The sequence below is a fragment of the Corvus moneduloides genome, chromosome 6 (assembly GCF_009650955.1).
Source record: "Corvus moneduloides isolate bCorMon1 chromosome 6, bCorMon1.pri, whole genome shotgun sequence".
NCBI classification, from domain to species: domain Eukaryota; kingdom Metazoa; phylum Chordata; class Aves; order Passeriformes; family Corvidae; genus Corvus; species Corvus moneduloides.
In genome coordinates this window covers 53,782,920-53,927,098 of record NC_045481.1, presented here as the reverse complement: position 1 = coordinate 53,927,098, position 144,179 = coordinate 53,782,920, and the positions used below count along the sequence as shown (strand labels likewise).

The 144,179-nt window shown below is 39.8% G+C and overlaps 1 protein-coding gene and 2 long non-coding RNA genes across 5 annotated transcripts; 2 read left to right on the top strand and 1 right to left on the bottom strand.

Annotated features, from left to right (window-relative positions):
• Positions 1-44,632: 44,632 nt before the first annotated feature.
• On the bottom strand, positions 44,633-137,951 carry LOC116445840. 2 transcript variants are annotated; one of them, XR_004240895.1, is made up of 10 exons: positions 137,872-137,951; positions 112,226-112,338; positions 109,545-109,708; positions 107,685-107,901; positions 61,371-61,778; positions 60,468-60,631; positions 57,211-57,300; positions 55,350-55,432; positions 53,436-53,507; positions 44,633-49,694 (listed from the first exon to the last, which is right to left on the bottom strand). It is a non-coding gene; the product is annotated as an uncharacterized LOC116445840 (long non-coding RNA). The 2 variants fall into 2 exon arrangements; XR_004240896.1 differs by lacking the exon at positions 61,371-61,778.
• On the top strand, positions 134,405-136,271 carry LOC116445841. 2 transcript variants are annotated; one of them, XR_004240897.1, is made up of 2 exons: positions 134,405-134,896; positions 134,999-136,271. It is a non-coding gene; the product is annotated as an uncharacterized LOC116445841 (long non-coding RNA). The 2 variants fall into 2 exon arrangements; XR_004240898.1 differs by having other exon boundaries at positions 134,406-134,896; positions 135,002-136,271.
• Positions 137,297-143,909, top strand: LOC116445839. Its single transcript, XM_032112882.1, has 5 exons — positions 137,297-137,963; positions 138,399-138,541; positions 140,472-140,571; positions 142,491-142,560; positions 142,688-143,909. Exons 1-4 carry the CDS (start codon positions 137,538-137,540, stop codon positions 142,518-142,520), a joined length of 699 nt encoding a protein of 232 aa, XP_031968773.1. The 5' UTR covers positions 137,297-137,537; the 3' UTR covers positions 142,521-142,560; positions 142,688-143,909.
• Positions 143,910-144,179: the final 270 nt, after the last annotated feature.

Genomic DNA, 144,179 nt, shown 5'->3' with positions numbered 1-144,179 from the left:
CTCAGTTGTTATTTACCTGAGATATAATGTAGAATAAAGGAGTTACAGCATGTCACTAGGTGCTATGTGAATTAGGCTAAAAAAAAAAAATACCAGGGTAAATACATTTTTAACTCCTTTCTTCTACATTTTGATTCAGCTGATTAAGGCATATATATGGCCATAAAAAACCCCACAGGTTCAGACAGTCTCCACCTTTTTTGGCCCTGGAAAGCCTGAAGCAGATACACTAGGGCAAGTTAATAAATGGTTAATTTTACATGCAGCAGCAGTATTAAGTCATTATCTCCAAAAAAATTTCCTATGTTATTTATTTCACCAAAATAATGGCTCTGATTTCACAATTTATTATATCATAAAAGCACCAATGCAGAAGCAGCAGTAGAGAATTGTGACAGAGTTTTATACACATATTAAAACTTTATACAGCTTAGAACTCTATGTTGCACTGCAGAAGTATTTCATTACTTCTAAATTAATTATCCAACCAGAAAGTCATAGATCCTAAACTAAGCTTCCATGACTAGTACAAAATAATAGCACCAACACTACAAGCCCACTACTGACAAGCAGCTGTGCATCTGCAAAGATTAAAGAATCTCAACCCTCCTTGAGCCTTTTCCCTGGAAGCAGCCATAATCACAGACTTTGAAGACAAATACAATGACTCCAGAGAGCTTAAAAAGAAAAAGAAAGCCTGTGGGGGTTAAAAAAAAACCCATAGGAAAAGATAAGGTTCTCTCTCACAGTAGAAGAGCAAATTGGATGTACATACTTATCTTCAAGTACTTAAAGACTTAAATTCATCTTTTATCTCTGTACTCATCAGAAACTCAGAAAAAAAAGTCTAAAGGGCTGTGGGCCAACATCTGCTATTATTCTGTCCTAGGATGGGGCAATTAGAAGCACAAATAAGGGGGTCATCACCCCATTAAGATTAGCAGCACAGCTCTGTACAGCTTCCTATTGGGGCAGTAATTCAGTAAATTAGAGTTTCAGAAGTCTACCTGATGTAAATGAAAGAGAACTTAGAAATTAAAAAAAAAAAAAAAGAAGAAGAAGAAATGGAGACTTGTAATTATTTTTTTTCTTTTTGTGCACATAATAGACAAGCTTTTATACAGCAGCTACCTTGTCTACTAGCTTTCAAAGGCTTCTAAGTTTAAGGTTTTCTAAGTAACCTCATCCTACTTTTAGATATCAGTTGTGACATTACTTAAAAAAACTCCAGTCATTGTGCACTCTGAAACTCCCAGGATTATAAAAGCAATGCCTGAAGAACACAGTCAAACATGAGCATAAAGCCAGATATTAATCACAGTCACTAACCTTATTACCTCTCTCCAGTTCCCTCACAAAACAACACCTTCTCAGGAGCTCTGCACAGTCTCAACTTGCAAGAGTGGAAAAAAAATCTGCTGCAAGCTGCACCTAACAGCCTGCAGGTGTGTGCAATCCCATCTAACTGCTTGCACCTGGGCACTCCCAACTCTCCACCCCCTTGCCCCATAAGTTCCCTCTGGAGGTCTCAGCAGGTTGCAATCTGTGTTGATCTGAACTGTTTCTCTACGACAGGAGTGGTGCACAGGGCAGTTATCCTATTTCCAGACACAGTAGTGTGAGGTACTCACAAAGCTTTGGAGAGATTAAGGACTGATTTTTTTTTTTTTTTTTTTTTTTTTTTTTTTAATGTTTTCTCTAAAAAAGAGCTCACTGCTCTTAAGAATCTCCCAATTTCTGAATTTGAGTGGGTAGGTCAGTACAGGAAATCCACTGATGATTTATGTTCACTTTTGCTAGACTCTACTGAGAGGAGAAATTATAAGGACAGACTCGTTAGAGTCTAAAGCTGAAGGGAGATGTAAAGCAAGATGTAAAGATAGAGTTGTTTGGACTCTTAAAGTAATTTACTATTGCTTTTTCTGAAACCCTTTTAAAAATCATAGAACATTGAAAGCTCCAGGGATTTTTGAGAAGAATTTTAATTTATGTCTGCAGTCCAAAATAATGGCAAAATTGTCTAAAAAAACACAATTAAACGTAAGTTTTTTTTCTTTCTCTGTCGATATATAATGGTTTTCATGGAAAAATACTCCTCTAAGATTATTTAGTATTTTCTGACATCTGCAGTTAAAAAAAAAAAACAAACTATGACGGATTGGCCACAACACACACTCCCTATTCTTTGCTCTGCTGAGGGGAGGAGGAGGGGAAGAAACTGGGAGTGAAGTTGAATCCAGAAAAAGGGAGGGAATGTTGAGTCCAGTCAAAAAGGGTAGTGAGAGAGTGGTTTTGGTGGACACTATGCTGTCTTACTTGTTCAAGCACCTGCACTGGTCACCAGTGTTACTCCTGTCAGGACTGCCACAGAACTAAATTGATTTCAGTGTGTTAAAAGTGTGAAGTAACTTGGTTTTTTTGGTTTTGGTTTTTGGGGTCTTTTTTTAACGGAAACTGCTGATCTGCTTTTGCCTCATAAATATTGCGAGACTCAAACACAAAAAAATATAGCAGCACACTAGAGTTGTGTGATTAACTCTCAGGCTGACAAGGGAGTAAGAGAAAAAGCCCTTTTTGGCTGAAAAAATGACCAAATTATGATCTCTTGGTGTGAATGGAGTGTAGAGGTCCACAAAAGTCAGTGAGATGTAAGATTAAGGCAAGATTGATGTGTAGCAGTATTTAGACAGACATTTGCTGTTTGTCACTCTAAGTCTGAGCAATGATTTTCCAGATGAAAACATTCTATATCTGTCATCTGTTTTTAACAGAAATTCATAAGATGAACATGTATTTTTTAATCTTAGTTGAAGAGAAACTTGAAAAGTAAATAAAAATAAGGGAATACAAAGATTAACTCTTAAATCTATTCATACGATAAATATGAGGAGATACATTCCGACCTAATGACACACTTTCCTGAGTGGCTATATATTTTCTCATTGTTCATTTTGATGACATGACAATAAATTAATGTGGACTGCTAAATCTTCTGTATGACCCCCTCAGTTGTGTTGGCACTAACTTCATGTGCATGTATTTCTGAGCTCAACAGGTGCATGAAAAGCAAGTCAAGGAGGGAATGTGCATTCTGGGGTGCATAAAAGCATCACCTGGAAAACCAGCATTAACAGAATACAAAAGTTCACTGAGAGAGTAGATAGTGGGTCAAACATCATTATTAAACTGTAAGACTCCCTGAGAAAGAGTGATGAATAGTACTGAAGAGCAAAAACTAAAGCTCAGTTTTTTTCTTTACTGTTCCACATTTGTGATCTTCCAATATTGTGGGGAAATGTTTGTGCCTGTTGTTTGTAAGAACAGAAGTGTTTGTTTCATCTGTGTGAAAGATGTTTTGCAGGAAGAATCCAGTATCAGTCTCCCTGCTAGATTGCTTCTAATTGACCTAACATTTTTTTGTAAATGCAAGGAAAAAAATAAATCTAAACCATCCCATTCAGTACTTCTTTGTGACTAACCTGTTCAGAAGGAATTAAGAGCATGCTGAACATGTTGCTATAGCATAATTTATTCATTGTAGAAGCTGAACAGATTCACCATTCACTGTGAATTCTTTTGCTGAATGCAAACTCCTGAATCACTTTTTTTGTGTGCAATGCAGCAGTTAAGTTCTCCATTTGCAGCTAATCTGTGTGTATTACATACCAGAAGGCCAAAATCAACCCAATTATAAGCAAATGAAATTCTGTTGATACCAGGTAAATTACCCACGTGCTAAGCTTGCTACCTAATACTCTTTACCACGTTGGTTGGCAGAAAAGGGTACTTGCTTTCTAAGAATGCTGACTGCAGGGCCTTTTCATTTCTTTTTAGTGTATCATGCTTTTGAAATGTCTCAGAATGATCATGTGAGATGACAGACTTGTTAGACACTACTGCTGGCTCTGGGGAAGATGTTTAGCTACTACATTTAGATCTTTACGGTCTTCCTTCCGTGTAATAAGATGTTTACAATGAACCATTTCCATTTTCTTCCTCAAGCCATTCTCCATGAGACGAAGGACGAAGTTGTCCACAAGCACTGAAGCACCACACCATTGCCTCTGACTATAGAACTGCTAGTTTAGGTAAGCTTTGTTCTGATAGAAAACATCAAGCCTGTACTGTTATTTTTTTTCCTTTCAAGACTGAGCGCACCACAAGGACTCACGGAAGCAGGAAGAAGTAGGGGTGGGGAATATGATGACAATTTTGGCAATAAATTAAGTATTGCTAGCATTTTGAGGCTACAATAAAGATTCAGAAAATGTGGTGATGCAATGCTTTTATTGTACTTTTGTATGTTCTTTGTACCTTAATGGTTCGTCCCTACCTCCCCCACTTCTACTCCCAGTTGGTCTGTCCCAGATCCAAGCCGCTCCCCCGGTGCTCCCAAAAATGGTTATCCCCTCCCCTTGTTCTGGCACCTTCCCTATCAATCACCCAAACCCCTCCCAGAGTTCCGGACTGTTCTGTGTCTGTCACCAAAGCCCTCCCTAATTACCCTTATATGGTCCCCGTCAATCCCCCGAGACCCTGCCCCCTCGGGTACCACCCCTCTTAGACATCCCCTAAACCTCGATGCCTCATTGGGGCATGTGACCCCTCTCCCTCCACCCACCAAGACCATTGGACCAGATGTGAGTCCTTCCCTCCAGCATCCCTCCCTCCTAATCCACCTATTGGTCCCTAGTTGGGTTACGCCTCCTGTTCAACCCCCCCTTTATAAGGCATGGTCACCGAGCGACTGTTGCTTGTTCACCATGGATCCTCTTCAATAAACTTGCATTACCTCCCATGGCAAGCCTCCCTGCTACTTTTTATCTCTCCCTTCTTGGAGGGCTGCTGTCTGCCCCAGTGCCTGGAGCCTGTGCTCTCCTGGGAAGAGCAGAGGCTTCAGAGGAGCAGCTTTAAAGCCGGTTGCTCCCCAATCCTGCCGCGCACCGCTGGAGCTAGCTTGGGCAGTGGACAGCAGCGGTCACTGCGACAAGAAAATCTTCATGTTTCATGGTATTTTGATGTTTTGTTGCCATGATGTCGTTTTCTTGTGTTTTCTGACAAACTAAATTCTTGCCAATATTTATATGAGTTTTCAAGTTAACTGTGGTTGAGAGCTTCAATGCTTAGTGTAAATGAATTATAAGTAGAGAAAACGCATTCCATCTAAAATTTATCTATACTTATAAGAGCACCGTTCTTCCTTAGGTGTGCAATAACTTTAGTTTGCAGTGCTTTTTTTTTTTTTTTTTTTCTTTCTTCCCCTCAGTTTTGCTTACAACAATGACAGTCAACATTAGTAAGTAAGAAAGCACATTCACCGGGACCTAGCACAAGATGTTAAGACATCCTGGCCAAAGATTCTGACAATTTGGGTGTTGACCCCTTCTGGAAACTCCTTTTGAAATAAAACCAAGCAGAAAAGACAACAGCCTGTGAAGAGCCTGATGCTGGATCTGTACTGCAGCAGACTTTCAGGGGACTGAAGCAAAAAAACTTGAGCACAGCTGCTGGGTTACATTCAGGCATACATGAGACCTGCTGCTGGTTTGGTTCATTAGGAATCAGACACAAGACTGGAAATACAGCCTAACTGGACACGTCACAAATACCACAATATTAATCCCTTGACTTTCATAATTAAGATTATTAAATAGTCCATGATATTCCATTACATGGACAATACAGAGGTGACAGTGTGTCATACTTTGAGTTCTTTCCCCTTTCAGTAAATTTGGAAAGTGTATGGCTGTATAATGCCATTAAAAATCTATGAACTTGCAAGGAATTTGAAGACTCTGCTATGTTATGAAAAACAGTATTTGTATAAGCTATTTACGGCCCAGTACTAAAACCATTACTATTTCAAACCTGAATGTTAATGGTAGCTGCCTGTGTAGTTAATTTTAGTCTCGAATTAATTGGACTCCTCAGTATTGTATTATTTGTAGAGCAATAGCCGCAGGCTTTTTTTGTTTTGTTAATGAGTTTTTTAAAGTATTTTATCCAGTTTCAAAGCAAAATCAGGATGTTTTTCTCCAGCAATCTAGATACCTAGTTTTACACATTCACAATCCTATCTTTCTTTGGAAATTTTAATGCTGGTTAATGGGTCTTTTTCATTTTGCAAAAAGTACTGCTATGGATACTACATCCAAATTACCCCTTTGCTTGTTTATGCAAAGCCTAATGATCATGCTGGTGCTCTGACTGCACCTTTAAAAGAAAATTATTGTACTTCTACATGAAACATAGGAAATGTTGTTTGTTATCACCTTAACCTATGAACCCAAACTGGTGTGGGATTTTGTTCACTATGAAAAGAATGTCTCTTTACAACTAACCTAGGTTTAACAACTCTATCTCTACAGCATGCAATTTTAAGTCTGAGTGGTAAAGGGTAAGCAAACTGACATACACTCACAAGGATATCCCACTAACATGCACAGAGGTTTTCTAAAGCAGTTGGTGACACGGATATGATTCTAAGGCTGGGGGTTTAGGATTTTAAGTTAGAAGCATTTGACTGAGGAAACAAAGTGGACTTAGGTGTTTAATGACTCTCTACAACTGAGCCTGAGAGGAGATTGTAGCCTGGTGGGGTTGGTCTCCCACGTAACAAGTGATAGGATCAGAGGAAATGGCCTCAAGTTACACCAAGGGAAGTTTGGATTGCATATTTAGGAAAAAAATATTCACTGGAAGGGTTTTCAAGCACTGGAACAGGCTGCCCAGGGAACTGTTTGAGTCATCCATCCCTGGAGGTATTTAAAAGCCGTGTAGATGTGGCACTTTGGGACACAGTTTAGTGGTGGACTTGGCAGTCCTCGATTAACACTTGGACTTGCTGATCTTGGAGGCCTTTTCCAACATAAATGATCCATGCTTCTATGATTCTGTAGCCTTACACACATAACTTCACTATAAAGTTAATCATTACCAGTTTGGCAAAGTGAAGTTGATGCTAACTGGTTGATTCATTTGATTTCCACTGACAGCAGCTTTGTCAGTGGTTGTATAACAACATCCTGCAATTGCAGCAATAAAATATCTGTAGCTGTTACACATAAACAGCTTTATTCACAATGTGCTTATCTCCACTGGCAGGGTGGTGTAAATAAGAATCACCTACTACTGCTCCAGTACATATTCAGCTTCTCTATGACAGTAATATTGATGTTCCCCCTTGAACTTCCTTCATGATTTGTTTATTTAGGTATGAAAAGTGATGTCAGATATTAGGCCTTGCTTAAAGATAGCAGCAATGACAATCAGCTTCAATGAGAATTGACTTGAGCTTCCAGACCTTGAAATAAGTGGCTAAGCAGGTTATTTCTATGTATGATGTTATGCATTACTTTTAAATAAATACTAAATTGTATAATACTTCAGCATTTATGTACTAAACTAAATGAAATACATTATCTATCATGATGCTTTGTGGTTTTAATTGTAGATTGGTTGATCTTTGTGCTTAAGAACTAGAAGACAGTTTGCTACATTAACAGTCAATCCCTGGAATGACAATAGGATACCAGAGTAAGAGAGTAGAAATTCTAAACATCTGGTGAAATGTTCAGAAATCAAACAAAATCTTTTTATCAGACATCTGGAGAAGAGACAATGTCAGGTCTCACACCAGTTTGCAGACAGCTGCACAGCAGTTCTAGAATGCACTTTCCTCTGGAAATAAATCTTCCCTTTTCACTGATTTTCAGAAGGGGCACAGAATTTTGTTCTACCAGATCTAATTGGAAGATGTTGAGGGACACAGCAAGATGCTGTGACACTTGTCCACAGCACAATATTAAAAATGTCCTCTTGTACGGGTTATTGGATTGAGGACACATAATGAAATTTCTTCTAAAGCCTTTTTTGCAGCTCTGGTAGGTTTTTGATCACAGTCTATTCCCTAACTGCACTCTAGAGAATAAAACTGCTCTCTCTTTCTGCCTGTTGCCTTTTGCACACAGCAAAAATCTAAACTGAGGTAGAACTGTAAAGCAGCCTCTCAATCAGCACGTGTTCACAACAAGATTTCTGACCGTAAGTCAATGTGCCCTCAAGTTATTATTTAAGGGACAACCCTGGAAGATTATGTGTGTTACCTCCTTAGATTTTCTTCAGGATGTGAGCTGTTGAATCACTGCAAAGAGTCTGGAAAATTGCATCAGAAAATACTCTCAAGGAAAGGGAAGCACTGAAGAAAGATGGAGAAGAAGGTGAAAACTACAGACTAAAACCTGTCCTCTGCGTCATTGTGAGCATGAGAGTACAAAGTGTATGACTGCAATCCAGGAGAAATTGAGGTTATCCAGCTTCTGAATGCATTGATGGACTAAAACTTCATCTGGGGACATCCAACAGCAGTCACAGTCCTTAAAAGTTCTGAGGAAGAAAACTGAGTATCTATAATAACACATAAAAGCATATGAACCATCTGAATTGAAGATTTCCTTGGTCCAAGTGAGGTACAGCACAGTTTTATTTGATTTCTTACCACAGGTCTGTGAGGCTTTACAGTCCAGATTTTCCCAGATCTAGGAACAGAGATGCCATCACCTCTGGGATTTGCTGTAGTTTAATCAGACTCTTCCCACAAACTTGTCTTTGGTGAAGAGAGCTCTGATTCCTCAGCTGAGTCCCTAGATCCTAGGTTCAAACTGCACAGAGCAGATGAGAAACATCTTGTGAGAAAAGAATTTTCCTTTATTTTGGCTTCAAAAGCTTTCCTTTCATGTGGCTGAGCAAGGGTTAAAAAACACAACAAATGCTTCCTTCTGAGATCATCTAAAAAATTGATTTTGACTTCGTCAACTGGACAACCAGCAATAACCTCCTATAACTATGGAATAAATTAGGGAATAAAAATAATTTAAATCTAAGTTTGTCATTTACATAATTTATTTATCCAACTCTCAACAACTCAATGCATTTTTACTTGAGTTTCCCTCATGCATATACATTTTTTTTCCTTTTACCATTTTCCTGCCTTGCTGTGCTCTTTAATGAGTCCCTGCAAGAAATGGCTGCTATTACTCTTAGGTGACGGAAAAACAGAAAAACAGGCAATGAGTCTGTTTGTGGGGTTTTTTTGCTTTTGAGCAGAGTCACTACTGCATCCAAGAATCACTTTTCCAGGCAGTGAACATGGGTTTCATCTTATAATCCAAAAAAAATGTCACAGCCAAATTAGTCTGTATTAAAAACATTGAGAAGATTCTCTTTTTCTCACTGCCTCTACACATAGCAGAGAAAGAGATATTACTTAACCTTGAAATTTAATTGTTGACATATTTTTAGGCATGCCTTGGAATTTACTTTTCACATTCTTTTTTTGTGAACAAATTCCAAACTAGAAGCTGAAGCACTGAAGTTGCATATAGATAGACAATATTTTTGTCTCTATGTAACAGGCATAACTAGTCTTATCCATACAATTATAAAAACAGAAATATGTTCTAAAAGCTTAGCCATATGCTCTCAATTTAGTACTGATTCACTGGAAGAGGTTTTTTTCCCTAAAAGTATTTTTTTTCAAAACTGTGTGTAACACTGTCTGTTTTGGCTCATAACACTAAAAACCCACAGTGCCTTATCACCAAAAAAAACCTCAGCCTTTGCTGTAGGTGGTGTTAACTCTCCTTCTTCTACAATTCAAATGATCTGACATTCAAAACAGCGGATTATTAAGGGATTCCTTCAATATCAGTAGGATTAGCAGCACTTAGATCTTTGAGAAATTCAGGCCAAAATTTTGGGTTTAAGAGTGTAAACTCTGCAACCTGCCTGCAATCTTGGTACCAGTAACCAAATGTAATTCAAGACAGCAGTAAATCCCCATTCAGCTTTGAATTGTTACACCCTGACTTCTCCCGTATGAGAAGACCAATAAAACAAAACGTCTTGCTGCTTTATATCCTGATTTTTTTCTGCCTCAGTTACAGTATTTCTAGAATTAAGGACAATTTTGTCATCAAATTTCTAGTGTAGCTAAGACAAAGCAGTAATTCTCTTTTCTGAAATGTCTGCTTTTTTGCAACCACAAAATGAAAGATCATTTTCTTGCTAGCGCAGAGATAAAATGGAAATACTTGGCTAATGGGCAATTTATTAAAAAATCCAATCTATATGGCCTTCAAATGCAAGAAAATTTTTCATACTTTCTGACCAAGATCTTTTTTCTTGCTTTCAGCTTTAATAGGATGAGTTATTTCTCAGGCACAATTCCCCACCCTGTCTTTAAGTGCACAATGATGTCAAAAGGGCACAGGCAAGATAAATCCAAGTGTTCTTCTTCTGTTTGAGTGTGTTGAGATTTCAGAGATTTTCTTTATTATGCAGAATGCATATTTTGTGCTAAAAAGTTTTAGAGCCTTGGAGTGGATTTCTGCAGCATTTCTAAAAAGATCCTAATAGCTTGAAAGTTGATATTTAAAGTGGACTAAAAAGAACATAAAAATAATAATTGCCACATCTGCATAGTGCTGTCAAACATGAATACTGAACGTTGTATTAATATCAGTAATTCCTCTTGGAAGCTTTTACACTTGGCATTGCTGTCATTACTAAATGTGTTTATGTCAGCTACTGTAATAATTTTTCTAATGCCATAACTTTCTTCAGTTAATTATAAACAAATTGGCACACTTTATTAATGGGTCCCACTAATAATATCTCAGATATGTGTAAATGATACCCTGTTACTAGCAGTGATGCAGCTCAATTAATGATGCCAAATGCTATAACCTTCTTAATAGCAAAAGGCACACCAATATTCCTAGAAAACAAAATTAGATGTCTTTAAAATAGAAACAAAGCACGAGTGCAGCGAGGGCAACATGATGCTGTCATGTTGGGTTTAAGCAACCCTGAATTTAAACAGAATAACAGAGACAAACCCTGCCTGATACTTAACGTGTAAGAGAATAAACAAAATGCCTGCTGACTGAACCAAGGTGTTGTGTCTCTTGTCAGCTCAATCAGAAATGAGCAGCCATGGCTTTGTTCCTACGTTGGACAAAGAAACACAGAGAAAACCAAGCATATGAAAGTCCTTAATGCTGCTTAGGAGACCTCCATTTATCAGAGCTGATGAACAAGCTGTTTCTCAAGCTGTCCAGACACAGCTTCACAGGAGTATTTAAACTTGCTGTCTACAGAAGTTAGAATTTAAAAGTTACATAGGTGGCTTCAGGGGAGAAAAGAGGCATCACAGGACCTTGTTCTTTGGTGTGGTTGGCAGGAGGGCCTTGCTAGTGGAAGGATTTGTCATGTTCCTGTGTTTAATAGCATAAAATCATTAATTTTTGTTAAATTCAAGCCTCATTACTCATTACTGCAATGAGTAATAAACAGAAAATATGAAATGTCACAATTTAGTAGCAAAAAAATTGAATTTATTTCAGGTATTTTCCCCTCAGAAAGAATAATGTGAACTTTACTAATTGCCCAAAATGAAACACTGCAAGTTGAAATACTTTTTCTCATTTTCTGTTAATCACAGGAACTGTTCCTGTGAACTTTGTGTGTATGTAGCATAGTTGTTTATACCTAAGTGCTTCAGATTTATCTACACTGCCATTTATTCATATACATATGTGAAGTATCATGCACATTTCTGAGTGCTATAAAAATTAACACCTGAAGGAGCATGATAAATGAGTGAGTTAGCAAAGTAAAATTACCTTTTCATCAGTGTAGCCACTTTATAATTGTATGTGACTATTGCAGGGTAGTGCAGCCTGGTACTTGGATGGTTGAAAATTAGTTTGCTTGCTAACACGGTTCTATTATTCCCTTTCTTCCTGGGGAGGGGAAGAGAGGTAGAATGAAAAAGGAGAAGGGATGAGAAAGATGGAGCTAAACCCCAGGTTCATTCTGGAAACAGATCAAAACCCTTTACTACAATCCACCCTCAAAACTGAGGTGTTTCAGTATTTACTTCAAATTTGATTATTGCCAGGGAAAGGCCTACTGGCCATCAAGTCTACTGGTGATAAAGGCCTACTGGTGATTCATATATGAATGAGTCTTTCGTTCTAGAAAACATGCCAAGCTACAGGAGGCAACTGTCTCTAGAGAAGGAATGGTTCAGAGCTGCCTTTGGCTCACTGAACACTTCAGAAAATTGTGTTACCAGTGGTTTTTGAAATTACATTGCAGTCGCCTCTTGCAAGCCGGAGCCCCAGAAACAGTGTAAACTCTATCCAGCTATTTTGCATCAGGATCCTAGTGGCAGATCTTGTATTGGCAAGTTCTGCTACACAGTCAGAACAGTTTTGCATCATTAAATGTCTGAAATGTCTGAGCTGAGTTGCAGGGACAAGGGTAATGTAGTTAGAGGCTGAAAGAGCCATTGGGTTCTGATATGTAGCAGCCCACACAATATTTTTTAACATGGTTATCTTTGATTTTTCTCCATTCACCACTGGTACAACTGTTTTGACCTGTCCCAGCATTCTTGAAACAGTTTTAAGTTCGTTATCAGGCTCAGAGATTTTCAAAAGTGGACCTGCACCCCACACATTCATCCCTATTCTCACCTGTCTTAAGTTCAGCAATGCCAAGGCTTCTTGGCAGAAGAGATTCTCTTAACCCTTCTCTGTCCACCACTATCAATTTATCAAGATAACAGTTCCCATAGATAGAAATCTATGCTCTAATTGTTGAGTGCTCAGTGCTGGTCCCAATGCCCTGATTATTTCACTGTTGTTACAGATCAGATACTGCTGTTACCGTTTACTAATGAAGTCCAAATGAATAACATCTGCTTTCCCTGCCCATTTTAAATCACAGACCTGACCTAGAACATCTCTTACTTTTATTCTAAGAATAAAGAACATTTTTTACTAAAAAAGGCCTGGAAAAGACAAAGCATTGGCCATAATGTATCCATAACCAACATTTTCTTTTATAAACGTATTTAAATTTAAATTTAGGTCTAGGAATGTCAAATAGGTCTCTAATATGATATCTTGCTTTATTTTGAAACAGACATTGTTCTCCAATCTCGTTTTACTTTGCACCAGTTTCACCTCGCTCTTGCCTGACCTACTTCACAGCAAGGTTTACTCTGCTTCTCATGAACTGCACTTCCCTGTCATCCCATGGGATTCACCTGAACCACAAGAACTCTCAACATCAACAGAATTACTAATAAATAAGGGATCTTTTACATCAAAGGAAGCACAAAGCATCTCAGTAATGCTGTAGAGGTATAAGAGAGGTATGATATTAATGAGAAGGTCACATATGTTGTTTGCTCAAACACAGAGAGTAATTTGGGCTGAATGAGAATTGCCCTGAGTTTATGAATAGCTTAATCTCCCACTTCCTACCAGCAAAGATTAGGCAACATTTGACATTTTTTAGAAAAAATTAGGCACTCTATCTAAGATAAAACGTTGTATCTTCAACAAAGTACATTAGCTAGAAGATATGGATAAACATTTCACTCTGTAATAGCCTGCTTTATCTACATAAAGTATAACATGCTTACTGCCTTTTACCATCAGAACTGTCAGCAGAATGTATCTATGAGCCACCAATTTATACTTATTGAGTCACTTTTTACCCTCCCTCTTCTTTTCTGCTTAACAATGCAAGAAACCTGCTGGTAAAAACATTACACAGCTTTAAATCACTTCGTTTGCCACAGCAAATAATTACTGAAAACAGTGACCTTGCTATAACTCGTTTATATATGTATGGAGGGGGAAAGTCTTCCTGGCATGAAAGTGGACAGCAAGCAAAGTGCTCAACATAAGGGATGGATTTAAAAAAGAAACAAGAGTCCGTTCACTATCCATGCGTATTTTAAAACTTAGAGATTTAAGAGTGCCATCAGATCTGGTTTATGAATACTGCAGATCATCTGGTTACTCAGTTCCAGCACATTGCACAGTACAACCTTCATCAGTGATGCCAAAAACTATTCAAGACACCATTTAAAATAGGAAGTGAGGCTACGTCACCTTTTATGTCTTTTGACTGAAACGGAAAGAACTTTCTGCAAGAATTCTTTCATAGTATCAGTGTATAATATAACCTGTTTACTGAGAAGTTTTGTGAGTCATTAGGAAATTCTGCACTTAGAATAATACTTTATGGCTGCACCAACTGCTAAAGAAAAGTATTGGATAATCATAACTACAAGCTTGTGCAGAACAGTTCAATTAAAACTCAGGCAACAGAAAATGTTATTGTTTAAATGAGCAACCAACAAGCAGATTCTGCAAGTGGAAAATATTCCAGAGCTCGGTATCTGGGTCATACAGCTGCCAAGTTTGCCTTCTGTGTAGCAACACTGACAGAGAAAACTGTTGAGGAGGATTCATATTTACATTTTTCACCAGGGTAAACAAGAACAGGCACTGTGAATTGCATGTTTAGGGAGCTGCATGCGGGGCTGCAGCACTACAGCGATAGCTGGCTTTCCTTTCCTATTGAATGAGAGCTTCGGTGGATCGATGTTTATTGCACAGGGTCCCTGGTGAGCACACTCAGGCAGCGCTCTGCCAGCACCCACGCGTGCACACGGTCTCACCTTGGCAGTGGTTGTGAACAGCCGCTCACACCCACAGTCTGTGCACGACCCGGAGACAGAGGGGCGAGAGGGGTTCTCTGCGTGCAATTCTGAGGTGTTTAATGGCAACACACCCGAAAGGAACAGAGGCAAGAAGAACCCCAAACCACAAGCCTGAGCTGGTTTTATCCCAAAAACTGCCAAAGGCGGGCAGAACATCCAAAACCAATAGTCTGAGGGCTAGGGGGCAGAGGCAAGGTTGAGTGACATAACAGGCCCATGGGAAAAGGGATGGGAGGGGGGAGAGGGCCAGTGACCAGCAGAATTTAGACAAAGGGAGAACTTTCTGGCACAGTGTTGTAGGGAGAGACCTTTTAGGGTAACTTGGGGGGGCGTAAAGTGGACTTAGCCACCGCAACATTTTCCTAAACCTAGAAGTAATACCCTGAAAATACCAGCTGTATTCTGTTCATAGGTGTACAATATCAGGATTTAGAATGCAGGTTAGGCAGCACAAGCACCAAAATGTTTCTGAACAAACAAGGGTGTGAAATACTGAGACACTGGACTGTAAATCCACTAGGTCATCTAAGATTTTTCAAGAAGGTCTATCATTTTATGTTCAGTGGCAATTCTGCCCCAAACCCCTTAATTTTTATTGATCTAAACTTTAATCTGTATGTTAATTCCCTTGTTAAGTTATGCATAACAGAAATACATGGTCCTGGCATAAAATGGGTCTTCAAGGTCAAGTAGTTTTCTGTGGTGGGTTGACCCTGGCTGGATTCCCGGCAGCCACCAAAGATGCTCTATCACTCTCCTCCACAACTGGACAGGGGAGAGAGAATGTACTGAAAGCTTCGTGCCAAGATAAGGACAGGGGCACATCACTCACCAGTTGCCATTGTGGGCCAAACAGACTCAGCTTGGGGAAATTAATTGAATTTATTACCAATCAAAACCAGAACAGGATAATGAGAAGTAAAACAAATCTTAAGAACACTTTCCTCCCACCTCTCCATTCTTCTTCCTGGGCTCAACTTCCTCCCACCCAGTGGCACAGGGAGACAGGGAATGGGGGTTATGGTCAGTTCATCACACATTGTTTCTGGAGCTGCTCAGAGAGAGGAGTCCTTCCCGTGCTCCACTGTGGGATCCCTCCCATGGGAGTCAGTTCTTCCCAGACTGTTCCAATGGGGGTCACTCTTCCACAGAGTGCAGTCCTTCAAGGACAGCCAGCTCCAGCATGGGTCCCCCACAGGATCACAAGTCCTACCAGGAAACCTCCTCTGGCATGGGCTCCTCTGTCCACTGGTCTGCAGGTCCCTGACAGGAGCCTGTTCCAGCACGGGCCTCCCACAGGTTCACAGCCTCCTCTCAGGCATCTCTCTGCTCCGGTGTGAGGCTCCTCCAGCGGCTGCAGGTGGATCTCAGCATCCCTGCGATCTCCCTGTGCTCAGGGGCTCAGCCGCCTCACCCTGGGCTGCCCCATGGGCTGCAGGGGAATCTCAGCCCCAGCGCCCGGAGCACCTCCTGTTCCCCCTGCACTGACCTGGGTGTCTGCAGGGCTGTTCCTCTCGCACATCCTCACTCCTCTCTGGCCACAATTACGTCTGTGCAACAACCTTTTTTTCCTTTTTCATTTACAGTAATAACAGAGGCATTAGCACCATCTCTGATGGGCTCGGCCTTGGCCAGTGGGCCTCTCTTGGAGCCAGCTGGCATTGGCTCTGTTGGACACAGGGCAAGCCTCCAGCAGCCTCTCACAGAAATCACATGGCTACCAAAACCGGGCCATGCAAACCCAATACACTTTCTTATCTATTTCCTACCTCCTCACTACAGTAAGAATTTAATTCTAGTGATGATAATCATCAAGTGATGACCAAGAGAAAAATTTAAAATCTAAGTCTGCAGACACTGAGGTTGACATTACAAACGAAATGAAAAAATGCCTCAAACCCACTCATCACAGACACTAACTGCTGGCACATTAGTACATGTGCATTTAGTCAATAAAACTCATTAATTAGTTGTAATGATTAGACTGAATACTAATTTAGGACCGAGATCCTCCTGGCTTTTGGACCCAATCCCAATTGAAAAGTATTTCAATAAGAATTACACTGTTGGTAGACATGCCTGATCCACAGCCCAGTGGGGAGTCACAGGTGGCATTGACTTTTAATTTTAAGGAGGATTGGAACAGACTACATTCTTCATCATCATTTAAATTGACGGTTCACTCTTATGGCTTATGTTACAACCCTCAGGTATCCAACTGATACTATGAACTGTCTTTCTCAGGTTCAACACCTGCACAGATGGAGAAACGGCCTCCCATCACATCTGCATAGGTAAGATGGGCGAGAGGAAAATGTCTCTTTCTGCTGTGAAATGAAGCCAGGAGCTGACAGTGCTAACCCAGAGCTCCACAGAAGGCTCTGTGGGAAGAGCACCTGATGTTGTCAGGCGAGGCTGTGTGTTCAGCCCCGAGTCCTGGACAGATGGGATTGGTCTGGGTGCATCAGCCTGCTTGGTGCTGGCTCTTGCACCATTCTGGCCATCCTGGTCCAGCACTCACTGCTTGCCCAGCTTCCCTGTCACATGTCCTGTACGTGTTCCTGACCCAGAAATGCTGGGAGAAGCACTGCCTATGGAATGGGAAGGAGTCAAACTTTGAAAGAATCCTCCCCAATTCCCATTTGTTTGAACAGATGTACAACCTCTGCCATGCCTGGGAAGTGTTTCCTCACATCCCACACTGTACCCTCCAAACCCTGGAAGTCTGAAGGGAGCACTATGAATTCCAGCATCCATTAATGCATCCAAGGAGTGAAATCCTTTCTTACCTGAAAAGGGTAGGAAAATATACTGACACCAGTGAAGAAAGTATTTCCTAGCATTCCTTCGCAAATTGCTATAGGTTTGAGATTTAATGTTCAGTTTAGGAAGGTTTTGTCCTACTCGCTGAAGTCCAGTCATCAGCACTAAATGTACTGAGGCCTTTTTCTCAGCTTTTCTGCTCTACCTTTCTTGCCAGCATTGACTGACAGCGTCAGAGTTCACTTGAAACAAACTCCTTTGTCTGCCTCCCCTCTTGCTGAATGATACCTTGTGCTAAACTGTTCTTTTCCTGCTTTCTGGCCAAAATGTGCATAGCCTCTTTCTGAAACATCCTCCTCTAAATGTCTGTCCACTTAGATGAATACAGACATGTTGCACACCCCTACTTGTGTTTTGCACACAGGCTCTCCATTTCCGTGGTGTTTGTATTTCGGCCTGTAACAGGAACACACAATGCAAGGAAAACGCTGGAGTCAAAAGATAACAGGAAGTCACCTGGTTGCAAACAAACAATTCTGATAAGTTTATTCCTTTGCTTAAATCTATCTTATTAATGAAAGCCTAATAATTCTAACAATCAGTACAGAGAGTATTTCTAAAAATCAGTACAGAGACTATTTCTAACAATTAATACAGAGTATTCCTAACAATCAATACAAACAGTATTCTAACAATCAATAAAGAGACTATTTCTAACAATCAATACAGAGACTATTTCTAATAATCAATATGGACTATAACAATCAATACAGAGTATTTCTAAAATCAATAGACTGTTTCTAACAATAGAGTATTTCTAACAATCACTACAAAGTATAACAATTGACAGAGTATTTCTAAAATCAACAGTGTTTCTAACAATAGAGTATTTCTAACAATCACTAAAAAGGTATAACAATTGACAGCATATTTCTAAAATCAACAGACAGTATTTCTAACAATCAATACCGAGTATTTCAAACAATAAATACAGAGAGTATAACCATCAATACAGTGTGTTTAGAACAATCAATACAGAGAAATAAGGAAATTCTTAACCTAAGGAACTTAAAAAATATCAGGCACAAAGTAATTTTATAGGTATTTCAAGAAGTCTATCTGCAAATAACTCAGAATAGTCTATAATTCTGCCCAGCAAAATGAAAATGGCCCTGAACAGCACAGAGGACTCTGTCAGGAGGATCACTCTTTCCAAGGCTTTCTCCAGGAGCCCCAGCACAGTCTCTTCTTCTCTGTGCTCCCCTGTGCCTCCATTCCAACGCTGCCTGCACATCATGAACACCCCAAGGACAACTGAGCAAATGGCCCTGAACCGCACAGAGAGCTCTGTCAGGAAGACCACTCCTCTCCAGGCTTTCCCCAGGAGCCCCAGCTCAGTGTCTCCTTCTCTGTGCTCCCCTGTGCCTCCATTCCAACGCTGCCTGCACATCATGAACACCACAGGGACAACCAAGCAAAACACTGTGCACGTGTGCCATTGGATCTTCCTCTCCAGTTCCCACAGAGGCCATGCCAGAGACGCCTGTCTGGCTTCCAGGTCTTCAATTTCCTTCTCCCAGTGCAGCTGGTGCTGACAAAGGGTCACCTCCCGCTCCTTCATCCTCTGGACCATTTCTTCCTCATCCTCGGGAGAAATGGTCTTCTTGTCAGAGGATGGGAGCGGCTGGTTGAGGGTGAGAATGGCCATCAGCACCAGGTATGTATGGAACATTCCTGCAGCAATGGCAGATCCTTCCTTGAAAGAGAAAGGAAGGAGGACAGAGCCCAGATTCAGACTGTATTTCCTTGGTAAGAGAAAGGAAACAGGCTCCCCCCAGAAGAAAAGCTCCGGCATCCTTGCTAGCCCTGCCAAAAGGCTGGAGGCCAGAGGTGCTCCTCAGGGCACGCCTGGTGCTGCAAGTTCCAGAGCCAGCTGCCCAAAGAGGCTCCAAGAGCACGTGGTGAGGAGGAAGGGGACGAAGGTGCGAGACACAGAGACACAGAACATGAACGGCCAGGTTTGAGGAGAGAGAAGTTCAGCTTTGCAGATGACAGAAGAAACCAACCCACTCCCCCAAGCAGCAGGAGGAAAGGAAGGGCCCCCACGCTGGGTGCAGGCAGACAATGGAGATGTTCCCCAGATGTCCACTAATGAGCTGGGGAGAGGGAATCCACCAACCTACTTTTCAGCCACTCCCACCTCTTCAAACCCTCCCACTTTCTTGAGACAACACCTGATGAAATCCTGCTCAGCGTGGGCAGCTGGGTCCCTGAAGGGCTGTGTCATGTTGAGGCTTCCTTGCCCTCCCAAAGCCCTTCCCTTGGCAGCCTTGGGCAGGGGATTCATCCACCCTCCCTCCTTCCCACAGACCTGCTCTGACCACTCTGTGGGCCCCCTTTCCGTTCTCTGTGTCCATCCTCAACTGCGATCCCAAACTGGCTCCGGGGGCTCTGCCCTGAGCTCCCAGGAGCTCGCAGGCTGCAGATGCCAATGCTCAGCCACACCCCGACACTGCCACCACCAGCAGCACCAGCACAAGCAGCACCAGCAGCAGCAGCAGGCGCCTCTCAGCTGTTGGTGCCACTGCCCTGCAGCCCCTCCTGCTGCCATCAACGTCCCCTCGTTGCCTCGGAGACAGTCCTCGAGTCCACCACGGGGTCACAGAGCCATGGAACCCTAGAGTTCTAGGTTCATGCAATCCTCGAGTCATGGTATCCTGGGAGCTGCACTCATCTTTGATGTTGAGCTGATGCTGGGATATCAGGTTCCTGAGAATGTTCTCCACTTCATTCGCTGTCTGGATATTTTCAGTCAATTGCTCGTCTCTTCTCAATTCTGATGTGAGATGTTTCTCACATCAAACCAATTATTTCCTTTCCTTTACTATGCGGCCAGCAACCTTCCCTTTAGTTTCTTAGCTAAGTTTTCCACTCACATCACAAGAAATTAAACATTAGCACTTACTGCACCATCCATTTCCAAGAAGCAACTTCCACACAACAAGATAATTAAAAGCTATTTTTCACGGCATAAGATTTCTGTGGGATAAGCATGGTAAAAAGTGTAAGAAGGCAGAAATAAAAAAGAAGATCTCTGGAGAAAACGCAAAACTAGTCTACAGTTGCACTTTTCTCAAAATTCTCTGGGACCAACCCTTTAGAAATAGGTCAGTGAAGAAATTTGGATTCCGTATCAAATCCATGTACATTTTACATGCACTCAAATACACCATTCAGGCCTATTCCAATGATATTCTGGAACCTTTTACAGTATCCGAGCTTACTGAAGCAACAAGTCACGTACCTCTCAGGATAATAACATGACAGGGTCAGTTTGCCAACCAACTGGCTACCAAAGACAAATCTGCAATGATGCACAGAGCTTGGCAGCTCATTCAATACTCATCACTATTTGAACCCATTACAGTCATCCAAGAAAGCATCTCCTTGCAGCTGTGCTGGCTTCTTTAAAAGAAAGGGAGAAAGAGGTTTATTTTGAAAATATTAACTTCTGTCCTCTCTGCAAATCACAGTTTGCCACCTAGCCTGTACCAGCCTAACACCACACAAAAGGCATTTTAGGAGACCAAATTACAAAGTGAAGGGAGACCAAACATAGGTTTCTACTCTTCTGCCTGGCAGGAGTATTTAAACAGAGACAGAGCTGGAGATCCAAGGCTGCCATTCAGATTGTTAAATGGGCTCATTGACACAGTTTGCTTATAGGGAGAGGCTCCCATAAAAAAGGGCAGCAGTAGCAATGAGGAGAAACCTTGCTTTAGTGGCAACTACCACTGAACATCCACCTTTTCTGCCCAAAACCTTCAGCACACAGAGTTTGGGGGTTTCTCTCCATTTTATGGAATATGCTCGTTCTGATCAAAAGCTCCCAAGTGCTTCAAGGGCAGCAAACTCAGATTGATACTGGGGGATTCAGAGAGGCTCATTGCTGCATCAGCTGGCTGCTGCAGAAATCATACAGAGAGGGCTGAGCCTTTCCATCTTGGAGTGGATGACTGTGAAAAGCATCTATGCAATTATTCAAATTGTTTGAGTTCCTGTTGGTAGAGAAGGTTAATTCAGCGTAAGCCCTTTTTGGAGGATAACCTGAGCCTAAATAATACAAATTAAAACCACATTCAGTAACTGTTTTTCAAGACTTACTTATTCCCAGCCTAGAATAGCAAAACTTCCTAGTATTTAGAACAGGTCAATAAATGAACATCTGTGGATCTTTGCAACAGAAACTTATGTCAGGTTTGATATTTCAGCAAAGTGTAAGACTTTAGGCACTGTTAGATGAATACAACACACATAATAGTTCAGTGAACTTGCTGCACTGTAACAGCTTAACAACTGAATGCATCAACATTCCTAATGACCACTTCTGGTCCAAGATCCCACAGTAAATTTTGAGGAAAGGCAATGGATATTTGGTTGTAGCAAGAGCATTGGACTATCTGGTATCAGGATTGTGTGAACAGAAGGAACATCCCCCAGAACATTCCCACTGGCACACTGCAGTGGCCCAACCCTCTGGAAAACTTACTGAAAACATCCAGGCAGAATTCACTGGGAACAACTCAAGAGATGATAATAAATAACAGTGACACATCATCAGACTGCAGAATGCTTTACAAGATAGGTATGCAGTGAGAGAAACAGAGACAGACACTAGAGTCTATTGGAAATATATCCCCAAGAATATGCTCTAGTGGTTTAATTAGAACAACAAATAATAAATTAGTATTATTTTATAACAATAAAAGCAAAAAGGAACTGGAGATAATAGTTCTCATTTCTTAGCTTGTTTCCTTGCCCTGCAATGCTTCCTTCCACATGCAGTCAAATAACCTACATATTTAACTAAACCACAGTCAGAGCAATGATTTGGAAACTGCTGGTATCAGTGATTTTAGATTATGAGGCACAGCTCATGGCTTTTTTCCCTTAAACACTCTTGTTCAATAGAATGAAATTACAAACAAAGGGACACAGAAGTTTTCTTTCTCCTTGTTTTCTGCTAGAAAACAAGCAGCTTAATAGAGGAAATATCAATACTACATTATCTGCTTGACAAGAACGCCGGGAAGAACAGATGTGGTGCAAGTCCTGAAAATGCCTTGACTTGCAGAACATGAGCTTTATTCCCTTTTGGGCCAACCCTCAATCCATGCACTATTGCTCCACTGCTGGTGACTTCCTGTGGAAGTCATTTGGATATGTACTACACCATGGAGCTGGGTCTGGCTGGGTAGCTGCACTGCCCAGCAGCACTTGCACAGCCTCAGGGCTTGCTTTTTTCCCTGCCCCTCCACAATGAGTAGGCTGGAGGTGAGCAAGAATTTGAGAGAGGACACAACCTGGACAGCCATCCCAAACTCAGCAAAGGGATATTCCCTGCTGTACAACATTGTCATGGTCAGCAATAAAGGGATTTTTGAGGAAGCAGACATTGCTCAGAAGCTGGCTAGACCTATTAGTCTACTTATGGTAAGTGGTTAGTGATGGCCTTCACGTCATTAGCTTGGGGGTTTCTTCTCGCTCTTTGTTTATTAAACTGTGGTGCTTAGCTGCTGGCTGGGGTAAACCCATCACACTGAGATAAAAAAAATAAATACAAAATTCAAATCTATAGAGTGGAAGCTTCCATACTTCATCAGACTCCTGTAGCTCCTAGAGAGCAGGATCCCTTTCTGCCAGTGTTAAAGATCTCCTTTCCTCCTTTAAAGCAGTCTGGAACAGTGAGACACTGTAAGGCTGAGAAAACAAGTGAGTCTCAGAGTCATTACAAATGGCATTGCCTTAGGTGGGATTGCAAAATACACAGGACTCCAAATTCACTTTGCAGTTTTTACAGAGATTTAAATACATCTTTTAAATTACAGCTATGGGAAAGTGAATTGGTAGTAAAATGAGGTTGTTTTGAATGACAGATATAAATTGATCACAGTGCCATTCATTGCTCCTTCTCCAGTGGAAATACAGTATATTAATGAGAGGTTCACTGAAGGGCACCAGATGGCTTAACAGAGAAGGAGTTTGCAGGTCTGCCCTTGTTTTTCACTGTCATTCCTCATATGACCACTCTGCTAAATGGAACTGGTCATGCAAAACTTTCAGGAAGATGTCCAAGACGTGGTAAGAAGCAGCACAATTTTCAGTTTCTTTCTTTTCAGAACGACTGTAATTTTCAAAGGTGTTAGTCCAAGGCTTTGTGTTTCCACTAAGAAAGCCGTACCATTTTACTGTGTAGATGTTAGTACCGCCAGCTAAACATATTGCTTCATTTGCTGAACATATAAAAACAATTTCAAAACTAGCTTGTCCATGTTTTTAAATGTCCAGAAAGATTTCATTATGCAGCCTGCCATTTGGATATAGGGACATCTGACTGTAAAGGTAGTGAGAGAAACCCACCATCAGTGGAACCCACAGAAATCAGGAGGCCTCAGAGCTGCTGAGACTAAACTAGTTAAAATGCTGCTGTCACTCACCACCAGAAAAGGCACTGCTCAAATTTTTAGAAGAGATTTTTTACGATATTTAAAATCAATTTATTAAAATGCAAATTGCAGTACGTGACAATTGCTGTCAGGCTGCAATAATCTTCTCAAAAGCCTGCAATGCAGATTGCAAATGTTCATTATGTGTGTACCAGCTTTGAGGAGCCAGCTATTTATTAGCACTGGAACTTGTAACCTGCACTTCTTTTTTTTTTTGTCATTGCAATTCCTTGAAAGGTTTGCAAATATTTGTGATTTAGTGTTGATATTTTATTTATTTATTGTGAAAAAAAGCTCTGAATGGTTTTTTAGCATTCACATGTGAGCTTATAACTTAAATGTGGAGCAATAAATGAGAAGCTCAAATGATAGATCACTGGAAATATTAGTATTCCTATTGCATTAGCAACAAGTTCAAGATAATGTGCCCACATATTTAAGGTGCTTTTCAATCAGACAACATATTTTACAATAGTAGAGAGTGTACTATGCAGTACAGAAAGTACCTAAGGGAGGCTGATGGTGAGCATGAGAAAAAGGAACAACAGTTAATTACACAGCTTGGTCAATCAAATTAAAAATTTTGTTCCACGTAGCTTTTAATTTAGTTCAGTTTATTGCTCCTTGGAAAATTGATTTAAAACATGAAATGCAAAAAAATCTCAAAAAAGGCTCTAAAGTATAAAACTACATCCTTCATTACAATCTTTCTCCAGTTTAAACCCCAAATTTGAACATACTCCCTGGGAAAGAATTCCACATGGTCAGAGATTTCTTTTCTCTTTCTGAAACAACAAAGCTTGACTTCCTCTTCACCTTTCTGTGAACATTTGATTGTGAAGTCACAAAAGCTGGACGTTTCCCTGCTGAAGCTGCTCAGCCTTTCCCTCCTTCCCAGCAATTCTTTGCTGGGTTTTCATGGTGCTGGAGCCCTGAACAGCTCCATGCTGTGCTCTGCTCTATGGACAGCAGGCATGTTTCACAGCTGGGTGGTTTCACAGTTCAGGGAAGCACTGGGGTAGGTAACAGATCTCAGTTACACCCCAGGCTGTCCAGGTGTCCAGAGTGACTCTGAAAATTCTACTGGACAAGACAGTTAACCCTTGATACTCATCACAAGCAACTCCCCTAGATGGTTCCAGTGACATTACTGAGCCCTAATAATCTAAAGTGCTGACTATTTCCCATTTGTATTTCTTTTCTAAAACAGAAATACTGATTCTCCCTTTTTCTCAGCTTCAGTTTGTCTTGTATATTTACATGATAACCTCTTTGGGGTAAAGACTGTGTGTGCAGCCACTGATAAAGATTGGTTTTGATCCTACTCTTTTCAAGTATAAGTAAAGAAAATACTTAATAAAAAGGCAACTGCTAGTTTTATCTTTAAACATTCCAAACATTTGTTCCCAGATCTTGCAGAAAAATAGTTTCAGTTAAATTAAATGCCTGCTCTTCAATTGTCTCAATGAAAGAACTTGCTGTAGATTTAACACTAAAGTGCTTAATCTGCCATGCTCTTAATCAGTTAAATACTGTGACTTTTCAACCTTCCAGGATTTTGTGTGTGTTCTCCAGGGTCTAAACTAATCCTCACGTTCATCCTGTTTATCTCTCTACTTGTTTACTCCACTTGAGGTTCAAGTTAACCAGCACTTCAACTGCCAACTTCTATGACATAAACAATGGCTGTCAGTCCAAAAAAATAAGGCCAAAAAGAAGCCAACCCCTGTATCCACGCATGGAGACATTCAGAACCATGTGAGGGAATAGGAACCTCAAAAACTTAGGTTACTGAAAGATGTGTTGCTTTTATTCTCAAAAATGACTGGAGATTTACTTTTAAATTCTAGGAAAGATATGTATCAAGCATGGTCAAAATGCTCTGTCCTGACATGCAGCTTAAGGAAGCCACAATTATTTGTTGCAAAGAGTTCCAAGTGGAATTCTACAGCCACTCAGACCAAGGAGTACCAGTTCCTCAGCAAAGGAAAAGACTGACCATTTGTTGGAACTCGCTGTTAAGTTGGTAATGCCAGTAAAGTTAAATATCCTGCCATTCTGGGTGGTGGCAAACTGAATCAGGACCTTTCAAATCTACAATGCATTCTGGTATTTCCAGCTGGCTATCATTTCTACTGAAAATTTTAATTCAAAGGCCATTTTGGGAATGGTTCAAAAGTAACCTGGATGGATTTGTAAGCTTTTGGGTTTTTCCACCTTTCAGGTGAAAGAATCTGAACAAAACAGGGTTCTTGGTTATTGAAAAAGTAAACACCTAATGATTTTCTAGTGGTTTTAAGTTAAAGTAACTAAAGCCTTCATGCCAGCATGACTTTTTTTTCCAGAACATCTTCTGTTCTCAAAACCCAGTCTCAGGAAACAGTTCTTAAAATTAATTTTAATGATATTTCAAAGAAAATGTCTTCTAACAGCACCGCAGATCTTCCAATGCTGTAATTTATTCTGACACTAAAGAAAGTAGCTAGAAGTCTTTACATGCAAAGTATAAAACAGTATTTTATGTAATATAATAAAATACAATAAAGTAAAATATAAAGATTTCCACCACCTTACAATTAAATATAATAACAGATTATGAGTTGTCAAAAGGAAACAGATGGTAAAACCTGACTTGGAACACAGTGAAAGGTCCTCCTGTACCTGCTGTATGTAACACAAGAACACATTTACCATAAAAGAGTATCTTCAGAGAACCTTTAAGTCACATTACTGAACTCTCAAAAGACACTGTTATTGTAAAACTGAATTCATAGCCCTATGTGTTATCTTGCTTATCACAGCACAATATTTCACTGACCTATCACATATAAACATACACAATTAAAAACTGCCAGTAGATGGCTAACAAAGAGGTAATAACATAATTTGTGTAACTACCCAAATTTACCTGTTTTTATATTGTAATAATCATAACTTGATACAATAAGCAAATTGGTCTCAACAGCTACTGTTGTTACAAACTACACAAAATGCAGTTCTGTGATATTTTGAAGGATCCTCATGGTCAGCAAAAGTGTAAAAAAGTCACAAATATAGACCAAAGAGTTTGGCAGTGTCATACTGCAGTCATAGATTCAGTTTCTGTCATAGTCTGTACAGTATTTGTGAAGAGAAACTACATTGATCCCAGACAAATATCCTCTCCCTGGGGCTTCCTAACACCCTGTAAGAGTTTCTGTAAGTCAGAGCCAAGACAGCTGACTTCTTTTTCAATTCAGAGCAAGAAAGATCCACACAGGAGATTTCCTTTGATGTATTAAATTATCAGGTCATATCAAACCAAACCCCACAGAATCTAAAATGGAAACTCATTTTCCTGCTTCACAATTATCTTTTAAAGCATAGTGAATTCATAGCATAGGAAAGATTCACTTTCCTTGTGAATCTTGTTTTTCTATTAAATTACATATAGTCTTCATATTCTGAATAAAATACTGTAGAATACTAAATATTTAAAATGCTTAAACAATTGCAGGAGCATTGAAAATCTTCTTTAAGTCTGTATGAACAGCTGAGGTCCTGCTCTGTGTTCTGTACCTAACCAAAATACCAGCAAAATAAAACCTCTAACAGGAGCTAGATATTTCCCATAGTCATTTATTAGACAAAAGGATGTCATTCTCAGAAAAGGAAGAGTGTTTTGCCACGTGCAGTGATATCAGTATCACCAGGGGGCTGGGCAGTGGGACGATGGAAAGGAGAGGAAGAAGGATCCTTAACAGATGGAGAGAATAAATCAAAAAAACCCAAAAAACTGATTACATCTCCCTAGAAGAATCTCAACAGTGGAATTAGAGCATTTATGCCACCCAGAGCACTATATATTATTCAATAATTACTAGTGTTATTACTACTCCTCACAGTAATAGCAATGTTCTTCAGTCAACAACATCCGATCCCATATCGCTACTTGTGCCTTAATTATGTGTTTATTTCTTCATTAGAAAAGCATTTTTACTCATTAAAGTACGTAAGTGCAGGCTTCATTTCAAGGGCTTAAGAATGTACTTAATGTTAAATTTTGCTTACATTCCACTGAATAAATATTTTAAAGCAGAAAATGATTGGCCCACTAGAAATAAAATTTTCCCTTTCTCTTGGGGAAATTCTAGGTACAATAAATGGTTAAGAAACCTTGAAAATCATAAGTGGAGAAAAAAACCCTCAGAATTTGATCTGGGTAAAGCCTTGCAGACATTCTGAACATTCAATTCCAGGTTTCATTTTGATCTTTTTGTAGAGATGAACACATCTGACAGATACAAACTCAAATGTGGAACTGAACTTGACAGGAATTTGACTTGGGGGTCTGCAGCCATGGTTTGAGCTCCACTCTTTTTTAGAAGTTTAAATATTGAGACTTTTAGGGTAGCAAGCTTCTAGTCTTGCACTCTTCCATAATGTTCTGCTCTGTTCCTGTCCCAGTTTTCTCTGTTCTTGTGCGCAGAGCCATGGTTTTTGGGGGGGGGCTGTTTTGGGCGGGGTTTTTTTGGAGGCGGGGGGGGGGGATGGAAGGTTTTGAGGTTGGGTTTTTGGTTTTGAGTGGGGGATTTCTTTTGGTAGGGTTTTTTTTGACAAGCAGGGTAGGAATCAGAAACAAAATATGACTGCAGCTTCATTGGCCAGCAAATTGCACAGCTTTCCTTGTAGTTGCGGCTTTTTTACTAGCATTTGAAATCTCTATTTGCTCAAGGGTTTTTTGTTTCTTTTATGTGGAGTGTGAGGAATGAGACAACTCTTGGTTCTTAATTAAAATAATTAAGAACAATTTATTAAAAGAACAATCAGCAATTGCAAGTACAAAAGAATTATAAAGCCAAAAAAAAAAAACGGGTCTGCAGTGATCAGAGACCTTGTTGGCCAAACCGGCTCAGAAGTCCCAAGGCATAGACCTTACAACACTGGGGTGACTTCAGCTAGCCCAAACCCAGAAGGGTTAAATTGCCTTTTGAAAGAGATAGAGGCCTGTGTTCCCAGCATCAGACCGCACCAGCAGCTCATCCGAGGTGAAAATGGCACCTCTGAGCTGGTGCCCAGCAGTTTTAGAGTCTGGGTCCCGCCCATGACCGCCCAGTGTCCAGCCCCCATGGTCCTGGATGATTGGTGGTGTCTTGAGGTGAGGTAATCTCAGTCTGCCAATGGCTCGCTGTTGTCTAAGGGAAAGATGTCATCAGCTCTAAAGGCCTGAAAAGTCCTCATTAAAATTCCAGGTTGCCACGGTGCTGAGTTGCAGGCCAACGGCCAGGTTCTAAAAATAGCTCCCTGTCAGGTAGAAGGTCTCCTTTTTGGCAAAGCTCAAAACTCACTTAAAACTTACAAAAGTTAAGAACACTTAGTAAAAGGTCTAAAACTGGATTATAATATTTCAGAGAACTCTTAAAAACAGGGTAATTAACTTGGACACATACAGGAGTTAAGACGTGGGGTTTTACACTTTTTAGGGACTAAAGAGGGGAACAAACGTGTGGAACTTAATATTAACAAAGGATTTTTTAACGAGGAATTATGTAAAACACTCCTTAACCAACTAATCAGGGGAATAACTTTGGAACTTAATAACTCTCAACTGGGTTGATGGGTAATTTGAATAAACAATAATTAAACTATTAACAATTAAAAGTTGAAAACACTTAATATGCAAAGGCCAACACTCCATTTCATATATGACGAGCTAAAAGCAGTAGTAATCAAAAGTGTCTGAATATATTACCAGCTTTGGAGAAGAAGTGTCTTTTCTCCCTGAGCATTAATACACTTTAAAAATAGACATGTGAATAGAAAAGATATAAGAATGCTCACAAAGTCATAGAGAGGAATAGAAAATGTTTTAGTTTTATTTTTCTCTATTTTCCTACATCTGGAATAAATTTCATTCCTTACTGTTCTGGACTCTTGCTACCTCTTCCTCTGCAGTCTGTTCAGATGTAGGTGAAAAACTGCTGCAAATCAGAAAATTATTTTGGTTAATATCTGAGAAATTAATGAATGTTTAGCAATTAACATCAGGAAATACAGTAATTTTAACCCAAAAGTTATCTTGTATTCAAACCAAAATTCAGCTCCACCGTTAAAAGACATACATCCAGGGAAATAAACTCTCTAAAAACATTCTCACAATAAATGTTCTACTCTGCTGATGATATTGCGTCAAACCTCTTCAATCTCGCCTCACTAGAATCAGCTCCTAATTTGCTTGGTACTGTATAGATATTCTGCATATTAACCACATATATGCCTTTTGCATATAAATGGCAACTGAGAAAGCAGAGACAGCATTTCAAAGTTCAGATATTTTATTTAGAAATTGCAGCAAAAAAAAAAATTAGGCTCGTGCAAATGCAATGCAGTATCCAAGAGTCAAACACCAGCAATGGAAGACACACAAGGCAACCTGCAGGATGTTCTCTGAATGTTGACTGAGCTCCTGAGCTGGGTACTGGGTGGATTCTGTAAAGGAGGCTGATATGCATGGCCCAGCATGAAATTGCTTTTCCTTATGCACACGTAACTAAAATATACACAATGAATTTTATTCTTTTCTTCCACTCGTATTGTCCAGACTGGCAGAAATACTACGATATTATTTCAGCCTCGTAAGTGTGCACTAATAATCACAGTCTAACCTCTTTTGAAAACAAAGTGGACCTCTGAATGTTAAAACACAGGAAGAGCTAAACCATGTTCAGTGGGAAGAAGACTTGACAAGACAGTATCCTTACAATCTTCTGCTGAATAAATATGAACTTTGCTTAGATTCTTAATAGAAAATGTTAAACATTAGTCAAAAGTCAATGTTTTCCTATAAAACAATAAACCTCATATAGCCAAAGTAATCTGTATGAAGAAATACCATCCCACATAACACAAAACATCGGGCAGTGCAAATATCAAAAGACAGTTTGAAGAGTAATACCCGGTTTGTTTTTCAAAAGCATGTCCAGCACTTACAACAGAAACCCTTTGTGAGTTTATCTCTCCAAAATGGGTCCCTGAACTCCAGAGCTTATAGCAGGTAAATGCTAAGAGCATGAAGTGAGAAATAGGGGAAGAATGGGGAGAAATAGACAAAGGATGTATAAGCCCTTCCTTCTCCATGTGAAGAATGAGCTGTTAGGGAAACTGGTGTTATGAACAGGAGGAATCACAGTGATACCTTAGGTTACTCAGAAACACCAGGTAAGCAAGAGCACAGGTGGTGCTCAGAGCAGCCCTTGGTGTCAGAAAGGGAAGATGTGACAGGCCCATGGAGCCAAAGGACAGAATTAACAGCACCTTTGCAACAGAGAGGGATCAGTAGATGTTAGTGGGCCATAGCACAGATGCTTCTGTTGCTGCCCTGGTTTTTGGTAAGAAGCAGTTACAGATTTTACATCCTGGGCTTTAAAAGCACTTTGTAGATCTCCCTTGAAGATTAAGGGTTAGATTTAAGAAATAGGAGGTCTGAGATTTGATATTTGTGGAAAATGTTCCCCCTGATGAAGAGCTGTCTATCCTTACCTGATTTTTGTGTGAAACTACATTCAGGATTCCACCCATCTAGTTCTATTTCCCATTTATTTAGATAGATTTCAAGGCAGAAAACTAACATTTAAGAGGCAGAAAGCACATTGCAATACAATAGAATGGCAATTTCCTCTCTTCAGCTGTAGCACCAACCACCGTACTGAAGATACGCAGCTAATAGTTAGTTCTGTCTAATCTTTTATTACTATGCAAATAAGATACGCCAGAAATACACATACACTATTATTTTCACAGGCTGGTTTGAAACAAACTCTATTTAATAATAAAAAAAAAAAAGGTTAAAGTAAAATTAACTTTTAAAGTGAACACTGTTATTAAACCAGTAACACAAGGAAAGAATACTGTGGTGTTCAGACCTCATGAATATGTTAAGAGAGTTTTGTATAATGCTGACACAGAACTGTCTGAAGAAATCTTTCATGTGGTATACGCTGCCTTTTGCTCTGCACATGGATGTATTTAAAAGTTTAGATACTTTAAATATAGAATGAGATTCTATTTGACATCATATTCCACTGAGGTTACTCTGAATTATGAAAAGTAAGCCTGTCTCTGCAGAGATATAACCCTGTGAGCTAAGATACTTCTCAGATATTAAATGTGGTTCCTTCAAGAGTCATATTGATTTATAGAAAACCTAGAGATTAGAAAATATTAAGTATTAATCAATATTCTAATTTTATTCAGGCCCTGTATCATTTAACCTGTTTAAAAATACTTAAATGTGATCATTGAAATTTGGTAACAAGTGGGAGAGAGAACTCTTGATGAATTTGGTGTCCACTGCACTTCAAACACTGCAGTCTAATACAATTCTGTACTTGGGAACACTAAGCCAAAGTCTGAAATGCTTTAGCATGTGAAGAAAGTGATATGATACCAAAAGAAATGTGCCAAAATTTAAATAGCTGATAACTCAGAAGCTCTTAGGTCTATGTGGCAAACAACTGAATGCCTGCTCAAAAAATCTAGAGTTCATTAAATTCTCCAATCTAGTATCCACAATATTATCTTTATTTATATTACTTCAGGGTATTTTTAGTTGAAAAAGAAATTCTGCCCTCTCTTTCTACTATATGTGGAAATAGAAACTACTAGAAGCAGTCCCTGGGTACATGCTGGGATGTCTGGGATTTAATGTGTAAGTGCTGAATAACTGAAATGAAACATGGTAGGACAGAACATGTCCTTTTCAGCAACAATTCATGATTTTGGATGGGTAATCTGCAATACATTTAAGAGGGTTTGATTTCCAAAGGTAGGTGCTTAGTGGTTTTTAATAGGAATCACTGCTCTGTCATGGGGGTTTTTTAATATAAATAATCACACACTAGAAAAATCAGGCATTTCTGGAAAAAAAAATGTATTTCTCAAAAACATACTGTTTAAAGTTTGTTCTGCCTAGCAAACAACCAGTCTGCAGAGAGGCTTCATTTACATAACACTTCTAGGGGATTCCTATCTCCCAAATTCAGGGTCACATATTCAGACTTTTCTTTGGCTAGGACTGATTATTCTCTCTAGGCACCTCTCAGCTAACTGAACTAAACAAATAACTTTAAAGAGGAGTGATGGATGCAGGAAAAAAGACTGTCTTTCCTTAAGCAAACTAATACAGCTGGCAAAAAAGATTTTAGGATCACAAATCCTTCACATTAAATAAATAATGAATTTCATTATAAGTAAATACAAGCACTGTAGATTAAAGGAGGCTGAAGATCAGTAATTAACATCTAATACATTTATTTGGGGGTAAGAGCTTATTTAAATTTCATTCAAGCAATGTTTCTTTAGTGGAATACCAATGATTAAGGAGTATTAGGGAAAAGGTGGGGGTTTGGGCATTGGTTATCCTTTGGGGGGACTTGAGGGTTTTTTTGCTGTTTGGAGCTTTTTGGTTTTGTTTTTAATATATAAACTCTGAAAAATCATAAATCACCTCATAGAAGCCCAATCTATTTCAGTCACTTAGTTTTCAAAAGATACATTAGCTTTCACTACTCAAGTTTCATTCAAAACCTCCATTCTCCTCACCGATGGTTAAAAGCTGCCTTGATCCCTTGAGAAAGTGCCATTTGTGACTGTGTCACCTGAGTATATTCAAAATCAATTTATACTTGAAAAGACTTGCTTTGTAAGACAAAGCTTTTCCCAATTATCTCTCTGAAGCTGGCATGGATGTGTGTAAAAACTATACTAAAAAGGAAGATGACAGACAACCACCTGCTTCACTTTGTTAATGCAGAGATGAAATGAACACAAAAAAAATCTTAAAATAAAAGGCCTCTACAGCATTCATGACAAGAAGAAAAAAGTCAGCACTGCAGTTCCTCAGCAAAAGGGATAATAGGGATAAGTGAGGTGCTTTTTTGTGACTTTAAATCACTGCTTAGTTTATTGTTAACCCTGATAAGACCTTCCTAGGATTTTGCCTCCTCAGTAAGGCAGTATGACTGCAGTCTTAAAGATACACCAAGCTCAGGGATGTCTCTTAGCTCAGAAGACAGAACAAAGGTGAGGAGAACTTGACAAGCATCAATGGGTGGGTGTGTGGTGAAACTCTATGGACAGGTTTGGGTCTGCATCTTGAAAACAGGGCAAGTCCAACAAATCCTTTGTTGGTGATCAGATGTTAACTGATGCTGTTATCTGCTTCACTACAAGACACTTCTCTTTTTCCATACATGAAGAATTAACACATGCTAAAACAATCTGTTTCATAAAAAAAATCATGAAGAAAGACTTCTTTATGATAGTTCAGGGTTGTAACAGGCTACCAAAGCTGTTACCATAAAGAGAGTTTGGTCTCATGTATTAGAAAGTCTCTTAAAACCCCAAGAGAAAACAAAGACCCTTATTTTCATAGCTGCACACACAGTAGCAAGACAAATGGACAGTGAAGGACACACAATTTCTCTTGCCTAGTGACTTTCTGTCTGTTATCAAGACTGCAATAGCTTCTAGGTGTTTACTATTTTCAGCTTTGTATATTTTAGGCCTTTATTTCCCCAGATGCATTTCTTTAATCGCAACTGCTGTCCCAGTGGATGTATTCTGAACAGAATTTAAACAAGTAAAGTATTTTTATATCATGATATAGGAGAATATAAGACTTGCTGTAAATATTTGTTTATGAAAATGTGTCTCCCAGGTATAGCAGCATATTAGCTGCCAAGACACTTGACAAATCAAGATGTGTATAGTTACAGTTCACATTAGAATAAACAATAAACAAATCACAGTAATATAATGCACGTGTGGAGAATGACTGAAAGTGAATGGTTACCTGATACCAAATGATATAAATGTTTCCATCTGGAAAGCATAACTGAAGGTATAGTTTATTGAATGTGTGTGCCTCAGAAAATAAATTACTGCTGCAGGCAAAGTTTCAGCAGCGTACTTAGCTTCCTGTCTTTGGGCAAAATGCCCACCTGGTACAACTCTCCTCTCTGCTCCTTTGGTGCAAAATGTGGAGATACCACCAGCTGCTGTCCCCATCAGTCTCTAGTGAGTCTCACCTGTCCTTCCAAGAGGCAATGAAGTCGAGCAAAGTCCTTAATCTGCACCATATGTCCCACCCTCTACATCAGCACTCAGGCAGAAGGAGATGCACAGGTGTGTCAGCCAGGACTCCTGAGTGAAGCTGTGAGCCAGGTAAAAGCAAGCCCAGTGCTGGGGGATGCAAACAGCCCAGGGAGTTCTCTGTAGCACAGTGCTGGTTTCTGCCTCCAGAGCAACCTCCCCGAACCAGTGCTGTGTCTCCTGTCCTTCCTTTGATTCCTAAAGACATTCCTCATCCTCACACTATGCATGGGCTGTTCAAAGGCCTGCACGTCTCTCAGTCCATTCCTCCTGTCTCCTGCTCCACACTCTCAGGAAAATTTTAACTCTGAACTGGAAGAATTTTCTTGCATCCCGTGATAAGAAGTGAAACAGTTGACATCACCATTGTCTCTACTGACACAGAGCAGCTGACTTAGCACTCTTGGCTTTAAAACTCTTTTCCACATTCAGGGATGTATCCAGGGGGCTAAAACGAGTTAAACCTAGGAAAGAACAACATCCATTTCTCAGACCTGTATCCTTGTCTTGCCTCCTCTGCTTGATAAAACAAAAATCTAGCTGGCATCAAGTTTTAAAGGTGGGAAACAAGATCAGATTCTGATAGTGCGACATGATGCTCTTCAAAAGGGAAGAGGGGAGAAAGATGAGGCCAAGACTGGCACCTCTAACTTCTGCTGCTCGTATTTTGTGGTCACACACCGACAGGCCACAGATGTGCCTGGACAAAACCCTGATTCATAACGCATTTTTTCTACTTCAGTCTGGTTGTTAAAATGCTCAAATGATTTATAAACTCACTCAATTCCCAAGCCCTGAACAACAGGTTCAAGATTTTTGAAAAAAATCTTTCTACACTCTTTTTTATAACAAAATTTTTACACTTCCATTCAAGTTTCCATCCTCCATAACCCATACTTAGAATAGCTTCAAATTCCAAGCCCAAGAGCAGGATCTTTCTGAAGGCAGGAATTTCAGGGCTCAGTTATATTCACCAGCACAGTAAGGTGGGCAGACATTGCAGCCACCCTTAGGCCCCCTGACAAGGCTGTGTGTACCACATGAGGTGTGAGGCAGTGGGAATCACATGAAAATCTAAATCTTCTCTCTGTATTTACCTGTATTTGGGAAAATTAGCCAACCAAGTTCATCAATACCCACCATGTAGTCAAAATGCATGACTTCTGCTGGATTTATTTCTCATCATGAAAAGATGCAAAGCTCCAGGTCCTTTGTCTCTTCTGTCACAGCTGCCTCACCCACATTAAAATGGAAAGGAGGAGTTACTTAGTGCACATAGCAAGTTTCAGCTGGCCATAAATCTAACACACATTACTTTACCAAACATATTTATATCTGAATACTTACATGGAGTGTCCAGGACACTGGACAGGTATTTAGTGTCAAACCAAAACTGAGCAAAATTAAAGTACATAGGTGAATAATTATAGTTTCCCTGAAGTTTTTTTTACTGCACATAAGCTACAGGGCTATTAAACAATCGCAGAGTGATTTTCCAAAATTACGTTTTTCACTTGGAGACCAATTTATCTTCTATTTTCCCTGCACAGAGATTTTGCTTGATGTAGCAGCAGAATTTTGAGCATTTGCCATTCTTTCTTTCCAGATGTCAAGCACATCTCCATTACTCTCAACATATGTGAATTAAATAATCTCTTTTTTTTCCATTTTCTCAAAGCATATTGAAAGTTTTGCAGACTGTCACCCTCTTTTTCCCTTGAGGAAGGACTTGATTTCTTAAAAATCCTATTTCTTTTTGGTTTTGTTCTTAGAGTTCGTATTTAATAAGTTCTTTTGTAAAACTCACTGTATTTTTGCAAAGATTAAAATTTAATCAGTTACGGTCCCAAAGAACATACTTGTGTAACTTCTCACTGACAATTCTCTAGGAAAAGTCACACTACAAACAAATCCAGTCAAAAATATGTCTCTTTCATGATTTTAACTGAAGAGCAGGAATACCATGTTAATAAAATCCCACACTGTATCAAAAAAAGCTCAAGAAAGGATCATTGTTATCTCAAACCCACTTTGGGCAGAAGCAGCATCTTATGGATCATCTCAAAATCAGTTTTAGGACATTTTGGGAATAGTAGCTGTTATCAACATGCTATTTTCTTCCCTCACAAAAGCCGTAGTGAATGAAGGAGACTGGTTTAAATTGCAGACTTAAAATTGGCAGAAGGATTTAGTCTGTAAGTTACAGTTACTAACAGCAAGGTCCTACATAATTTAAAGCCAGATTAATGTTTTGTTACCTTTTTATGGATGACACCTGTTCTTTTGAATGTTACTTTGATTTACTTGATAAAATAGTTACCGAATTTATTTGATTATTTGATTGAATTCATATAATAGAAGACAGAAACAAGATCTTGGCAGTGTAAGGAAATAATCCTCTCCTACAACAGTGAATAATGCAATGACTTATGATTCAAACAGAAACAGAAATCAGATCTGGGTAAGCAGAACCCCTCTAAAATGAATGCACTGCGGCTGCAGCAGGGCAAGGCTCACAGCTCTGAGAGCAACTTCCACATGGAAGCTTTGGAAGAACACTCCACAACTTCTTAAAATGTTTGACACAAGAAAGTAACAAATGATTGTATTTTTTAAAAATATTATAACTTAAATATTATATTATGATTGCCCAATAAATAGCTCTTTTTTAGGGTTTAAAGATATCTTTTAAAGCTAAAAATACTTGACCAAAATTGCTGCAGCGAACATACTATGCAGGTGTCGATTGAAATTCTGTTACTGGTTACAAATATGATCGTTCCGAAAGTTTAGAATTTGATTTTTGGTTGAGAGGGAAGAGAGTGTTGTTGCTGTTTCTTTGTTTTCCAACACATTCATTCATTGTTTCCATCTATAACAGAGATGTCAGGATCTGCCACACATCTGCCTTCAAAGAGATTAAGAAAAAATTTCAGCTGAATGCTCATTTCAAAAATAAAAATTATATTGTCACAGGAGAATTTTAAAGTCTTATGGAATTTTCCATTTAACTTCCTTCAAACTGAAAGGATTTCTCCTGGCAATGCAGTACAGTGGGATTTTATGCTGTTTGCTGCCACTGCTATTGAGATAATCCAGCATCGTTCTTTCAGTTCTTGATTACTGCAGTATTTCTCATACTCTCTTTTCTTCACATGCTAGTGTAAATTATTTAGAACAAAAAAGAAAAACTCATAATTTGCCTCCTTCTGTAAACATAAGATCCTTAGCTGGAATAAATCAGTTGAGATATATCTGCTGAAACACTGCCCCAGAGAGAGTTTGGGATTTAGCTGAGAGTGTTGGGGGGGTTTGAATATTTAAATAATATTTTTCCACCTAACAGTTTTCATTAATTTACTAGATGTCACCCTAGTTATTTGAGTTTCAAATTACTAATAAGGCTACTAATTTCTGATGGACTCAGATACTCCATAAGGTGATGATTTAAAATCCAGCTGAAAGATCTTTGTAGAAATCAATTTAAAAGACACAATTAAAGATATGACGTTGGCAGCTGCGTAAAAAAACCCCTGACAGATCATCATTAAGAGCATTTGGTTTAATATTGATTACTCCTTGGACTGTTCAGTTAGACTTCTAATTAGGATTGATTGGTTGTGTCCTTAGCAATGAAAGCAAAGATGGCACCTGAGAAAAATAAAAGTGTAGGTGGTTGGATTTTTTAATTAATGTTGACACGCATGCCCTTTGATCAAAGAAAACTTGTAATATCCTACATATTCTCTATTTTATCTGTTCCAGTCTCAGACTACACATACTTAACCATCTGTTTCTCAATCAGAAACCTCCTGGTGTGATTTAGACTGTCTGAATAGAACACAGCAGAATGCAATGCTGCTTTCCACAGTGCCTGAAAGGACACCTCACACACTGAAGAAAAAACAGGAAAGAAACCACCAAGCCATTGAGTTCCTCACAACTGATCCCCATGGCGTTGAGAACTATTCTCTTCTTTCTGCTTTGTGTCCTGCAACTTACAGCTATCTCATGATGGAGTTAAAATTCTCATGGAAGGAGATTAAGATCTCACAGTAGTTCCTGAAGAAATTTCCACTCTTGATCCTCACTTCTACACATCCATTTTGAAGCAACTGTTTCTGCCTCCAGCAAGTTACTGGCTCAGAAGAGGCAGACAGGGCCCAGCCTGTGAGCTCAGCTGAAGGCTGGGCCCTGCACAGCACCTTGAACTTCCACAGGTTTTATCCAGATTAAAGAGTATTCCGCACTTACTGCGCTTACTTATTCCTCTTCCCTCTCCCAAACCAGACATCACTATTATCAGCAGTGTCCTTGCTGACCTTGACACCCTCCTCCATGGTTCTCTCTTCTAAATAATTTTTCTTGGCCATCCTGTAAATAGTTACCAATTTCTTCGTGCACTGGGTAAAGGGAGAAGCTGAGTCCTGCCTCCAGCTGCCTGCACTGAAATTATCCTGCTGCCTCGCTGTCTTTGTTTGGTAATCCCACTATGTTAACATTAATAGATTCCAGTTACCTGGAGGCTCTGAACCTAGCACTACGTCTTCATTTAAATGCTTGAAGAGCAAATCCCCATAAACTTCAGTCAACAGAGGATTCTTTCATCACCTTAGTGTAATCTTCCTGGATTTGCACTGACATCATCCAATGGAACATAATGTTTTTTATTAATGTATAGCTGCAGTGCTGCAGTGGCATCAACCCACATGAAAGTGACTTTGAATGCATAAAAGTGTAGGCATTTGCTAATAGCCACATTCATTCAGGTCCCTTCCAGTTCTGAAGTGTACTGCTATCCCTGTGGTGACTGAAATTACTGCTATCTTGTGATACCTTGAGAGCTGTTAATTGACTTTGTGCTGGCAGGTAAGTGCCATTAGCTTTAGGATGAGGATCCACAAATTGTGCAGAGTAGTCAACTGCAGTAAGTAGCTTTTGCTTTCTGGAGTACTTAAAAGCAATTCAGGGATTTGTTCTCATTAATGGCAGTAATATTTGTGTATTCAGAATAGAACCAGAGCCTACCTCTGTCTATTTGGTCTTATAATTGGATCAGGTAGGATGTGCTGAGCCACAGCCTATGAACTAACCTGATTTAAATTCAAAATAAAAAAAAACCACCTCAGTTTATGTGCTAACAGAATCTTATTTACTTGAGCTATAGAGAGATTCAAATAATTTCAAGTAAACTTTGGAAATTCTTAATCTATACCTGTGAGATTATTCTTCAAAGGCCAATTTCTATGTAACCATACTGCCCATTAAGGTCTGACTGAACCTCTTAACACCAAGCAAGGCTAATCTGTCCTATCATTTATGCTTTAGGAACTAATCATACTACAGAAAACTAGAAGTTTTTTGCATCCAGGAAAAAAGCAGACAAAGTATACAACTTCTAAATTTATTTCAACAGTGACATTTGACTGTTCTCCCAACCCTGGAAAGGATTTTAGGGGTAAAAGAAGTGCCTTACTGTTTTAAAAGGGATTGCTTTAAAGGGAAGTGGATGGAGTATGTAAGTGTGAAGGACTAGAGTTCTTAAAATCCCAGACTATTATTTGGTTAAAGAATTGTTACCCTCACAGTTCACTGCAGCTGCAGAACAAATAAAATCTAACAGCAGACAGGGATTCTCATGCCTCTATCAGAAAAATGAGCACTACCCAAATACTTAAAACATCGTTTATACTAGAATTTGGATTCCAAGATTGTGAGAGAACAGTAGGAAAAGCATAAACCTTTGTAGCACTGGGTCAAATTTCATCTGGGGTGAGACAAATTAAATATCAGAGGCATGAACAAAATAATTTGGTTCTCAGGGCAAAGACGGAGTTGGAGCTTGAGCTCCAGCAGTGTTCTCATTGCTTGCTCTGCTAAGATTTTGTGATGTGGAGGAACAGGCATCAGCAGCCACAAAGGGTGCAGCAAGTGCCCCCACTAGTGTTCTGCAAAGTGCTTCTCACTCCCTCCTGCTTGGGAAGTGAATTAATCTGAATGGATTCTGGTCTGATGTTTCTCATTACTGATTCATTGTTATTCAGGCTGCCTCCAATTATGACTTGCAATCCTCTCCAGGGGATGCAAAACTCATGTAAAATGCTCACTCTACTAATGCACCCTATATCTGACACACAAATTTACAAGGCAAGGGCAGACAGAGACCAGGCTGTATCACAGGATTTCCCCATTTCCTAAATTTTCACTCCTAACAACATTCTCTGTCACCTGCTCCAGGACTTTGTAAAGTGAATTAGAGTTCTTCCTCATCAGAGCTGAGATCTCATCTGTCCAGCACATCAGAGTCAGCCATTCTGCATCTCGCTGCAATGAGAGAGAGCACAGAGGGCTGTGGAAACTTAAGTGTACTCTGAAACAAACCTCAAAGGGTAAAGTGTTTATAAACTAATAATTCTTATCCCTGGAGCAGAGGGGTGCAAGAGTCCTGTACAAGTAGGAAATGGTTTTCCAGTACAGCCTAATAATTGACTGTCACTTTGAACAGCTCAGCACAGCTGAGCGCAAGGTAGAGAACATTCTGATAAAGAAAGAAACAAAAAAAAAGAAAAAAGAGAGAATGGGCTGTGTTTGAATCTCATTTGTAAGGCAAACTCCCCTCTGTTTAAAAATAAATCTAAACAAAATATGACCCCAGAACCATGATGTATTTTATCTTTTATAGGAGAGCAAAAGCCAGTATCATCCATTTTCAGCAAAAAATTATTAGATGTTTTTGTAATTAATATCTAGTGGTCTGTTGTACAGAAGAAACTTGTTTAAAGTTAAAATCTGCACCGATTCTTATTAATTTGCCCAGCAGTGAGACCCAAATGCAGCACAATGTTGGTACCATGTTTCACTCGAGTGGTGCAAAGAGGGTCAACGCCATGGTGCCATTTAATCTCCTGGTCAGTTAACAAAACCCTGACAGAGTGCCAGGCTGGAGAAATGAAGTGGAAGGGAAATGGAAGGAGAAATGGAAAGGAGGTGGTCTGTTAAATTGGTATTAAAGTGGAGGGAGCCAGTTCAGCCTGCTCTTTGTTTTCAAATCAAAATTTTGCCTGACTTAATTCCTGCCCACAGAAGGGCCCAGTCTGGATTCCTGCTGACAGTGTCCCGTGTACCATTTACACAACTGCCTGCTTACAAATGTGGCTGATGAACATTGGATTCATCTGCTTTGATACAGTCTGGTCAAGGAGTTTATGCAACAGTCATGGGGCCAAGACACTGAGATTCCATCTTGCTTTCCTGCTTATCTGCTCATGAGCCACACACAAGTCATTTTAGTTCTTTTACTCTGACAGCTTTAAAGACAATTAAATTAAATCTGTTTTCAGATTGCAGCCTTCTTCACCCAATGTAACCATCCCTCGAGGCTCACACCACCTTAAGACAGTCAAAGTCTGTCAGGGAGCATTGACCTGGAAGCCTCCAGTTACAATGGAGAAGACACATGTAAGGAGTGAACACTGTTCAGTTCTACAGTTCTGCTCCGGCTCTGGGTTCCATCCCTGTGGATAATCACTGGAGCTACCAAACTGTGAGTGCCAGGGTTGTCATGGAAGGGCACCCTCTCAAAGGCCCACAAGGACAAAATATCTGTGAAACTCTGTCACAGGCAAACTTTGTGATCTCGTAACTCTGACAGTGTTTTAGTTTCTGATAAAATGATAGTTCAGCCACAGATAATGACACTCTTTTTTTTCAAGGTGCTGTATATTAATCAATCTGTAAATAGGTTACAAAAGTATCAGCTTGGGGGTTCTCAGTTTCTTCCAGATCCTGAATTTTTTTTGGGACTCATGAAAATATTTCTCTCTGCAAATGGCTTCCATTACTCGAGTGGATGCTCTGGTCCCTGCAAGTAATGGGGATGGTGTCAGAAAAGTTGCCTAGTTTCAAGAAATGCATTTGTCTTTATGATTCACACCAGTCAACTCTTTCAACTATATCCTGATAATGCCTCAAATGCCACCAAGCCTCCTATTAGATCATTGCTTGTTTCTTTTAAATCATCCTCCTGTGAAGGATCATGCTTTAAAAAGAGAAGAGAGACACCCCAAGCCCCTTAAGATTCCTGAGCGATTACCTTAAAAGCCTTTTTCCCAAGAAAGTACTATTTTTTCTTGCTCATCAGCTTTCATCACATGTACAGTAAAGCAAAAGAAGAATTAAATTTACCTGTCTAATTACAAAGGATGCCCTGAATTACCAGAAAACAGCAGCAGCTCATTCTGGGCAGATACTGCAGGTACATTTGGCAGCTTAAGTTCAAGCTGTGTGTCTGTCAATAGCAGTCTCTCAAGTTTTTCAGGCTGTTGCAACATGCTTTTTATATGTCATACAACACATGCTACATTAGCAAATATTATACAAATTACAAATTAATTATGAAAATAACATGCTACTCTTAAAAACTAAAAACTCCCTAACACAAGCATAACTAAGTATGCCGTGTTACCTAAAACTGAATCATACTTAGTTCAAGCTTGGAAAACTAAGATCAAAGGGGATTTTCATAAAAATGTAGATTTTTTCTTAAATGAAAAAAAAAATCAATCCAAACTGAAAAATTAATGTAATAGTCATTTAAATTTTAAATAATTACTTTCTCTGTGTATCTGTCATTGGTATCTGGAAGGAAATTAAAAAAATGGATTTATTATTTCAAATGTGATGTACTGGAAGCCGTGTCCAAGGCTCTTAATCCAGTTGCATCAAAATTTGTTATCCCTAATTTTTTACAGACAGGTTTCAAAAAGCTGAAGAAAAAAATTGCCATAGACATAATTAAATATAATTTAAGGGGGAAAAAAAAAAAAAGAAAACCCACTAACAACTTCCAGTATTATCACAGAAGCACACAAACTTCATCTACCAAATCATCCTGAAAAGTAGGCACAAAGACTTGGAACATGTTGAGAATGAAACCAATGCATCTGGCACACAAAGCTTGCCATTGGGTGGAGAAACATGCATAAGGATACTGACTGAAATAATCCCTCCAGTAAACACTACTTAGAGTTGGAAAATTTACAGGACTTAGGAATAGAGAGGACAGAAAGAGTAGCCAGCAACAGCTTGATACAGTGGAGGGTTTTACACAATAAGCAGCTCATCCTGTCCCTCAGAAACCTCTTATTTTAATACTTTTTTAGAAAAAAAAATACACCTGTACTGCTGAGATAATCATAAGGCACCTAAAAATGCAGACTAAAACCTCAGAAAGAAAGCAATGACACAAGTGTTGCCTGAGGATATCAAAGACGCAGAGAAATTTAGAGGCACATTGAGAAGATTAAAAACACTCCTCAGGATATTTTTTTTGCTTAGCTTTCAATGCAAGAATCCACAAATTGGAGTGGTTTTTTGTGAAGCAATTGACACACAGCCAAATTAATCTTAGCATGGGATGGAAAGACAGGCAGATGCCAGTACATTTTCTGCTTGAAATATTAATGAACTTAGCTTCCGTGGTGAGTTTTGTTCAGGATGGCCCCAGTGGAGTGAGGAAGGGAAGAATGCACCACTGAGAGATTCTTTCATTTTGGTGTGGCTCTGGACTGCCACCACTGACTTGGCTGGAGTTACTCTATTTTGTGTATTTAATAGGTAACTCAGTTTCATATACCTCAGGAACCATCAGTTTTCGCATCTGCTGTAATCAAAACAAGTGTCTTTTGCAGTAGATGGCCTTTTCCTACCTGTAGCACTTTTGAGATTTGATACCTGCCAGTGGCAACTTTGAAAATGCTCCACAAAACCAGCAGGTGGGCACTTGGCAGATTTATACTCACTGCTGTTGCAAGCAACAGCCAGAATCAAAAATCAAAGCAAGGAGCAAGGAGCAGAGTTATCACACTTTTTAAAATGTGTGTAACTAGTTCCACAGAAATAAATAAAAATACCCTTTCTTTGTTAGTCCCCAAAAGAGCACATTTTAGGCCATCTAGCCATCTCCCAATGGAGAATAACGTGGCAGCTGCATTTTGCATCCATGCATTGGAAGTAGCCCACTGTCAATGGTACAGGGGAACAGTGTTTATTCCATGCCCAGTTTCAGTGCATTGTTTGTAGAGACACTTCCACACCTCCCACAAAGCCTCCAGCAGCAGCTTCCACCTGGCAGCTGAAGATCAATGAGCTGTCCCGCTGGCCAAGCTTCTCCCTTCCGTCGTGATATTCCAAGTGGAGTTCTGGTGCTTCCACAGCTGATTTTTCCATGGTAGTAAACAAGTTTCACTATATTCGGATAGTAGAGGGATGATAAAAAGATAGCCAAAGAGGGAACGAGGATGACACTAAAGTAAATGTATTCTGGTACAGCTATTTTTTTACATATTCATGTTTCTAATTTCCACTGAATATTCTAAATCCATTTACAGCAATCCTATATTATTATTGTAAGTGCCTATTACTCATTATACAGCTTGATTTCATACTGAAGAAGATGGCCCTCGACTTTGCTGCAGATGTATAATTTGAGAATTTATTTCCCCTTTCATGTGACAGTTTCATTTTAAGGGACATACTTTTTTCAGGTTTTCCCAAAAAACCACCAGAAATAATTATTGTGAGGCACAAAGATGTGAAAATGGTCAAATTCTCAAATCCCTTTCATTTCGCAGGCACTGGAGCTCATAATTTGTTCTTTATTATTAATATTTTTCAGGTAGATCCCTTGGGATAAAACACATAGTGGCACGAATAATGGACACCAGTAGACCACATTCTTTGGGGAAAGCCTGAAAGATCTGGCATTGTTTAGCCCACAGGAAACATGTTTAGAGAATATACAATAACAACCTTCACATATATAAAGAACAGCTGCAAAAATAAATTTTTTCCAGCTACACAGCAGATATGGCATAAACCAAGGAGATAAAATTTCTATGTGAATGTGCACAATTGTAGTTCTTAAAAAACTGCAGTAGTTACACTGAAACCATATGGACCACCAATGGCAGAGAACAGAGTAAATGACCTTTTGATTTGTTAAAATTTTTTCAACTGGCTCTAATTATACCTACCTTGATGATTCATAAGCAAGAAAATAATCTCATATGGATCAGCCAAATTATTCTCTGTGAATAATTCATTTAGCATGAGTATAAAACTATACTTCTAAATGGAAAGAAAGCATGTTTTAGAAAATGCAGGAGATGAAAAGTTATCAAATAAATACTTATTTCTTGACCAGATGGGTTCTAAAGCAGAATGCTTGGATTCATTCAGTTCTGCTGGGTCTTTGTGGATAACAGCATTTTTTATGGACAAAGAATGACTCTTTTCTAAAAGCAGAGCTGTAAATAAGAGCTTTCAATCTTTATTAATCTATGAGCTGTCCAAATTATGCCAGAGAAGGTACATTTTGGAATCGTTAGCAGTGCGGCCCTTGACCAACATCTGTCTCATCATTTAGGTCCCTGACCTTCACTGGAGCCTGGCTGTCACTTTGTACCTCTGGTTGCAGAGAAACACTGAACTACAACTGCAGAGACACTTGTGCTCTGATAGGTTTCAGCTTTGAAACTAAATCAGTGATAAAGTTTTAGGTTCCTTCCTAATCTCAGCATGGGAAAAAATATCTTGACAGTTAATTCAGTTTTACTTATCAATCCTACATCTTATTTTAATGGGGTTTCTCTAATAGCCCCCATTGTAGAATGTGCCACCAGGATGTGAAGAGCATCTAAAAATGTAGAACCTTCCTATGGAAATGACGTCTCCAGTGTCTTCTTTTAGACTGGAAGTCATTCATCCTTCAGTTATCTTAGGTGTAAATGAACACAGTGAAAGGACTCTGGTGGAAACTTAACCAACATACAATATTATACTGGGGTTGTTTAACCTCCAGTAATAATTAAAGTGCTTTGGCAGCTACACTTCAGTGCTAATTTATAATTAACTTCAGGTGCTTCTTTGATCTTCTTGATATATATTTTCCCTGTTTCCTTATCAAGAGTCTCCATGCAGTCTGTAATTTTGCTTCTTAGTGTGACCATAGCTTTAAGTAGACTCATTAATATAAGCTTTGGGAAAATACTGGTTAAACCAAAGCAAGCCCTTTCCTCTGAGCTGGAGCATCATCTGAAGCACTGCTGATTAAAAAGGTAGTATTATATAAGCTCATAATAGGTTTGCCATAAAAATAAAAGAATGATCCCCAGCTTTAAGGTAATGCATGCCAGAAGCAGTACAGGTTGCACCCTACCAATGACCCACATATTAAGGCACTCAGAGCATTAATATCACAACACTACAAAATGCAAAGTGTCATGTTTTATATCCGACTAGGCTCTTCATCCAAAGAGGAAGGTATTTCAAGCTTTTTCTGAATAATGAAATATTGAACCAAAAATAATGGTTTTTTTAAGTGTTAAAAGCTGTTAAAATAACAGAGTGGTACAGCCAAACTTACCTGAAGCAAGAAATAAATACATAGCACAAGGGAGCAGAGCAGTATAACTCATTTCCTCAGCTAAAGCAATGATCAGTAATCCTCAGAAGACCAAATCTAATCTCATATTTTCAACACATTAGTAAGATATGCATCAGGGATAATGTAACTGTCCTCATATTAGACACTTGCTTGTGAGAAACATTAAGTGGAAATTGCAACAGAAGTGCCAGGGACAGGTCTTTTGTAAACACATCAGTCGACATGTACAAACCAGAACTGGTGTGACTTCTCCAGTCACAAAACTGCTGTTTCACTGATGTGCCACTCCAAAATCCAGGAATGCCCACAATTATGCAGGTATAAAACGTGCTCTATACTGAACATTTCATCCCACAGGCAGAAAAAGTCTGAGTGCTGCAGAGCACCAGCACTGACTCGCAGCATGGATGAGAGTGTGTGCCCAAATGTGTTGGAGGACACAAAAATGGGAAGGTTGGTATTACTGCAACTCTAGCTACATCAGAACCTCCTTCCAGTGCACACAAGCTTTAAGAGAAATAAATTTCCAGGTGTATTTTGTGATGTCATTTCACAAACTTATGTTTCTTAACAAGTTGCTGAACAGGGTGGCAGCACAGGTATGTACTAATCCTGACATACTGCTCAAGCACTTCTTCCAGTAACACAACCTCCCCACTCCAGGTCAACTTCCCTTTAAATCAGTAATTCCATAAGAATCAGAATAATTCCATAAGAGTAAAAGAAGGAGAAAAAAAATCACAGAATGTATGAAATTCACAAGCATAAGCTAAGACTGATGAGTGAATAAACATGAAGCCACATCTTTCATTTTATTAATTTTTTCCTTCTACATACATGAGATAAAACCAGGCAAAGGAGCAGAGAAATTTTTTACCGTCACAGATACAGCAGTCTTCCCATCATACATCATCAGATGAAAGGCATGTTGTGCTTATTTTACTGCAGTCTCATTCATTATTCTACCTGGCAGCAACCTGGAATGTTAAAAATAAATATCCCTAGTACAGCCTTATAGTTGATGCCACAGAGCAGCAGCTGGAGATCTGCCAAGTGCAAATTGAGTGGCTTGAGGAACTTTTTCCCTGTGTCGACAGAAGCAGCTGTCCATCCTCCTAAAATCTGTGTGGGCCATCATATTCTCCTGCTTAAGAGTCAGGATTTTGGTGTGCCTTTCAGAAAAAAGGTTGAGTGTTGTCCGTGATGGAGATCCCATTTCTGCAGAGCAGCACTCAAGTACCCCTGGAAGAACATTTGGCAGGACCTTGCCAAAGATATTTTGGGAGTGAGACTTTTTTTGTCTCTGTATTCAAAAAAAAATGCATCTGTCCCTTTCAAAAGTGCTCTCAGAGCTCTGTTTTTTCCATTGAAAACCACTGCAGTCTGTCTTGAATTATCAAAGCTTGCATTTTGATGTTTTCATGAACAGCCTTTACTAAACAGTAAGAAAACCCACGTGGTAATCTGTTTATGAAGTCTGGCTCTTGTCTTAGACGTTATAAGTTCTTTATGATGACATGATAAAGATTCATTTATGTTACAATGTTTCTTTTCTTAGGTTTGTGACACACTTTTTCGAAATACAGGTGATACCTTAATGATACATGTTCATCCAGAAAGAGTTCCATTCACATTTTCTAGAACTTCTCTCAGAAATTACAGTGTATCTTTATATGTGCTGAATTTTTTATGAGACCTTCAAAGAATAGTGCAAAATATCTCTGCAAGAATGTACAAGAAACTGTGAGTACCATCAATACAACAAACAAATTAATTTATTACATATTGTTTACAAAAATGAAAACCAATCAGGCTTACTTTTTAATACATTTTTTGGTCTTTTGCCATGGTGGAAGTCATCTTGGGGAAATTATACTTAACACTATTATTCCTCAGGCCTCTTTCATATTTTTCATAGCAGATTTTGCTATTCCTGTTGCACTAATCAGACTGGTTTGTGTGTCAGAAATCACTGGGATCCTGTGATCTTCAAGCATCATTTATATGGAATGTTTGGGGGTTGCTGATGAGTATTTCCTACTCAAGTAGTTTGCCCTGATCCAGTCCTAACAGGAGGTGATCAAGAAGATGGAAGGAATTTTTTGCTGAGGTGCACAGCAAGAAGATGAGAGACAATGGTCACACATTGCCCAAAGAGCTCGTGGAGTCCTTTGATGTTTTCAGATCCAGACTGGAAAAAGCCCTGAGAAACCTGCTCTGAATTCATTTGTTACCGTGTCTTGAGGAGGAGATGCTTTGGCTCCTAATTAAAAAAAAAAAAAAAGAAAAATAAATCAATAACTGAAGCTAAGGTAAATTCAAGTGAGATGTGAATTTCGTATTTGTGACAGTGAGTGTGACACTCTGACATGTTACAAGTCTATTAACTACTCTGCTGAAATCTGATTGTGTATTTTTTTGTTTGTTTGGGTTTTGCTTTCTATAAATGGTTTCTTTTACATAGGCTTTTCAGCAGTTATTTGTGCTGAGAAATACAGTCACTGTCCATCATAAACGCTTTTGTTGAAGCCAATAATATGAATAAAACAATGTTTGAGCAGAATCTGCAGAACCTACTGTAATATAGAAAAAAACAACCCTCCACAGAACTTTTCCTTGGGGAATTATAGAATGGTCTTGTAGGGCAGAAAATTTCAGCTCTGAATCTATCAAAATAAGTGCTGGTTTTCTTAAATGCATTCAATACTATGAAGCATGTACCAAGAGGAACTAGAATAAAAATGAAATAATTCAAATAAATGAATGGATTAGATTAAATGCAGTATGGTCACAATTGTATGATTCAGCAAGGATAGGAACATACATTTAAATCAAGCTAAAAAAGTCATTTGTCAGCAGCAAGCATTAAGATAACTTGAGAACCAGAGGAAAAAATCCTGACAGAGTGATTTTTTGCAGGAATGGCTTTCTGTGACTATATGAGAATGTTGTTTGATGGGTGCTAGAAAAAGATCAACCCAAAGGCCCTGAAACTTAAAATATACAGAAAGCAATTATTTGACTTTTAATAAAAGGCCCCATAAAAATAATAAGCTTCCTCCAAAAGCAGTGTCACTGCTGAAGAAGGAATAACCCCAAGACAGCACAACAAGGCTCAGGCCAGCTCTGAGGGCCTTCCACAGAATCCCTGATAGAATTCCTGCTGAGTTCAACAGGGCTTCATCTTCCCTTGTTCCTCTGCCTCAAGTCTGCATCACTGGGCATCTCTCTGAGCTGCAACATGAAAACATTTGCATGCTTAAGCAACAGCAAAAGCAGCAGCCTAATTTGTGCCCAGAATGCCTTTCTATGGTGTACTCCTGCTTAATTCCTGAAGCCACAGTGCTGGCATGAGAGCTCCCAGCTTCCACCTTTTCTGGGAAAAGTCTCTTCCCCAGTTCTGATTTCGTGACAAAACAAAGAGCTGCAGAATGCCAGCACTAACTCACCCTCACTGGAAAGGCTGGGAGAAGTTTGGAGATACATAAATACACTAAACTATAGGTTTATTTCCATTACAGTGAGTTGTGAGAGGCTGTACCTAATAATCCCTACAGTTTCTTTACAGGACCTGGTGAAATAATGCATTCTACAGCCATGCAGGTAACAGTCGAACAGTTTGTATTGCTGCAAAAACAGATGGACTAGAGAAGCAAGCAATATGACCTGAAATGCTACAAAACATATATTTTCCTTTGCAAAGTGGGAGAGAAAAGCGCAACCCTGCAGCATCTCCTGTTTTCATCAATATTTTTCCCAGTGTCCATAAAATCCTAGCAAGCAACAAACACATGCAACCAAGAATCTGTAAATACAATTCTGTTTCTGCAGCTTTTCATCATCTTTGGGTAAGCAGGTTAGAAGGAACTATCATTGTTAGAGAGGAAGGCTTCTACCTACAGGGGGGCTGTCACTCTGCACAGCTATGGCACAATATGATTCTGCTCTCTTTATTCTGCTCTAATGCTGCAGATAAAGCTGATACAGCTTCTGGGAACAAAAATACATTCAAACCACATCTCAAATTTGATGTTAAATCAAAAATTTATTCCAGAATAGAAATCATATTTTCGCTAACTCTGTAGAGGACAATTCTGCAAGAGTTACAGAAAGAGTTACTGCTCTAGTTCTTTCTTTAAAAAAAAAAAAAAAAATTAAAAATTCCTCTCTTCTCTCAGTGTCACAGAGATCTCTAGGGCCACCTTGGCTTCACACTGCCCCTTCTCTTCAGACACTATTCAACAGTAGATTGTTCTGTACACTCACACCTGGAACATGAGTCCCAGCACGGCAGGAGGTTACATGCAGGACACCACCACATCACTCCACAAGGACATTAACACAGTTCCACAGACAGAACCAAGCAGAATGTCTCTATTTCGTATATGTAACTCCAATAGCATTAATTACAACAAACTGACAAGTAGCCTACCTAATACGGACAAGCAATTACAGCCATGCTATGTGCTGCAAAAGAGGAATGCAGGCTAATTAATAGCCCTTGCTATATAAAAAAGTCTAAAAAAAGGGTTGTGATCACCAAAAGAATTTGCCTTTTCAAAGAAAAGCACACGGTGAGGCTGAGGGAATAGAGAATGACTTGTGACCCAGCCTGGCTGGGGATTCTCACAGCTGTCTCTTCCCATCACACCAAAAAAGATTTTAGGATTATTATTCCTTTTTTCAGAAAATATATTCGGAACCACAGCCTACCTCCAGCTCCCAATAACTGAGGGTGGGCCAGAGGCAGAACAAGGTGGTGAGATTCCATGGGGGCTTTGGGGAAGCTGCAAGGATGCTGTTTCCTAACCTGGCACCCTCAAAGTGACCCCCAAGCAAGATGAAACTCTTAAAGCTGAATCACAGAATATCCCGAGTTGGAAGGGACCCGCAGGGATCATCGGGTCCAACTCTTGTGAGAATGGCCCAATCAAAGAGCCTGAATGCCCAAACCTGAAGTTCCCATTCAGCCCTATGCAGACAGCAGCTCAGAGATTAAAACATTTTAAATCAGAGGGGTTTATTCTTATACTATCAATCTGAGATTTTTCTGAGCCTTTCAATTCAGCAAAATGTTTTGATACTTGGACTTTTTTGTTGGTTCAGGCTGAAAGCAATGTTGAAATAGCATTTCCCTCAGGAAAGATTCTACTCTTCAGTCCTTTCTAGATATTATTTTAATCATGACTCTTTAAATAGAGTGAAATGGCCTAGCTAAGCATCAAACTGGGAATTGTTAAAGAAAGTATGCTCTAACTGTTTCTCCATTTCTGAAAAATCCATTTACAGGGTTGCAAAGGTATTTACTTTTATATGCAGGCAGTGTTTCTGCTCCCACAGCAATTTTGCTCTCTATGTGAACTATCACTTTAGGAAAGACAAAATGGAAATACCTATTTTCTACCCTTAGAATTAGTTTTTAAATTCTGAAATGTTCTCTGTCTTCCATTTCTAAACAAAGAATGGTACTGGGTTCTTCAAGACCTACTTTCATTTTGCTGGGAGTATCTTGTGTTCCTCTCAACTTTAGCTTTACTACAAAAAGCTCCCTGAAATGTCTTTCATAATCAAATGTTTGTTTTATAATTTAGATTAAAAAAATATTTAGTCACCCACTCCTTGTGATATCAACACTAAGTTATAAACTACACAGACACTTGGAGTCAAAGCACTTCAGCGAAGCTGGGCCCAGTTCAGCAAAACACTGCATTATGTATTTTTGGCTCACTGAGGTCAGTGGGAACCAAACACACACCAGTCCTATCAGTCTGGATACACTTCACCATGCACAGCACACAGCTAAGTACATTTTCCTGTAGGCTGCCCTGGCTAATTTGCCATTCCCATCCAAACCAGACATTCTCAGGAAAGGAAATGTAGTCCTTGTAGCTCCATAATTTATAGAGTATACTTGTGCTTCCAGATCTGTAATGTGACTAGACCTAATAAAAATGGTTTCTTAATATATCTATGAATGTAATATCTGTGAAGAAATGCCATTTACTATGGAAGAAAAGAACTGTTAAAAACTTTCCTCTGTCCCAGTTATTCCAGATCAAAGCCATCCAGTGAAACCCTGTTAAAAGAGAACCAGATAAAGCACAAACCTGTTAGGCAAATCAAAGCAGCCAGTGGGAAAATGATAAAATACTGAAATAACTATTTAAAAATTGCATCCCTAAAACTCTCAGCTAGATGGATACATATTTTAATACTGCTTGACAAAGTGTGGTGTCCCTCATTTTTCTTCTACTACATACTATGGATAAGGAAATTATTTTCAGGAATAAATCTATTCACCAGTATGTTCATTTTTCATTGGCATATTGATCTCAACTCTCTATCCTTTGGGTATGAAGAAAGTTTCTTTTATGGACAGAAATTTGGAGCTGGAACCTGATGCTTTCTTTACCTCATGTCATAGAAACAATTTCCTGATAATTCTGGTATACTGGCCCCTGATCTCGATCCCAAAAAGGAATGTACTGGTGATGGACCCTCTTTGCCATCCTACCAGTTTTTGTTCAGTAACTTTTAAAGCTTTGGAAACTTCTGCATGTTCTCTGAGGTGCAGGAAGGTCTGCTATTAAAAATTGCCTTTTCCCAGAGTCTAATCAGAAATACCCTTTTAGAAAGTGTATGTGACCATTAAATCCTTAACTAAATGTTATAAAATAACTTTGATAATTTTATAACTATATTTAAATATTACTAATAAATAATTATCTGCCTATTTCAATAATGTTTGATAACTTAATCATTTACATTTTATTAATATCTTTAAATTCCCATAAAATATGTTGGGTTCTTTTTCTCAGAGGCAATTCTTTCTAATGAAAAGTGAAGAACAGTGCTTATTTCAAGCAGTGTTATGATCCAGCACAATGCCAAACAGATAAATTCCATCACACCCTGGGTCCTTGTACATTACTCCTCCTTTCCACCCACTGTTTTCCTGTGAGTATGGATGATGTATTCCAGGAGATGTGTGCACAAGGTGCCTCGTTGCCCCTTATGGCTCTGCATGGTGCCCGTAGTTAGGTACACAGACAAATTAGATCTTCTGTATTCACAAGAAAAATTAAAAGGAGCCAACTTAATAGGGTGTTCCAACCCACCCACACAAGGGTGAGAAGAACACAGGTTCCTGTTAATGGATCCCCTGGGGTGGATTAGAGTGAAACAACACTGAATGATTGGTGTTTGGAAATATAAATCTGTAAGGTTTATTTTAGAGCAATTTGATGGCAATGGAAAGCAGGTATGTAGCCATTTTGGTTATCATTATCTTTAGTAGGATGACAATATAAAAGCATAAAAAATATCACTTAGGGAAACATGTAAGGAGAAGAAAGAGAAGGAAGGGTAAGAGCAGAAAGACCTCACCACCCAAAGGCCTCACAATGAGATTTGGTTGCAATTTCAGTGTCTGTTGGTTGAGGTGATGGTCATAGTCTTGGCTGAAGTGCTGGTTGCAGACTGGATCCATCAGGTGTGGAGGGAAATCCATGGAACACAGAATGAATCCATTGGGTTTACAGTCACTCAGGTTCAGGTGGAAATGCCAGGTACCTCTCCTGGGGTGGGGAGTTTCACACTGGATATGATATGATGTTGTGGATCATGGGACACTGTGGGAGTCCCTGACACCTTATAAGATGGTGGCCCATTATACCTCATCAATAGAGATGAACAATTTCAGGATTTGTGTGAATGCCCCTGATACTTCCCTGGCAGAGGAGTTTTCACAGCTGAGCTCCTTTGGGTGAGGACACAGAGACAGCTCCCACCACAGAGTTTGCCTCTTTGCTGACCTCGCTCCACACCCAGCTTGTGGCCAGCCTGAGGTGGGCTGTAGTTTATTAAGAGAGACTGAATGAAAACTCAGGGTTCTGACCACCTGCACATACTCACATACCTGCATATTTTCAGGTAGAAACTCCTTGTGTCCTCTGTTCTCCTCAAACACGAGCAATGCAGCGGGAGACAGGCTCTTGTCCTCTCCAAATAGAACAGAGAAAACTGTTAGTTCTCTTGATTCACCACTTCATCTCATCTTCCAAACACAAGATCACATTCAGCTTCATTCATTTTACTCATTAATTTCATTTAAAATTGCAGGTATTCTCACATGACTCTTAGGAAAACCAAGCCTAAAGACAATGTGTAATGCATACATTACTAATGCAATGCACACAAGTAATGCATCCAGGTACTTCACAAGAATAACCAGAGGAAAGATCACTCACACATTTGCTACTTGCAAGTCATCTACAATTTTCTGTGAAGCTTTTTTTTTATTATTACAGTTATTCTTAAGTTCCTTTTATCACCATAATCAACTGCCTTTCCCAGGAAAACTTTATCATTCTGTGTCTGCTGGCTCTTGATGGAAAAACATTTCACTTCTGTGGAATGGAGAAGTGTTTGCTTTCAGGTCAAAAAAACAGTTCTAGTTCTTAAACATCACCTCTTCCACCTCCTTCAATCACTTGCAGTAACTTTCCTTGCAGTGGGACAACTCCATACGCCACTTTTACTGTCATAAACCCATACTATGCTTGGCATAAATACTGCCAACCACAGACTTATTTTACTAAAACCTTATTAGGTATGTCATGTTAGCCAATCTGCACAAAATATTTATCCACCTACAGGGATAGAAGGAATGACATGATTCTGTTGTGCAAGAAAAGTGGTGATTTCCCTGACAGGCCCCGATGGCTTTTGTGCATTCAGCAGCTCTGATGTATGGAAAGCAGAGTCTCTGTGCTCTGCTTTGGCTGTAACTTGTCAGTCTATCACATTAAAAATATCCAGGACTTTAGTCAGCAAACATAAGTACCTTATCCTCCTGCTTTGGATGTTAAAGCCATATTCCACTGGACTTCATCTGGGAAAAGGCTGGACAGAAGGTTGAGTAAGCACAAAATTAATCAAAAACTCTTCTGAGCCTCTGTGGGCTGCATTTCTTCCTCTATCATTAGTAAATCCCTATTGTCTGTGTGAGCCATGGAAGGAAATGGTAATCTATAAAACTGACTGAACACTATGGCATTTCCATTCCTTATCTAATATATAAGGACAGTAAAAGAACTGATGGATACAGGAAAATGTAGGGAACATTCTCCTTCTGGTAGATCCTGGTTATTAGGGAAAGTAAGACATTTTTAAATGATATGGGTACATGTCCTACGAGCTATTTTCACATTTTAGCTGTCAAAATGAGTAAACCAGATACTTTTGAAGAAGGAATTAGAGGTCCATTTGCTAAGCTGAAGGCACTTAGCACTCCTGTCACATTGTATTTTATTAGGAGGACCAGTAAAGAATAACAACTGTCAGACACTGTTCTTATTTCAATCCTTAAAAATAGTATAATTTAATTTTCTGTTTCAAAATACTTTGAAGTTCCTAAAATTCTGTCATAGAAAATAGGAAAATAGCTTCTAAGAAGCCAAAATTTTTCTTTTCCATTCCTGTTACCATTGAGCCTGAAAGGTAAAAGGTCATGTGTCATGGGAGGCTGACCCCCTATGTGCTCCCTGTATAAAACACAGTTCCATTTTGGATTGATTTTCTAAGCAAATGGTGCAGTTAGGGTGATAGGCTGTAAGCACATCTCCCACTGTTTGAATAATTACTTACAAGACAACATTTCTGTCCCCCACTGCTCTCACCAGTCCTCAGCAAGACACAGGGAAACTTGAGCACTTTCTGACTCCATTCCCTCAATTATAAAACCTCAATATTAAAGATTTTGGGGTTCTTTTACTTACTTGTGAGGCCACTCATTCGTCCCACCTAACTGGCCATGATGAGGATGCAGACCAAGCCAAGACTACCTTTCTGCAAGATTGTCTGTAATTCTACAAACACCAAAATAAAAAAAAAAAGGAAGGCAAAAAATCAAGCATATCTTTAAGTCTCTTCCACTGGATGTGTACACTTAGGGTTCTCATTTAAACTAAATGTCTCAGTTAAGCCATTCAAATAATAATGCAGCTGCTTCTTTCTATTTCTTGAAAAAAAAAAAATTATCATTTTCATTTGAAGGTCTTGTGATTTAAATCCATGCTCTTCTTCATGGCAGGCAGGGCAGATGTGCAGAATGCTTGGGGGAATGCAGAGGTCTCCTCTGCACACTGTTATTCCCAGAGGTAAAGAAATATTTCTGCCTTAGAATGTCCATTCATAGCTCAGCCTCCTCTGGACTCCTACTTGAGTTTCCTCATCTTTCAGCCTTGTAGATATTTCTGAACTCTGCTGAATTTGACTGAGCCTGTTTTTGATCCTCTCCATAGGCCACAGGGAGCACATTTCATACATCAGTCTTGTAAATTAATTATGTTAACAGATGAAGGGTGGAATCATATCAAAGGGTGTGCACATATCTCTGAAATCACCTGAGCCTAAAGACTTTTCTTACAAAACTTGGGTCTCTGCTTCTGAGAAAGCCTGAGGCAAAACCTGCAAGACTGCTGGGGATGCATCTCACTGTCTTCCCTATTCATTAAGGCAGTGAAGAAATAGTGACAACTCTGCAGCATTGGGAACACCCCAGAGAGTCACTTTTTCATACCCTGCAGCTTCTGGTTCCATTGTCAGTGCTGATGCTGCCATGCTCTGTTTCTCTCCTACTGTTCCTTTTTATTCCAGACCACAGCATTTATTTTAAAATCCTTTCAAACCCTACTCGCCTTGTAACACATAATCCTGCCATGGTCATGGAAGAGCTGCACTGATCTTTGTATCCATGTGGCCAGGCCAAGGTGACCAGATTAACACAAATCTGTGAGACTGCATCTGGCCAGCCCATTTCTGTGGATCCCAGCATTTAGTACATGTGCCTACTGCTTAAGGGCCACTCCCTAGCATAGCTGCTGAAATTACTTTTTCCAGATACAAGGGCTTCCTTACTAAACTGCACTGTTTCAAATGCACTTTTTTTTAAGCCAGGTTCCTCTATAACCTTCCTCTGTAACAGCACTATTTACTCTTTCTGCATGCCAGGCAAATAAAGCAGAAAGGGTGAGAATGCTGGTGTAACCAATAAAACGAGTAAGAGCAGCGTAGCACAATTTATCTTCTTTGGTAGGAGAAAATCTCAGGAGAGAGTTAATTCTTGGGGAGAGGTGACCATTTTGATTTTCCTCCTAAGGCCTTTTTCACATTGCTAGAGAATTTTACAAGATGAGAATGAATCTTTAGTTGAACTTTAACTACAGGACATCAAAATACAAGCTGAAGGAAAAGGAGAAATAACATGACAGCACTGCCAGGTCTTTTTGCAAAAGACCTGCAGCATCTCATTGCAAATGAGATGTCAATCCTGTAATTAGCAATTCAGTCAGTATTAATTGTGTGTGTGTTACTTTCCATCAATCACTGTCGTTTCCATGTAGTCAGGATGTTTTCTAGAACTCAATTTGTAAACAATATGCAAAAGTTTAACCCACTTTAAATTAATGTTCCTAAGTAGGAAAAGGGATGTTTCAGCTATTTCTTTCTATAAATGGACTTTTAAAATTTTAGTAGGTCCTAAGGGAAAAACAAGTGTGCATTAAAGGCCATTAGTCCACATCCAAAACCATTGCAACCAACATGTAGCACATACTTTCTTGTCAGGAGTAGCACAAAACTGAAAAAGCCATGAGAGAGAGAGAGTCAAAGGCACAAGTCATTCCAGCAATTCATATTTTATGAAGCAATGTCTGTTCTTGATTTAAGACATGTCCAGCAAGACATAATCCATGGCTTGCTGACAAGTGGGGGTCCCATTTTAAAAAAAATTTTAATCCCCTGCCTCTCAATATATCAATTTCAAGCATCAGAACTTGCTTTATTTTCATCTGATAGATTTCAGAAAGCCCTCTGAAGGAAAATTGTATTTGTCATAAGTTATGATAACATATAAATTATATTTTTCGTATGATGACTACTGCAACCAGCCTTTCACCTTAGATTTGATAGATTAAGTAGATTGAGCTCCTGGAACACTTCCTCTTTAATAACATTTTTTCATATGCTTTAATTATTCCACTGGCTCTTCTCACTGGTGATCAACAGCCTTACTGAATTGTGAACATTAGTCTTCCACTGGGACACCACTGAAAGTGCCAAATAAAACAAAACTTCTATTTAATATTCTCAGGATTGCATTAAAACCTTTGCTGCAAATTGCATTCTTTCTCTCACACTCCGTAACTACATCTGACTGAAAATTAATTGCTCATCCACTTCTTGTGAGCCACTTAGATCCCGTGCTTAATATGGGCAGTCTGTTCCTTAGCTGTGCCGCTCACTGGGAGAGCCATAAACTCTGAAGCACAACCACCAGCAGAAAATTTTTCACAAGTCTAAAAGGACATCATGCAATGAATCACAAACTGTGACTCTGTCTTCAGTCTGTCTCCTCTGGAGAGCTCAGCCCAGAGCACAGACTGGAGCTCATGTGTGAAGCTGCCAAAAATGCAAATGACAAACTGGCTACCAGCTTTCATTTCGCTTCAACCCAAAGTTAATCTAAAAAGCATATACGTTGTCCAGCTTCAGCCTGGTTTGCACAGTTTCCAGGTCAACTATCTGTTTACAAGTCTATCTCTTTAATAACCTGTTCCTTTTGTGACAGAAAATATCTATGTATAGAAGTTGCCAGAAACAGAGGGGCATCTTTTGACATGTGGTATCACTTTTCAATACTTTATGCACTTTCCTTAACCCCCCAAGTCTGGCCCTCACAAGCCATCAGGTCAGGAAGGCTTTCTAGAAATAGCCACACCTCATTGGCTTCAAAGACAGATGCACCTCCCTGGTCCTCTAAAACCTAAGATTTCACTTTATTATGTGTGTGTTTTCTCTTGAAAACCCAGCAGATGTGCAAGGACCAGAAGCTGTCATTTTTCCACGTAAAATCTAATAGGATGTACAGTATTCATGGACAAATATGCTCAGGAAAAGAAAACTAAGATTCGAAAGGGGATGGCCACAGTGAAAGTACCCAGCTCCCACTAGGCCTGGTGACTTTCTCTGTTACCTGCACCTGGAGCTCTTGTGTTCCACATCAGCACAAGTGATTCTGTGGCATTTCTCCAAAGAGAGTGTTCTTTGCAGAATGAACCACCTCCTCCATCAGGCACATTGCTCATAGATGGAAAAGGACAGGAAAAGTCTTCTACCAAAGTTAAATTCACACACATCCTAGGATAAAAGACAAAGAAAATAAAAACTTGAATAAGATGAGTAAAGGGTTTACCTTCCCAGCTAGCAGATAGAAAGAGATCCATTTTACTTATATCTCTGTACCCTGATATGCATATACATTTTACACTGTTTTTTACTGTTGCCTGTAAATAACTAATGATTTATCTATAAAACATTCTTACAAGCTTTGAAATCTATTTTAAAATATGGACAAAATAATGGAGGAGATGGCTACATTGAAAAATGAAATGGAAAAAGCTAACAAAGTTTTGACATTTAGGATAATTACGGACAGCGTTCTTGGAAAGAAACAGGATTTATCAGCTCAGTAGTTTACCGTGCATATTTTTTCCACTGGAGGTACTACAACAACGAAAGGGCCCTAAGGAAGCTTGAGCTATTGTTTAGGAAGATACTTAACAATGTTTTTGGCTTCCAGCATGATTAATCTTATTACTTTCCATGGAACTATTCACATGCTTCAATTAGGCTTCCTGGAGAATGTTTACACAAAGTAAAAGGGGAAAAAAAATCACAGCCCTCCAGAGCATCAATTGTTCCCAAAACTCATTAAATTAGTATTTTGTTGTTACAGCTCCTGCAACTGGCTGCCTCAAAGAGCAATACAATACTGCAACCCATCAGCACTCCTTTTATTTTTTGCCAAATCTTTTGATCCATTCTGACTGGATTCCTCCCATACACCTTATTTCTCACTTTGGCTTCTTTCACGTACAGGGTGGATCTCCCCTGAGAGTTTGCCTTTTCATGATTCAGATGCAGCAGGAGACATTTTACAGTGACATAGGGCAGCCTGTTCAGAAAAGACAATATTTATTAACTGCTTAGCATACAGCACCTTGAGGACCCTAGGTCAGAATGGACAAGGAGAGATTACAGTAATTTTTGCTTTCCTGAAGAACAGTTTGTGATTTATTCTCCTGGTATGCTTGTCACTCAACTCAGTGTGCCTTTCCAGGCTTTTACAGACTTTTCTCATGTTCTTCATCCCTTATGAGCAAATATCCCACCATGGTGTGGCTGTTACACCTTCATGGTAACACTGCTCATTCCAGGATGCTTCTTGGAAGTTCACTTGGCTTTTCTGACCAACAGCTTGAGAGAGAATTTACTCCTTTTGGTCCTATTGAGAAACAATGCAAAAATAAATGAGCAACAGAACCAGGAACATTTTCCATACAGGCATGAACTCTTTCCTCCACAGCTGTAAATTCCCCTTGCAGTAACTTCAATTTCTTTGAAAATACTATAGTGAAATTCTGGGCACTTTAAAGGAGTCAAGACTTTACACAGATTTGTTCCCTTCATTCCCACATTTTGACACATGTTACTAAGTGCACACCTGGTTTTTGCTCTGGTTTGCCAGGATCCAAGAGCAGATATTATTAATCCAGTCTTGCACATACAGTTGAGCAATGTTACACACTGCTTTGCAACATTTCTGCTTCAACAACCTTGTCTGCATCAGCTAATGTTGACGTGGGAGCCAACAAAAAAACTCTTTTTAACAGAAGTTTGTGATTAGCTTTTGTATCCAGTTGCACACACAAACACAATAACAGATGGAAGATTACTAAAGAGTGGAAGAGAATGAATTTTCCATGTCATTATCTCTCCGAGATGGGAAGTACAAAACAACACCTATTCTATTCCACGTCTGGCACAATGGGCTTCTGTCTTTGGGCCAGATGTGATCTGCTTTCCAAAGGAAAGTAGAAATCTAATTAGAACATACCGTGGAGAGACTGACCTTACACTCATCTGAGTTTTCATTAAAGTAGCTATCTAAAGCACTTGATATGTTGTAGGCTGCAGCTGTCAGCTTCAAGAGCTACATCTGAAAGCCCTAAAGAAGAAATAATTGCCAGGTAATGATTGCAGCACAATGCTAGTGCACCTTGCTGTTCCATTACAAGAATAACCTTTTAATTACCAAGAGTTAAAAGAGGCCTTTTCTGTGGACACTGGGGCACATTCTAGGCATTGTGAAGTTCCTACAATTCCTACAAGTGCATTAATTCCAAAGGATCATTCTGGTACTTATGACCACTCAGGGTTTCACTCACTCAGAGTAATTAGATTTTTTAAACCATTCCTTTCTTCTGAAGTTTCAGACATCCAGGCAGACCTTCAGTAGGACACCTGATAAGGTAATCTGCTTTTTTTTTTTTAAAGAAGGTGTATTGCTCTTTAAAGTGTTTACTTTAAAGAATTTGCAGGTCTTTATTTACAAATGCACTATATTTTAGGATATCTCATCTGCTGGTTTTGCCCTTCAGTATGCAAAATTACTTGAGAGGATGTCACAAAAAGAACTGAGCACAGAGCATTTGCCAGCTTATCCCCTCTTCCAATTCATAGCTTTAAGAATGCAGACCTTTCCCTTGATCTGACAGGTAGCAGAACAAAACACTTGTATTTTAGGTGTTGTCTGTCATGTTTTATCTGAGAAAGACATTTACATACTGCAACAATGCCAAGAACACTGGCTCCCAAATTCATATACAAAATGGAAGCATTCATTAATCACAGATTAACTAGGCAGCAATCCAGAAGACCAGCTTCCTCCAAGGGGTTGATACCAACTGAACATCCATCAATAGATTTCTAATATACCTGAGAACACATTTTGTATTTCGAAAAATTCCAGCAGCAGAAATGTCAAGAAGAGATTGCAATAATGAATAATTATTTGCTATTACAGCCAACAAGTTAATATACTAATGGATATCTACTTTATTCCCCCCTTGTAAGATAACTGATGGTTAATGCATGTTTTTATGTGGGAACATTACTCACAGCCCAAAACATGACATTACTCTTAAGGAGGAGGTTCTGATACTTTACTGCGTAGAAATGCTGTAGTGTGGAATAAATGCTGCCCATTGTTTTATTGCAGCTCTGCAGTTCTGCAGAAAGCTGTGTTAAAAGCCAGTGTCTCTTCAGTATTGAGTTTCTAAATTAATATTTATCCTGCAACTGATGCAGAAACTTAAGAACAGCCAACAAGAATTTATTTTTTTCTGTTTTCCACACAAAAAGGCTCAAAATAGATGGAACATTCACCACTGTCCACTGGGGATGTTTAGTCTGGAGAAAAGGCAGCTCAGGAGAGACCAGATCATTCTCTACAAGTACCTGAAAAGAGATTGCAGTATGGTGGGTGTTGGTCTCTTCTCCCAAGTCACAACTGTTAGGAAGAGAGTTTGTGCATGACTCCAGGCATGGTTAGCTATGAACTGCTGCTTAACTCTCCCCCAAGAAAAGACCAGTGGCCAGAAAAGGGAGAACAGGAAAGCCTTAGCCTCACCTTCCTGTCTCACAGGCTGGTACAGAGATGTCCAATTTGCAGATGTAACAGGCCAGGAATGAGTGGGTCACGTAGGGGGCACAGAGCAGTTCTTCAGAGAACACATAGTTTGTCTGGCAGATCTCCTGTGTAGCTCAGCCACACCACCTGCTCTGATTCAAGCCTCATGGGACAATCCAGCCCATCAAACAAGGAGGAAAACCAACTTTTTTCTCCAGTGAGCAGCAAAAATTATTCTAACTGCCAGCAAAACAAACCGGTAAGTTTTTCAGTCCTGCTGAAATCACAGACAGCTCTACAGGGCCAGTTTTGTTCATCTTCAAAGCTTTTCAGAAGCACTGAATAATCTTCATATTCCTCCTGGGGGCAGGAAAGTATTAGAACCTGCCAATTAAAACCATTGCAGAAATAGAGGCACACAGAAGATGTAAGAGAACAGCTCAGATGTTCTGTGTAGGTAAGACCTGCCCACCCACTCTGCAGCTAGAGAACATTTTGCTCTATTTGAAGTTCCATGGTTTTTTCCTTTACTTTGCTAAGAGGCAGCACAATTGGTATCAAGCTGGGGTTCTTGCTCTTCCTGTCCCCCCAAGGTAGCTGATAGTAATAAATAGGTAAGGACATAAAACAAAAGGCCCTGAGCAGCATTTGAAGCATCAGCTCTGTTTTGCTGTTTTTTCAAACTCACAGACAAAGGTTGTCTGGCTGGTCAACAAAGAGAAACTCAGCTGGGCCTTCTCTAGGAATACAGTGAATCCATTGCAGCTCAAGAACAGAGGATAAAAATGATATGGGGCCTGCTCACCCCTGCAAATGATATCCATAAAGATACCCCAACAAACAGCTTCCTGCAGTAAAGGATTTTATCTGATTCCTTCTCACCTTCCACAGAGATAATTCAAAATGCACTGTAATAATTCAAAGTGTTTCTGTACCAAGGAAGTATGTGAGAATCCTTGAATATTTCCTGCATGCAGTATTTTTAAAGATAAAATACTATAATAAACTATACTATACTACTATAATAAAATAAATATTGTGTTCATTTCAGAGTTCTGATAATCTTGGATCTTTCATGCTAATCTGCTCTTCAGAAAGAGACATTTGTTAATAGACACATGTGAAATCTTCCCTGCCAGTTGTAAGGAAAGGATGGGAACAGGGAGAAGGGAATAATTTTTCACTCTTCTATCCTGAATCACAGTCTTTGCACAGATGGAAAAAATGTGCTAGTGGAAGCAAATTTTGCCTGCCCAAAGTACAAATTCTGCCTCACAGCAAGAAGAAAAGAGTAGGAGCTGAGAGTTGCCTTCATCTGTCTTAGAGATATTCAGTCAAGACTTCCATCACAGGCACAAACTCCTGCAAAGGAGGTAGTGAAAAGGCACCTGAGAGGGTTGGAGGGCATATCAGACCAACTGTGCTTTATCATATCGCCCCAAACAGACTGAGGTGTGATCACTCTTCATGGCATTCACTTCTCTTCAAAAAGAAATAGTTGTTCTAGTTGTCTAGACTAGAATTACTACTTTCCCACTCATGAGAGGGAGATCCTTCATGATCATGGGGCTTAGGTCCAGGTTTATTTCCACTTAGCATGATCAGAGATAATAGTAACAATCACCGAAGGGAAACACCCAGAAAACTTTGTCCTTATTCCAATTAAAAATTTATTTTCCAAGTGCATTTTTAAAAAGCAACAAAGAGGTTGAAAACTTGTAGCCTGAAGATATTTGATACTCCATGGACTACTTTTCATGTCCACAAGACATATTACCAAAGGAAACAAGCTCAGGCCAATAAGATTTAATTTATCAGGGCTCAGACCATCAATGAAAAACTTCCAGAAGTTTTTACACTGAAAAAGTTTGAGACGGCTGCAGTAGGGTAGGTTTTTGTCAAATAATGCTATTAGATAAACAAATCATTGTATTTGAAGGTATATCAGATCTTACTTTGTCCCTTACTTTGTCCATTCCAAGACAAACTTTTAACTTGCTCACATCCATATACCTTAATGTACTCTTGCAGGATCTACCAAATACAGAAATCACACACTGATAAATAAAATAGAACTATGACCTAAGTCTTTAAGAAAGTATTTCTCAATTTCATTTGCACAGCTGGACACCCAGTCACCAGCCAGGTAGGACACAGTCCTAAGTTTGCTTTCTGCTGCGCTTGGCTCAGCTCTTTGTCATCTGACCTTAAAATCAGTTAGAAAAGAAATGTATTTTAAGCTGCACAGGCAGAACTGGAACAATTCCATCAGGAATTCTTGAAGCAGGAAGCCTCATGGGGCACTCTGTATCTGTCATACTCTGCGAAATGAAAAACAATAAAGTGTAAAACCAGAAGGATTTAGCATAAACTGTAATCTGTATTTTAAAATGGAGTTCACAGTAGCTCATCTTCAACCTTAATGGAAATGTTTGCATTCACTGTGCAAGGAATGCTACCTCAGATGAAATTTGTGGTATTGCCTAGTTCTTGCAGATAGTAAAGTTCACTAAACAGTGGCAACACTGCATTTATTTTTGTGATTACTGAACTCATGGTAATTTTTACAGAGGTATGGCATGGAAAGACACAATATTAGACTATTTTCTCAACATTTTACTCAAGTACTACACTAGATAAGGTCTGCGGGCTCTTTGTCTCAAGTCACAAATTGTAAGGTCATGTTCTCCTGTCTGATTTCCCCATTTTTCTTCCCTGTGGGTTTATTTTTAAGGTGAAGATACATTCAAATAGCTACATTTTATATTTCACAGGCTATTAGAATGACAAACTTTTAAACAACAGAAGCCAGAATGGCCCAAGAATCTGCAAGTCAAAGTTTTAACGTGGACTTCAGTACTGATCAGACTTACTATACTTCGAGCGTTTAACTAGTCAGAAGGATGGTGTCCCGAGTTTTACAGCATGATAATGACTAGAAAAAACAGCATTAGCTGGTGATCCTCTACTTTAATTAACTAGTAAATGGCCTGTTTAATTGATTGCTGTTTATTTTATTGCACTAAGGTCACAACAAAGACGAGCATGGCCCTGTAGAAGCTACGTGAACACCTTGCAGAAGACAGTCCTCACTCTCCTGAATTAGCAAAACCAGGTGCAGTGGAGAAAGCAGGAGAGACTGAAGCCAAACAGCAGATATATGGTTAAAAAGGTCCCAAGACTCCTAAATCCATCACTATGGCCTTTGGACTACAGGGTGCTCAAGGTATTTTTCTGTGACAATAAACTGCCATGTCCAATCCCAGTGCTGGCATTAATCAGTAAAATCAACAACAATAACAACAAAATCAACCAAGCAAACAAGCAAAAATCCACCTTCTAGAAATGAACTCTGAAAGTGTGCTGGGAAAATCTAGCAATATTTTTCTCCAAGCAGCCAAAGTAAATGCTTGATTTGGTTCAGTCTGCAGCAAGATTGTGCTGTCTTTTTCTGCATAATAGTTTGCACAGCTACAATAACACAAAGTGGAATGTGGATAGGCTGTGCTTAGGCTAATTTATTGCTGAGAAATATGTGCTCTGTTTACTATGAATTCCATGCTTTCCTTTGGCTTGCCAAATGCATTTTTTCTCAGACAGCTGTTTTGTTTGATACTATGCTTTTGTTTGGTTATTTGAGGCATTCCCTCATCCCGTTTCTTTTGATTACAGTGATGGATCAGAGTGTAATTAATGGATAAATACACAGTGAAGTTTGCAGACCTGTCCCAGAGTGCCACAAGGTAGAGATGCCAAAAGTTTACCACACCTTTACTTTGAATGCTACCAGAATCCTAAGAGCACATTTCAAGGAAAATGAGAAGGGGTAGAAGCAGAAGAAAAGGAAAGAAGGAGAGTATGATAGATAACTGGACAGACAGAGGTTTAAGGGCTGCTCTGCATATGGAGTGTCACAGGATGGAGAGTTTCTGTAGTCACACATAGTCATTATCAGCAGGCCTGCAGTGGTAAACTCCCCAGTGTTTACCTAGATTCACTGATTTTTATTTTCTTTTTCTTTTTTATTTTTAAAAGGGGCTTTTTCTCTTTGCTGGGTGGAAGTAACCCTGCTGGGAAAAAGAACCTTTACAGTATCAGCAGTGAGTGTGATGGGAATAAAGCTTTTGAGGGTGTACCAGACTTTGCATGTCATTTATGTCATACTATTAGAGCTAAGGAATCTTACTTCCCTCAGAGGGATAGTGAAAACGAGTCAGTAAAAGCATTTTTCACTAAATGTGGGGTTTTATTGTGCGTTTTCAGTTATCACCCTCAGAATTTCTTCTTTTAAACAAGAAAGTGGTACAAAAATAATCCTTATGCAATTTTCTAGGAACAGGAATATTAATTATCAACTTATTTTAGCCCTGATGTAGCAGAGTATGAAGTCGCAACAGCCACGCTGTTCAGTTACCAGGTTTTTGTTTCTTGTGCTACTGGCACGATCTGGTTCTCCTGGTTCTTTTCTCTTTGCCTTTTCCTCATCCTGTAATTACCACTTCCTCTTTATTTTGAAAAATCCATTACACAAAACATCCCCCAAAATAACAGAGGACAGACCTCTACTATCTCTTAGTAATCATCTAAACAACTAGCTGTGACCACACTTGAAACTTTGTAAAGAGCATTCAAACTGAATCTTTCTTCACCATTTCATTTTACATATGTTGAATGAAGTCCCTTTCCTCAAAAAATATATTAACTCTACAGTAGCTTATTGTGTTTGCTGCAGGCTTTTAATTGATTCAATTTGGTTTTTCATATTGCTTAATTCTAAAGTGCTGCAAGCTACTGTCTTCATTAACAGGATTATTGGACTAAATTCAAGAGTTTATTGGGATAATTTTTAGAAAATAGCTACTTGTTTATGCTGTTTATCCTCCCCTGAATCCCTCTGCTACATTAATGCCTTTCTTTTTAGCCACAAAGTGTTTTAGAGTAGCCAATAATGACCATCAAGAAATTTAAATATCACACAAGGTGCATCCAGGTAACTGTCCCGCCTTCTGACTAGCTTTTGGAACAACACATTCAAACTTGGCATTCTGTAAGGAATTCTGGAAGAGTTTAGTACATTAGGAGCATTATCTTATCCATAGGGTACATATCACTGATGTATATTAATCATAGTCTTTCAGTCTGTGCTGACTCAGCTGACATTCTGAATCACTTGCTGAAAATAGAAAGGGTGCATTTTGCATATATGCAAAATGGATGTACCTGTATGCACACACAAGCACCTACCAGATTTTCATTACCTTTTACCAGGCAGTAAAAAAAAAGATAAAATCATGTTTTGTGTATAGTGTTACAAGTGTTAATGTACTAGTAGTCATTTACTTAAGTGACATATATGTTTCCATTTGGACACACATACATTAATTCACTGTTGTCTCCAATTATTTCCTCTGCCACTTCACTTTATGGTTTTTAACCCCCAGAATAGTAACATAGTCTGTTTTCAGTCAGCAACTGAAAATACACTGGATTTTAAATTGTAACAAGACCATACCTGACCATCTTACATACACAAGTCTTCCACCTAATGCAAACCAAAAATTTCAGACATGTCACATTAAATCCATGTATCATTAGCCTCATCCACTGCACCTATCAGGGCAACAACTGCTTCAAAGTTCATCAAAACACGAACTCATTTTTTCCTGTTAGCTCTAAATCAGTTTTCAAAAAGAGCATCCATTTCAAAACATATGAATTTATCTCCTGTATAAAATTATTCAACAGTTTTCTGGGTGTCCAGCCCATGGTTCCTGAAAAGAATATAGTTTTCAGGTCACAGGATTAATACTGAGATCACATTACTCAAAGCTTAAAAATACCAGTTTGGGAATCAGGTGATAGCAAGCTTATATTACTTGAGGCCATCCCACATCTGTAAGTAAAGATGCAGTAACGAGGGACATTGTTATTTCTTTTCCAGATATCTCTAGTCCTAATTTTTTCATTGCTGTGACAGCTCACAGAATCAGAACTTCTTGAACACCTGTACTCTAGTAAGAAGTAGCAGCAAATACACATTTCTGCCCTTGCAGGGAAGACGAGAAGGCAATGGATCATGAATAAAGGGTCTGGAATTGATTTCATCACCAAGCCCATCTCTCTGCCTGAAGGCAAGGTCAGCTTTGCAGAAGACATTTCTGGAATACCAGTACCAGTAGCCAATACTGGAATACCAGTATCCTCCTTATGATTTTAACCACCAACAGCTACCAAGGATACAGGCCTTAATTTTTACATATTTACCAAGCTGCCTGTCAGGTCCAAAATAAACAATTACTAAAAGCAAGGTCAAATACCTCCACTGAAAATGTCATGCCAGGTTTCTGGGCCAAATTGGGATTTTCAGCAATATTACCTCCAATAGTTATTCTGGATAAATGCTGGTTACTGAAGATCAGAATATATTCCAGCAGCTTGGGTTATATCTCCACTTAAAAATGCAATGGCATATGAAAAAAAACAAGGAAGGCAAAATAACTCACTCAAAGCACATGGATTTGTTTGGTTCTCAGCTTATGATCTTCTGCTTTATAATTCTGTCATTGTGACTATTACTGTAGTGGTAAATGTAAAATTGTCTAACTATAATATTAATTATGTGAGCACACCTCAAAGTAATATTCAGCTTTTTTTCAGACATCATTTGCTGACCACAAGTTATGAGTGTGACCATTCTGAACCCCTGAGGTTTTCCTTAGAGTATAGTGCAAGAAATAACATTTCTGGTTTCCAATTCAATATGCCTGAACAATGGGTTGTTGAGCAGGGGGCCAGATGCTGCCTGCCAGCCTTGGTAGCAGTCTCTGCTCTGCACAGCTGTCTTTCACTGCTTGACTGACAACGTGAATTTGCATGAACAGCCAGTGATTCCCAAACCCCTTCCATGGAACAGCTTTCTGTGCCAGAAGCAGACCTGCTACACTTACAAATGAATGGCTTTTCAATGCTCTTTCAGGGCACGGCCATACAGAAACACACATGTGAAACAAGACAAGCCTTAGCAAGAAAAACAACTTTTCTAGATTGAAAGGGACACAAGTACAAACATAATTTACATATGTTACACTGCTCTGCTGTATTTTTATATATGCATATTGATTGTTAGTGAGAACATTTTCCTTGTAAGGGCAATAAATACGTTTGCCTCCTGGAGAAGTCTTTTATTCCTATAAACAATGCAATTTATATATAATAATTGATAAAGAAGAATAATAGACTGTGATGCACAATTAGTTACAGATTATGTGAGGGTGCTATGCTTTCACAGTTAGGAATGAACAGTAAAGCTCACAAAGGAAGAAACAGCAAATCTTTCAACAGACATTCTCCATAGTGTGGTAATGGAGATAAGTAGAGGTGCAGATTGCATCTCCAGAGAATGGAATAACTAACACACGTGCAAAATGAGGGAAGGAAATTACTTGACCAAATTTAGATTAAATTCTTTCTGTATGTATCAAGGGGAACAGTCAGTTCTCTGCTGGGATGATCTTTCTCAATGGAATGATGATTCAGAAGTGACTCAGGGAGTCCAGCACCTAAGAACTGACAATAACAAGCACAAAGTGCCAGTGTCATCAGTTGTGTTTCAAAATATATGGCATATTCCTAACATATTGTTATGCTGATATTCTCAAAGTTTTATACTTCTGATCAGGTTTAACTGTTGAGGAACAGCTGGTGCCTTTTAAAATTCAACATCCTCTTAAATTAAATATCCTGAGCGAAACATCAAAATATAGAATCAAAATCTGGCTTCAAATTTGTAACACCATGAAATAAGATCTCCCAAACAGGACCTACATCACAAAAAGCAAGTGTGGTCTACGTCATAAAAAAGCTCCTACATTGTTAAAGTGATGCTTCAGATTCGGTGCAGGAAATGTACCCTTTTTTGTCATTTTGCAGCTTGGTAAACATCTACATGATGGGAATTTGACCTACAGTGAAACGATGTAATGAACAGACGTGAAGAGCCAGGACCTTTGCACAGCCCTGCACGCACAGAGTGAGGTGCAGAAGCAGTGAAGCTGCATCAGCCAGCAGGCTGAACGAGGCGTGCTGTGCATCCGTGCGTCCAGGCAGCATCCTTCGCCATTCTGCCACTGCCCTCCTCTGGCGCCGGAGTGACAGAGCAGCTCCTGGATGTTTCTTGATGCTGCTGGAGTGTTTTCCTCGTACTGTGCCTCTTTGCTGTAATTTACCATCTCTCTTTGCTTTAGGAGCTACTCTGGTTGTTCTTGTTCACTTGCATTGAGACCTTTAAATTAAAGCAATCTGACGGAGATCCCCCACAGGAATTATTTTGTGACTTCATCAGGCTTGTTTTCTTCACAGAAACATGTTCCCAGTAATACTGGATGCCCCTCCAAGTGAAAGGGAACTGTGGCTTCACGTATCTATTCCTTAGCTAGTACTCTCTACTTTAGGAGGAGGTGGCTTCTGGGGACACTATCGATCTTGACATGCAGGTGAGAAATAGCTCTCTTGTTTTACTCAAGAGCAGAGTTATGTCTGGATTATTTTTTCCTCAACAGTAGTTGCACTTGGTTTGGGTTGTTTTATGTGACAGTACACTGGGGTGTAATTAAACTTTCCTCTGAATTAAAAAAAAAGACAAAAAAAAAAAAAAAAAAAAAAACACAAACAAAAAAACCCCCAAAGGATGCAAAACAAAACAGCAGGATAGTTGGTAATTGCTTCTTCTCGGTATATCTCTGGAGACTCATGGAACACTGGATGGATTTCAAAACAGAAATTGTCCTTTATAGCTCTTCAGGCTGACAGAAGCTGCTGGGCAAACTGCTGTCCCTTGCTTTCATAGGACCTGAATAAATCCCAGTGCTTCGTTACACCTACAGGATGGCTCTTGTGTGGGAATCATACCTCAAACTAACAAACTGTGAACTGAGTTTCCAGAGGCTGAGTTTACCCAGCATTCACAACTTTAAACCCAGTGTAAAGTGCCTCCTGCACTCTTTCTCCACAACAGGTTTGTACCAACCTCCCAAGCCCTTATGTACCCAACCCACCAACTCATACTAGAACTTGTTGCAACCTGGGTGCCTCTGCCACACAGAGCTGCTGAGGGGAGAGGCTGCAGTGCAGACCTCAGAGTGCAGGACATGCCTGGACCTTTCTCCTGGATCCTTCCCCTGGAGCAAGGACAGGCAGCAGAGGTGCCTGCAAAAGATGTGCCCAGGTGGAGGACATCCCACAGCAGCAGGTGGCTGAGCTGCAGGAGACAGCAAGAAAGCTGTGTGATATCAGGGCAGCTGAGAAGGATTTAGATAGCTCACTCCAAAAGCAGTCTGGTGGACCCACAGCCTGTGGCCAAACAGCCCAAACCTCGAGTTTCAAGAGGATGGGGCCAGATTCTTTTCAGCAGTGCCCTGCAGTAGGAAAAGAGGCAAGGTGCACAAACTGAAACACAGAAAGCTCCATCTGAATGTGAGGAGAACCTTCATTGCTTTGGAGGTGACAGAACTGGAGCAGGCTGCCCAGAAAGGCTGGGGAGTCTTCTTCTCTGGAGATATTAAAAACTTGCATGGATACAACTCCGTGCAACCTGCTCTAGGTGAACTTGCTTATTGGGGGGTTGCATTAGATGATCTCCAAAGGTTCCTTCCAACCCAAATCACTGTATGATTCTGTAGAGGTGGAAGGATCTGTGAGCTCCAAAAGATGCGAAAGCTACCTAGAGCAGAGACTCCAGGTAGAAGGAATGAGCTCTGTGATTCAAGAGGACAGTCATTCCCTGGAAGAGGGGGCCACCCTCCATTCTTGGACGTCTTCAGGACCTAACTGGAAAAAGCCCTGAGCAACATGATGTGAACTCTGTGCTGAAACTGTATTAAGTGGGAGTTTGTTGGCAGAGGCAGCTGAGGTCTTTCCAACCTGAGCCTGTGAGCACCCTGATTTTGTGATCAATTCTGACCATGCTGGAGAGCCAAGCTTTTATTTCCCCTCACAGCAGCGAAACAAGGTCAGAGGTGTTTTTTATTTCTGATGCACCTGGTATCTCATAACATGCTCTGGTAAGTGATGACTATGGTTACAATATTGTCAGTGCATCAGCATGAAATCATTGCTGTGGAAAGACATAACTTGCTGACCTATGGTTCTTTTCTTAACTGATTCATGCTTCTGGCACTGCAAACTATTTTTGGGCAAGCACTGTTTCTGCTTTTACAACACATTCACCAAAAAAAGGTGCTGTTCAGTTTTTTGTTGTTTAGAATATCTAGTAGTTAGGCAAGAGCCATTAGGAGAAGCAGTATCTTTTTTTACAGCAATTGATCACTACTGGGAATAAAAAATCAGATTTTCAGATACCCTTCCTTTCTCAGATTTGCCTTCTCACTATCTGTCATTTCATCAAACCACTGAGAAAAGCATTTGTGACTCCTGGCTGTCATCAAAAAAAGTTGTCATATTTGTCCAGAGTCTGTTGACTAAACCAGGTTGCAAGCAATGCAAGGAACACAGATGTGCATATGTTTATGTGGAAAAACTTCATGGAACACCAATCATTAGTGAGACTCTGAAATCTCATTGCTAAGTTCAATGAAGATTTTTCCATCTAAAACATTATTAGGGAAGTGGTTTTGGGCTCTAAGTATACACAGGGGCCTTTTGTCTTAGAAAGAGAGCATCATTGTGCCAAATGCTGCACAGGTGGAAGGGGCAGATCCCACACTGGAAAACTCATATATGTGTGGAACAGGCAAATTGTGAGAGAATCATTGCACGCTTTTTGTGGGAGGACATTGAGGCACCGCAGATTAAAAGACTCACCCAAGGTCATGCAAGAATTTTCTGCTCTGGTTGGGAATTTAACCTCAAATATGTTGGATATTAACCTTGTTACCACACCATTCTTCTGCTAAGCATCCAGTGGGGCAAAGTGTTTCAGGATTGGTATTTATTTATGGCATATTCTGACTCTTCCTTTTTTCCTGTAGAATTTGGAGGGCTTTGTAACACCATTGATATTGTTTGTTGAGAATAAATGTATGGCTCCTGAGGCCAAATTCTTTCCTTGCTACACAAACAGGAGTGAGTGCTCCATGCCCTTATGGTAAACAGTTCATTCACTCCAAGCTACTCATTCCCTTTAGCAAGTATCCATACTTGTGTAATTGTCCATCTTTTATAGTTTCCTGATGATTTTGCATGCAGAACATGTTTTGCTTTATGGAATCCACATATTTTTATGGTTTTTTTCTATAAAAATAAATGATATGTTGATGAAAAGTATGACTACTTATTACTTGCATCTTCAAAAAAAATCTGTCAAAAGGAAATCTTGAGACACCCCCATGTATCCTTGTAGAAAATATTTAAATGTGGGTTTAGATCTATTCAGTCAAATGCTTCTTACACTTCACTGATTAGAATAACCACTGTCTCTAACCACTGCAGAAAATGGAAATTATTCACAACCTAATGATTTTATTGTTTAGTATAATAATTTTTGAGCTATTCCAGAGGATCAGAAGCTTACTACATGCTCATATATAATTTGAGTCAAACCAGGTGTCCTGCTGTAAAAATCCATATAGGAAGCTGGCATAGAAAAATTACAAGAAAGTAAAAACAACAATAAAAAAAGACATCATCAAGGGGAGAAAAAAAGAGTGTCTGGAAAACCATGAATCTTCTAGCAAAGCCAAACACATGCAGGGGGTGAGCCAATTACTCTCAGTATTTCTACAGCATGGAAAAGGATACAGGATAGACAAGGCAGGGATTTTTAGGTAACATGCCTGGGTCTAAAGAAAATCATAGAGTCATCAGATGATTTTGGTTGGAAGGGACCTTAAAGATCATCTAATTCCAACCCCTGTCCTGCCATGGGCAGATGAAAAAAATGTAAGCCTGAAATAATTTACTGGTGGTAAAAAGTCACCAGTAAGATGTAAGAGGAACAATGCATTTCATATATATATAAAACTTACCTAGAAAAGGGCAACCCAAGGCTCTGCACGTTTGCTGTTGCATTATTCTGAGTTTCTCATGGTGCAGCAGGTCTGTGTCCCACCTGAAGCATTCAGGTGTCCCTCTGAAGCCCACACCCATCACTCAGCAGCGTGTGTATGTACCTTGACCACTCAGAAAATGGTACTGCCAGTCCGTCATTATTTTTTCTACGTATCAGTACTGTTACAAGCCTGCACTTCTCAATGATGCCTGAGCTGGATGTTATTCACCAGCTTAGTTCAATGGCTTGAACAAAGCTCAGAACCTCTCAGTGAGGTTTACAACCCTTTCATAAGAGCAAGGAGTTTGGAAATCAGAGTTGTTCCGTTGCATACATCCCAGTTACAATTGTATTTGAGGAAATTATTTCCATAAAATTAAACAGAAATACTACTTGACATTGATGCATTTTAATTAACATCACCATTTGCCATCTTGCACAAAACAGAGCTAACACAGAATTATTTCTGTAAAATTACGTTATCTCTATTCATTTTGAAACCCTATAACTACTCCTGGGTATCAAGCAGATACATTTTAGTGTTAAGTATAACAAAAAAGTTGTGTTACACTACAGCCTCACAGATAAAGCTAATTATATGGAAAATTCATTCAACTGAGTTTGCATTGCTTGATTTGAATCTGAATTAGCAAGAATTGGCTTTGTGTTTAGTTTTCTAGCTCAAACGAACATGAAATGCACACATAACATAATTTTTCTCTGAACATCTGAATCAGGGAAGTCTCTGGAGCTTGAGACTTCTGCTGTTCAAGCCACACAGAATCTCAATGACCTCCATAGATCTCAGCACAGGCATAAGGATCTATGTGTGAAGAAACAGATGCAGAAAATACAGCTTTACTTCCCTGTCCTGGCTTTTACTTCTCTGGCTATATTTCTAACTGAATTGCCACATTTTTGTATGGATCCTAATTAAAAGTACATGAACTTCTGAAAGCCCTGAAATTACATAGGACAGGGGGGAATGGCTTCAGACTAAAAGAGTGTGGGTTTAGATTGGATAATAGCAAGAAATTCTTTAATGTGAGGGTGGTGAGGCACAGGCTGCCCAGAGAAATTGTGAACGCCCCATCCCTGGAAGTGTCTAAGGCCAGGTTGGATGGGGCTCCAACCAACCTGGTCTGGTGGAGGTGTCCCTGTCCATGGCAGAGGATTGGAAATAAATGATCCTTGAAGTCCCTTCCAACCCAGACATTCTGTGATTCTAGGTGACAAAAAACCAAGAAATGTTTAAGCAGGCCTCAGAAGAGATGGTGCTTCTGATACTCATATCGGTGTTTTGATCCCTCCAAAGTTTGGATGCAGCACACATTGGATGTCATAGTTTGCAAAAAAACAAAAAAAGAAAAAAAAAAGGAGAATTCAGGCTCAAAATTAGCAAATTTCGACCCTTAACAGGCAGGAATGACTAGAGGGACAAACTCTATAGGGAAGGATATTATGCTACCCGTTAAGTTGGGATGACATCAATATGTTTACAGGGAAGAGACAAGAGATCAATATTCTCTGTACATTATAATGTGTTCTAGAAAACTTGAATCACTGTAGTGAATGTGCCCAAGATTCATCCATCACAGGAATCGCTCCAAGTGACTACATTGAAAAAAATTAAATTTTGTTTGTGGAAAGGAGGGAGTAAGGTTCTCCATGATGCATTAGAGCAAAATATGAGGGATTCATTTTAGTATCTGAAGTTACCATGGTGAAAAACAAAATCTCTGATACAAAAATTTCATGAGCATGAAAAAGTATCCAGAAAAATCACACAGTAATTAATTATTGACTCAGGATACAAATCTTCTGCCCAGAATCTTGAAAGAGAACAGAGTGGCAGATTTCACTCCTGTCATCTCTTGCAACAAGAAGAGAAATAACAGGCAGTAAGAGTTTCTGAGGAAAACAGGGTACAGGTGTTCCAGGCAGTAGCAAAGGACATCTTTGGAGATGAGAAACATGGTAACATGAAAAATACCATGAAAGTGTTGAAATATAATCAGTGATATAGCAGGAAGTAAAACACAAAATCCAGAATTTTCATTATTTGTTGGAAAAAGTGAAGAGTAACAGAATAAAAAATACTGTCAGGAAATATATAAGGTACAAATATATGAAGGAAATTAACACTGACTGAAAGGAAGACTGGTAGAGAATGGGGGGAAAAAATCAGTTTCAAAAAATACATCCTACTAAGCTCAAGCTAGTACTTTAATGAGTTCTTCAATGCTGAAATTTCTACAGGGCTAGAACAAATAGTTGTTTTCCAAGTAATTATCTACAGGAAATGCAGCTTCAGTGAGATTCTAGAATGATCAGAAATAATAAAAGCATCCATTGCTGAGAGAGTTTTCACTGAATTATTAAAAGAAATAATAAGGAGAAATAATATGTAGTAATAATGAGTAGCAATAGGTAAAAAAAAAATACAAATTAATTCTGGCATCCTACACTTCAGAAATCAGGTCCAATTAATACAAAACTACAGAGGCATCCTCTCATTACTGCAGCTTTTAAAATTCTAACTGAGTAAATAGGGGATGCAGGAAAGACAGTGACACATATTAGTCCAGTGCTGAAAGAGCTTTTAAATTCATAATGATACAAGGAAGGAAAGGAACATGTCAGAATATATAGTTTTCAGGAGAAAAAAGCCACAACAAATGAATAAATTCTGAAATAGTCCTTACATCATGGCACGGTACTGAAGAATCATTTTTCTATATTAAGACAGACAACCATTGTTTATAAAAATTGGTGTTGAGAAAGTAAAAATTAGTTTCATTTAATACTGGTATGTAAATAACGAGGAGGAATTCCCCATCCTTGATACTCTTTAACTTGACCATGAAAAGATTCATGCCTTCATTATGTCATTTTCAGAATGGGATGAATCAAGCAAATTGAGCAGTTCTTGCTGCTGAACTGCCTGCTTTAGGGGTCTGAGAATACTCTGCAGGCTCCAGGAAAGAATAAAGCAAAATATGAGTTCAGATCACGAGTGCAGCTGTTGGCAAGATGAAGAGATATCAAACAGGTTACTGATCAACCAACAACCAAAAATATCAGCATGTTAAACACCAAGAAGGAGTAATAATTCATAACAGCTTGGAAGGGAAACTAAGGCAAAGGTTCAGACCAAGAAGGCCAATTATTTTCCTTTATATACTGCATATGAGACATGGACACCTACGAAAATGGGAAGAAATATAAGGACTTTTATAAATAGGGCTCAAGGGTGACAGGTTGAAGACAAGTTCCAAAACAACAAGACATAAAAATACATTAAGAACTGAGCCTAGAAAACATATACAATCCTATTTACTCCATAAGCAAGACCTACATCCAGGATAAGACAAGACCAGCATCCCTGGAATCCTATGTGCCCTTTGCAACAGCTGCAAACCCAACACAAATTGCTCTTGAAAGTAAAAACTTGCAAATAGGAATATCTGCTCCCTAGGCAGATTTCTATTCTTCATGGTTTCAAAGGCAAGCCTAATAGACCAGAACTCATTGGACTAGTTACTCAGATTTTGCTTTAGGTCAAGTGTATGGATAAAGCAATCACAGAATGCCCAAGGATTTGACACTTTTTGCTTCATTAAACAAACTCAATTTATGAGTTCAGCTGAAGATAATTCCTGATATCTTTACATTACAACTACAAATTTTGAGGGAGGCATTCCTTTGACCAATCTTCTGACACCTAGAATTTAAACATGTAGCCTAAGCTGGATGTTGTGCTTAGGGAGAGAGATCTCCCTCTTTAGTCAACAGAGAGAGGAATAAAAGACAGGTCCAGAGCAAGCATAGTGCCAGCTCTCTCTGACATTACTGGGGCTGGTTAAATATTCAGTAATATAAGGCCATATATATATATCTATATATATATATATCTAATACCTAACATCTACATATAAGCATGGCTTGCTTATAAAACAGTCTTTCTTCAATTTAAACAGATTTCTAAATTCCAGAAGACTTTCTTGGGCACAGTCACCTCCTAAATTGCGTTATTGCATATTGTTACAACACATTGGCTCAACACTGAAATATTTACCATTCTATTGTGTTCCTACCATCAGACAAAATGCGCAGCTCTTTGGTTATCTGCCCTAATAACACATTCAATAACAAATATTTGTCTGTGGTTCAGCTCTTTTCTTTTTCTTATTTTTTATTTTAGAAACATTTAACTCTGGCATGGATCCAGTATCCTGTGACAATATTGTACTGCATTGAAAGCAGAACTGCAAATTCAGCTGAAAACAGACAGTCAGTTCCCCTTCCTGAACGCAAGCTGGCATTTTTCAGGTAAATCAAAAGCCAGTGTTAAAAATTCCACAATCACTGCTTTTTCAAAAGTCAGCAACTTGTGTTGGCACCAAGGACAAAGCAATTTTTCCAGATGTAAAACTGAAGGATGCTATCCCACAAAAGATGCCACGTGAACTGGTTGAAGAGATTCAAACTACCTACACTGAACATGTAGTGCTGGTGTAGTCAGATATAGTGATAGGTCAGTGAATGCTATTTGATTATGTCAAAATATACAGCTATTTCTGCTGCTTGTTCTCTTCCTACACTTCCTTCCATCTGTTGGTTTCATTTATCTGCTCTAATTCTTTAGACTCTTATCTGTTGAAGACTGAAAACTCTTTCTTATACATGTCTACCTATCCAGACCACTGACCTGACAGGCATTCTGAGACATCCAGCTAAAAAAAATAAAACACCAGTTAAAGGGTTAAAGTGGTTCCCTGTCTGGCAGCCACTCTTTAATCTTCAGAGCCCACTGGACTGTGCCACCCGCCACACCTTCCCTCCAGGACATGAGCTGATTTCAAAAGGACCATCTGCTCTCAGGTCTGAAGGCATTCCCACTAAAGCTTTTAATTTTTTAGAAATGAAAAGAACTTGAATCACAAATAATTTGATCGATGCCCTTAAACTTTGGATCAAACCAGCCAATTTGTTCAACAGATACAGCACATAATTATAAAGCCAATAACATTTGTCAGGAGCATTCAGTAGGATATTTAGAATCATAGAATAGAATCATAAGATCATTTAGGTTGGATAAGATCTTCCTGATGTCTGGAAGCCTGAGCCTCCCCTGGTGCAGTTTGAGGCCATTTCCTCTTATCCTATCTCTGGTTTCCTGGGAGGAGAGGCTGACCCCCACCTGCCTACACCCTCCCTTCAGGCAGTTGTAGAGAGCAATAAAGTTCCCCCTGAGCCTCCTTTTCTCCAGGCTGAACACCCCCAGCTCCCTCAGCTGCTCCTCACCAGACTCATGCTCCAAAACCCTCTCCAGCTCCGTTTCCCTTCTCTGGACTCTCTCCAGCCCCTCGGTGTCTTTCTTGCAGTGAGGGACCCAGAACTGGACACAGCACTCAAGGTGTGGCCTCACCAGTGCCCAGTACAGGGGGACAATCACTACCCTGGTCCTGCTGGTCACACTACTGCTGATACAGGCCAGGATGCCTTTGGCCATCTGGGCAGATCCTGGCTCATTTTCACCAGCTCTTTACCAGCACCCCCAGGTCCTTTTCCCTGGGCCACTTCACAGCCACGGTGCCCCAAGTCTGCAGTGACGCACAGAGTACTTAACCACAATGGCCATGGAAATATAAAAGGTTATAAAACCAAGTCAACATAGACATGAAAATGTGTATATATGTATAAGATATGGGGGGTTTAAAGCAGCCATGAAGATTTTAGGTGGAGAAATTACTGCTTCTATCAGTTCTACTAAATCCAACAGATAAATTTCACTCCATTAGATCCAAGAGTCTCCACTTCTCAGTGTCCCTTCCTACTCTGAGAGATCTCAGCAGGAGCTGTCTCTTATTACCTAATTCTAAAATAGGCTAGAGCCTATACATCTCTTTTGATAAACTGGGCTGTTTCTTCACTCTCTGATAACATACAGGCTTCTAAATGGAAGCTATTTTCAACTACCTAGAGATGTGCGTTAACAAAAAATACATTCCATCAAGACTCCAGTGGAAAAAAATTTACTACTATTTTAAATCTATCCTTTCTGTTGATCAATAGAGTCTTGACTCTTGGAAATTAATAGAAGCAATACACTGTATAAGCATATAGCTGTCTAGAAGTAACTCTTTTTATGGAATAGCCCTTGTAAAAAAGGGGAAAAAACCCCAAACAAACACAAACCCAAATAGGCTGAACATCAGCCACAACATAATTTAAAATGTCTGATGAGAAAGTGGTTAATTACTGCTCTAACTGAATTTATTTTCTGCTTTAAATCACAAAGTCAATTTGATGATATAATACATAGTTTAGTAATATTAAATATCTCTTCAGAACAGAGTCTCTTTGACACTATAACACAATGTGTTACCAATTAAATAGGACTGTTTAACAGTGAAGAGGAGGAGGAATTTCTTGAGTATTATGTAGTGGGTATCCCTTGTGTTAGTTCTGTAATCTACATAAATTTCTGAGACATCTGACACCTCCATCAGTATCTGCTGAAGAATCAAAGGAAACTCAAGAATAAAATAACACAGGCAAGGAGTGAAACATCTACTGCACTCATCCAGCCTGTTCCAGCCTGTTAACATTTTCAATTTTCCTTTAATTCCAGGGTGACTGAAACAAAGATTAAAAATCAAGGATGGAAGAAAATGCAATTTCTGCCATCCAAAAACTTGCAGTTTCGGAAATGCTATTCATCACAAAAACAACAGTCCACTCCACCACCAAGCTTTTTTTCATGAACTCTAACTTGAAAAGGAGTTTCCTTTGGAAGTAGTGAAGTGTTCAGAGGTGAAAGCATTAGCATAGACTGCTTGGCTTATTTTGGAGCAGTTAAAGACAACACCAAATCAAAACGTACTGACCTGCCAGGCTCTGAACATGAAGGGCATTTTCTTTCTTTCCCACTGTTTCGTTGCAAGAGTAGAGAAGTGGGCTGTAGTTAGCTCCTGGGAAAACCTCTCTGCACATTTCTTAGAGTGCAATGCCAACAGACATATGGATGCAGCAGACTGAACTCATCCCTGACACAGTGCTCTTGGCTACTCTTCTGATTGAGTGTGGTTTCTGGACTCTATTATGAATTTTGTGTAAGTAAAAACTAATAAAAATGTCTCTTTGTTACAGCACTGCCATAAAGATTGAACGTACAGGTATATCCTGAATTATGACACTGCAGAAAATCATTTCACACTCCGTGGAGATCCACTGAAGCTCCCACTTCTGAACACTCAGTTTCTGCATGTTGTCAAAGCTGTTTAGAAGTTCTCACTTTATAGATGCCCTACTTTTTTCGTTGATATCAATCTGCAAGCTTTCTTTGAGATTTGTGGGGGAAGGAGGGGCTCTACCCCCTTTGATGTAGGATTACTTGTTAAACACTTCAGCACATTTGCATTTTGTTTCCCCAAGTAATCTCACAAACTTGCTTGCTAAACTCAAACCTGGGGAAAAGCAAACACATTCCAAGCAGATTTAATGAAACAAGTATGAGAGCTAAACGAAGGCACAATGGTTCTGACGCGATGGGAAGAACTATCCAATTCATCTCTAGTATCAAATACTCTGCCTAGGGAGACATTACACAGTAAAAATGCTTCCATCTATTTGGGAAGAAAGATGTGAGATTATGAGAGATTAAAAGGGCCCAAAAAGGGATTTGCTTTCAAGAGAAAGAAACAGGAATTCATAACATTCAGAATATCACATAATAGGCACTTTCACACAGAAATAAAAGCAAAATGCTGAGTTAAGAGCTCAGAGCCTTTGAACACAATATCTAAAATACAATATTCATTTTTATTTTTAAATGGGCAATTTGAAACTATAGAAGCAATAAAATACTGCAAAATGTGGAAGAGAATCCACTAAAGGATTCAGCCACTTCAATCACATTTCCTTTACTAATCATTGCCCCAGCTTATGGAATATGCACCCCACTGTAGGGAAATTTTAAGCAGGTCTTTACTGTAATAGTAAGCAAAGCCAACCAAAATCCACCCAGCTCCACAGCACCATGTCTCATTTGGAAAGCCAAAAAATACAAATGTGAGCACAGGAATCCTAAGAGAAGACAGTGCATGACACGTGGAAAGACAAATGCACTGGGCTTTCTACAGTCTAAAAAGGAAAGAATGAGAGAAGACAAGGTTTCAGATTAAGAAATTAACAAATCTTTGTGTTGGGGCTTAGATAGAAAAGAATGTTTCAGATGCAGGAAGGGGGAGGGAACTGTTTGAAGTCAGGCTGTATATAAAATTCAGTGATAGAAACACTAGGGAAGTATATAATACTGCCCAGCAAAGTAGTTGTGATTCTCCATTTGCAGAGCAAGCCAGATTTCTGTCAGAAATGTGTAAGAATAGCTTGTCTTGCCCTAGAGAAAAGGAATAAGCTATATGGTTTCTTGATGTCTTTTCTAGACATACCTCATCCAAGACCACACAACACAGGGATTCTTACCATCTTTTACTACCCTTCTGCAGAATGTTCGTAAGCTGGGGTCTGCCAGGTTCTGCCAACACAGGGCCTGAGGTGAAATAGGCATTTATGTGACATTAAACTATCCAAAATATCAAATAATTGACTTAACCCTGAGTCCCCATGTAATGGACACTGAAATCCTCTCTCTACCCTCTGAGGCACAGATAGAACTACAGCATTCTCGAGCATAGGAAATCCGTGTGCTATCAAGACAATGCTCCCACACTTACTATTCCCTCTTGATTTGGACAACTGCAAGACAAGAAAACTAGCCAGACCAAAACCTAGTCTCTCCTTAGATCCTTATGAAATTATAAACACTTCTAGTTACTTTTCTTTATGCTCGTTTTGACAAGGGGAGAGAGCAAGTTTAGGAGTTCAGTGTAGCCACATGTTTTAAGCTCTGGAGACAGTGCTGAGTATACCAGATCTGGGTGATGTTCCATCTCCTGTCTCCACCAACATCACCTTTGATCAGGGCAAAAAAAGGTCTCTAAACTATGAATAATGCTTTCCTCACTTATGGCAAACATCCCACTGGGAACCTGTCATTAAAATATCAGCTTTCCCGTAAGGATGGCATCTGACTCATCAATCCAGTTGTAAGGTAATTTTTTCTGATCCTACTTACTCTGTTCTTCCTCTCATCATCTGCAAACCTTTTTTTAGTACCACAATGTACAGTAGTGGCATTCAGGTTTGTTATCCTAATCTTTGCAATTTATTTAATCCACCTAGAAAGGCGCGAACATTTATGCATAATAAAAAGCACAGATGGGGAGTAATATTGTTGCTTCATTGAGAATGTAAAAACTTGAGTTAGTTTAATTAGATCCAGATATGATTATGGCATGAGTACTGAAAATTTTGATGCAGTCAGATTCAGGATCATTTAATTCAGGCCAAGTGGAATCTATCTACAACCCATGGGAAATGTGAGTCACTGTACTGCAGCAGTAGGCAACACAAGCTATCAATCCGGCACCTAAAGAGCTGAGAATATTTAAAGAGTGAAGGCTGGCTCAATGGATGCTCATGACTGGAATCACTACTACTGAATGGAGGACCCTAAGTGCCCTCCACCTCCTCCAATATTCTGGATGCAGCTTAGGCTTTTGCAGCCTTCTCACTGGAATTCTATGCATATATACTTGTGATAAGACTAGGTCAGAGTAGATGTAATACAATTTCTTCTGCAGTGCAGATTCTAGGGCAAGATTTTAAAATGCAGACCATTATTATCTCTTGGGATCCCAAGATATTCTATCCCAATTCTATTTAAATTATGCTGAAAGTAAAATATCCACTAATTTAATGAGAACCACATGATAAAGCCTTCATTGAGAGCTGAACAAAGTCCTGCAAAGACTTTTACAGAAGCCAAATAGTCTGACTCATATAATGTCCTACTAGAGCAAATATAATTACATAAATGTATGAAAATGTGTATATGCATAATGACTTGTGGGATTGCATATACTTCTACTAAAACACAAAGAATGGAGCAGCTTTCACAGTGAGATTAGAAGTTTAGGTATGTATTAGTATTTTTTATCTTAAGCCTTTGTCACAAACTAAGGAAATTGGAATACTGAAAGGTTTCTTCATTAAAACCAGCACCAACCACATTGTGGTCATCAGATATCGAAATGCCGTAACACTCTACAGTAAATTTCTAGAAGTTGGAACAGGCAGACAGGTATAAAATTATTAAAAGCTATAAAGGCCAGCAGAATAAACTATCTGATACAGATATAAAATACATGGTTTGCACAGATTTGATTGAAGAAACTCTTATATATATTTTCTAGAGCAAATAATCTCTAACTCTGTATTGTGCCAGTATGCAGAGCAGTTTGAGGAAAATAAACAGAAGCTTGTTTCTCAGAGATAAGTTTTGCCTTATATTGGTTGCATTTATATAATTGTCAGAACATTCTTCAGATCTGAATATGTTCTGTTTTCATTAGTCATGTAGAAGGAAAAGGGAAGCAAATACACAACAATTCTTACAGCTTTCTCTTCCAACTCCACACCTCTTTACAGTACACAAAAACAAATCCAGTTCTTGGAATAAATTCGCAAGTATCTTAGACTGCCTCTTCCAATATTCTTCATGAAACTACACTTTTTGTTAGACATTTCACACTGCACTGCATTTATAATTATTTATCCTGTCTGCATTCAGAATGAAAACAGATAAGATGTCTATTTTGGCCTATCAGATAGCATAGGGTGCTTGCTCTGCTCAAGAAATTAAACGTAGTTGAGCTGAATGCCTGATGGCTGATTAGGCTCACATTTCACAATTTAATGAAACAAATAGAATCAGAAGGAAAATATAAACAAATTAATTTTACTTCTGAGATCAAAAAGTCTACGCAGATATAGCAATAAAGCTATGGTAATATAAATAGCATAATTAAACCATAGGTGGAAAGTCTGATATTATTTTCAATTATTTGAATGTGTACCAAGCCTAGAATGGAGGCTGTAATTTTGACAAACTTTGATACCAGTTATTTTCATTAATTATTCAATAGCAAGCTTCATTAGGCTTCTTGTAAGTAAAAAAAGAGAAAAACAACAACGACAAAACCACAGCAAAAAAAAGAAAAAAAGGGATTTACACTAAATCACATTTTGCTTCTTGTCGTGAGATAGCTACACTGTATCACTCTCTATATCCTTGTTGAGATGGATTGATCCTGCACTTAGGGTCGTTAAACTTTGTCACTAATTTTCAATGAGCTTGGGATATAACCTTAATTGCCAAAGTAACAAACCTTGGAACTCTTCACAGCCAATAATGAAATTTGCAAGGATGAGACTGGTTTATCAGCATGAAGTGTTTAAAGTCTTTATCAGAGGAGAGCCACAAGACTTCCTCCATTCAGAACAAGGCAGCAAATACATTTCAATTAAAACCAAGCAAATAAAAAAATAGAAAAGAAAATTTTAAAAAAGAAAATTGTGAAAAAAGGATATAAAAATGATGGGCATATAGAAAAAATGGACCCAAATGAAAAGGTAAAAACAAAACCTCTAAGAGGCCTGTGAAAAGCAGAGATAAGAACTCTACTACAGGGTCAGCATGTATTTAGGCATTGTTGCTTTGAGTGCTCTGAAACAATGGTGACCAATTAATTGACTTTCCATGGAATCACAGAATGGCTGAGGTAGGGAGTGACCTCTGGAAGTCGTGTTGTCCTCCGTTTTCTCAGGCAGGGCCACCTGGAAAAGGCTGCACAGCACCATGTCCAGCTTGGTAGTACCTTCAAAGATGGAGACTCCATCACCTCTCGAGGAAACCTGTGCCAGTTCTCAGTCACCCACTGTCTTTTCAAATTAAAAATTCCTAATAATACAACAGTAGTGTTGACATTGCTTTGTGGGAATGAATAGGAAATGTTTCTTTTCAAAAGAAACAAATTACCAAAAAAATACATGTTCTGAAACATATCCACTTGCAATCAAATTTTTTTGTGTTTATAGAAAAATTGGTGCCGTAATTTTGTCCTGAATTATTACTTTAAAGTCAAAAATTACATTAAAATAAGCTTTGACTGTCATTGAATCAGAGAATGCCCCTGGATTTTGAGGTGAATATGAATTTTCAATTAATAATACATTAAAAAAGAAATTTTTTAAAATGTTGAATATTAACATTTTCATTAAGAGGCCACAGGCAAAGAAGAAAACACTTCACAGGGAACTGTGATTCTGATCACCTCTAGAGCAAGTCAAGGAATCACTCTCTTTACAACTCAGGTCCACAATTCTCATGGCACCTCTTCTCCAGGCAGTGTGCTCATGTTCTACAACAGGGTCTTTTCAAGGGGTAAGAGTGGCCACTGGTTGGTTCAGTTGGGGTTCTCGTTCTTATTTTTATATGGTCAGAGTAATTTCCACCATTTCCTCCCTAATCTCTCACTCCCTTTACCATATTGGAAATAGTCTAACCCAATTGGTTTGGCATCTTAATAGACAGTCAGTCAATAGAAGAACATCTGTGGAGGTTTGGCTTTATCCCACAGCCTCTGTAAATTTTGTGCCCTACTGGAAGACTATTGGGTGTCCCTTATCCCCACCACTATAGGGAATATTTCTGGTTTTATTTATTTGTGTCCTTTAGGTTAGCACACAGAAAATATGGGCTAAGGGATGTATTTTCACAAGTTTTCTACTTCTGATAAAGCATTTGCATGTCTATTTATTCAAAATTCATGTTCAGTCTCAAATGCATAAGTTTGTGGGAGAAAAAGGTTTATTCCAACTTTGACAAGGAATAGTTTCTCCTCTGACAATAAAGTAAACAGAAAAATCCTAATATTTTTCTCCTGTTTCCCTGATCTGCATCTCAAATTGAGTAACTGTCAAAAAATCATTTCACCCCATACAAAATCCCACTTAAATTGCAGTAGCCATCTTACTTTACTGCACTGCTTATCTGCTTACCTGCTGCTAAAGGAAAGGTTTGTTTAACCTAATCCTCTCACCTTTGAATGATGACAGGATGTCACATCTCAAACCAGTCAGTTGAAAACCTGAAATAATTTATAACTGGAAATGCTTCTCTGCATACATCATTTTCTCCTCAGAGATCAAGGAAAGACAGGCAGAAAGCCAGCCTTGTTTCTAACAAATTATGCCCAGACTAACAGAACTTGAATGATCTCTCTATGGAGCACATAGGTAGCTGTGTGGGGCTTCTTACATGTATTTCTGGAGTGAAGTAAACAGAATATTTTGTAACAAGGAACTTTATATTCCCTAAAACATTGGTGCAGGGTTTTGTAAAACCAAAAAGGGCATAAAGATGTCAACCAGAATACTATTTCTTAAAACAACCTTATATTCAACCATTGTGTTACCTTCAAAGAATAATAACAATAACAGAACAACTACAATAACAGAAGCTGCAAATTATATTAGAAATCAGCTGGGAAGTGTGATTAGGCAGTTACAGGAGATTTTCCCATAAAAATGGATTTTAAATGAAGGTTTCCTTTAAAAAAAAAAAAAAAAAAAAAAGGAAATAAACAGACCAACATATATTAAATTACCCAGACTAAATGTAACCTGCTTTGTGTTTGGAAAAGGTCTGAAAAGGCTTTCTAGCTTTAATGGCAGGGGAAGGGGAAGGAAAAAGTAGGAGAGGGAACTTCAAGCTTTGTCTGGAAATGTTACCTATGTAAATTTTAACTGGACAAGTCACATCCAGAATATTTCTGCAGCTCACATGGGTGTTGCAGTTCCCCTCCAGCACTGGGGCCTCCTGTAAAACAGAGGGAGGAGAACTAATTCATCTCATCACCCCTTCACTGCTCTGAAGGGTCTGACCTGGCCTGACACAGCTACAGTGCATGTCCTTAGACAAGTATCCATCCATTCCATCCCACTTGGAGTATTCCTTGACAGCAATGCCATTTCCATACCTCCAATAAGAACTAATGTCACACATTTTGAGCATAGAACATGCTGAAGAGATATCCATACTTTAGGACAAATATCTGTCGTGCAGATCTCTTAGGGCAGAACTGATATATCCCAGATGTTTTGGGTGTTGATCAGCAAGAGCAGAAGGTCTCAACAGAATTCTAAAACTGAAAAATAGGAAGAGGGAAAAAACCTGAATCTAAACATCAGCAGTTACATCACTGAGGAGGGACAACTTTTACATTTTTCGTCCAAAATGCATAAACTCAGAAAAAAATTTCAACTGCTAACTTCCAGCAGACTTGTTTAAATAATATCCTAATTTTAGAAACCTCCCCTTCTAACCTAGGGATGGCTTCATAGCTTCCTGCTTCACTGGGTTTAAAATTTCCTTGACTGTAAAGATCTCTCTAAGCTGCTTCTCTCCATGAGCAATCGGCTGCAGTGAAATCATTTCTCTGCAGTATTTTCTCAGTGAAAATGTCCACAAATTGATTTTTCACCCTTTGCCCTCTCTTTCAAGATACAAATTCAAATATAAACAAGGCAGACTATCTCTGCCTTGTATATACATCTTTTTCCTCAAGTGACTTTATAAAAAGGCAACTTACACAAAGTATTAGGCAGGCATTAATAATAAAACCCACATGAAGAACTTAGAGAAGCATTGTGAGCTTTCATAAAATTTCAAATAAAACCTCTTCAAATCTTGAAAAAGAGCCCACTTTACTAAAGTAGAAAGATTGAAAGTATTTCTTCCCTCTGAAAATGATGGAAGGAGTTAAATCTGTTCTATGGGAATCCCAAACAACAAAACACTTCACAACTATATTGTTAACATTGTAAGATTTTTACAAATCATCTTGCTCTATGCATGCTCCATACGCTAAAGATTTCGTCCTGCCCTTATCTTACAGGAAAGAGTGCAAGCTTGGAGAAAACCAGGACTCAAATGATTAAAACATTTCATAAATTTTAAAAAATTCCTTGAATGACACCTTGAAATGAAGCCCACAGGTAAAATACATTCCCTCAAGAAAAAGTACCTGTAACTGTCAGATGCATTCTGCTGAACTTCCTGACTGCAGCCTGGAGAGTTGATAAAATCTGGTAACAAAATGCCTATTTTTAAGCTGAACAGCGATGACAACAAAATGCTTGGAGATATTTTCAACATACATGACATCTTTCTTCACAAATAGAACTATTTGTACTCAAAAGCAAAAGGAAAAAAACCAAAACATTTAGTTCTGGACGACTTGTATCAGATACTTTATTTTAAAGTAAACGTAAAATGCAAATTAAATACCTATGTTATTATGGTAAGATTTTTACAGCATAAAAGACATCCCAATTTTATATCGCTCTGAGCATCATTCTAGTGAAGGCGAGATGAAAATTGGCACTCTGTGCCCACTAACTTAGCTCTCGCTGTGATTTTGGCCAGGTCATTCTCCCTTGAAGAGCGAGTGAACCTTCCCACTTGCAAAAAATGAGATCATAATAAGCAAATATTTGACATTACAGAGAATTGGTGTGGCTTAGAGTAGCACTTGGAAAGCCATGTGCAGTTCTAGAGCACTTAGCAAATGCTAAGCCCCATTCTTTTCTTGTTCAGAACGAGAAGTAGTGAGCTGCCATACTTGAGAAGAGAAATATGTGAGGCTGCAGCTGTAGGCACCCACTGTCTCAAAAATATCATGTGCCATAAATAACTATAAGTGGCTCTTTGCGTCTTTATGACCTCCTCTTTTTCCACCTAATATTCTGATTGGTTCCTTATCTCAAAAAGAGCATGTATTTGTAACTTGGAGTTTGCTGAAATATCTTCCAACTGCAGCAGCCTGTACATGGTCTGAGTTTGACAAATTTTACAATGTGATAATTTGTTAAGTTGAAATGCACCAGTCATTTCAAACCAACATTCAATTACATAAGCTAAAGATTGGATTCTTCAAGTTTGCATTTCAAGACTGAGCGTTTGCATGTTTATTAGCCTTAGATCAGAACTTAGAGCTCTGTCTGAACTCCAAGCTGTCAGTCCTTTGATACACAGTAAAGAGCTCTTTGGTCTCTTCACTCTTTGAACTGCAACAGCAAAACTGAAGATTTCACTGGGATAGTTCCTTCCTTTCTTCTCTGAGATTACAAAATTATTTCAGAACTTTCTTCTTTTTTTTTTTTTTTCCAAAAAATGCTTCTTCCTCTATAAAGCTACCATGCATTTAATCAAGAAAATGTTGCTTTTGTTTGAATGCTGATTCCCCTTGAAATATCTCCCAGTAGAGAAATACCATAGTAATATTAATCATTTTTCATTGTGAATTAGGAAAACTATTGCAACTATATCAGCTGTCTTAATTTAAAACATCCTATAGCTTGTGGAGATACGCATCTTTTCCGGCATATAAACAAATAAGTACAGAATTCCAAAATGGAAAGATTATACAGTGTTCCTTTCATGGACTGTCAAAGTAAGGGAGAAATTAACATTGTGATACTCATTTGCCTACCACCAAATTCTATTTTGGTATTTCCTGGTTATTAAATGTTGACAGTATTCCAGATAGCAATCCAAATTCCTGCAACTGCTTTCAAAAGTTTAAGGACTCTGTGGTGCACAGAGGCTCTCAAAAGCGTGTCTGGTGTTCACGTTTCAAGCCTTCGAGAACAGAAATATAATCCTTTATAAAATATTTAGTATTCCTTTAGTTCTGGGCCAAGATTCTGATGGGAATAACAAACATACACACGGAGGAGTCTTGCACACGCTTCCCCTCACTTTGCTAGTGCACTGTCTCATTCAGATTTCTCTTTTGCTGGCAAATCCCAGTAGCCAAACCTATACCCTATTAATAAATTCACTGTGGTTTCTGCAATACCATTAGATGCCAGTAATTGCCCAAGCTACAGCAGTAGGTGCCTTAAAATACCGTGAACCCCACTGGTATCTAATTATTAACCTGAAGCCAAATTCAGCTGTTAAACCCATGAAAACATTTTCCCAGCACTAATTTTCACCATAGGTACTTCCTATGGCAAGTAACCAAGCTGCTGATCTTTACTTCCACTCCCCACTATCAATTATTTTGACTCCAGGACACCAAAGGCTGTGATTTAGAGGCGAGGGGAGCATATTAAAAACATGCAGAAAGCCTGGTTTTAAAGCGTGTTCTCACACCAGTACTCTACATCCAAGCATTATTTTAGTCAGGTGAGAAAAACAGAAAAAGAAGGAGGTTTGTTTGACCAGTTAGAATTAGCCAGCACTTTTCAGATATTGAGTAACAGTTGCTATACATCAAAAAGTTTGCAAACCAGACCTTATTCCTAAATATTGGTAATTGTTATCGAAAGATTTCTAATTTCAGGGAAACACTGCACTCCTACCAAGTGCAGACCAAGAAAAATGATGTTACATTAATTAGCTATAGGATAAGGTATGAATTATTTACCAAGCTTGATTCACATGCATAATTCTTCACAGTCAAGCATGCAAATCAGATCAGGTAATTCTACACAATCATATGATTACTAATTTCATATCCAATTACTTCATCAGTGTCTGTAATTGCATTATTTAGAGGTACAGATCTGATAATATTCTTGTTTACATATTTTACAGACAGCTAGTACATTTTTGGAGTCTATGTAGATACTAAATATAGAATTTTAAACCCCAATGATAAGGCCATATGCTCTTAACAAAGGTTCTCATCTAACTGTAGAAGAATGCCTTCAACTTCTATCTTTCTATGGTTTGTAAGGCATAGATGGTACTGTGTTGCAAGTCAAAGAGATTTTTGTTCATGTCAGACAACAGGTTTCAGTATTTGCTTGATAGTGGACACCAAATGCAGAGTAGCCTTTTATTTGAGTCCTAACAACTGTTACCATTAAGCCTTAAGTAACAATCAAATTGCTGCTGCTGCTGTATTTGATAGATTCAGGCAGAAACTTAAGAAAACTCTATCCAGTATTCAGAATTTCTACTGATGGTTGTCTTCAATACACTGTTCTAATTTGCAGTTTCTATGACTACTGGGAGCACTAATTTCTTCAAATTAAAAGGAAACAAAATCCAATTTTTATATTTAAACAAGAACAGGCACAATTTTCTTTGAAAGCTGTTCCAGCAGGTAGAGCATATATACATCTACACACATATCTCCATTTTAATGCAATAACACAGCCACATATATTCCATTTCAAGGATTTAACAAAGCAGAGAAAAGCACAATCAATTTTAACAACGTATTTTTTATGCAACATGAGGAAATTTTAGCCACTACTGAAAGGATTGTACTTTTACCTTTTAAAAATATTCTCTACAAACCATGTGAATTTCTTTAGTTAGATGAAATAAAACAATGAAAAGGAGCAGCATAAATATTGTGTTTCTTTGTCAAAGAGTTTCCTATACATGCTATATGCTTATGAGGCTTAGGATCTTTTTTTCCCTGTACAGTTACACCTGTTATTTAATTTGAACTCCCTGAACCTAACAAAGAGAAGCACTAATACCTATACAGCTGTTGTAAGATTATGACTCAGTGTATTGATTTCAGTGGTACCAGTCATACATTTGTGTAATGCCTTTTCTAGTAACTCCAGTTCCCTTAAATATATTGTGGTCTTAGCCACAAAAACTCTGGCAGCAGAAAAGCACACTGCTAGAATAAGCAAAATTCATCATACCCACTGAAGGTATCTGTGATTGAAGAAACTGGTTATTTTTTGTGCTGTTCCTAAATCTCAACTTATCTTTAGCCTTAGCCCTTTATGAGTGTCATTGCTGTGCCACTGGGCAGCCAGGCAGCACTGGACAGCTGCTGGTCAGGGAATGAGTTCTGGGTAACCACAGATCCCCCCAGCAAACTAGCTTGGTGTCCTTGTTTCATGCCAGCTCACCTGTCCAGTCTCCTTTCAAATATTGAGGGACTGTCTGTAAAATCAACATTTTTTTAAGGCACTTCTGTTCTGCCAGAAAAATAATAGCTGAGTTTAAAATTAAGTACCAGAAAATACATTTGGGGGTTCATTTTCTGATTTAAATCAAAACATTACTGAATCCATCCTTTTTCCTCTAATAATTCTATTGTCTCATTTTTCCTTTGTGTTAAATTATTTCTTTTCCTTGAAAAACCCTTCAGAGGGAGCAGGAAATACAAAAAACATCTTGTCAGGCACAGTGGAGGAACGTTCTCATTTGTTTCAGTTGGGTAGCTGTGTGGAGACAGCTTTCCTTAGCTTTCTTGGCTGCCCCAAGGAAGAGAAACATGAAGGCCAGTCATCCCAAGAAAATACAGTCATACCACATTTGGAATCAGTGTTCCACACAATGGAACACTTCAAGTTCAACCAGTTGTTCTGAAATCACTCCTAAGACAGGGCTGGGCAAGCTAAAAGCAGGAAAAAAAAAAAGAAATTATTTGAAAATTTTAAGAACAGATAATAATCACGTTAGTTGAGAGACAAAGAAAGGGAAAACTCATATTTTACAAGCACTTACATGTGTAATTAAGGCTTTCCATCCGTATAATGGTAAATGGCTCAGACCAAGCAGCCTAAATTTTATGTATTTTGGGGAAAACTAAAATAAAACTCCTCTGCCTTATATTCTTCTCCCTCTCCCATCTTCCCATCATTTAATAGCCAAAAACAAGAGCAGGCTATATGATTGTGGTCCACGTTTTTCTCTCATGTGCCACTTCCCACTTGGTGATGGTGAAATATCATTCAATTGATTCTTTTGTCTCTGTCTTCTTCGATGGACAGAAAACTTGACAAGTGCTTTGGAGCATTCTCACCACTTCACCATCAGCTGTATTCCAACTAAAATGGAAAAGCAGCATTTAGCAAGAACTGTCCATAAAGTCTTACCCCTTCTATAGCTGCTCAGAGAAGAAACCCTCTGCAGTTGGCATTTGTAACCACAGTGTGACTCACCACAGCCTCCACAGACACTGAAGCATTTTTTTCCGACAAAAACAGAAGAAAGAGCTTAATCAATGAAATTTCCCTGGTTTTACAGATTATTAGTAATATATTCTTATGCTGCCATCAAGAACAACCAAAATATGTAAGTATATCTGCACATGAAGACCAAGTTCGTATGGCCATTAAGACTTAAATGTTAATCCTTTTTCCCTGTGTAATTCACATAAATTATAGTAAAATCCACATCTTTCAAACTGCTTACATTGAGCTTTTGAGCCTCAATCCAGCAAACACCTGTTTATGACAGAGGAATTGTCCCATTGATTTTAGGTATACAAATTAAACAGCTTTTGTTGCTTTGGAAACTCGGACTTGTAACTTACTTTTGTCAGCAAAATCCCTTTCACTGGTTTTCAAATAGCTGTTGGATCTGGCAATTCTTTGGAGAATGAATCAGATAAGGGTAATCACTTGCCCTGGGGAAGAAGGCTGCTGGGTTTGCCTGTATGACATGTAATACATGAACCCTGCTAACACCATTCTGATTATGTTTCCAAGATACACACAAACATTTTACTAGCATGGGCTTATCTCTGGCTCAAGGCCTAAAATAATTAAGGCTCTAGGCTAGAAATGGAAGAGCTGTATTTGAGCATTGCAATGGAAACACAATGAATAAGAAGGCAGAAGTCTTGACGAATATGAAATACAAGAACTTGTCAGGCAGTAATGCCATGTTATAAGCATGACATGATTTGTTTATATAACAACTAATGGAAGGTTTTATACAGCAAACTCCCTTCCTCAGGAGTCAAAAAGAGTAAAACTGACTACTGACTAGAACTTGCCAGCTTACAAATCCAAATAAATTAATGTGAAAAGCATATGTCATCAATTACAGTTGAAATAGCTAACTGTAATTTTTGAGATCCATCTATTAAAGGTGATGTTACAGTTTATGCTAAACAAATCCTTAAATTCTCCCCGTTTCATTAAAAAGCTTAATATTGGAATTTCATAGGCAGGGAAAGCTATGACTGTTCAGGAGAGGCAAAGACAAAAATTGAAATTCAAAGAAAGAAACAGTAAAAGAAGTTGTGAAATCACTCAGTCAAATGGTTTACATTAGGATAAACGATTTTGCCCAGTGTGAACTCAAAATGGGAGATGACTTTCAGTTGGCACAAATGTTGTTCTAAATATATTTCAAGAGCAGCAAGTGTTTCCTGTGAATTTTTGTTCCTACATGGCAGAACTTCATCTAAATCCCAGCATCATGGATGAGCATCCTGCACTCCCTCCTCCAAGTGCTGAACCATATGTATTATTTGATGTTTCCCTGCAATGTGAGATGAATACCAGAAACAACCTCACGCCAAGACCTTCACATCCTGCAAATATGCAGGATTCTTCCTTCTGTCAGTCCTTGACCCACTTCACTGAGAGAGGCACCAAGAAGGGGATTTAACAGAGCTCCACACCACAGTGCTGACTGTGGTTGATGTTACGTAAATTATACACTTTACCACAGATGCTTTTGTGAGGTGACCATTACAGCACCACAGAGCTTTTACACAGCCACAGATGAGTCCCAGGTCTCCCTGAGAAGAGAATACAAGGCCGTTGCCAGTTTCACTTCAGAAAATGAGATTTAAACTCAGTTATTTCCATGCTTTAACATAACATCTGACAGCCACGGGGTTCAGTGTTTGCATACACTGCTATGCATCCTAAAATTAACACAGAATTTTGTTGCAGACAATGAAACCAAGAAAAATTATCACTAACATCTTGAAAGTGGTAGAGAAGAAAACACAAAGCGTCCTCAGAATTCCAGCTTCCTAATCTTATCAGGCTTTTCTTATGAAGAAGTCCAGAAAGTCTGTTTTAATCTATTTGCTTAATTATTTTAGCAAAGAAAAAATGGATAAAATCTGTTATCTCGATGGCCATATCAAATATGGATTCAGACAAATCTATCCCGCTTATCTAGTTCTACTGAAACATTTATTATTGCTCCAGACAAGAGAAAAGGCATTTCCAATTAAGGGAATTCTCATGAGAAAACAGTACTGAGAGCAGAAAGACCTTGAAAATCCAAAACACAGATTATAACCCTACAGAGCTGATTCATTAATTGATAGGGCCATTTACACCTGGCAGTGTATTTCACTGGATAACAGAGAGGTTATCTACTACACTCAAATAATTCAGCATGCAAAACTAACTTGAGAATGATGGTAGTGGGATTATGCCATTTCGAACTATTAGATGGGAGAAAACATGAATTTACCCAATTGCAGAACACAAAAATTATTGCTAGTCAGTTTAGGGCAAGATCTATTTCAAAATCTAAAATTCACAAGAATTTACAGCTACTACAACTGACTTAATTTCTGCAATCTCTCAGGTTCTAGGTAAGCCTAGGTGTGACAACATTTCTTTCAAGTAACTATTGATATTTCAGCAGCTACATTATAACCTTTTAGAACCTGCTTACGATGTTTGTTTTTATGCTGTGATCATGCTTGCTGCTTTTACTATCCTCTGTATTCTGAAGTCTGTGTCCTTTGTATGTGTGTCAGAAACAAATGATTCAGTACTATTGACCTTCGTGAGGTACAGAGCAAAATGGTCTGCAAATCCCACATAATATTTACAGCTGGAGGCCAACAGGTTCACTCTTTAATGAATTATTCTAGTACCAGTGATATATCAAACCCAATCTGCTTGCTATTTTTGCTTCAAAAGGCACCCTTCTTGGCTACCTCAGTTACAGAGTGAATGAAGTAAAGTATGCTTCATGTTTTGGTGATAAAGCTGAAAACTGTAGGCAGAAAAATAGAAAACAAAAATGGAACTTCAGTTAAAATGCTTTCATTTCCATTTCACACACTGGTCATATCACTGCCCCTGAATGTGTTTTTTCTGGTTTTTCCCTCCTTTCTTCTTTATTTCTGTGGTCTGATTGCCCAAATAGCTATTTTTAACAAGACTTAGTGTTTTCTAGCTTCTCTTTCCAGGAGTCTCTTCTGCAAAATTAACAAGGACAAAACAGTGGCGTGCAATCATAACACACACAGGGTGAGACAGAGACTGAATAGATAAATCCTTGAACTCAAGGAACCCACAAACACCTGCCCAGGTTTCCTTTTTGGTGTCATTACAGAGTAAATCATACTTGAGCTGAGAAACTCCACATTGTTCCCACTATCATTTAGTTCAAGAGAGACAAATACTTTTAGAGTAAGACCCTGTCTGTGGCTCTGTTACAGATGCCAGAATGGCAAACCCAAATAGGAAACCAGGACCGCTATTAGTGACAGATGAACTGCGGACTTCGAACCGAGGGCTTCCAAGGAGTTCCTTAAAACATATTAGTATTCTCAATAAAACCTGTACTTAAAAACAGAGCAGAACTTAATGGATCTTAAAAAAAAAAAAAAATTCTGCAACAATTCCCTGACAATTTTTTTAATTTCTCTCAGAGGATTTTATGAAGTTTATTTGGTTTTATATTCTCTGCTGTTAATCATGAAAGAAACTCCATCAGGCTTGTCAACATACAATGTTCATATTGTGTAATTTATGGAAAGAACTTATGATTCTTGTGCCAGAAGTGATCTCATCTCAAAATAAGTGTTTTGAGTGATCCCTGTTTCTATTGAATCTTTTTAAGAACACCAAGTTCTCTGTCTATATAACTGGGCACCATATCAAATGTCAGTGTAATCTTTTCCACTTACACCACCAGCCTCAGACAATGGCCTGAGCCATCAGCAAGTTGCTGTTAATTTTAGCTATCATGCTGCATATTACAGGTCCAGAACAAGATTTACATGAGATTGAACACAACCACGAATTGAAAAGCCACTTAAGATTACTGAAACTATATAAATGAGGCAAACTGCTGAAGACAGCAAGAGGAGTCAGAGGAGGTTTTACCTCAGCCTCTGCTATTCTTGCAGCCTTCAGTTTTGGTCACAGATGCACATATCCATGATCTTTCAGTCTGGCACAACAGTGGAATCCTTTTTTTCTTGAATGACATGGAGAAAGAATTAAAACATTGCTCCCTTTTATCACCCCTGTAGCCATCACTGAATCTCCAGCTCAGTAATCTTCAGCATCTTACTCCCTGATCTCCCAAGATTCCAGTTTCAGCTCAAGTTTTAAAGATGTTGACACTCTTATTCAGGCCATAAGTGATTCTAAAGAATTTTACCATTTAAACTTAAAGCGCTTAAAGCTTGCCTAATTGCTGTTTTCCATGCTTTATATTCAGCTGATGACCAGAAAAAGTTGTATTTAATGAGGAAGAGGCACATTACTGAAACCTAGATAAAAAACGAGTTTCACTGATGAGATCTATTTTTATAAAATTAAAATTATTATTATGTCTGCAATTCTTAAATTATTTCAGGAAGAGTGCCAACATCATAAAATGCAGGAAACAATAATGAGAAGCCCTCTTGCCTCTGTGGTAGCATCACAAATTATTTTTGATGAACGAGGCAGGCTTCCAAATCTTCCTTTCAGAAATCCAAGCCAATACTCAGATTGAATAAAATCAAGCTTGGCTCAGCGGCAGGCAGTTACAGTCTGGGGAAAAGAGCCTTCAGTTTCCCTTTCCTTTCCCAGGACACTTTACTTAACAGCACAAACCCAGAGGACCCAGGCTGTTAGCTCACAAAGCCATCTGCTTTTTAATCATCTGTGGGAACCATATGAGTACTTAGTTAAGTGCTATTCTGCTTTAGTCGTCTTCCTAGTCCCAGATTTCTTCAGCTTTTCCTTCAAGAATATATTTAAATCTAATCAGTTTTCCCATGTCTGCCTTGCCTTTACTGAGTAGTTTAGTAGTTTGAAGGACAAACAGGTGAGTTTTTTCTTTTAAATATGAAGTAGTACATGTTTAGAAAGTGAGAATGAAAAGAGCTTGTGTTGTTCATGTCAAAAAAATGAGAACAAGAAAGGGCACATTCCACATTTGTTTCTGTCTTTGCCACAAGAAGGAGGGGCCACAGTCTCTTAGAGATGGCAATAAACTTTACTACTGTGAGCTTTTGTAAGTTCCCTAACTTCAGTTTCTGGTGATTCCGTTTTTCACGTTTACAGTATCAGTAAGCAGCACAAGGGCATGTGAGCGAGAGGAATCCAGAACAGCCATTCAAAAGACAGAACACGAATCTTTTTTAATTTATGTTTACAGCTCTTCAGAACTTCATAGCTCTCCACTGGCTTTGATCGACAGTAGCTATCTTCTACGTCATTTTTTAAGCAAATCAGCAGGAACAGCATCTAGGCTTCTTGCCTGTACTTCTGCCCTGCAACATCTGCCTGTGCTGACATTCTGCTCAAAAGGAGCACCAGTTTCCAGTGCAGATCTGCCACATCAGTGGGACAGCAAAGCAGGTAGATTTTGCAACATGTACCAGGGACGTAAAAAAATTACATGACTTACTTAAATCTATATTATTCCTCTACAACTGTGACCTTGGTGCAATCATTAGATAATGACATACAAGTCCTTCCATTCACTTTGTTTCTTATCTTACTATCTGGTGGCATTCAAATAATTTTTTTTTTCATTGTTACAATTCATCTTACAAAGTTTATGTATTGTCTTTATCCTTTTTCTCCTCACTGTTGTTAAACTTTTAATGTATGTGAAAGGAGATGTTATTTTCTCAGCCCTACACACTTTTAAAATCCTAACTGAAAAAATCTGAAAACAAAACTAAACCCATTGGTTTGGCTACAAACAAGCACTGACTGATCTACAGTGATATACGTATGAAATAAGAAGCTGATACTCGGTTTCTCAGAAGTGCTTAAGGACCAGGTATATAAAAAATTTATATAAAAGTTATATAAAAGGAAAAGGCATATAAAAAGCTATACCTCTGGAAAGGTATAAACTGATTCAGTTATATGCCATTCTATGGATCTGATCATAGAGTAGAAATGGATCCATTTTAAAAAGCTTAGGGAAAAACATAAAACATATCTTAGAATTATTAGGAATTTCCTTTTGAGAAGAAAACTTCAGAACAGTAATGAATAAACTGCATTCTTCAGTGAAAAGCAACCCCATTTACATCATTAGCAAGGTTTAAACATAAATAATGTCTCTGAATTATGTATATTGAATTACAGCAGGCAGTGGCAAATAACAGCACTTACTCCTCTAGATGTGCACTCATGCACCTACATTTTCTTCCCTGTATTATCCTCAGAGGTCAGAGAGGCCTGTGGGATATAAGCTAAGATCCAAACAATATGCAGATAACTAAGCTGTCACATCAAATTTGAATGCTTTCATTTCTCAGTAGTGCTTTCATTTCTCAGGAGCAAAATGCAAGATTCCTGGTTAGAGTAATAGTGAAAGTATAGTAAAGGATTACTGAGGGGATATAAATGGGGGTAGAAAAAAGAAGGCATAATCTGTCTCAGAAAAGACATTTTCCATCAGTATCAACACAATCATTTGTAACCAGATGGCTCCTCTACATTTCCAAAATAATGCTGCACATCCTAACAAGAACAGTCATGGGACTGACTCCCTGCTGTTATGACCGTGAGGGAAGTGCATTCTTTCCATGTTATATAGAGAGAACTGGACAGAAGCATTTCTTAAAACAATAGGAAGGTGAAGATACATACTGTTTTTATATGTATCCCAGAATGGCTGCAAACACAGAAACTAAATTCAGGGCTTACATAAAAGTTTTTCCGTAGTTCTAGATGTCCCTTGTACAGATCTAATGCACATAGGGCAATATTCCAGAACTATTGCTTTGTTGCCATCTCCATCCCTTGGAAAATAAGGAATAGATCCCAGTTCTTGAAAATGGTGTGAAACAGTGCTTCTTTTGACCAACTAGCTGTGGTCAGCTACAGTCAGTGCTGAAGAAAGTCAGGTTTGTGTCATCAGTTAAGCACGGAGTAGAAAACGTTATCTCTTCGCACAGACTGAATTCAACAATTGCATTTGATTCTCATTCAAATCTATAATATTTGTCAAGGGACATTAAAAAAACAATTATAACCTTAAGATGCACTATAAATTATAAGGAGAGGAAGCAAGGAGAATTCATGTTACCATGAAATAAAATGGAAATGCTATACCAAGAAAATAAATGTGTCTGAAACAATGTAGATGGAAAAGGCACATGTGCTTTTCCTTTTTTTTTCTGGTGATTGGTTGGGAACTTTCTTCATTTCATTCATGTTAATTATTCTTAAATTTCTGCTGCCATTACTGACCATGAGCAAGGAGCTCCAAACTGTCAACAGCTCAGAGCGTTTTTTCCAGAAAATCATTTCCAATTCTTAATTTAAGTCTGTCTGTTACTTGGTTGAATAAAGAAAGACATTTTTTCATTTATTTGTACTTCTTTCAGCCTCTCTGAAGAACTAATCATATGTGAGTATTTGGGGATCATGTATCTCATTTAAGAAGGAATTAGTCTCTATGGGGTAAAGAAACAACAAGAATTAGGGACAAGAACAGGAAATCCAAAGCTTGCAGGAATTTTAAATTCGGAATAAAAATCTCTCCATCTGTAAAACTATATATCAAAAGTGCATGTGGTATAATTTTAAAGTCAGCTCATCATTAGATCTGTATTATACAATGAAGCATAAACTTATTTTAGCATGAAGTATGGAGTATTGGATCTTAGTTTCACACATCACCTGAACGGAAAGATGTCTGGTTCAATTATTTCTTTGAGATTTTCTGCAGGTGTTTCATAACCCATAAATGTCACTTATCAAAATGCAATTACATCGCCTCTTTGCCAACATCAACATTCCTCCTTATCTGCATTTCATTTTCTGTCCTGCTCTAATCCTTTTATCTTTCACCCCACTTTCTTTCTCTTATTCCTTATTAACCCACCAAACTGCAATAGTTCGCTGCACATTAGTGCCCACTCAGCATCAGCTGAAATGCTGTGAATGAGAGTGGCAGAAGAGCTGGCACACAGCTCCTCTCTGGGGCAGGAGCTTCTGGCAAGGACTGGAATGCATAAGGGTGACAGCAGAACTCCTCACTGCTCCTACTAAATCACCCAAACCCAACTGTCAAAGTCCCCAAATTGCCTGGTATGTCTCCAAAATACCAGTCCAGGTTTTGGAAGCAAGAGAGCCGACGACCATGACATCCAAAGTGAGCTTCTCTTTCGAGTCGTTAGCTGAAACTCTGACACAGTGACTGTAATCAGCATCAAAGGCAGCTCTGAGCTGCCTCTGGTACCTGTACAGGACACTGAAAAGCCTGAATGCCACTGGCCCCTGAGGCTGTCCTCACTGTCTACCTCAACAACCCAGCGAGTTCCTAAAATCACAGGGTGCTTTTGGAAAAAGAAAACAGCCCTAGGGTATGTACTAGGAAACAACTGCGAGCAGTCAGCTTTCCTTCAGTAGTGGTGAAGTGTCCCATAGTGCATTGTGGAGGCAGGGGGAAGGCAGAAATCTTTTTCCTGACTCTCCACAAGTTTTAAATTGCCCTCACTGCCCTCTCTTGTCACACACTTTGGGACAGGCAACATTGACTACACGGCTGGAGAAACAAGCCATCAAGAGATCACTTGCCTGCAGGCTGGTAGATGTAATGTGAAAGGGAAGAAAACTTCCCTTTCTGTAGGGCAGGGAAAGAGATCAAGAATTTCAGGAGACAAGCTCATCCAAAATAACTGCTCTGTCTGTATAAACACCTTTGAACCTCTACAGCATAGGAAAAAAAGATGTTTCAAACAATAGAAATCAACTTAGCTTTCAGTATAGGCAGTTCCTTTACATCCCAGAGTATGATCATCTAAACAACTTTTAAGGATATTTATATCTTGTCACAGATACAGTATATAGAGAAAAACTAAACCATTAAGACAGTTTTATTCTGCAATAAAATCTAAGCATGTGACAAGAATTAGGACATATTCTATAGGTGATTGACTATATAGAATCTTGTCAATGTTACTCCAATGCATTTCTAATGCAGAAATACTTCTTAAAACGTTCAAAAGCAACATTAAACCACATCACAGCAATAACAAAAGCTTTTATAATGGACTAATTTCCCAAGAGTTTATGAAGCAGATGTTTATACAAAAGTTCAAACTCTCAGGTCTACCTCCTAGCAGTCATTTAAAAAATGAACTTAAGCTACAAATATTTGAATGTACTCAAATGCCCAGAAAAAGATGCAGGAAAGATGGAGAACACTAATTAGATATTGGGGATGCTGATGCACTGTGAGTACACAAAAATCCATTTTCAAGACAGGTGAAGAACAAGAGGACACTTGGACCAGTTGCTCTCTGTTTATGATCTGTAAGTAATCTTACTCATATGTGCCTAAATACTTCTGGATATTTATTTTCCCTGCACAGTAATAGCCAGTTTTATTGAATGGAGACTGATCATTTCACAAGTACTAAAAAACAAGTGCATCTAAAAAAAAAAAAAACAACCAAACCACAAAAACCTCTGCTCTTGTGCTGCAGCTATAACATGTTAGAACCAACTTTATACATCAAGAAAGCCATAGAGAAGTGTTAACGGTTTATTTTCTTAAAAACTGTTAATCAAGAACCTAGCTTTCATCAGCACAAAGCCAGCACTTGCTAACATTTTGGAAAATATAAACTGCTTTAAAAGATTTGGTTCAGCAAAGTACTTGAATATTAAATCCAAATTCCTTGGTATTACAGCAAACTGTACAAACAAATACACATTTCTTCCCACCAATTCCTAAATATGACTAAAAGCAGAAGATACACATCTAAATGTCTAAAATCCCCTTTGAAATACTAGACTCAATAATATGAACCTTTCTGCAAGAATTTTTACATATAGCCAAGTGAAAACATTTTGACAGAATTTTTTAGAATGTTATTCAATTTTAGAGTAGCTTGTTTTTCAAGTATAGCACATGCTGTGATTTAATAGATTACTACTGAGTAGTATTTAACCTTCTTCTCTGTGGTTTCAATGTCTTTTTCTGAGAGATTTATAGGAGAATTCTTAAAAAGCTTTGGTTTCAGTCTTGTGGCTTAAAACTTTATTTGGTAATACTGTATTACTAGAATGGCCTTGAAATGCATTTACTTAAAGAATTTTTTTCCCCATACATCTATCCATGTGCCTGGCACACAGGCACAAACATTTATGTTTTATAAAAGCCCAGCTGTCCACCCAGCTTGCTGTAGCTGCAGAAGCCTCTCAGGGAGCTGTATATAACCACAGCCACACACCTGGTAATCAAACCAGTATCATCAGGAATGTTCTCTTTCAACAGCTTTGACAGAAAGCATGATCAATACAAAAGATTAGAAGCAGACTTATTCTTTCCCTCCTCTGGTATTTGTTCACATAATAACAGGCTACCTAGCTGGTAATGTTTGTTTCCCTCTCCTGGATGTAGCTCAGCAAATGAGCAAAGCTATGGGAGTTCTAAAATGATAGAGTGGGGTAACAACTAAAACATAAGTTCTGGCTCCTGGTGCACAAATACTTATTTTTTTAAAGAGCCTAAGCCCAGGGCTTATGAAGTTTTTGCTCTGACTCAAATCTCTGGCACATCAATGTGCTGTTATTCAAGGGTGCTATAAAAATTCAATGCAGAGTTTAAATCCTAGAAACATTAAATAAACCATACTTTAACACAGCAATTCCCAAATCATATAGATGTATAGAAAGAGGTTTAAAGATAAAACATCACTAGGTTCTCCTATGTTTACTTTTGCTAACCAGCTCTGACTGGTAGTAAGATATAAGGCAAATTTACCAAAAGAGAAGCCCCTAGAAATGTCTTGAAGAACACAGAATAGGGTGCCATGAAAAGGCAGCAATCCAGAATTGTCTGAGAATTAGGCCTCTAAAGAGTATCCCAGAAATTATGCTGTTTCTTTCACAGATAGAATTTGTTCATGGGCTAACGTGGGAAACAAGTGGCTTCTTAAGACTCGTGTCAAAGGATGCCAAGGACATAAAAACCAGAAAGCTCCTCTGTCATGATGCTCCTGTTCTGTGAATAAGCAAAGCATGAATATTCTGAGGTGTTCTGATCTGGTGTCCTTCTATGGCTTTCTACTCATTGCAAGGTTTCTAACTAAAATAGAAACCAATTATATCTAACCCTTTGCCTATACCATCATTAACCTGCTTTCTTTACAAATTAAAGGCACTGAAGCAGAACTTTATCTTTTTAATGATGCTATCAATTTAATTCTCTTCGATCTTTTACCTTTCTTGCACAAATTAGCTGCCTGCATTACTTTTGGTATCATCTCTCCTGAGAGGTGATCCAGTAGGTGAGTTATTTTTAATAATGCTTAGGCATCAGCTTTCTTTTGAAGCTTCTGCAGCACTCATAATCCTGACTGCAAGGAAAAAGTTGGCACATCTAGACTTGGTATGGTGTTGAAAGAACGCTATCAACTTAAAATTCATACTGAGCCACACCCAGGAAGTACGAGTTTCTCCCTACTTAAACCAGAAAAAGAACAAGCACAGAAGAAGGAGAGGAAGAGTAGCAGGGAGGAGGGAGAAAGATTAAATGATGACTTGATGGAGATGAGCTGAGAAGAGATGATGAGAAGAACAAAAAGGAACATAATGCAGCATGATTGGGGAAAACACTAAAGACAAATTTAAAAAAACAGGAAGAAATTGAAATGTGGGAACATGAGACAAAGCCAAAAAAGTATTTCCTCACATTGCTTATTGGTTGTAAGGGTATTTTAATCGAAATGAATGGAGGAAAGACACACATCTGTGTCCCGTGCTCTGGAGTAGATGTATGTGCATTGACCTACCTGAGGAATCATCTAGAAGAGCAAAGATTTTCCCATGGGGTGTCTCAATGCCATGTCCTATTGATTATTGTGATCACAGTGTTGAAAAGCTAACAAGTCTTTTTTCCTGATTTGTCCCAAAGGGTATTACTGTGGATATGGGGTTGGTTTCTTTCACTTCAAGATCTTGGAAGAAAACATGTACACTTACAGCATTCAAAGTCCTAAAGTAATTCGGCTGCAAAATGAAAAACAGAAATGAAGTATGTATATAATTGAAATGAAATTTAAATTATATTTTTCCATTACAATCCATTCTAAGAAGATGCTTTTGTTCACATAGGTTGGACTTGAACTTGATGATTTTGGAGGTCTTTTCCAACCTAATGATTCCATGACATTATATTCTGAAATTAACACCTTCTAGAAATTCCAGGACATCAAGTGTGTTTACATTATCAATTAGTGAGGTGCAAAGGAGGGGTGGGGGTTGATGTGCTGCACTCCATTATGGTTCCAGGCCCCCACATGCACCCTGTATCTTTACCCACAATGAAGTTGTGCAGGCACAATGCAGACTGATACCCAAAAGACCCCAGGGACCCGCAGCCCTTCTCCCAGCTCTCAGCATCACGGACAGTGCTATCACAGAGAGGCTGTGCCATTCTGACAGCACACTCAGCACAGCTTGCAGCCTGGTTTATGTGAGGAGAGGTGGCACATGTCAATCTGAGTGACGAGCCATCCAAAATGTTAAATATTGCTCTGACACCAATCCCATCTAGGAGGTTTAACAAATGACTGCTTCAGCTTTCTCTTGGTAAAAAGCAATGAATTATCCCCCAAGAAGGAGTATGGGCCAATAGGAAGTACTTGGTAGAGTAACTACATCACTTGATAGGTCTTGAGAAAATGGCAATTCTCTTCTGAGTAGTTCTGTAATACTTCACACACTCAGAAGTCTCTCTGTCTGAAAAAAGATCCTAGGACATCAGTATATTCTTGCAGTCACAAAAATATATGTATAACAACCAAGTCGAAGGTAAAATGGAATAAAATACAGGATTATCTTGGAAGTTGTAACAAATTAGGACCCAAAGACACAAGCCCTAACTTCTTTGTTTTCCCTCTGGAATTATTAAGGAAGTGTCAGTGCCTAAAAAATGTTGCTTAAGAGATGTAAGTAAATTCCTGGTCAAATACAGGAAGCCTTGTTCATCTTTCCTGTGCTCCTTTTCAAAAGAGGACTCTAGAAAAATCTTTTGGGAAGCACAATAATGAATATGCAAGCAGTAACAGAGTTGATAAATCATTTATGAAAAAAGTGAAGGGATAACATTCCCAAATGCCAATCCCTTAACAAAATAAATACAGTCCATTTTGAAACAGACAATTAGATAACTGCCATACCCAGTCCAGTGGGAAGACATGAATTATGACTGGCAGAAAGCAAGCAACCATGAGGTCATTCAGCCAGTTTCCTTAAGAGGGATATTTCTCAGTGAGAAAACAGGAGTCTGCCAACCTGATGTGATACAACCAGTGGATGAATTCAAGCTTCTTGAGAAACAGCCTAAATGATTACATGAATGGAACTTTTCCTGCCTTTACATATCTGTTCAATGATGATTTTTACACGACATAAATTCTTTGTTGGGTGTCTTCAGTTTAGCATGTTTAAGAATTATTAAGATTACTGAACTTTACACAGATAGTCATGACATTGTATAATTATTTTCCCTTTTCCTCACTCACTGCCAGACATTCTGATTTTACATACATTAAAAAACTCAAATAAACCAGAAGTGTATACAAACTTCAAGCGGTTAAAGGGATTTTGTTCGACCTTCAGTACTTTGTGAGTAAAAGAAGTTAACTCACCTAGGAAGAGAAAAGGAATCCAATGACAATCTACAACTGGGATTAGTACTTCGCTGGTGTATTCAGATTCTGAAGTTTCCTAGTAGAAAGCCTCACCAAGGTCTGCTTAAACCAACAAAGAGATTGCATCCTTTAGAAGCATTTTGGATCTGTTTCTTTATTCTCTGTGAAGAAAGAACAAGCTCATTTCTTATTTTAAAAAAGAAAACACTGTCTCTAAGCAGAACAAGATAGAGCAGTCCTCTGCATTTACCAGTGAGAATTAACTTGACAGAAAGACATTAAGGATTTTACTAACAAAGCAATAAAATCAAACAAACTGTGATAGCAAGCTGCAAGAAGTAGTAGGGCTAGAAATCCTACAATCTTTCCCTTAAGGTGCATATCTGCACTGTACAAGTATAAGGTCTGTAGCCTGTTTGAATTATGCAAACCTGACTGAGCTTTCTTTCAGAAAGAACCTCTCAGGAACTCTACACAGGAATCGGGGACAAGATCATGCAAATAGACTTGACCTCTTTCCTGCTTATAATTCATAATTTAGCTGCAGTGTCAAATAGCAAACTAGACGTAAATAAAATTCTTCTTATGAGGATTAAGCAAATAAGTATAATTAGTAAAACTATAATTATCAGAGCAATGTTCCCATTCCAGCAATAAAGAGAGAGTGCCTGTAGAATAAACTCTGGTTTCTCTCCTTCCAGGTTAACCAACCACTGAAAAAAATGAAAAAAACATGAATAATTCAGGATTGTACTTGCTTTATGTAAAAAAGGGCCCTGCATGTAAATTCAAATGAATCCCCCATTCACTGAAAAATCAACTCATTTACTTTCAGAATAGCAAACACAGAAAATAATTTCCTTTTAGATGACTGCATTGTATGACTGTTTTGCATCCTGTTGAACACACAGTAAGGAATTAACTGGCATAAACATCTCAGCTCCTACCCTGAAGGTGTAAACAGCCCTGGCAAGAGCCTTCTCCATCTCTAATTTTGTTTTTTTTAAGTAAGCATTCTTGCACAGACAAGATTGTCAAAAATTAGACAGCACAAGACACTAAACAATAGATGAGGATAATTAGATCACATTCCAATACCACTTTTTGTAACTCCAGTGAAAGGAAAGGAATAGAGTGTCAAGGTCTTTAATGCTTTTGTTTCTGAACCTAATTCTATAAAGTCATTTACTCACTTTCAAAACAGCTACCAAAACTAAAATGGCACAGCATTGCACATGATGAATCATTGCCTTAGTTTTAAACTTGTCCTGCAGCGTTGGCATGCACACAGGATCCAAGACAGTTTAATATTTTCTCTACAACATTTGAAAATATCAGGATTTTGGACAAAACCTGAGTTTCCACAATCATTATTTTAATCTGGTTTGCAAGTAACTGTACTCACATGAACCTAGAGAATCACTAAACATCTGAAATAGTGTCTCAGCTACAGAATTCCTTGATATAAAGTTTGTTGGCTAAGTCAGGTAAACAGCAAGTTGTAACAGCAACCAAGAGCACTCACAAAGTTTTTATTTGTTGTTTAAAACCAAAGAGAAGTAAAACCATCTTTTGGCTTAAGGTAGGGGCACCTGAAAGAAGGTCAAAGAATACCTTAATAAACAAAGGTTAAGGGCTCCCATCCCCCTAATCTGCCCCCATGCAAAATGTTGCAGGAAGGAAGGAATGACAGAGGATTCCAGCATGCCTGTATCAAGTGGCAGCTCCTTCAGGAAGGAGAGGCAGGCAGTCCACAATCCATTTCAGTGTCAGTGTTTTATCTGCATCACAGACTGCTTAGAAATACTTCCACTACAGATCATGAAGAAATGGTGGCTGCCCAGGAAAGCCTCAGAAAGCTTCCTGTTGCAAACTGCCTGCAGTTGCCCCCTTGTGAATCTTCTGCTTCTCACTTTCAAAGGCTAATAGCCCCCATCTTTTGAGCTATACATAAAGTAGGGTAACCAAAAATTACTGGCACATTAACAGAGAGAAAGAGTTCTAAACGCCCTAAAATACAAAGGGGGAGTGGAGGAGAGATAAAAAAATATAACCCCCATTATCTTGTTTCTATAGTTTTACCTTGCTTAAAAGAAAACAGTCTTGTAGAGACACACATGGATATTTGTTCCTATCAACACACCAGGCAGTCTCCAGAGCATAAAGGGACTTTTACTCCATTTCACCCGTAGAGATAAACAAAAAGGCCATCTGCTTCTGGATTTGAGTCACTGAACTCCGGGAGCTGCAGTGAGTCATATGTTCCCTACATTTGCTGTGGGGCTGTCACAGTAAAGATTCCTGTCTGTCATTTTTCATGTCTTCATCTTTCATGTCATTTTCCTGTCTTTGCCTCATGACTCAGTGGGATGAACTGTGCTTAGCTCAGCACAGGTAATTACTTAAATATAAAGTAGACGAGGGAAAGGCATTACAATTTTTGCTTTTCCCCTCACTCCAACAGAAAGCATCCTTCCATTCACATGGCAGAACAGCATTAGACCTCCTAAAGGAAGAGAGCCAGTTACTACAGGCACATCGGCCAGCCCGAAGCAAGAGAGAAAATCCAGTTTACAGGGACACAAGCAATTTATACACCCACCCTCAGGAAAGGAAAAGTAGCTAATCTATACTCAGTTGTTTTCTTAGTTCAAAAGTATAAATGACTTCATACTTACCTTTAGGCATACGTTCATGATTGTCTTGTGTCTTTTTAGCCTCATAACTGCTGAGGATGGTGGTAGTCACACCTTCACTGTAGCTCAGGGCCTTGCATGAGATCACTTGTTCACTGAAAAGAAAACAGCGATTCAGGGTCAAGATAATTTCTAGCATTATATTTTTATTTGCCCTGTACAGAAAGCCTTAGAAGCAGCACATGGACAATGCCCTGCAGAAGCCACAGCCATGGTTAGCTCTTTCAGCAGTTCAATATGCTGGCTTTGGCAGGCTTCTCTTAGCCCCTAACTTTCTCATCTTGGATTGCCCAGACCAAAGTTTCTCCTACCTTAAAGTATGTGCCCTGGACATAATGTTCTGCAGAAAAAATGGAGCTTCAAGTAGGTTGGCCTGGAGCCAGTTTTTGACCAAGGAAAAGCATTTAGCCGAGGCAAAGTCTCAGAGTGATCAGCAGCAGACAATTATTCTGTGAGCTCCCACTCATGAAGCCAACTGGGTTTAACACTAGAGTAAGTTCCAGAGCGAGGGCTCACTGTTCACAGCGTTTTCGTTTTCTAGACTGAGCATTTACTATAGAACTCACACAAAATGTCGCATCTGACCAATTTAAATAAATAAATAAAGCATTACTTTTTCTTGCTCTAACTCTGCTTGCTTTTAACCAAAAGAGTTGTGAAACTCCTGTATCAGAAAAGAAAACACCAGGGCAAAGTTAGAGAACCATAGGAAAAATGAGTTTAGTTACTGAAGGACAGAATCACATATTTCAAGAAAAGAAAGGGCCTTCTGGGTCATATAGCTCATATCCCTCGACAGCAGGATGGTTGCTGCATGGTCTCTAATGCATTTTCATTGATTTTTCTCTTTTTTTAATACTCCAGAGAGACAGCATCTCATCACACCACCCATGATAAACTCCTCGTTGTCCACTTAATTTACTGCAGAGCTGGAAACCTTTTCTTTGTGTCTGCAAACTTTCCCTTCATTTACTATGCTACCTTTAAAATTATTTAAGCAAAGCTCCTTTCTCTTCTGGGCACTGGTTCATAAACTGAAAACCACAGTTTCTTAGTCACCTACAGTCAGCAATTAACCCAGTATAATGATGGCACAACTCTTAGTAATAATGGTACAAGAAGTAAAAATAGAAGAGGTATCATTAGCAGGTTCAAGTTATCTATTCAGGCACTAGGACACAACTTGAATTTTACACCCTTAAGGTTTGATACCGTGTGATTTTTAGATGATCATGTGTTAAATTGTTGTTGCATACAGACATAAATCAACTTTTACAATCCATCAGATTTTGAAATCAACTGTTATTAACAAATAAAAAAGCACAGAAAATGGTAATGTGCAGAAGGTCTAGAGTAGAGAGGAATGAAAAAGCATAAGAAAAGCAAATAGCACTAAATTATTCAAACTTACAATCAGACTATGCATTCATCATATCACACTAAGCTTTCCTAACTTACAGTATAAAAATCTTTGCCTCTAACTATTAAGTCAGAAGATGCTATCTCCAGACTTTTGAAAAGTTTTCTGCCATTCCAGTAGCAGAGTTCCCAAACAGAATTACAGGAATCTTTCAAGATTAAGAGTTACTGGATCCAGATCGCCAATATTACACATGATAATATAGACAGCAAATATAGATGGCCTTTATCCAAAAGTCTTCAAGAATAGGAAAAAAAAAACAGAGCACAAAACCAAATCAACACACACACATTTGCTGGTGTGCACTTATTGTATTTCAGCATGCAAGTCATATTGGTTTTTTAATTGCCTGTTCACATGAGAAACTTTTACCCAGTTTTGAAAACACAGCCTACTTCTGTGTGCAGGCTTCAGGGAATAATGCAGTTGGCATGTTTGTAGCCCCCAGTGCAAAGTGTTCCTTCTCTGCTGACTGAAATTAATACCATAAACGTGGAACCATTACTTTTCCTTTGCTTCCTACATTATTCAAGCATCATAATTGAAACCTTAGAAAACCTGCTATTAGACACAATAAATGATGACCCAAAACGTTTTTGAGACATAATCCCCCAAAGGCAAGTACTCCACATAAAACCCCACCATCCAAATTTCAGAATTAATTACTTTTGTCATTTGTGACAGGCACTGTGAATCTGAATTAATTATATTAGGAATATCTGTAAACAGAGTAATGGCTTGAAGGAAGTAAATCTTTTTGATAGAATTTGCCATGCATTTTGGATGCTGAAACACAGGATGTGGTTGGGGAACTAAGCTAAATTTACCCAGAAAATTAATTGTATAATATTCTGTCCACTAGTGAATATCTTTAAAAGATTGGCTTGTAACAGACTGTCAGGAGAACAGTGACCTTTCTGCCTGACAACAGAAGCACAAGCAACATCACTATCTTAATAAAACATATGACCACCAGTACTCAAGGAATCAATTCCCTGCTTCCCGTGGGCAGGCAGGTGTTCAGCCATCTCCAGGAGAGCAGGGCTCCATCACACTTGGGACTTGGGAAGACAAACACCATCACTCCAAACGTTCCCCCATCCTCCTTGATCCACCACTTTATATACTGAGCATGATGTCCCATGGTCTGGAATCTCCCTTTGCTCATCTGGGGTCACCTGTCCTGGCTGTGTCTCCTCCCACCCTCCCAGGCACCCCCAGTCTCCTCACCACTGGGGCTGTATGAAAAGCAGAGAAGGCTTTGGCTCTGTGCAAGCCCTGCTCAGCAATAACAAAAACACCTCTGTGTTATCAACCCTGTGTTCAGCACAAATCCAAACACAGCCCCAGACCAGCCACCATGAACAAAATTAACTCTACCCCAGCTGAAGCCAGCACACCTACCTTTTGCAACAATGATTGGACTGTCCCTGTATGTCAAAAAGCTCCTAGTAGATTGCTTATTTGTATTAAACAATGTCTTATCATTCAAAGTCAATGTGGGTTTTTTAAGTTTTTAGATTTGGTATGTTAGAAAAACCTTGTGATTTTTTTCAGGCAGTTCACTCCCAATAAGAATATATATAGAACATTTCCAAGCCTGTTTTATTCTGCTCTGGAACACTTCAAGGATTTCATAAAGCATTTTTAAATCATTTGTATACGAAAGTCAGGATTTTTCCACAGAAAATAAACAAAAAAAATCTGCTCTGTATGCAGGATCTTTTTGAAGGGAAGATATAAAGACGTGGTTACAGCATATACACATAAACAAATCAGTCTAGAATCCACCTTGAAATTCCCACAGGTTATATGTCAGCTGTATTTTTATGATTTGATGTGTAAGGACCAAATACATGTTTGGACAAGATTTGGTCTTTTTTGCTCTTGAAAGATGAAATGGTACATCAGGTACAGATATCTACACATAAACCTCTAAGCCCTCCACACAGCTATGAAGAACTAGAGGAAAAAGGCCAGCCAGAGGGAAAAAGTGTGACTGAGCCTGCAAACAAAGCTGGGAGTGAAAGATGCTGACAGAGTCAGTCTGCCTTCTCTCTCAGTCACTGAGGATGAAAATCCAAGTTTATTCATCTGGTTTCTCTGTGCAGAAAGTATAAAATTATTCATCTCATGCATACACTTTTCATGAAGTAGCAAGCATAGCAGCCAAGGAAACTGCAGACAAGTACACTGATTGTGTAAATTGTAACAAGTCTTGCTTTGTGAACCTGGAAGCACCATAATGAAGTGTATATCTCTCAAATCAGAAACCTTTTTCCAATGTTTTCTTCTCCAAAGATGAGCTATTAGTCCCTGGCTGCTGTCGGAAAGCTTCTCTCTGATTTGTTCCAGTTTTTGCTTTTGCAATATTTTACAAGCAGCTACCTGAGACAGCCAATTGAGCAGCCTTATGCAGCAAGATTTTCAAGTACCAAAGATCAACTTCTGCTCTCTCAACAGCAGGAGTTAATTATCCTGGCTCTACCTCAGTGACAAGAAATACATATGTAAAACAGGACAGAAAAAATTTATAAGATACGTATAAATATACTTCAGTGTTGGCTGTTTGCGCTCGTAGCGTCTTTCACAACTGCTAACTTTGTCTTCAAAACATGAAACAACAACTCAATCATGCAAATTATAATTCCTATCCATTTATATTCATATCACAAGGAGTTATCCATGGGTTGAAATGTCCGTGTAAAGTCCAGACTTTTCTTCCAAGGAATTGCTGCTGCTTCAGATTATAGCCATAAATGATGAATCTCATCTATTGCATCCAGCTTCAAATTAGGATTTGAATATTTTTTGTTTTCCAGAAAGAAGGTTGAGGCCCCACCAGCTGCACCCAGCAGTCTACTGAACACTGCATTAGTAAATATACACCTATTTTCCTAATTATTTACAGCTACCTGGACACTATTAACTTGGCAGAGTTTGAGTAAATTAGTGCTAAAGCACCCATCTTACACCCTTATAGAGGAGAGTTTAGTGTCTCGTGATCTATTCAGAGGAACACAAACCATGATCAGAGAGGTGGTGAGCACACCTGGAAGCAAAGTTCAGTTAGCAAACCATCATACTCCACTGTGAACTTTGGAAACAACAAACAAAAAAGGACACCAGAGCAGCTTATTTGCCAGTTCTCTAATGCTCACCTGGTGTGAGTTTGCCATGGTTTCAAGCCATTTCTGTAAAACTGTTTGGATCAATACTGGTGTTGGCTGCTCTTGTTTGTGTTTTCATTCTGAGTAGTAAGGAAAGATCAGCGTTCTCCCAGCTCGTTCTTTCACTGATTTCTTTCAATGTGTGACCTTTATCCTTCCAATACAAGGGCACAGACAGTAGCAGAAATATTCAAAATCAGGTACTTGAACTATTTCCTTTCTCTGCTGCCCCAACAAATTAACCTTGTGGATTAAATCAAACAGTTCAAATCATCTCCACATCAGATGAACACACATGCATGAAGAGGTCATCAAGAAGGTGGCACCAAGCTCTTCAAAAGGTTACACTGCACTTTGTTTTGTGCACTTCATGTGCACTCAGTTTCACTATTTTATTGCCATAATCAATAATTTATTTTCTTCTTCAAATATAAATATCTCAGAGTACCAGAGGGAAAAAAAATATGCATCATCAAAGTAAGATTTAAGCAGACAAGAGGTGTAGGAACCTTTTGTATTGCTTAATATCATTTTTAATTGGCTTATTTAGGGTTCCTTCAGTTTCTCCTGGTTAGGACACAGGCCAAAATGCAATAGCTCAAATTCTGAATTTTTCACTTCCTAATGAGTACTCTTTACTACTTAAGTATCTTTAAAAAACGTAAACCTTTTCTGTGGAATATATTCAGTCTCTGAATATAGAGATCTGGGTGAAAAAAAAATCTCTGGATCAGTAGAAGCTCAATTGCATCTCTTCCAATGACACAGACAAGCAGGCTTATCAACCAACTAGTCATGGATTTATTACTGCTAAATACCCCACCTCCCCAACCAGCATATTTTATTCTCTTACATACTCTATCCTATTCCTCTGGTACACCATTAAAGGTCATCAGGCTTAAAGCAGCTATGAGAAACAGAGTTCTTAAGACTGTAACTATGCATTGCACTAGATCCTATAAATCTTTCTTAATTTCTAATTTCATTATCCTTGGGAGAGTTTATTTTTACAAATTCCAAGAAGTATGGCCTTCTACCTGACTAAAGCAGCCCATTTATCTAGATATATTACCCAGAGCTCAGACTTCATATTTTTCATTGAGTTAAAAGGGGTTTGCGATGCTCTAACCACCTTCGAGTTCCACAATTATTTTTTCAGTGAAGGGTTAGAAACCCGTCAGGCAGCAGGGAATAGATTCCAAACAGACAGAAGCCTTTTACAGTCCAGAATTACATAATTCACTGTTACTGTGGTTTCATGCCTCCTGCTTCAGCAGTATCTCCTCTTAGAAATAGGATGTCAGACTTGTTGGTTAACTAGTCTTTGTTCTCATGACGAACTACAGACCTAATTTTTACTTCTAATTCTGAGTTAAAGACTATTATGCTTTACACAAATCTATTCTGCCTTTAGCTTTTCAACACCATTATCATATGGTTTAAGTAAGCTGTCTACTTCTCTCTATTTATCCTCCAGTTTCCGCCAGTGGGGTCTCTCATTTTTACATAGCTTTCAAGACTGTATTTACTTTGTACAGTCTCTGACTGTCCATTTATACTTCACCAATTTGCATGTCCCCAAATGCCCATTTTTCCAGGTCATAAAACATTATATGAGCTATATTGGGAAATAAGACCCTGGATTAAAAATGCATGAATTACTATCTTGCAAGGGCAAGCCATCAGTACTTCTTCCTTTCCAAAAAATTCAGCTACATTTTAAACTCCACTAATTAAAGCTGTGAGTATGAAAAATGCAATAGTAGTTACTAGAGGGACTAGAGGGGCTAGGACTGAATTGCCCAGGCTGGTTTTAATCAATGTATTTATTAATCTTCAGCACATAGTATCTCCTCCTATTGTGACAGAAGGAAAATCATTACTTTGTCAGTGCTATTTACCTGAGTTTTACTTTACAAATAAACCACAAATGCTTCCTTTCTGTGCTTAAAGCCTACTCAAATTCAGCAAACTTTGTGGCTGTGAAATGTATGATACATTTTTTAATGTAAACATTAGCCTACAGAGATGTCATGCAGGGTTTTTGGCTATTCTCACAGCATTGCTTGCAGAACTAGCTCTGCAAGATTCAATACAATGTAAGAGCGAAATATTATTCAATTGAACAATTATTTATTCTCATCATGGATCAGGTATGCAGACTACAGATGCATTATTCTTTTAAATGTCAAGAGACTATGCTTGTTCAAGTTAAATTGAAAAAAAATTATTTCTTTAAACTTAGAAGACTTAGGGAATTCAGATACTAATGAGACCAACAAAACCGTTTAGAAAAAGAGATAGATGCTGATCACAAAGAAAACAGTCTAGAGAAAACTTTATTTTAAAGATCATGGGATAAAGTTAGTAGGATAAAAAGCTTAATGATAATTCACGTTTACTCCATCCCATACATGTTTAATACACAGATGCAACCATTACAGTAAATTGTGCAAGAGCATAACAATTATTTCCAGTTCAAAAGTCAGCAAAAGCTGTTACTTCTAAGCCACACTTTCTGGTCATGCAAGAAATGGTGAGTCCCTATTTTTTTGTATGACAACTGCCAAAAACAATTGTTTTCTAAAACAATATGCCAGTTTGTAAACTCATGTTTGCATGAGTGTAACAAAACCTGTTCACTCTTGGTATTAGAACATTTGTTGGGCTGCACAAATACAGTATTATTGAAGATGATAGATTAGGATCCTGGACAGGGATTAGAAATTTACTGTCCTGCGGCAGTGTTGCAATTGAGCTGTCAAAAGCTTTTCATATGTAGGAATGAACTCTTCCATTAAGACAAAACAATCCGTTCAGGGGATTTCACTGGGGACAGTTGAAGAAAAATCACTGCTCTTTGCTTATGTGGTCATCCTCAGGTTGATCCAAAGACCCCTTCCCTCTCCCAAGAACCAAATCACTTTTGTAACCAAATCAGCCTCTCATTTGCTGACTATATTGCAGTGGCTTTTCATTTCCACTGCCATCTAATGCTTCTGTTTATGCAAATGTCTTCTCATCCTTTGAATCCATCATCAAGCTACCTAGTTACTGAATAATCCCACCACTTGGAAGGCTCACCTGTTCTGCATTTGCTGTACCCACTCTGTCTGTACTGTGGTTTGTTTTACAGCCAGCTCTGCACCACTCACCTCTTTCCCAGTGCACTGATATCCACTGGCTGCAGTAGATCAGGAGCACAAATCTCAAGCTCTTTCCATATGGAACTGTTTACCAAGGCCAACCATCCAAAAGATTTGAGACAAAACTTTGTGCAAGCACATTGAGTTCGCTGAAGTCTGAGCTCTGCCCGGACAATAAGGACAATAACCAAAATAAAAGATGAAAACTCAAGTGACTTCTTAACTTCTCCACTCCATACCCCAGACCACTTGAAAAATGGTTCATCTATATAAAGACATGAGAACTGGCTGATAAAGATTCATTTGATAAAGATCATTTATTCAGGGCCTTAACATTGTCAGAATTGTCCACAATCACTAGTTCATTGCTTCAGAAAATGTTCCCTACAATTTCAATCAGTTGCTCAGTGATCAAGTTAAATGATGTGCAATAAATATGAGCTATAGTAGGTGAAACCTGTTGGCATAACTGTTCAAGAGGTACTTTTTGCCTTCAAATAACTTTAAGAAAATTTCCTAATGTTTATGTGCTCTGTAATCAAATTACCTGACTCTCAAAGGGAATGACTTGTTAGTGTACATAAATTTAATAAAATTCTGTCCCCTTCTACCATCCCTAAATACAACCAGGCTACTGATTAGCCCATTATATTTGGAATGACTTATATTGGTACTGCTTTTCAAACATGCAGCTCAGACTGGCTTATAGTATTTGATGAGCTCCCACAGTTCAAATTAACCTCAAATACAGGGATAAATTCTTCATCTCAGGATTGGTCTTTTTTGTTAGCACAAAATTTCAGAAAATGTCAGCCAAAATTTTTCCTTTTTGCATAAAGACAACCTGCACAAAGCATTTTTTTTCTGATAGCCAAAGTACCTTCAGAAGTGAGAACTCATTTCATTCTCACTAAATAATCAGGGTAAAGTAAAACCACAGTAATTTAAAAATAGATAAATAAATAAATAGATAGATAGAATCAGCTTCAGTTTTCATCTAGTTCCTACACCTTTTCCCAGTCTTGATTCTGTCTATATAGCCCCTGCCTGTATTTTGTAACAGCTCTGAGGCTATTCTATAATTTATTCTGACAATTATTATCCTTAATATCAAACAGCACAAGGAACACATCCGTGCTCACTCTGGAATCAGTGTTTTTGTAAATCTGTCCAAGTTCCATGTTTCATAACAGCTTTCCACTTGAAAACATGACAGATAACCATGATGGTTAAGAATCAATTTTGGCACAGTTGGTAAGCACCTCCAGTTTAACAGAAGAGTGAGCAGCATTTATGCAACATTTCTCTCAAAAGACATCCAGTAACAATGGATGTTTATGTCTAACCCTTATGTGTCATTAATGTTCCCATCAAATTTAATGATCCATGTGGAGCCACGGAGATGCAAAAAAGAGCAACTTCCCTCAAATCAGCTTTTGAAAGCACTAATTTAGTGACTGAATTAGCACAGGATATGGAACCCATTTCTGATGCTTCATAAGTAAGCAAATAAGAGATTCGGGATATTTTCAAAATATATCAAAATGCGTCAAAAAGTTACCTAGGTTGTTTTTATTATTTCTAAGGGCCTTTCCATCATAATTGATAGCTAAGCAGATTTCTATTTCTCATGACAGTCAATGATATTGCAAACAGCATCATTATTGACTCAGGAGAACTTACAGAGAGGAAACAAATTCATTTAACAGGGGCTACCCAGAATTCATGACCAAATTGTCCCACATCCTGGACTAGAAGTGAAGATCCCTATAGCTCATAACAAGCCTTTGTGCCAGCCTCACGTAATTCAGAAGATAAATATCAGATTGTCCTCTATTTCTTATTTTGGCAGTTTCTTGTTAAGATTTACGCCGTAACAAAGAGCCAGAATTCCAAAACCCATTATCTGGTAAAAGTATTCATGAAGAATAATGGGTAAGTTCCTAAAACCCCCTGCTAGGTCAATGGCAGATTTAACATAAATCTTAATAGAATCTATTTTCCTCTAAAAACCCAAATACATTTCAGTGCATTCAGTAATTATGAAGCAATATTCAAGCTCTCTTCCTCATGATAAAGTGCACTGTTTCTATTTCCTGTTGAGCTCACCAAAATCTTTCCAAATTAGTTGCTGAACAAGAAAGCAGCGTTGGATAAACATGTTATTATTTGGCCAGATCAAGGTTTGTCTAAACACTCCTGCCAGGCAATATGTTCCTGGAAGGTCACAGAAAACTGTTACAAAGCAGACCATCAGATAGAATTTAATAGAAAATTCTACATTAAGCTACAGGTTTGCAAAATTAACCCCACTCTTTCCATTCTATGTGTAAAAAGGATTTTTTGCAGTGTGTTCACACACTCAGAAAATGTCATTAATTTCTCCAATGTTAACTTTTCCCCTTAGTTTAATTTTAATTTCTTTAATTACTTTCTTCATTGAAACAAATTAACGAGTCTTCCATCAATTCAGTATCACAGCACGGGTTCAGAAAGAAACAGGACAGAGTTCAGAGAGATCAACTAGAATGTCTGAGCCTTCAGCAAATAGCATGAAAGACAATATCCCATAGACTTATTTAATTCTAATACTATTAAGTTTAGAGAGTTTTGCCTGGCTCATCTTTTGCCTGTCTGATAATATGGTCCTCAGACAAAGAAAAAACATTAAAGGGAAAAAAAATCTTTATAAAGTCAACAATCCAGGAAAAATATCTGGATCTGTTGGCTCAAAGAACATCAAGATTTTACAATGTCAGAGGCCCAGAGGATTAAATGTCCTCAAAAGAGGAATTTAATCATATTTTCAGATATGCATGGTAACTTTCATAATGTAAAAAGGAGATATTGAATTCTTTTTTTATTTACAAAACAGTACATTCCAAACCCCTATAACCCAAGGCAAAGACAAAAACCTAAAAGTCTGGAAAAGATCTTTAAGACCATTGAGTTCAATGAACCCAACCCTGCCACGTCCACCACTAAACTGTGAACCCCAGGGCCACATCTGTACCTCTTTTAAATATCTCCAGGGATGGTGACAATCGCTTCCCTGGGCAGCACAGTTCGAGTGCTTGGCAAACCTTTCAGCAAAGAAGCATTTCTTAATATTCCATCTAAACCTCCCCACTTGAGGCTGTTTCCTCTTGTCCTATTTCTTGTTTCCTAGGAGAAGAGGCCGACCCCCACCTGGCTACAGCCTCCTTTCAGGCAGTTGTGGAGAGGGATAAAGTGACCCCTGAGCCTCCTTTTCTCCAGGCTGAGCACCCCCAGCTGCTCCTCATGTGCTTCAGACCCTGCAGCAGCTCTGTTGCCTCTGTCTGGACATGCTCCAACACCTTCATGTCTTCCTTGTAATAAGGGGCCCAAAACTGAACACAGCATTGGAGATCTTGAATTAATTCTGATTAGAAGTTTTAAATGTGTTTGCTGATGTTTTGTACAGGGTATATGAATTAACCCTCCAAGAGCCATATGTGCAGTGATTTATGAAATGGGTATTTTGGACATTAATTATATTAAGACTTTTTTTTTATCTTCAGTGATACACAAACATATCATTAGCACACCACAGAAAGTATATATGTAAGTGCCATATAACAAAGGTCAATACGTTTACATACTCTCAGTCCCTCACACTAACTACTGGTTTTGAGTGAAATATGAACATCTTGCTGTGTGTCATTTGATGTAACAAAAAATACCACTTTGCAAACAAAACATTTTTTTACTGCCTTTTCAACCACAGGCCACCACAGCTACAAGAAAAGGTAACATTACACAAGATGCACCTTTGCCAGTCTGACACCTCACCTCTCCATTCATTTTTTGCAGCTGTTCTCTGCACCATCATCAGGGCCAGGCACCCTGTGGTGTGAAGAGCAGGGTGTGACATGTTGGGGTGTGAGAGTCAGTGGCCTTTCTATTAACCCAGGAACACACTGTGCTGGGGTGTTAGCTATCTAAGTTCTACCAGCCTTGAAAGCATCTGTTGTTCTATGTTAGTGGGAGGTGTCAAAAAAAAAGAAATCATCCAATACCTATCACCACAAAACCATGGCATAGTCACACAACTGCTCTATTTTGGATGTTTGGAAGGCAGATAAAAACTGAGAAGGTTTATTTCATGGAATCTTTGGCAAAACACACTGAGCCACAACTGCATTCACCTAGCAAAATGAACACCAGAAGTTCTGGATACAAACTACCAAAATAAGGCTAAAGTAAAAGCCAGGAACATAACAGGAAGTCTGGCTCAATCAGATGCCAAATTATGCTTGTTTTTAATTCTACTGCCCACTTACATCTTGGTGAAGTGATATTTCTCTACTGATTCCCTTCCTGGGTTAGACTAAATTAATTTTATTGATGTCAAATTCAGCCAGCTCACCTTTACTATTTATTTTTAATAGGTTTGATGCAATACATTTTTATTACCAAGATAAGTATTGGTTAAAGCCTCTGCTTTCACTCATTTTGATTGCCTCGTGTAATTAGGAAGTGTAAAAAGAGTGAGCATGAAGTACAAATAACATTTTACATTTGCATGTAGATCCTAACAAAGTGAATATGCTTTGAAAAACACCTGCCCTCGAGGTGAAGGACAGAAAATAAACAGGAAGGCACAAAAAAGGAGGATGCTCTAAAGTGCTGTGAAGTAGCATGGTATGTTCAAGGTCTGGACAGAACAGAAAGGATTCCCATGAGTCAAGTCTAACCTGCTCTGACTAATGCAACCAAGCTAAGTTTATACCATTTAAGATTATATATTCCTGATATTTTAAATTTGACGTTTTTAAAGTTATGCAGCATTTCCAAAATCTCCAACCCTATCCAAAGCTCTAAGATGTGAGTGGGCAGTCACAGAGCTACACCGAAGTAGTCAAGGGTTTATATAAACCACAGAAAGACAGCAGCAAAGTCTGGGCCCAGGGCTTTCAAATAGGCAGAAGAGATTTGCCATGACTGACCAGACAATTCATATTTGTGAGCCAACATCCCACCGGCAGCAACTGCCAGCTCCTGTTGACTCAGCTGGGACTGTAAGTGAAAGGAATGCCTGATGCAAATCTTTTCCCATATCTTCCAAAAACTGAAAATCAGATTTTCCACAGATAAAATCTCGTTTGCTGGGTAATCTTCCAAGTGACACTATAACAACATTCAACGACATTTGGATTTTATGGAATGGCTGATAAGACTAAATTACAGCTGCAAAGAAGAAAACTTCAAAACACATTCTGTGAGTAGATGCAGAATATTTTTTCAAATAAAGTATTTTTATTCCTGAAAAACTGTTTAATTCATTTTATAAAATGTGAGAAATCAGGTTTGGAAAGCACCAAGCAAGCCTATTTTTCTTCTCTCGCCTAGGGCAGGATGCATTACTCATTTACTGTACTGTACTGTGTTTTCTAGCCCTGTCTCATTTTAAACACAACTTCAAAGATATGAAGCATCCCACACTTCCCATGGGAAACTACTCCAAAATAGAACAGAGGTTTATTTCTGACATTTAATATAATCTCTTCTCCTCAGCTTCATCCCATTACACTCAATCTGTCACCTTCTAACAGAGTTTGAAAATAAGTAGACATGGTTTTTTTGAAATCTTGTTTAAGTTTTGGACACTGTCATCCATATTCTGAGAAAAACACGTTGTGCCACCCCAAGACTATGCTGACTTATTTCTCAAATGCCACCTCCAAAGCCCCACAGCCAGACTTACAGTCACCTTCCTTTCTCAAGGAACTCGGGGGAAAAATGAAATTAATAGCTTTTTTCCTACTGCTGTGGCTGGGAAAGGCTACAGAAATACAATTGCAGTCGAGACATTTCTCCATAGCCCTTCATCAATCCCAGGGAAACTCACCTATTGGACACCTCTGCTGATCCGTAACAGCAGAGGAAAAGTTCATGTCTATTTCTCACACGAAAATGGGATATCCTGATTTTTTCCAAAGGAAGCCTGATATATCAAGCATTCTTTAACATAGATTCTTTTGAGAATAGGGTTCAATCATAATAATAAAATAGTTGTTTCAATGAAGCAAAGGTGAAAGAGGTGAGATCTGCTGCATAGCAACAGCTGAGGCTCCCAGCTCCCTGACTGCTGAGTTGTTGCATATTGTACCATGTTATACAGCAAAACCTCTGCTTTCCACATCTGATGGAGAAGAAAATGGTATCACTCCCTCCAAATTGGAAGTACAAAAAGATCAGAAGGTAAAAGAATAATTACTTTGATCTTACTTTCCCTAATGGAATCTATTTCCAACTAATACATCTTTCCCACAATTAAACCAACATGATGAGATCTATAAAAAGGTTTTCTTTGTCCAAAGCATAGGCTTTTAAATTTTGTCAGCACTACCACTGAGATCAGAAAAAGTTCAAAAGGTATGACTGTAAATTTTCTGAATCATTATGGAGTCAAAAGGAGAACTGGTACCAGATTTGGGGTGAATGGATGGCCCACTAAACTTTTAAATAAATTTTTGCTGAAAGCCAGACTTTCACTTAAAAAAAAAAAATTAAAAAATCAAAGAAAGTGAAAACTGACAAAATTAAGACCTGTGAAACTTTCAAATGAATCTATTGTCTGAGCTTTCCATTGGATTTATCCTTCAATACTATTTTTTTCTCCAAAAGATCAGCACAGAGCCTACCAGCAGCAGTAACTTCCTCTGACACACAAAATTACGGTGCAATCAGGAATTCTTTCAAGGGCTGCAGCCTAAGCACATATGTGGTTTCAAAGGAAACAATGCAATTCCATTACCTACAGGTACTAAACAGAGGTGTGTGTTTTTAATCTGATAGCAGGAATAAAATCTATCTTATGTGAAAGGAGATGGAAAAGGATACTGTTAAAAAAATTGCTTACAAGTACTTTGACAGACCAAGCTCTAAGTGACTGTGGTGTTTGAAAGCTTGATTATACCTCTCCCTTCAGATATTCTGGAAAATCTTTGAGACCTGATTATGGGCTGTGATATATTTATCTGAACTGCACTGTACAGACACTTAGTACTGATAAAATACTGATAAAATATAAGTCATACCATGTAATGAAAACAGTATTGAAGAGGAAAGTTGCAAAATCATCAGAGACAAGCATATGCCACCTGCAAAAGACTATGGAAGTTCTTCAAAGGTAAAAACCTTTACTGACATGGGGGAAAAAAACCAACTTAATTCAATTTTATGTTCTTTAATGCTTTAAATTCAAAATTCAGAGTATAGGTTGGAAGATCAACCAAGAAAGTCTTCTCTGGTAAAATCCCTCCTGGAGTTCAACAAGCACCTAGAGATTTTCAGCAATCTATCCACAGGTATTGAAAATCAATCCACAGGGACTGAGAAACCCAGAGACAAGTCTGTTCCAGTGTCTTTGCAGCCTTTGCTGTGAAATTCATGGCTAGGCCAAAGGCCATAGAAGACCCAGTTATTGACCATCTGAAATTCACACCCTCAACTGGGAACTGCTCATTTCCCCAGAAACTGATTTCCTTAAAGTGCATGCACAGATAGTCATGGCAATGATGTTTTAAAGATAAGAATATCTCCCAAGGAGAATCAGACATGTGCCAAAAACACTGCAGAATTCCAAAGTGAGGACGTGTGTGCTGGTGCACAGAGTCAGGCTGGCTGCTCTGCAGGGTTCTGTGACAGAATCATGGAACAACTTGGGGCAGAAGGGACCTCAGGAGGTCCCACAGACCAGGCTCCAGAGCAGAGCCAGAGCAGCTGCAAGATCGGACCAGGCTGCTCAGGGCTTTGTCCAGCAAGGCCGTGAGGAACTCCAGTGATGGAGACGGCACCACCTCTGTGGGTAGCCTGCTCCAATGCATAGCTTTCCTTGTGGTGAACTTTACGAGCAGTGTGAACTGCTCTTATTTCTATTTATGCCCATTCAGTCGTGCCCCCCAAGCCTCCATCTCAAACATATGGTTTTAAAGAATTCATCTCTGTCCAAAATTTACATTTGCATTTTAAAATACAATACTTCACACAGTGTACGAACGTGTACACTGAAGCATATGTCTTCAGTACAAAATAATTTCCCTCTTAATACTGCTCCTAGGTCTTGTGGCTCAGCTGGTAGACTGAATTGCTGCCAGAGTTCCAGTCTAGTTGCTGCTCAGGTCACCTATTTTCTCACGAAATATCTGGATGCTGATGCCAAGAGATGAGCTAGAGTCACATGCAAAGTGCTGCAAAGGCAAGTTAAGTTATTCTGTAGCTTTCAAGTTAACAGAAACATTTTTCATTCAAAAATTGCTTCATGGAGAAGTCATTATCTAATTTTACTAATATCCCTGGGCACATGGATTGTCTTTACCCTCTTATCCTGCTTCTCTGTGTTTAACGTTGTGATATATTACCACCCTTTCTGAATTCTGACACAGATGACCCTGATGCAAATTTCACATCTCAGATTCCACTGCTGAAATTGAGATAACTGATACAAAAATGTTTGTTTCTTTTCCCACAACTAGTTAAAATTCTGTGGTTTAAGTAACTGTTATCAAGTGCAGAGACAGAGATAAGTGGACAAACACATAGAAACATCTGTATAAGACATGCATGGAATAACTTTAGAAGACAAGAGGGCAGAACTAATAGTTGTTCTCAATTTGATAACAGTCCTAAGATGCCAGCAGTGCTTTGTCTCTGCACCCAACCACATCCTTTTATTTATACTTCTGTAGCCTATAAAGAAAAGCTAATCTAAAAATCTACTTGAGAAATTTTTTTATTTTTTCAGAAGAGCTTTTAGAATACTAAACAGGCCTATACATAAAGATTTGACTTGAAGGAAAACTTCTGTTCTTTTACTAGTCCTCAGTATTTAACTTGAAACGTACATACATCTCAGTGTAATTATATGATTATAGACATCTCATGCCCATGGAATCTTCGTGCAAAAATAGTTCTAGTTTATAAATAAAGATAAGGATATGCATTGGACTGACAGCTGGCACTTCAGAGAGAAGCATTTGTGAACTAGCAGGTGATTTTCAAAAAATCTTAAGCCATGTTCAAATAAAACAGCTCTAAGTTCAGATGCTGAGCCAAATTTTATCCAATGTCTCTCTTTTCAGAAAATTCAAATACTTGCCATAAAAGCACCCTGAACATTATGTAGCTTCTTCCTTTGTGCAAGAGCAGTTCCCCAGAAATAAAAATGAAAGAACCATCTTCTCCTTAAAAATACACCAATTAGTTAAATGAACTTCCTAAAATATCCAAGACTTTATTCCTACGTCCTTCTTTGAATTTGAATAAATTCAGAAATAATACCCTTCATATATGCTTTTGCATCTTTCTTTTCCTTTCAGCAGTAGGATGCAAGTGGAGAGTCTATGCTGGTTTAGTTAAAAAACCAAAGCACAATTAAAACACACATTTTTTTATTTTAAGATCTGAATTGTCAATATGTAAAATGAACATATTTTGCTTGTAGAATTCCCATGGGTAATTTTTTGTTGTTGTTAAGAAATCGTTCTCTTGCATAATATTACAAAGGGCCAAGATTGAAACCACCAATGTAATATTTACTTGAGCACAAGTTCACGGGGGAGGGGGGAACCCTAAACAAAAATGAAACCCAAACAAGATTATTTTTCAATGATGTAGCTGAAGACAAAGTAAATAAATTAGTTTGGGGATTTACCTGTCACTAGTGGAGAAGCTTCTCACAGAAATCAAATCAGAAGACTGAAACATTAGGAGAGCAGACACGCTCTCCTTCAATTTGCTGTATTATCAATCACAATTTTCAAGTTGTTTTTCTATACTAGTTTAGACTAGTATAAGAATAAGAATGGCAACCTCTGTAATAACCATTGTGGAACACAGAGTGTAGCAGGAAAATTTTATATCCTACTAATGGCAATGTCTCAGAAATGTGTTCTAGAAGCAAATACTTTCTTTTGAGCCAATTTTATAACTCATTGTGCAGTCTGTCACAGACCCCAAAGTTGTGTTTCTCCACATTGACAGTCACAAATAAAAGGCTTCCTACTAAATCAGACAGTTTCAAAAGGCAGTACAGGGTCATATTGATCTCGCAAGACAGAAATAACAGACAGATTCCTCACCATGATATTTTGATTCAAAATTATGTAGGAAATACCAGGAACAAATAGCAATTCCCAGCATATGTAAAAAAAAGGGAAATATAATTACATGAATATATGAATTAAGGTAACCTTTTTTCCTAGATAAGAATAATAAACATATGCAATTTCACATACTTGCTTATCAACTAAGAACAATATTTTACTTGGGCTCAGGTACACATCAATGTGAGAATGCAATTGTGATGAGTGACATTGTATCACACTTTGAGCTGTGCTCCTAATATACTCTCCAAGAGATAAATCCATGTATTCTTTCTTTTACATGCTGTATATGTAAGAAAGCAGAGCAAGATTAAAAATCCAATAAAAGATGAAGTAATGTCTTAAAAGAATTCAAACCTATTTATTGTTTTGGAACAGTCCTTATTTTCATTCTTCAGGGCAGTTCCTCTCAATTATTTTGTTCAAGGAGTTGGATCCTAGTGACTACAAACAAGTAAGGCAGTAGATCTAACGTTACAGCACACAAAGGAGCAATGCTATTTACTATTTTACATATAAGTGAGCGTATTTCAAACTGTTACACCACAGAGCATAGATAGATCATGATGCTTAGAGATTTCTAGAAAAAGGGATCATTTTAGATCAAATCTGTACAAAGACAGATGAAGAAATACTCCCATTTTTGTACTTTCTAACCTTTAGGATAAGAAAAATTCCAGACCTACACAGAGAGCCATCCCAAAAAGAAGACATGAGGGGAGACACATCATCCCAGCTCTGCTGTACACCACCATCACACAAATGTTCACAACTCTCAGTAACAACACCTTTCAAGAAATACACTCCTAGTTAATAAGAGCATCCAAATCCAGATTCTCATGAGGCTTACAGCTTTACTGCTAATGCTTTATAAGACACCAATCCAAAAACCCAGTGTCAAAGACTTTCCAAGAATAACAATGTGTTAATACAAAGACTTAAAAATTGAAGTCCCAGCATAAGTTCATATATCCCAAACCAGAGAGGCATCCAAAATACCTATCATAGGTGTCATACAATATAATTTGAAATTTGGAGGAGTAGGCAAATACATTTTTCAGTAGCCAGGGGACGATGAAGACTACACTGAATAGTCATGTATGTATCTTCGAGGCACAGATGGTAACACATCTTACTATTCATCAGGTAGTTTACTTAAAAATCAATCCAGAATTAATTCATGGTTAAACAATCCTAAATCCCAACACAATAAGACTTTTTTCACCCCATCTAGCTAATTAGTGTTTTAACTGCTACAGCACTTTATTCTTATCGTGGCTTCAGTTTACACCAACATGTTGGTTTTGCATGGCCTGGTTTTTGGTAGCAGGGGCCATGGGGGTGGCTTCTGGATGAAGATGCTAGAACCTTCCACCATGTCTGGCAGAGCCAATGGCTAATGGCTCTGAAGATGGACATGCTACTGGCCAAAACTGGGCCAATGAGAGACCTTGGTAACACCTCTGTGATGACATATTTAAGAAGAAAATCAAAACTAAGTCACACAGTTTTGCCTTCTAGTCAGAGAAGAGGAGGTGTTGAGAATATGTGAGGAAAGCAACATGGAACACCACGGTCAGTGGAGAAGGAGGGGCAGGAGGTGCTCCAGGTGCCGGAGCCGAGGTGCCTCTGCAGGCCGTGGTGCCGACCATGGTGAAGCAGCTGTGCCCCTGCAGCCCATGGGGATCCACGGGGGATGCAGAGATCCACCTGCAGCCCGTGGGGGAGATGGTGCCCGTGGCAGAGCAGGTGGATGCCTGGAGGAGGCTGTGTTCCAGTGGAAGACCCGGTGGGGAGAGAGGGCCCCGCTTCCAGGTGGAGCAGCCTGTCCTTGGGGCCCTGCACCCCGTGCAAGAGACCCACGGCGCAGCAGTTTAGGGAGGGCTGTGTGCCCGTGGGAGGGACTCACGCTGCAGCAGGGGCGGGGTGGCTGCTGCTGCTGCTGCTGAGAGTGGACCCGCGTGGGAGAGGTTCGTGGAGAACTGTCTCCTGTGGGAGGGACCCCAAGGCTCACAGGGGAAGGACTCCTCTCCCGGAGCAGCGGAAGAAAATCTCGGTGCTGAAATGACCAAACACCCATGCCCTGTCTCCCTGCGCTGTCGGGGGGAAGGAGGGAGGGGCTGGGGGAAGAAAAGGGGTGTTTGAGGGTTTATTTTACTTCTCATTATCCTCCTCTGATTCTGTTAGCAATACATTCACTTTGTACTTCTAAGTTGAGCCTGTTTTGCCCTTGGAGTATTTTCTCCCAGTCCTTATCTCAACTCCTGAAGCCTTTTTCATGAAAAATCATGAAATTTTTCTCTCCTCTGCCCAGCTGTGGCAGGGGAGGGTGAGTGAGCGACTTTCGTGGGCCCCTGACGTTTGGCCAGTGTCAAACCACGGCATCAGGCCTTGTTCTGAACTGCTCAGCCATAAATGCCATTGCAGGAAGAGCAGGAAATCCCACAGCTCCTCCTGTGGATCATTTGTCTGCACTGACTTTGTGCCGCTGCCTGAGCTGTGGGGCCTGAATTGCCTCCAGGCAGCCAGGATTGTTCCCAAATGTCATCCCCTGGCTCTCTAACTTGATATGGTCTTGTTCCCCCAAAGCCCATATTCAGAGCCCAGCACTGGGAATAAACTAAAAATGCAGTACCAGAGGGTTCTGTTATCCTGAGGATTTGGGGGATATTTGGCAAAAATTTATGGGGGCCCAGGTTGGACTAAGCTTTTAACACTCCCTGGATTCACGGGATCGAGGATTCCAGCATGCACCGTGCAGGTTTTTTCAGGGAAATTCCTTGATCCCCAAATCCACATGAGTTCAAAGCAAAAACCCCTGGGAGTTGAAGGCAACAGGACGTTTCTTGGGAATTTTGAAGTATTCGGTGTGTCCTCAATGTTAGGTTTGAATTAATGCAAATTTTCCAGGATTGTGTGTTCGGAGTTTCTGGTTTAGGGATGGCAAGGTCTGGATTTGGATTTGTGGGCACCAAGCACTCCTTGTGTCAGCTTTAGGTCTGGACTGGTGGGAATTGTCGGAGAAAAGAGAAGGGAATTGAAATGCACAGCTCCATTCTTGGAGAAATGATCAGCATGGGAGAAAAGAGGGTGTGGAACTGCTGGGAGCTCCTGGAGTGAGGGAATGAGCTCCTTTGTGCACCTGCCCTTGCACTCAGACTGGCAACAGCCCAGGTGTGAGCTGTGAGGATGAGGAGAGGGCAGTTCCTGATGGGGGCTGCTTTAGGAGCGGTTTCCTCAGCTCACTTTTGCATGGAGATGCTGGAGGAGAGGGGCTTATGGTGGGCTCCTGGGGGGCCTCTTATGGAACAACGATGAGAGCATCTCACAGGGCCTGGGGGAGCACCTGGATGTACTTGGATGTGGAGCATTGCTTAAAGGAGGTGCCGAGGGACAAACCTTTGTGCCAGGCAGGAGTGGGTGAGCCAGTGTGTGGATTTGCAGGGGGATCTTTCTCCTTTCCCCTTTCGATTTCATCTTGCCAGTCCCTCCCAAGTGCCCTCAGAGCCTCCCCAGTGCCCCCAGGAAAAATGGGGGTTATGAGGACAAAAGGAGTTTAAATTGAGGGAAGAAACTCCTCTTCCATTATTGTCTGTGTTTGAACTGGGGGGCAGGGATCTCCCTTCAGCTGTCATTTTAAGGGTATTGATTGAAGGAAAACCTGCCTTTTCCATAGTGTTGGGGTATCAGTTGACAGGGAATCCCCGTGTTCCATTTTAAATGGAAGGGAAAAGAACGGATATTGCCATTTTATGGGTTTGAAATGAGGGTAGCCCCCCATTTTCATCATCCTAAGGTTTAAATTGAGGGGGAAGCCCTGTTGTCCCTGCTTTTTAAGGGTCTGAATTGAGGGTTCCCCTTTTTCCATCTTTTGAGAGATTTAAATTGAGGGAAAACCCTCTTTTTCTGATATATTAGGGGATTAAATTGGAGGGGAGAACCCATTTATTTGCCGCTGTATTGCTTTAAATTGAGGTAAACACCCCCTGTTGCCTCAGTTTCCGGGGTTAAATTGAAGGAAACTCCAGCTCTTCCAGCATTTGAAGGGTTTAAATCGGGGTGTGCCGCTGCATTTGAGGGCGTTTCTGCCCGTGCCCCGGCACCAAACCTCTTGCGCGGGAGCACTCCTGGCCCCTGGGGAACTTCGGAGGTGGAATGGGAATTTGGGGGTTGGCTGCCGACAGGGACTGCCAGAGCCGAGCCGTGCGGAGCCGAGGCGAGCGCTGCCGGGCCGGCGGGCGGGAGCAGCGCCGGGCACGGAGCAGCGCCGGTCCCGGCCGCTCTGCCCGGTCCGTGCGCGGGGCTCGGGCGCCGCCGGGCCCCCGGAGGAGCCGCTTCCCCGCCGGGACCGCGCTCCGCCCGGTGCCGGGTGCGCGGGGCTGCCCCCGGGCGCCGAGTGCCGCCGGTCCCGTGGCTCCCGTGGCCTTCCCGGTCCCCCCGCACCGTGGAACGGCGCCAGCCTGGAGCGAGTCCCGGCAAGCGGCGCTGGGGGACACGTGTGGCTTGTGAGCTTCAGAGTTTGCTTGCAAAAGTCACTGAAAGGAAGAATGGAAAAAAACCCAACCGCGACACCCCAAGCTTTTTGTCTGTGGGCTTTGTTGGTATGCTCCTTAACTGAGCCACACGCTTTTCCCGGTTTTCTCATGCTCTTCTTGCTCAATCTCAAAGTCAGTGTAGGATTTCCAAAGAACCTGCAACAGAGAAGCCTCTCATCATGTTCATTCCCAGCACACTGTGACACCGGGAGGGGAAGAGAACGGATAAAGGTGAAATTTCCCTGAGAAAAGGTTCGGAGATCAGGGTGTTCACTGGCGGCACGGGCTGGGATTAGGGCTGAGCAGCACCAAACCAGGTGCACATCATCCATCAGCTTTCACCTCCTGTTTTAGCAGGGGGTTTATGGCCCTGCCAAGAGACAGATGCTAATTAAGGAGTCCCAGGCGGAGCCGTGACAGTAAGTGGTTCTGTTCGAGCTGGCGGTCTACTGACACGTTCATCAGCCACACTCTCTAGTAAGTCCTGGGGTTTGTTCCTGTTTTTCTTTCAGCCTTCTATCCAACTTTCCAGTCCGTCTCTCTGTCCAGTGTGTCTTTTGTGTTCCTTTCTTGTCCGGAGTGCTCCCCATCCCATTCCCTTTCAGTGCGGTACTCTCTCTTGTTTTTGTTTTTCTTTTAAGAAATAAATCCTCAATATTTATTTAATAAATATTGGTCAGTCCCTCTTCCTGTTCTCTGTCCTATTTTTTTTCTCTGTGTCTCACTCCCTGCCCGCATCTTTATCTTTCCTTCTTTCTTCCTCTCCTTTTTCCTTTGCCCTGCACCGTGACTGTATTTCTTTGTCCCTCTCACTGTCCTTTTTGCCTGTACCTGTCTGTATCTGCTGCTCAGTCCTTCTCCCTCATTGCATCCTTCTCTTGATAACCCTCTGTCCTGCTGCCCATCCCTCTCTTTCTCCATCCCTCTGCTACACCTTGCCCGTCTTCCCCCCACACCCACCTGCCGTGGTCATTTCCTTTTTCTGTCCTTGTTTCCCTCTTTGTCTCGGTATCCCTCTGTCCTTCCTGTGTGTTTACCAATCTTTTTCTCTGTCCTTTGCCGTGCCTCATTCATGTTCCTTTTTATTCTCTGTTGCTCTGTCCTGCTCCCTGTGCCATTGTTTCTCACTGGATCCTCCTGTCCCGTTTCCTGTCCCTATTCTTTTTTAATCCCTCTCTGTCGTGCTGCCCATGCCCGATGTTTTTTTCTCAATTCCATCCTGCACCCTGTTCTTCCTTTTCTTCCTGTGTCCCCTCTGCTCCCACTCCCTCTTTCTGCCTCTCCTCGTCTTTCCCTGGTGCTCCCACCCCACCGCTCGATGGGTCCGTGAGCGCAGATTGGGATCCCGGTGCTCCAGCCTCCCAGGGGCAGCAGCAGCGCCGTAGGGAAGGGATGAGACAACTCCTGCCGCTGCCCCGAGCGCAGGAACGGAGCGGAGCCTAAGCGGGAGCCGCGGCACCATCGTGAGACACGCAGCCAGCAGCCCGCGACACCGGAGCTGGGGAGGAACTTTAGCCCTTCTGGGGGCTGTCCCCCTTTATTGTGCCAGCAGAGCCCCTTTTGGGGGGGGATGTACACATGTAAATGGCTTTATTAAAGCGACGCGCTGCTGTCCAGGGCAGTTTGACTCGTTTTGTCCCGTCTTTGGGGGTGAGGGGAAAAAAGGCTGGGGGATGGGGTGGAGGCTCAGGGGCTCTGATGTCATTTGGGGCACCCCAATGTCCTGGGAGAGCCACGATGCGGTGGAGGAGCAGGTGAGTGTGGAATGACGGGGGCCATCCTGGGTGCCTTCCCCCAGAGGAGCCCAAAAATGCCAGAAAACTCACAGGGAGGGGGTGTATGTAGGATACTAAAACCTGTCAGGGTTTTCATTTTTACATATATTGACAAATAACACTAATTTATATCTAAATTCATTTCAAAATACACCCTCTATCTACTATCTTCTGTACCTGAATATAAGAAACCCGGAACAGAGATCTGTAGGTTTTGAAAATAATGACACAGCGCTTCTATATAGGGATGAAGCAATCAAGTGCCTGAAAACTCAAGAAAAGATGATCGGCGTGAAGGAAATAAAAAGCGCTCTCGGTTCTCTCGCTGCCTCGAACCGTGTCCCAGGGGCCAGTGTCCCCCGAACCAGTGTCCTCTGCGGCGGCGCTGCCACCTGGGGACAGAGAGCGGCACTGCCGCCCCCGACACAGCGCCCCGGCCCTCCCTGCAGTCCCGTGCCGGGGGACACGAGACAGCGGCGGCCTCCGTGACGGCCGAGCGCGGCAGGGGCAAGGAGCGGGGCGATGTCTGCGAACGGAGGGTAGGGCTGAAGGACAGTTAGGAGCGAAAAGGGACACGGCCGTGCTTGAGCGGGGCCATGGCGGTACAAGGAGGGGCGGTGACTGAGAAGAATGACAGCCGGGCAGCAGGGCCGCGGTCGCCCGGCGATGCGGGCCGGGGGCAGCGGGCGGGAACCGCCGAACGGAGAGGCCCGCGCGCCGCTCCCAGGACGGCGGAAGTGACGCTTTGTTATCACGCGACAGGACGCTCAAGACGGCGGACGCGATTGGACCGCGCCAGAGGCGTCCCCGCCGCTGCCTGCCGCCGCTCGCGCGGCTGCCGCCCGCCTCCGGCGCCGCTGACCCCACCGCCCATGTCCTCACACCGGGAAACGCTGCGGGAAATCGCGCTGAGAGCGTGGTGTCGGCGTCGGAGCTCAGGCAGCCGAATAGACAGAGGGGCCTTAATGCTACCACACCCAAGATGGCGGCTTGACCGGAAGTAGCTTCTGCCAGCACCCAAGATGGCGACGAAGGGAGGCCGTCACATGGTGCCGCACCAAAGATGGCGATTCGGCACGCGGCTTATTTGACCTTCCAAAGGTGGCGGCGTCAGGCGCATGCGTCTTGGGCAGGGACAAACACTGTTAGGGAGGAAGGACCCCGCTCCGTCTATTCGGCTGCCTGAACGCCACCCTGACGCCGATCCAGCGCTTTCAGCGCGATTTTCCGTGGCGCTTCCCGGTGTGTGGACACGGGCTCTGGGGTCAGCGGCGCCGGGGGCGGGCGGGAGCCGCGCCAGCACCGGCAGGCAGCGGCGGGGACGCCTCTGTACCGGTCGCGCCGCGCCGCTCCCACGAGAAGCCCTCGGGGCACGCGCTGCCGCCGCCCCGCGCTCCCCTGCGGCCCGGGGAAATGTGGGAAAACACAAAATCATCGAGGAAGAGCACTCACCGGGGCTGCCTCAGCCATCCCCCTGCCCGAAGGGCGGCAGCCGCCCAGAGGCGGGAGCAGCCCGCAAGGATGCAGCTGCTCTTTCCCAGGAGGTGAGAGGTGGGGGGGCAGAGCTGCAGGCAGGGTTTCCCAGCTGCAGGCGGAGCAGGAGAATCCAGCTCCCAGCAGCTCTCGGTGAGTGCTGGATGGGCTGTGGGCTGTGCAAGGTGGGAGGTGCGGGTGGTGTTCATATCCCCGGGAGCTGCTGAAGTGGCGGCAGCCTCGTGTGTCTGTGTGTGGGACCAGCTCTAATGCTGGCAGCCAGATCAAATTTCTGTCAGATTTCTGTCAAATGTGGGGTTTAAATCTGGGACCGATCAGCTCCCTGAGTGTGAAAGTCCTTGAAGTAGCCAAGCTGAGCCGCTTTTGAGAATTCCAAGCATTGTGTCCTTATGGTTCTTAATACAACATTTAAATAATTAATATGGAATTGAGACACTGAGGTTAGAATGACTTAAAAACATTCCTTGTCCCTCTCCTATTTCCAGCCCAGGACTAAGTTGACGTTCCCTGAGTGGCTGCAGTTCCCTGGATGTGGAGAGAGGAGGTCTCTGCCAGAGTGGGGGAAATGTCCCTGCTGGTTGCTGTGTCCGCAGTGGGCAGAGAACACTGATCTTGGCAAGATGGGTTTGTGAGTATTGAATCAATCCTACCTCCTTTTTCATGAGTTGTTCCAGTGAGTCATCAGCTGGGAACACTTTTAGCTGGTTTTGATTAAGTTTCTTTTTCACAGGTTTCTTGGTGTTTTGATCATGAAATTGCCAAACCCTTAAGTTTGCTGAATTAACCCTTCAATGAACCAATGCTGAGGGAACTGGGGATTGGATATCTGGGATCTTATGGCACTTCAAGGCCTGGTTGGGTTTACCCCCTGATTTTGGTGCCAGGGGAAAACTCCAAGTTAAGAATATTCAAAATATGAACCAGTTCTCATGAAACTCAGCTTTCCAAACCTTTATTCAGGCTAAAGAAAAGATGGGAATGCCCTTGACAGAAAAGCACCCATGAGGCAAAGCAGGCTTAAAATGCCTGTAAGCAGGAAATCCAGGAGAAATGGCTGCTGGCTCCTGGCATCCTGGGCTTTCCAGGCAGGTTCTGTACTGGCTTGCAAGGTAGTTTTCCTGCCTCTGGGGGGTGGCACCTGCATCCCGCTGGAAAGGAGAGAGCAGCAAGTGGGAAGACAGTTGCTGACATGTGTCCTTGGATTCCAGTTCCTCCCAGTGGGTCTGTGCTGCTGGAAGTACAAAGGAGATCAGTCTTGGAGTACCTGTTTGTTCACCTGTGGGGCTTGGGAGAGACATTGGACATGGAATTCCAGGGATGTTCCCCTTGCTGGAGTGAGAAGCAGTGGAAGCTGTTTGCTGTCTGCTTCTTCATCCCTTTCACCTCGGTCCCATGGGGTCCCAGGTAATCCCCTCTCACCTTTGCTTTTCCATGGGTCTCTAAATGAGGGCTTGAGCTTTGCTGTAGGTCCCGTTTATAGGGAGGGCCTATTCCAGGAAATGTTTCATGGTCTGGACTGATGCCACTGCAGGAAGAGCAGAAAACCCCACAGTTGCTGTGGCTCACTCATCTGAATTGCCTCCAGGCAGCAAGGATTATTCCCAAATGTCATCCTCTGGCTCCATGACTTGGTGATGTTGTGTTCCCCCAAAGGCCAGGGGCTGCTTTGTGTTGCAGCTCACTAAAGTCCAGCTCAGTGGTGCTGGGTTTGGGTTTTGTGTGTAATGAAAACACTAAAAAATTCCCCTCCTTCACTAGCACAGCCCTGGAGTGGGAGCAGATTCCCCTCATCCCAGAGTTATCCTGCTCCTGCCCTGGATCCCTCTGGTACTGTGTGTTTTCCAAGCTCACAGCACTGATGGACCTAAGCAAGGAAAACAATCCCTGTTCCTTCTCTTGTCCCTCCTTGATGTTCCCAGGCCCTGCATCTCCCTGGCTATTCCCTGTCTGACTCTTCATCTCCATCCCACCTTATCCCGATCAAATATAGGCCTGAGATGTGTTTAGCAGCAAATCCATTCTTTTAAAGAAAGCCAAGTGCAAAGAACATCCAAATGCAGAGAAGTCTTTAGAAAAGGAGTTCTGTAACTTGATTTGAATAAAGGGAGAGGCTGTGGGTGTTTCCCCGTGGGGTCTCTCAAATTGCTAGAGGACACAGCCTCCTTTTTATATATGCAAATAAGGGATGTGTCTTCCTGCATTTTCTGTTGTTTTTCTTTGTCAGGTTTTGGAGGGGTTTCTCTCCATGATTTCCTGTGATACAGGTGTGTCTCTTCCTTTGTCCAAATCCAGTGGCAAAGGATTGAACAACTGATGAGTGGGGTCTGGGATGAAAATGGTTCTGCTAAAATTAGGGAAACAATGCTAGAAGAAAAATGAGCATCCTTTTAATGCTTGGAATAAAAGTGCTGGGAAAGGGCACTTTTATTTTGATTTGGTGTCACTTGCCTTTTTTTTAATGGCTAAAACTCCATGGTGAGCAATCAGAGCAGAAATATGAAATGCAGGAGTCTTTGATTCCACAGTGGGATTAGCTTCCCTTTTCTGCTCTCTTTCAGGACAGGAAAAATCACTAAACTCGCCCCATCTTTGCCAAAAGCTTTGGTGTTTGAGCAGCCAAACCCAACAAGGCCCCCCCTGGTCCTGCTCATGGTGTGGGTAAGTCACCAGTTCGTCTTCTCCTCTCTGCTGGGATGAACTCCCTAGGGAATGCCATTTCCAGCAGCCTGGTCTGTTGGAAAAGGGGAGAAGGGAAGGGGAAATGCAGTGCCAGAGCTGTGTCCCATCAGGTTGTGTTTCCCTCTGAGGACAGAGAGTCTCTGGGCTGAGGTGAGATTGCTGGGAGTGCTTGGATGAGCAATCCAGGGAACAGGGAGCTCGGAATTGCAGCTGCTGCTAGAACCCATTGCCTTAGGTCTGCTTCGTTTGTGTCTGTGAGAAGTGGGATTTGTGCTGGAGAGGTGCTGTTGGGAACAAAGGATGGAGTAAATCCACTCCCTGAATGTGCAGTGAGGGACTGAGTTGCAGGGAAGGGGAGTATTTATAAACTATATCCATATTTCCCTGAAACAGGCTGGAGCAGTGATGGAGGTGCTTGGCTTTGGCCTGGACCTGTCAGGATGAGCCATAAACAACCCAGCCAAGCCCCTGAACCCTCCACGGATGTTTGAAACACTTCCACAGAAAGCCAAGGCAGTAATGATTCCAGAGGAAAAATTAGAGGTGATTGCTTACGATCCATGGGGAATTTCCTTTGGAATTATCAATCAGAGAGTGTATCGAAGCAGAGCCCATCTTTTGGCTTTTTCTGGTCTCTGATCTCCTGTCTGGCTTAACAGAGTTGTGTGTGCTTCCATTCAGGAAGCAGCATCTTTCCAGGTTGAAATTTGGGGTGGTTTTGTTTCTTTAGGGTTTGGGTTTCTTTCCCAAGTGAATCAGCCCTCCCATAAATACCCCCTGTTGTTCTATACAGCTGCTTTGGCTGTGGGTCAGAGAGAGAGAAGGGAAATTACTTTTTATTATCTTGAAATTTTTCCAGCCAGAAGTAGGACATCATCTTGCCCCTCCCCAAAGCACTGCAGGCACATGGGAGTAGCTCAGTGCTGGAACAGTTCTCTGAGAAATAACAATGTTTGAGAGGTTTAAGTGTTAATAACAACTCTCTTGTCTCTTGGTGGCAAGATTTGGTCCTACAGTCCCAGACTGGTGAGGGAGAAAAGGAACTTGTGCTGTTCCTGGAAAAGCTTCTGTTACTCCTTCCTTTTAATTCTGTGGTCTGATTTACTGACTGGTATCTTTCTAACAAGACTTGTCAGAGATTCAGATTCAGGAATTGAATTTGGGTTTGTTCGCTACAAAATCTTGCCAAGCCTGAAGGCCTGTGGTGATGACTGCTCTCAGCAAAGGTTCTTTATTAATCCTCTGTCAGATTTCCCTCAGTGCTGGGCAGGTGATGCCTTAGGTTTTAACTTTTATATTTTTCAAATTCTGTACTGCTTAGTGTGTAACTCTGAAAGTTTCTTGTAGCCTGTTAATTTCTGCTCTCGTGCTAGGTAGACATAACAAAGCCTCTCTGGGCCTGCTCTTCAAGGACACTTAGGCTGTCCTAGGCCCAAAAATATAAACCAAAGAGCCGCTAAGGGGAGGGTAAGCTGAGGGCAAAACTGAAGCTTTAATTGGAGAATTAGCCCTGATATGGAAATGAACCAAACCTATAAAAGTGTGAAGAACTCGTGACCTGTCGTCCATCTTGGGGTCCATCTTGGCAATAGCCTCTGGCCCCCAGGGGGTACCTTTGAAGGCCTTTAAAATAAGTACCTACTTTTATTCCCTTACTCCTGTCTAGTCTCTGTGTCTAGGAGGCCTCTTAAGGCATCACAGGGAAGGCAAGGGTTTGGATCAGGAATTCCGCAAGCAGGGCCTGTGTGACCATTGGCTTCTTGTGAGCCAAAATCAAGAGCAGAGATTGGTTTGGTGTTAAGAACTTAAGGTAACTTTAAAACACTTAAAATAAATTACTAAAATTAAGTTTATTATTGAAATAATTCAACTTTTTCTTCTTTTTTTTTTTATTTTAGATGCTGGAATTGCCTCTCTGGATGTGCTGAGCTCTCGCTGTTGTGGACTGTGCGGCCTTGATTGCTGCAGGTTCCTGTTCTTCTCACTGGGGAATTGGAAATAATTATTAGTTAGACTGCAGAGATGTTTTCTGAAACCTTTCCCTTTTTTCTGCCTTTTAATGGTAGATCTTCTCTTTCTGCCCTTGAATTTACAGCGATTCTCTGATACCATTTCACCTGCCCAAATTCCCTGCAGCTCCTGGGACAGAGAGAAGCTTCTTCTGTGGCTGAGGTTCAGCGGGAAAATGATACTGTGTGTTCAATCTCCTTAATATATTTAACTGCTCTTTATATCTTAGAGTGTAGACTTAGTTGACCCTTTTTCAACAGAAAGTGGCAGGCTGAAGTCATACTGAACCATACTTTAGATAGTTGAGTTTTTTTAAAGAAAAAAGTCCAGGCTTTTTGTCTATGGGCCTTATTGGTATTGCTCCTTAGCTGAGCCACACCTTTAAATAATGATGTGGGTGCCTTCTAGAAAGTGTTCAATACATTTTGCACTCTCTCATGAGACCTTCGGGCCTATGCTTTTCCATTGCTGAGTTAATTGCAGGTCCAATGCAACTGGACAATGTCCTGTGCATGTGTTGTTCATTGATCTGTTTGTGATGTTTATTTCATCTGGATGCAGAGTTGGGCTTTTTGGGCAGACGGTGCCCCTCAAACCACCAGGCTTGTTTAAACCTTGTACACTATTTTGTGAAGATCCAGGGTGGGTGAGAATTTTGTCTTGTTGCTGTACTAGGGAATGGAATGCAGAAGCTTCCTGCAATATTCACATTGAAGTTGGAACATTCAAGGGTATCGGTATTATGGGTCTCAGGGATGAATCTGTCAGGAAAATTAATCCACGATGTCCGAGGTTTATGTCCGTAAAGGAGACAGAGGAGTTCTGTAACTTGATTTGAATAAAGGAAGAGGCCATGGGTGTTTCCCGTGGGGTCTCTCAGATTGCTAGAGGACACAGCTTCCTTTTTATCCTAATTTCCCGGTCGCATTTCCCTCTCTCTTTCCCCATTGGCTGAGGTACTTGAGAGGTACAGACTTCCCAAATCGCTTAATACAGACCCCCTTCTAATGTGCATCCTCCCCACTTCTTTTTCTTTGTGTCTCTGTTCTTTTTCTCTAAGTCCAGGAATTCAGCATGGCCTTGGGTGAGCAACAGTCTGTGTCAATTAGTGGAATTCCTATGGAATTTATGGTTCCACCCATTGCTTCTTTCACCTCTCAGTATCTGGCTTTATCTACAAGCAGGCCCACAGTTTGTTTGTAAAGACACCTCCTTCTCATTCCTTTCAAGATTATTCTCCACTGCAGTGACACAGGGCCCTTGACTGACACCAACATGTCTATAAAAGGTTGTGTTATTTTCTCGACCATTTTCCATTTTCATGTGTTTTTCCCGGGCCAGGATGATGGATGACCTCCCTGAGGGCCTGACGCAGCAGCCGCTCCCACTGCTTCCAGGGGGAAACATGGTGGCACAGCCCCAGCACCATTGCCCTGTGGGGCTGAGCTGGGGTTCGGGGTTCAGCAGGGGTGTGAGGAGCCCCCTCAGAGCTGTGCCTGCTCAGGGGGCCTCTCACCTCAGCATCCATGACACAGGCTGCCCAGCCACTGCTTGCCGCCATCTCCCGCCCGCCCCCA

Excerpts from the sequence above, each read along its gene's own strand:
- LOC116445839 (XM_032112882.1), top strand. The coding sequence starts at position 137,538 with ATGCGTCTTGGGCAGGGACAAACACTGTTAGGGAGGAAGGACCCCGCT. Across the intron at positions 137,964-138,398 it reads CAGCTGCTCTTTCCCAGGAG|CCCAGGACTAAGTTGACGTT; the intron begins GTGAGAGGTGGG and ends TCCTATTTCCAG. Across the intron at positions 138,542-140,471 it reads GATCTTGGCAAGATGGGTTT|GACAGGAAAAATCACTAAAC; the intron begins GTGAGTATTGAA and ends GCTCTCTTTCAG.